General features: G+C 53.1%; 7 protein-coding genes and 1 long non-coding RNA gene across 9 annotated transcripts in view; 5 read left to right on the top strand and 3 right to left on the bottom strand.

The window, feature by feature from the left end:
- Positions 1 to 10,171, top strand: part of LOC102573429 (zinc finger protein 135) — a 12,891-nt gene extending 2,720 nt beyond the window's left edge. Inside the window, exons 4-5 of the mRNA XM_059725456.1 lie at positions 763 to 939; positions 7,485 to 10,171. Coding sequence (XP_059581439.1) covers positions 763 to 939; positions 7,485 to 9,304 — 1,997 coding nt within the window. The 3' untranslated portion in view covers positions 9,305 to 10,171. The remainder of the gene's footprint in view (positions 1 to 762; positions 940 to 7,484) is intronic.
- A 24,864-nt stretch (positions 10,172 to 35,035) lies between these two features.
- LOC109285021 (zinc finger protein 585A) lies at positions 35,036 to 48,012 on the bottom strand. Its single transcript, XM_059725328.1, has 7 exons — positions 47,770 to 48,012; positions 45,411 to 46,346; positions 43,349 to 43,430; positions 42,722 to 42,894; positions 42,003 to 42,129; positions 41,281 to 41,400; positions 35,036 to 38,563 (listed from the first exon to the last, which is right to left on the bottom strand). Exons 2-7 carry the CDS (start codon positions 46,080 to 46,082, stop codon positions 35,907 to 35,909), a joined length of 3,831 nt encoding a protein of 1,276 aa, XP_059581311.1. The 5' UTR covers positions 46,083 to 46,346; positions 47,770 to 48,012; the 3' UTR covers positions 35,036 to 35,906.
- A 3,077-nt stretch (positions 48,013 to 51,089) lies between these two features.
- LOC109284970 (zinc finger protein 500-like) lies at positions 51,090 to 68,271 on the top strand. The gene is made up of 8 exons (XM_059725535.1): positions 51,090 to 51,306; positions 56,447 to 57,045; positions 58,062 to 58,151; positions 58,529 to 60,530; positions 60,939 to 61,678; positions 66,274 to 66,900; positions 66,999 to 67,209; positions 68,184 to 68,271. Exons 6-8 carry the CDS (start codon positions 66,418 to 66,420, stop codon positions 68,195 to 68,197), a joined length of 708 nt encoding a protein of 235 aa, XP_059581518.1. The 5' UTR covers positions 51,090 to 51,306; positions 56,447 to 57,045; positions 58,062 to 58,151; positions 58,529 to 60,530; positions 60,939 to 61,678; positions 66,274 to 66,417; the 3' UTR covers positions 68,198 to 68,271.
- A 1,594-nt stretch (positions 68,272 to 69,865) lies between these two features.
- On the top strand, positions 69,866 to 71,900 carry LOC132249877 (E3 ubiquitin-protein ligase TRIM52-like). Its single transcript, XM_059725537.1, has 2 exons — positions 69,866 to 70,276; positions 70,975 to 71,900. Exons 1-2 carry the CDS (start codon positions 69,878 to 69,880, stop codon positions 71,158 to 71,160), a joined length of 585 nt encoding a protein of 194 aa, XP_059581520.1. The 5' UTR covers positions 69,866 to 69,877; the 3' UTR covers positions 71,161 to 71,900.
- A 2,698-nt stretch (positions 71,901 to 74,598) lies between these two features.
- Positions 74,599 to 91,225, bottom strand: LOC106738692 (zinc finger protein 850). The gene is given in 8 exon segments (XM_059725326.1): positions 74,599 to 78,549; positions 78,551 to 78,968; positions 78,970 to 81,547; positions 84,326 to 84,445; positions 85,258 to 85,384; positions 86,433 to 86,602; positions 87,225 to 87,435; positions 88,827 to 91,225. Coding segments are annotated over 8 exon segments (3,900 nt in total). The 5' UTR covers positions 88,977 to 91,225; the 3' UTR covers positions 74,599 to 78,423.
- Positions 87,435 to 88,833, bottom strand: LOC132243186 (zinc finger protein 446-like). The gene has a single exon (XM_059725555.1). The coding sequence runs from the start codon at positions 87,894 to 87,896 to the stop codon at positions 87,516 to 87,518; it is 381 nt and encodes a 126-aa protein (XP_059581538.1). The 5' UTR covers positions 87,897 to 88,833; the 3' UTR covers positions 87,435 to 87,515.
- A 21,322-nt stretch (positions 91,226 to 112,547) lies between the features above and the next one.
- Positions 112,548 to 127,583, top strand: LOC132249916 (uncharacterized). Of its 2 annotated transcripts, XR_009461436.1 has the most exons (3): positions 112,548 to 112,775; positions 113,050 to 113,277; positions 116,747 to 127,583. It is a non-coding gene; the product is annotated as an uncharacterized LOC132249916 (long non-coding RNA). The 2 variants fall into 2 exon arrangements; XR_009461435.1 differs by having other exon boundaries at positions 113,050 to 127,583.
- Positions 127,584 to 130,743: 3,160 nt separating this feature from the next.
- LOC132249673 (zinc finger protein 841-like) overlaps positions 130,744 to 139,462 on the top strand; it is a 15,819-nt gene continuing 7,100 nt past the window's right edge. The window contains 7 exon segments of the mRNA XM_059725355.1: positions 130,744 to 130,826; positions 132,423 to 133,054; positions 133,153 to 133,363; positions 134,556 to 134,728; positions 135,781 to 135,907; positions 136,512 to 136,631; positions 139,199 to 139,462. The exon segment at positions 139,199 to 139,462 is cut by the window's right edge and continues 7,100 nt beyond it. Coding sequence (XP_059581338.1) covers positions 132,509 to 133,054; positions 133,153 to 133,363; positions 134,556 to 134,728; positions 135,781 to 135,907; positions 136,512 to 136,631; positions 139,199 to 139,462 — 1,441 coding nt within the window. The 5' untranslated portion in view covers positions 130,744 to 130,826; positions 132,423 to 132,508.

The raw sequence follows: 139,462 nt of genomic DNA, 5'->3' as shown, positions 1-139,462 counted from the left end.
TTCTCACTCCCTGCACCGCTGCTCTCAGAAAGATACTTTAGGTGACTGGCTCTTGCCGTGCTGCCATGGTCACAACCAGTGATGTAATTGCTGTTCTAACGATCAGTGTTGTAATACTATCAGTCAATAAGAGGCTGGTGCAGGCGATGTGGAAATGAGAGTCCCCAGTGGCCTGTGGCTGGGCCAGGTGCAGTCCACCCAGGCCTCCGTCCTGCTGCAGCTCCCCGGGACAGGGGAGACCTGGGATCTGACAGCACGTGGAGGGTCCCCAGGCGGGTGCCCCAGACCAGGCCCTTCCCCAGGTGAGGTGAGGAGCGGTGGGTCTCCCCTTTCCAGTGGCAGGAGGCCCCGTCCCCCAGTGCAGAAATCTCTCTGCCAGAACAGTTTGATGGGTCCGTGCTCCAGCAGGTCGGCGGCTCTTGTTCTCCCGGTGCACCTGGGAGCATTTCACATGTCCTGGTGTAGACCGACCCTGCGTTTCCCCCCCTCCACCCAAACGTGTGGACATGACCCAACACCAGCATCCCTCCAGGTCCCTTCTCAGGGACCGATGTCATGGTGCAGTGATCACCACTGGCGCTGGGACAGTTCTAGGGGATCGTCTAGCATTGCCCCCCTGGCAAGAGGAGTCTCCCTTCCCCCCACTCTTCCGCACACTGCAGCCTCCAGGTCCCTTCATCCCAGGCCAGTCCAGGAGATGAGCAGGGCTTTCCCCCTGCCACCACCCCAGGGCTCACCTGTGCACTCTCTTCCCACCTGCAGGCGCTGGGACCCTGAGCAGAGCAGATCAGCCGCCTCCCGAGGAAGGGCCTGTAAAGCTGAAGCTGCAGAGACTCTGGGTCCCTAGGGAGACGGGAACAGAGCTGCTCCCTGACACCTGGGCCAGGCCAGCTGCAGGAGGGGCAGGGCAGGCCGGCGAAGCAGGGGCAGAGCATGGAGGTGAGGAGGGCACCGGCTGGAGGTGGGGGTGGGAGTGCAGCTGGGAGTGCAGTTTGGGGAGTGTAACAGGTATCTGCTCTTGGCCAATCTAAACGTAGCCTGCACACCTGTTCCTGGGGCAACCGCCCGCCTTCTCACATGCCATGCCTTGCTGTTAATTGGTTAATTGATGTTAATTAGCAGGAGGCTGACCTTTTACTGCCCCAATGCCAGGGGGCTCTATCTGCGGCTCCGTTACCTCCCCTAGACCACAGCCCATGCCTCCCTAATGGAATTGATGTTGTTGGTCTTGGTCTTGTTATAATCAGACCCCTCTCTGGGCCCTGCGTGGCCCTGGTCTCACCCTGCACCCTCTCTGGCACTCGTCAGTGCTGCCCCCTCCCTCGGGCTCTTCACTGCCCCCTTCTTTCTGGGGCTTCTACGTGACAGCGCTGCCCCCTCTCCGGGGCTTCTCACCATGCTGCCCCTCTCTGGGGCTGCTCACATCTGCACTGGGGCTTCTCATCAACGTCCCCTTTCTGGGACTTCTCAATTGTCCCCGCTTCAAGGGCTGGGGTCAGTGCACCCTGATTGCTGTGCCCTTGCTGGCGCTGGGGTCCCCATGCTGCTGTGGGTCCCCTGTGAGGTCTTCTCCAACCCCTAGTACCCTCACCCAAACCACCGGTCAGAAACAGCAAACAGAACACAAGCCCCTGGGCTATAACTTAAACACAAGCCGCCTGGCTATAATAACATTCAAGTCTACCGGGGAATGTGCCATCCCTCAGCAGTGTCAAATGCTGCTCCTGCAGTCAGGTTTCCCCTTTCTTCCCTGAGAGAGCTCCTTCACCGCTGGCAGGGAACTGCCCACCTGGCCTCAGCCCCTGGGCTTTATATGGGAGCCAGGCCCTGCCCCTTCTGGTCAGCTGACCACCTCTGCTTGCCCTGGCAACCAGCAGCTGTGCTCATTGCTCCCTGCTAGGACTCTTCCCCTAGCAGTTTTCTCCCTTCTTAGGAAAAGGGCACTTAAGTGGTCTGTGACAGGGAGCAGTGACTAGATGAGTGAGCAGGAGTGCTGGCACGGGAAGGCCTGGTCAGAGTCCAGCCAGCCAGCACCAGGGAGCCTGGGGCAGCGGTCTCTACAGCTGAGCCCCGCAAGGCCTCTCCCGCTTGCCGAGGACTGGGGAGCACAGAGGGTCTCTGAAGCCAATGCCAGCAGGGTCCCCCCAGCCCATCAGTTTGGCAGGAGTGAGCAGCACACCTGGCTCCTGATTATCTGTGTTAGTGTGAGGGGAGGCAGAAGCCAGGATGGATTTGCAGCTTACAGATTAACTGAATCAGAGGCACAGCACAGGTTTTTTCGATTCCACACTCATTTGATAAGTTTGAATTGAAGGATGTGCACAGACCAGACTATTAAATAAAGAGAGTCTTTTGAATACCAAGTGCAGAGGGGCAGCGTGGTGGGACGGGGGACAGTGCTGGGAGAGGGGATGTAAGTAAAGACCCCCGCACGCAAAGGGGTCACAGCAGCTAATTCAGTTAATTGGAGAAGACTCCACAGTCCCTGTGTAGACCGTGTGTAACACAACCCAGCCTGCAGATGATTTCTGGTTGCACAACTCCATGTTCAGGTTTGTGCTGAAGTGTTTGGTCTAAGGACAGCTGCTCCGAGGTCAGCACTGGGAAGTACAGGGAGGTGAAAGTGTCCTGCCACAAGCCTCTCTCTCTTCCTGGACCAGATGCCACTGGGCAGTGGCAGGGATTGTGGGGTACAAGCAGGGGTAGGGAGGCTATGGGTTGGGAGCAATTTTTTCTTTTATGAGAGAATTTGCAATTTTTAAACAGAGAAAACCAGGATCCCTGCATATCATGAGTCAGCTGAGTAGTGTACCCCTGGTTGTCCTGGCTAAGCGTGCAAAGGGCTGTAGTGCAGAGTGAGTGCAGACAGGGCCGTGGGGGCTGGGAGCAGCGGGGGCAGGAGACTCTGATGCTGTAACGCTTGTGCCTGCAGCTCCGGGAGGTGTTTGAGGACGTGGCAGTGTATTTCACACGGGAGGAGTGGGAGCTGCTGGAAGAGGAGGACAAGGGGCTTTACCAGGACCAGATGCTGAGGAACTACCAAGCCCTCCTTTCCCTGGGTAAAGCTCTGGTTCTTGCTTTGCCCTGCAGCTATGTGAGCTCTGTCTTCTCCCTGGTTTTAACAGTCTCATCCTCATGAACGTTTGGCCGGTGGCTTAAATCCCTTTGCTCCCCTCTGCTGTGTCCATGAGTAGACTTCTCCTATCTCATACCTGTATATATTCCTCCTTCATTTGATCCAGCCGCCTTCCCTGGAGTCTTCCCCCTTGATAACAGGATTTCCCTTTGCCTTCTCACCATGATTATATCATTTGCCATTCACTGTGCCTCAAAATGCATTAACAGCTGTTCCTTATGCAGTTATTCTGATTTCCTCCCTCTCTTGCCTAGTGTGTCCTGTCCAAACTCATTTCCACTCTTTTGCCTGGAATTGCACTGGTGTTTGCTTCCTATGACCATATGTCCACTACCGTGATGAAAAGGACCATCCTCTTCCCCCTGCTATGCCTTCCCTTTCATCCTAAATGTCCATCCTCCCTTGTCCTTCAAGTCCTTAGTATAATCCCTGAGTTCATAGGCTCCATTACCCAAATTTCAGTTGCTTATTCTGCATCCAGTACCAGTGGATAAACTCTCTTTAACCACTGCCCAAACAGGATATCGAGGCCCTGCCCCTGACTTGATCTGTCGCATCCAGCGAGGAAAGGTGGAGCTCTGGGTCTGTGGTGATGAGGACCGTGGGGAAATGCGGAAGTCAGAGGACGTGCTGCCAGATGAGTTGTGGCTGTCCCCTCCACCTGACTCCCCTCTCACATGCTCCATGCCCAGGGTGAAAGGAAACCTGGAAACTGCAGACCTGCCCTGTACTGCCATTTCAGGGTGCTGACCTCAAATAGCTTGTGCTGTCATGACTGCAAACGGGTGTTGTTCCACCCCCTGAAATTCAAAATGTGGAAACTGTTACCAACAGGATTGTTTTTTCCAAAGACCCCCAATGTTTGTGTAACAGGAGGGACAGCAGGGTCGCCGTTCTAGCCCTTGCCGCCTCCTCAACTGTGCCAAGCTTCGGACTTGCACCCTCCTATTCTCGCCCGCCACGACTTTGATGATATGTGTTTTTATAGGGAGGCTACCTCTCCTCCACTTGGCCACAGTTCTCCTGCTCCGGGTGTCCTGCATATCTAAGCCTTGCGGGCCTTCTCTGTACGCCACCCTTCTCACTAGGGCCTTCTCCGTACTGCTGCCCTTCTCACTGGGGCTCTCCGCACCCTCACTGGGGCCTCTCTGCAATGCTGCCCCTCTCACTGGGGCTCCCCACACCCACACTGGGGCCTCTCTGTAATGCTGCCCCTCTCACTGGGGCTCTCCACGCCCACACTGGGGCTCTTCCCTCTGCAAGGTTGCCCTCTCACTGGGCTCTTCCCTCTGCAAGGTTGCCCTCTCACCGGGCTCTGCTCTGGAGCTGGGGTCTTTACCCCCGAATTCCGTGCCCTCACTGGGGCTGGGGTCCTCACTCTACCGTGAGTCCCTTATGAGGCCTCCTCCACCCCCTTATAGCCTCACCCAAACCACTGTTGTTAAACAACAAGATGATACAGAAACTCGAGCCTCCTGGCTACAACTTAAACATAAGCCACCTGGCTGTAACGACTTTGCTCAGACATCTTGGAACTGCTCCCCTTTACTCTGCAAGCAGTACCTGCAGGCAGGCTTCTCCTCGTATCATTGCTCCAGGAGCTTCTCTTTCTCTGGCTGCTGGCAGGGAGCTCCTTCTGCCTTGGATGCCGGTAGGGAACTGCCTCTGACCTCAGCTCCCCCCTCATAAGAGCCAGGCCTTGCCCCTTATAACCAGCTGACCGCTGACAGGTGTGTCGTTTGCTGCCTCCCGTTGCCCTGGCAACCAGCACCTGAGGAGTCTTCCAGGCTCTCTCAGTAGCAGGCACCTTAGTGTCCTGCTACAGTTTGACATGGCCTATTGCTGATTTAATATCCAGTAAACTGTAATAGTAATTATTGCAAGTTTCATCCCTGTAATACGACCTGACAAGTGGCTCCATTAGGCATTACAGCAGCGAGCTTTGGTGGTGCCGGCCTTGCGTCCTTCGCTGGGTGTGGGTGATGTTTCTTTCTGGTTTTCCTGCTGTTCAAGTACAAATTGCACGACCACTCCCGAACTCCCCAGAGTAAAAGCATGCACACAACACCCTCTTACTTTGTTTGTCCACTGCTTCAATAACTTTCTCATCCAAAATTGCCTAATCCCCAAGTTCCTTACCAGCCAAACAGTTTTTCACCAGCGATAATTATGGATAAGTCTTTTAATCTCTTCCAGTACTCAAATGATGGTATTCTTTAATATTTAAGATGGCTTTCTGGATCAGACAAACATCCCATGATCAGGTTTTTTGGGGACCAGACATGTTCTCGGTAGTTCTGCCCCTTCTACATAATGGGCAACGATTTCCTTGTTGGTTCAAAAGAATTGCTTGGTGTCACTAGAGCACTCCCAGTGCCTCTGTGCCCTGCAAGATGCTGGAAAAATGCTAAGGGTCAAAAGGAAATGAATAAAAGGATGAGAAAACAAAGACACGTTCAATCCGCCCTTCTCGATCTTTGGCGTGACTGATATTTTTGAGGCCCAGGAGGCCATGCTCCAGGGATGTACCATTTTCTGTAGCCACTTTGCAGATATTCCAGAACCCATCCAGAACTTGTGCTTACATTTCATGTCTAGCATGGTTAACACCACAGCCACATACAGCAATAACGGTACACAAACACAGCCGTGCAAGCAAGACAATGACTATGCAGAACACAGTGAAGCTTGAATCTTCTTTGTACCAAGGGAACTTCTTGATGACTCACTGCTGGTCCACAACCTGGAAAACACAAAGACAAAAAAGGGAATGGCTTAACCCCCTTTAAGTAAGTTCATCTCATGGGATCCCTTCTGACACTGTGGCTGGCTTGGCCGTAGCCCTGGCCCTCCTGCAGCTCCTTCACAGATTCCCCTCTCTGCAGCTTCAGAGGCTGTTTTTTTAGCAGTCTTTTCTACTTCAAGTGACAGCTGCTGCAAGGTGTACCCTGCCACACACTTTCCCTCCTTGGCTTTCACCAGGGGTTTTCTGTTGGGGTAGGCTCCCCCTATCCTTTTCAGAGGAAAAAGTAGCCCACAAGGCAGTGGGAGCCAAGGTTTTGAGGCGCTCTGCACTCGCCTTTCTCAGGAGTGGCAACGTGGTGTTGCGTAGAGACTGCCCTGCCACAAGTAGCTCCACCGCACTAACCAGTCCCAGGAGGATGTAATGTTTAGGTCTTACCCAGATCTAATTTTTAGGCTCTCCTGCCCTGGTTATCTTCACCCATCATGGGCACACTCTCTCACTTCTGGGTTTTTTGTGCCCCAGCCATTCTTGTTGGACAAGAGAGAGGCTGGGGCTGTCCCTGGTGTCTCCTTGATCAGTTGACCTGGAGCACTGGACGTGTGTAATCCTGGTCTCAGGCTGCATGAAGTGGGTGGGTGGGATTCAGAAGATTTCATGTTGTGGGGGGAAGTGAACCCCACACTGTTTGCACCAGAATCTCCCCTGTGCCATTTCCTCTCTGGGGCCCCGAGTATCACGAAGCCTGAGGCTCAGCCCAGAGTCCGTGTGCAGGTTCGTGCCAAGGCCTTTGTCCCAGTGCAGCTGTCTGTGATGTGGAGGCTGCCTGGGATTCATTAGCAGAGGAAAGCTCCATGGGCTCATTCCCTGCACCAGACATTGCCCCAGAAACAGGTAGGAAGCAGATCACTGCTCTCAATCCTCCACTCCCAGAGAATTTCTTGGAGGGATAATGCATGAAACGTGATGGCTTTTGCTGCCAAGCAGTGTAAGGCAGTGCTCACCACACACTCCTGACTGGTGACAAGTCCATGCACCCTGAGGCTGTTCACCCTTGTACCCAAATGCTGCTTTCGAAACTGCCAGAGATCAAGGGCAAGCATTGCAGATGGGTCACACCAAAGCACTTTGGCTTGTGGAGTGGGTCAGCCCAGACAGGTGGAGGGTTCAGCACCATCTCCCCCTGGACCCACCAGTGCTGTGGGATACAGCAGCCCTTTGAGAGCCTCATTTTTCCTTTTATCAGATCCCTCTGGTCTCATCCTCATCCTCCTAAAATGTGAACCTATTCGGGTACCGCCCAAATGCACACGTCCCGCATGTTTTTTGGATCAGGGCCTGAGGTGATGGGGCTGAGATCTGGGCCAGAACCCTTGAGAGTCTGCCTCCTAACTCCACCGAGTAGGGAAGATGAGACTGGCACAGGGACCTGGCACTGCCTCACCCCCAGCACTTGGGCCTGTGGTCGAAAGACCTAGTTTTCTTGAGGAAACACAAGTGCCAAGTCCTGTCGTGCTCTGAGGCCCATCCCAGCAGAAGGAATAGCAGTGCTTGCCCCTTGGCAGCAGGGCAGGGACTAATCTGGTGTTTCTTCCTCCCATGCAGGACATGACTGGTTGCTGAGCAGAACTGAGGAGCAGGCTCCTGAGGAAGGGCCTGGAAAGCTGAAGCCACCATGGGCTTCCCCGGGGAGTATGGTTGAGGTGGATTCCCTGAGCTCAGAGACTGACCAGTGGCACAAGGGTCAGGGGATTCCCCCAAAGCCAGAGAATGTAGCAGTGAATGTGGTCCCATCTCTAGTTGGGCACTGGAGTGAAGAAGGGAAAGAAGCCAGAAAAAGGCCAAGGTGCAGGGATGAATATGTCATGCTGAGACACCTGAAGAGGCAGAAAGCAAAGATGCACTGGAGAGAGACACTGCATGCAAACCAAGGCAGTGTGGGGGGCCTCAGAGGGAAGCAGGAGCTCACTACCAAGCCCAGGGGGAGAGCCCACTCCTGCCCTCAGTGCAGGAAAAGTTTTAGCTGTCCCTCACGCCTGGCTCAGCACAAGATAAGGCACAATGGGGAGAAGCCCTATGTACGCGCCACGTGTGGGAAGAGGTTCACCTGCCTCTCGACCCTGGCTGCTCACCACCAGGTCCATTCTGGACAGCTCCCCCACCGCTTCACCAGAAGGGGGAAAAGCATTGTGCTGCACAAAACCCAGGATGTGCACAGGAAGAAGAATCAGTACTGCTGTGTCACATGTGGTAAGACCTTCACCCATTTCTTCTCCCTGGTTCAGCACCGTCAGATGTACTTGGGGAGGAAGACACACCGCTTCACTGAGTGCAGGAAGAACTTCATCAGCTGGCAAGGCCTGTCCCAGCACCGGTGTGTGTGGAGGAGGCAGCAGCCACACTGCTGCACAAAGTGTGGGAAGAGCTTCAGGCAGCCCTCCAGCCTGGCCAGGCACAGGTGCATGCACACACGGGAGAAGCCTCATCATTGCTCTGTGTGTGGGAAGAGCTTCATCTTCTCTTCCAAGCTGGCCCAACACCAGATTATCCACACAGGAGAGAAGCCACATCAGTGCTCTGCATGTGGAAAAAGCTTCACCCACTCTTCCACTCTGGCCCGGCACCAGCGCATCCACACAGGGGAGAAGCCATATCAGTGCTCTGAGTGTGTGAAGAGCTTCACTTATTCCTCCCAACTGGCCAAGCACAAGCGCATTCACACAGGGGAGAAGCCAGATCAGTGCTCTGAGTGTGGGAAGAGGTTCAGTTCTTCCTTCCACCTGGTCTGGCACCAGCGCGTCCACACAGGTGAGAAGCCATATCAGTGCTCTGAGTGTGGGAAGAGCTTCATCCAATCCTCCCACCTGGCTGAGCACAGGTGCATCCACACAGGGGAGAAGCCATATCAGTGCTCTGAGTGTGGGAAGAGCTTCAGGTATTCCTCCAAACTGGCCAAACACCAGCGCATCCATACAGGGGAGAAGCCAGATCAGTGCTCTGAGTGTGGGAAGAGCTTCATTTATTCCTCCCAACTGGCCCAGCACAAGCGCATTCACACAGGGGAGAAGCCACATCAGTGCTCTGAGTGTGGGAAGAGCTTCAGTTATTCCTCCAACCTGGTACGGCACCAGCGCGTCCACACAGGGGAGAAGCCATATCTATGCTCTGTGTGTGGGAAGAGTTTCAGTTGTTCCTCCTCCCTGAACAAGCATAAGCACATCCACACAGGAAAGCCATATCATTGCTCTGAGTGTGGGAAGACCTTCAGTTCTTCCTCCCACCTGGTCCGGCACCAGCACGTCCACACAGGGGAGAAGCCATATCAGTGCTCTGCATGTGGGAAGAGCTTCACCCAATCCTCCCACCTAGCCGAACACCAGCATCTCCACACAGGGGAGAAGCCATATCAATACTCTTCCCCCTGACTGTGGGAAGAGTTTCAGCATCGCCTTCAACGCGGCCCGGCACCGGCTCATGCACAAAGGGGAGAAGCCGCATCATTGCTCTTGGTGTAGGAAGAGGTTCTTCTACTCCTGCAGCCTGTGCTGAACACCAGTGCATCTACACAGGGGAGAAGCTACATCAGTGCTCTGAGTATTGGAGTAACTTCACCCATCTCAGCACCCACCAGTGGTGCATTCAAACCAGCTCCCTCATGCTGGTGGCCTGCAGAAAGAGTTCCCCCAGGCTTTGCCCCTTGTAGGAAACTGTTGGTGTCCAGAGCCCAGACGCTGGCCCCCAACATATGGTTGGGGGCGGGGGCTAAGAGGAAACACCTCAGGCAGAGGTCAGCCCCAATGTGGGGGGAGGAGACGAGGAGGAGATGATCTTTGCATCAGCCTTGGAGCCTGTGCATTCCCCATCATTCTCTAACTATTCCCAGGGGAAGTGCCTTCATGCTAGGGTGCCTTCTCCCAGATGGCTCACTTCAGATGACACCTGGTGACTTACATTGCCTGCCTCCCAGCTTTCTCCTTCCTCCTGGTCCAGGGGTTCTGGTAGATGAGCCCCTGAGTTGCAGGGAGGAGTGCATTTATGGCTGGGGAAGCATTCCCTACAATCGTCCCTAACCTCGCCTTTCCTCACCTCCCCATCACCCCTCTTCGAGACCTCCCCATGCCCAGTGGGGTCTGCAACGAGCTGCCACCTCCGGAGTCTTTTTGGCCTGTTTTGCTCTTCAGCCTCTGTAGAAGTGTGCACCACGGGGTGCGTGCTGCTCCCCTGACCTCTTCTCCTTTGTTGTATTCTCTGTCATGCATTCCCCGCTACTAAAACCCCAGAATTGGGCATGGCACCTCTGTGGTTGATCTCTGCCCTCTCCCAAGCTGTGCAATGGGAACAGACCAGGGCCCACAACGCTTTCCAGGGCAGATCTCTCTGTGCTTTCCAGCTCCTTCCCTTTCTGAATGATTCACCACAATGCAGAGGTTGTTGCTAACCCTTGGGAGCAGGAGGTGGTCTGATCTACCCACCCTGCTGCTGCCTGACTGGCTGCTCCCACCCACTTCTGCCCTCTTCCCACAGCAGGATCCAGAGCTGGGTGAGCCAGCACCACAGTGTGAGCAACCCTGGGCGAGCGACTGGCAACTGGCTCAACAGGTGCCCCAGCCAGCCCCGTCTGCCCTGTTCCTGCCCTTGCCCACCACAGCTACCCATCTGCCCCATGGAGGTGACTGGGGGAATGGGGGGCAGTCTCTGCATGGTGTCAGCTCCAGGGGGGTGTCTCCCCACTTGGGAGAGCAGGATCTCCACACTGCTGACAGCAACCCTGCCATCATCCCCCAACATGCGGTGCTGGAGCAGGTATCAGGGTCAGGACGGGTGGTGTGTGCTGGGCCTGGGGTGGGGCATTGGGCACAGGCTGTCCAGCCAACCATGGGGGAATCTGGCTGAGTTTGTCCCCTCTTGGGGTTGGCGGGTTGCAGCACCCAGCCCCTGCAGATTCAGGGGCAGGGCTGGAGGTGGGGGCATTACTGCCCATGCCTTGCAGGGCGGGGGGCACCAGATGGGGCAGGGGGGAGATGCACATTGACCTGTTGCAAATGCTGGTGTCTGTCCCATGTGGGATCTGTGTTCAGTTGGGCAGGTGTGAAGGGAGGCAGGGTAGGCAGAGGTGATACCTCATTGCCCAGCAGGGGGCATCAGAATGGGGGAGGCATAACTCCACCTGGGGTATGTATGAGGCACACCTAAAGGTGGGACTCGGGTGTCCACACTTCCGTGGGGCAGGTGTGATAGGGGCTGTAATGAGGCAGTGGATGCTATACCGCCATTGTGCATCAGGGGGTGCTGTGGGGGTGCCTGTGCTCATGTGGGGCAGGTGTGGGGTGATCTATCATGGAGAAGCAGGGTGTGTGAACCCCCATTTTTTCTTCTCTCCTATTTGCACTCCCCACCCCTGAGCCCAAAAAAGCCCAAGCCCAACTGGTGACCCCACTCCCTGCAGCCCCGGGGGATCTCCAGGGGAGCTCGGCTCCATCCCAGGGATTCCTCCTCAGCACCAGGATGGATCTGACCCCCTGGTCAGACCAGTACAGACTGGGGAGCTTTGCCTGCCTGTATAGTGTGATCCCGGCCTCTGCCTGGGATCCCTGGGGTGTGGATTACCAACCTGTCGCAGCAGCAGGAGGATGAGCACCGTGGCCCGGCTGCTTTTCCTGGGGCAGGACCAGGTGCGATGTCTGTTGCTGTGTTAGGCTTGTGGCAGTTTGGCTAAGAAGTGCGATGGTGGGTTTGTCTGGGCTGGTTTGGACAGGGCTGATGCTAACTCAGGCGGCGGCTGGACTGGAGGTGAGCTCTGCAGGCCCCCTCAGCCCCTCTCTTCTAGCATTTCCATGATGAGAACATCCCCTAGAGCCGTGGATCCCAACCTTTTAGACTGGACTGGCAAACGCGGACCAAAAGCAGAACCTTTCATAGATGTAATTGCATAGACATTAGGGCTGGAAGGGACCTTGTAAGACCATTCCCTTCTTCATCAGCCCTCACATTTTCCATTGCTCTCTTCACGGTGGCTGGCCATGGAGCTGGTGCTCTCATTGAGCTCTCCACAATCACTCCCAGGTCTCTTTCCTGTGTGGTAACAGCTCACGTGGAGCCCATCGTGGAGTCAGTCCCATTTATACAATTCTCATTATAAAGTGTTCCTGGCCCATTCCACTCACATCATGAGCCCGCGGTCAATAGAGTAGGGAAACTGAGTCGTGGGGAACCAGTGCAAAGCCCCACACTTGGGAGGGAATAATTGCACTCACCAATCCAGCCTGAGGAACGTATAGCTGGGTTGTACCCTGCAGTGATGATGTGGTTGGAGCCAGGGACCATGAGCTGGATCCGAGCCAGCCGTGTGCTTTGGTGGTAAAAGAAATCAGCATCCTCCTGAGCAGCATGAGCAGGAGCGCCCCTTGCAAACCAAAGGCAGGGATTCTCCAGCACTGGGGAGACCTGCCCTGGAGTCCTGGCTCCGGTTCGGGACCCCGCACTTCTAGAAGGAGGTGGACAGGTTGGAAAGAGGCCAGCAAAGAGGGACCCAAAGAATGAGGGGCCTGGGAGGCAGGGATGGGGGGGACAGGCTGGAAGAGCTCAGTTGCTTGAGTCTGGAGAAGAGAAGACTGAGTGGGATTTGACCCCAGTCTTGGGACAACACCAGAGAAGATGGAGATGTGCATTTCTCCATGGCTGTCAGGGACAGGAATAGGAGCAGTGGTTTGCAGCTGCAGCAGGGGAAACTGAGGCTGGAAAGGAGGAGGAATGGGCTGCTAGTGCCCCCACTGCAGGGGAAGACTGGCCCTCCACCCCCTCTCTGCCCCTGCTCACCACCTGCAGCAGTCCAGGAAGGGTGTGCGCACATGCCCACCCCATGATACAGGACAGTGTGCAGACACACCTCCATGCAGGAGGGCATGCACACACGCATGCACACCCCATCCAGTATGGTGGACAGGCGCACACCCAAAACCTCCCCCACAAGTTGCCCCTGGGTGGTCGCAACTGGACTACCAGGCCGAGGGAGGGGAAGGTGAGCTGGGGGGGGAGGCAGGGGTTGGGTGCCAGGTCACCACTTCTGCCTGCTCCTGCTACACCTGTGCAAGCCCCACCGGGCCTGCACAGCTGCCTGCTGCTGGGGAAACAGAGGCTGGAGAGGAGGAGTTGGGCTGTGTGCTCATGTGGAGGGGTGTGCTCTGCACGTGCAAGGGACAATGGGGTTTGGGCCTTATTCATAGATTCATAGATGTTAGGGTTGGAAGGGACCTCAATAGATCATCGAGTCCGACCCTCTGCATAAGCAGGAAAGAGTGCTGGGTCTAGATGACCCCAGCTAGATACTCATCTAACCTCCTCTTGAAGACCCCCAGGGTAGGGGAGAGCACCACCTCCCTTGGGAGCCCGTTCCAGACCTTGGCCACTCAAACTGTGAAGAAGTTTTTCCTAATGTCCAGTCTAAATCTGCTCTCTGCTAGCTTGTGGCCATTATTTCTTGTAACCCCCGGGGGCGCCTTGGTGAATAAATACTCAGCAATTCCCTTCTGTGCCCCCGTGATGAACTTATAGGCAGCCACAAGGTCACATCTCAACCTTCTCTTGCGGAGGCTGAAAAGGTCCAGGTTCTCTAGTCTTTCCTCATAGGGCTTGGCCTGCAAGCCCTTAACCAAACAAGTGGCCCTTCTCTGGACCCTCTCCAGGTTATCCGCATCCTTCTTGAAGTGTGGTGCCTGGAATTGCACACAGTACTCCAACTGCAATCTGACCAGCGCCTGATAGAGGGGAAGCATCACCTCCTTGGACCTATTCGTCATGCATCTGCTGATAAAGTGCCATTGACTTTTCTGATGGCTTCGTCACACTGCCGGCTCATGTTCATCTTGGAGTCCACTAGGACTTCAAGATCCCTTTCCACTTCTGTGCCACCCAGCAGGTCATTCCCTAGGCTGTAGGTGTGCTGGACATTTTTCCTTCCTAGGTGCAGCACTTTGCATTTCTCCTTGTTGAACTGCATTCTGTTGTTTTCTGCCCACTTGTCCAACCTGTCCAGGTCTGCTTGCAGCTGTTCCCTGCTCTCCGGCGTGTCCACATCTCCCCATAGCTTTGTGTCATCTGCAAACTTGGACAGAGTACATTTGACTCCCTCGTCCAAGTCGCTGATAAAGACATTAAAGAGTATCGGTCCAAGGACCGAGCCCTGCGGGACCCCACTGCCCACACCCTTCCAGGTTGAGACCGACCCATCCACCACGACTCTTTGGGTGCGACCCTCTAGGCAATTCGCCACCCACCGGACTGTGTAGTCATCCACATCACAGCCTCTTAACTTGTTCACCAGTATGGGGTGGGATACCGTATCGAAGGCCTTCCTGAAGTCTAAGTATACGACATCCACCCCTCCTCCTGTGTCCAGGCGTTTCGTAACCTGGTCTTAAAAAGAGACTAGATTGGTCAGGCATGATCTGCCTGCCACAAACCTGTGCTGGTTTCCCCTCAGCATAATTTGCCCTGCCGGGCTCTCACAAATGTGAGCCTTGATAATTTTTTCAAAGACTTTACCAAGGATGGAGGTGAGACTGACTGGCCTATAGTTGCCCGGGTCCTCCTTCCTCCCCTTCTTGAAAATGGGGACCATGTTAGCCCTTTTCCAGTCCTCTGGGACTTGGCCCATGCACCACGAGTGTTCGAATATTCCCGCCAGTGGCTCTGCAATGATGTCGGCCAGTGCCTTCAGCACCCTCGGATGGAGCTCATCCGGGCCTGCCGACAGGCATCCATTTCTTCCAAGTGACTCTGCACCATCTCAGGATTTACGCATGGCAGTCTGGTGCCTTGCTGCTGCCTGTCTACAACCCCAGTGAGAGACTTGTCGTGCCCCTCACTTAGGAACACTGAGGCAAAGAACTCATTGAGGAGTTCAGCCTTGTCCCCCCTGTCTGCCTTGGAGAGAGAAGGTGTGTGCTCTGGGTGTGAAAGGCTAGGGGAGTCTGGGCCTGGGGAAGAGTAGGCGTGTGATCTGTGTGTGCAAGGAGTAGGGTAGTCCAGGCCTGGGGAAGCAAAGGTGTGTGCTCTGTGTATGCAAGGGTTGAGGGAGTCCGGGTCTCGGGGGGAGAAGGTGTGTGCTCTGTGTGTGCAAGATGCAGGGTAGTTCAGGGCTTGGGGAGAGAAGGTGTGTGCTCTTTGTGTGCATGGTACAGGGGAGTGTGGTCCTGAGGAAGAGAAGGTGTGTGCTTTGTGTGTGCAAGGGTTGAGGGAGTCCGGGTCTGGGGGAGAGAAGGTGTGTGCTCTGTGTGTGCAAGATGCAGGGTAGTTCAGGGCTTGGGGAGACAAGGTGTGTGCTCTGTGTGTGCATGGTACTGGGGAGTGTGGGCCTGGGGGAGAGAAGGTGTGTGCTTTGTGTGTGCAAGGGGTGGGGAAGTGTGGGCCTGGGGGAGAGAAGGTGTGTGCTGTGTGTGTGCAAGGGGCAGGGGAGTCTGGACCTGGGGGAGAGAAGGTGTGCTTTGGGCCCTGGCGCTGCTGCCTGGTGCCACGGTCCCCCCGACACATGGGTGCTGCCCAGACACGGCGCCTGTCCACAACCCAGGACGTGGCTCTGGTCCAGGCTACATCCAAGGCCATATGGAAACAGGAGCGGCTCCTGGGACTGGATCTGTGGGGCAGGAGTGGGGGCCATGTACTGGCCTGCAGAGCTGGACCCCCTTGTTTGCACTTGCTAGGGCTCTGAGCTCCCTGCTGTCCCCACCCCATGCTCCACCTGCGTGAGGGAGGTCTCAAGCATTGCCCGTGTGTGGGGGAAAGCACGAGTGTGATTTGGGTGGGAGCAGACATGGGGAAGCAGGCCTCTGCTCCCTGTGCATGCTGCTTTGCTGTGGCTGAGGCCGGGTGCCTGGGGACCATCCTTTCTATGCTAGAGGGAACTGAGGCTCAGGCAGGGCTGTCCCGGAACTGGCTCTGAGGCATTTTAGCTTCCCCGTCCTCCCCCCGTGGTTTCAAGTCACCACTGCAAAAATACTGCACAGCTTCTGGTTGAGTTTTACCAAGCCAGGCAACCAAACACCTCCCATCCTGGGAAAAGAAAAGAAAAGAAAAGAAAAGAAAAGAAAAGAAAAGAAAAACTCTTGGCTGCCAGGGATCAACTGAGCAACTGCTCACCTGAAGGATCTCTGCCAGGAAGGATCTGGAGGGACACTCTGCATTTCAGTATGGATCCAGGAAGAGGCAATTGCCATTTACACCAGCCTAACGTATCTGCAAAGGACAAACCAGAGTACGGCGCAGGTTCATCCTAGAAAACTGATCCACTTTTTATCTGCAGACTCAGAGTCTTTACCTGCACCTGTCAGCCTGGCACATGAAGGGCACACATCCTCGTAGCCTACCCCCGGGCTCCCAGTACACTATTGCGGGTCTCCTCCACTCCATCTGCCTTGGCACATTTATTCTGGTGGGAACCTGACAGACTTCAGTGCCCAAAAGGAGGCGGGAGGAGAACAAAACACTGGGTTTAGAGAAATCCACTTTTGGAAGAGAAAGGCAGGGGCTTTTGGACATCCACAGAAAGGGGCTGCGGAAAAAGGAGGTGCTGTCCTGCAAACAACTCAGGAACTACGAGCCATCAGGTGAACAGTGAATAAGTACACGGTGAATTACAGGCGTCGTTCCCCAGATGCACATCCAGGAAGGCAGGCAGGGATCTGCTCTCCAGCCCAGCCCAGGGGAGCTTCAGATGTCTGGAGCAGGGGATGCAGCAACCCTTCAGTGCAGCTGGGTTTTATGGTGTGATCGTGTCGTGGCTGTAAAGTCCAGGCAGGCAGGGCTATGAGAAGGGACCTTAGCACCTGAACCCCCCAGTGTCTTACCTTCATGTGGCTGTTGATGGGCTGGAGGAGCGCCCCGAGCACAGGACGCCCTGTCTCCATCACAGCCTCCGTCTCCCAGCTCCGTCACACCAGGGGATGCAGGAACTGGTGCAATCTCACGTCCAAGCTTTAGGAAAGCTGATCTCAATGCACTCAGGCGATTAGTCAAAGAAGCACTGCAGAGTAGGAGTTTTGAAGGGATGGGAGCCCAAGAAGGGTGGCTGTGCCTAAAGGAAACGATCCTTTGGGCACAAAGCAAGACGATCCCCGAGCGAGGCAAAAAAGGGAAAGGGGCCAGGAGGCTTCCATCGCTGACCAGAGAAATCCAGGGCAGCCTAAGGGCCAAAAGGGGAGCACATAAAAAGTGGAAACAAGGTGAGATCACTAAAGATGAATATACCTCCTCTGCTCGTGCTTGTAGGGAGGCAGTTAGGCGGGCCAAAGCTACCATGGAGCTGAGGATGGCAACCCAAGTAAAAGACAAGAAGAAATTGTTTTTTAGATATATAGGGAGTAAAAGGAAGGCCCAGGGAGGAATAGGAACCCTGCTAAATGGGCAGAAACAATTGGTGACAGATAGGGGGGACAAGGCTGAACTCCTCAATGAGTTCTTTGCCTCAGTGTTCCGAAGCGAGGGGCACGACAAGTCTCTCACTGGGGTTGTAGAGAGGCAGCAGCAAGGCACCAGACTTCCATACGTAGATCCTGAGGAGGTGCAGAGTCACTTGAAAGAACTGGATGCCTTTAAGTCGGCAGGCCCAGATGGGCTCCATCCGAGGGTGCTGAAGGCACTGGCCGACATCATTGCAGAGCCACTGGCGGGAATATTCGAACACTCGTGGCGCACGGGCCAAGTCCCAGAGGACTGGAAAAGGGCCAATGTGGTCCCCATTTTCAAGAATGGGAGGAAAGAGGACCCGGGCAACTATAGGCAAGTCAGTCTCACCTCCATCCTTGGCAAAGTCTTTGAAAAAATTATCAAGGCTCACATTTGTGAGAGCCCGGCAGGGCAAATTATGCTGAGGGGAAACCAGCACGGGTTCGTGGCAGGCAGATAGTGCCTGACCAATCTAGTCTCTTTCTATGACCAGGTTACGAAACACCTGGACACAGGAGGAGGGGTGGATGTCGTATACTTAAACGTCAGGAAGGCCTTCGTTACGGTATCCCACCCCATATTGGTGAACAAGCTAACACGCTGTGATGTGGATGACTACACAGTCCGGTGGGTGGCGAATTGGCTAGAGGGTCACACCCAAAGAGTCGTGGTGGATAGGTCGGTCTCAACCTGGAAGGGTGTGGGCAGTGGGGTCCCGCAGGGCTCGGTCCTTGGACCGATACTCTTTAATGTCTTCATCTGTGACTTGGACGAGGGAGTCAAATGTACTCTGTCCAAGTTTGCAGACGACACAAAGCTATGGGGAGAAGTGGACACGCCGGAGGGCAGGGAACAGCTGCAGGTAGACCTGGACAGGTTGGACAAGTGGGCAGAAAACAACAGAATGCAGTTCAACAAGGAGAAATGCAAAGCGGTGTACCTAGGGAGAAAAAATGTCCAGCACACCTAAAGCCTAGGGAATGACCTGCTGGGTGGCACAGAGGTGGAAAGGGATCTTGGAGTCCAAGTGGACTCCAAGATGAACATGAGCCGGCAGTGTGACGAAGCCATCAGAAAAGCCAATGGCACTTTATCGTGCATTAGCAGATGCATGACGAATAGATCCAAGGAGGTGATACTTCCCCTCTATCGGGCGCTGGTCAGACCGCAGTTGGAGTACTGCGTGCAATTCTGGGTGCCGGACTTCAAGAAGGATGCGGATAACCTGGAGACGGTCCAGAGAAGGGCAACTCGTATGGTCAAGGGCCTGCAGACCAAGCCCTACAAGGAGAGACTAGAGAAACTGGATGTTTTCATCCTCTGCAAGAGATGGTTGAGAGGCGACCTTGTGACTGCCTATAAGTTCATCACGGGGGCACAGAAGGGAATTGGTGAGTATTTATTCACCAAGGCGCCCCCGGGGGTTACAAGAAATAAGGGCCACAAGCTAACAGAGAGCAGATTTAGATTGGACATTAGGAAGAACTTCTTCACAGTTCGAGTGGCCAAGGTCTGGAACGGGCTCCCAAGGGAGGTGGTGCTCTCCCCTACCCTGGGGGTCTTCAAGAGGAGGTTAGATGAGTATCTAGCTGGGGTCATCTAGACCCAGCACTCTTTCCTGCCTATGCAGGGGGTCTTACTCGATGATCTATTGAGGTCCCTTCCGACCCTAACATCTATGAATCTATGAATCTATAAGCCCAAGAAGAGTCGCCCACAGCTCCCACCTCTCACAAAAATCTCAGTGGCTCTAAAACAATAAAATAAAGTACAAATAAGAAGGCACGCTACAGGCATCCAAGACAGGAAGTGCGCTGCTTGTCTCTGCATGCGCCTGTGCCAAAGAAAACTCATCTCAGTGTTACTAGTAAGTCCTGCTCCTACAAGCATCTCCCAAGAAACCCCCCAAAATGCCCTGAGATTTAAAACCCAGCTACTCCTACGCCTGCCCTCCCAACAAAATCCAGCGTGGGGCAGAACGGATCGTGCCCACGATTTCATAGATTTCATAGACATTAGGGCTGGAAGGGACCTCAGAAGATCATCTAGTCCAGCCCCCTGCCCAAAGGGCAGGAAGTCAGCTGGGGTCATAGGATCCCAGCAAGATAAGCATCCAGTTTCATCTTGAAGGTGTTCTATGTAGGCGCTTGAACCACCTCCGGTGGCAGGCTGTTCCAGACCTTGGGGGCTCGGACAGTAAAGAAATTCTTCCTTATGTCCAGCCTGAAACGATCTTGTCATAGTTTGTGACCATTCGACCTCGTCATTCATTGGGGCACTCTGGTGAACAAACGTTCCCCCAGATACTGGTGGTCACCCCTGATAAACTTGTAGGTGGCCCCCAGATCACCCCTGAGCCTGTGCTTTTTCAGGCTAAAGAGCCCCAGGGCTCTCAGCCTGTCATCGTAGGGTCTGCTTCCTGACCTCTGATCATGCGCGTGGCTCTTCTCTGGACTCTGTCAAGCTTCTCCACATCCTTTTTGAATTGTGGAGCCCGAAACTGGACGCAGTACTCCAGCTGCGGCCTCACTAAGGCCGAGTACAAGGGGAGAATGACGTCCCGGGATTTGCTTGAGAAGCATCTATGGATGCAAGCCAGCGTTTTGGTCGCTTTACTAGCCGCCGCATCGCATTGCAGGCTCATGTTCATCTTGTGGTCAATGATGACCCCCAAGTCTCTTTCTTCCATAGTGCTAGCCAACATAGCACTGCCGAGCCTATAAGGATGCTGCGGGTTTTTCCTCCCAAGGTGGAGGACCTCGCATTTATCGGCGTTGAACACCATCAGATTCTCGTCCGCCCACTTGCTGAGCCTGTCCAGGTCATCCTGGATCATCTGCCTGTCTTCTGGTGTGGATGCTTTGCCCCAAAGTTTGGTGTCATCTGCGAACTTGGGCAGTCCGCTTCTGACTCCAGTGTCCACATCATTAATGAAGATGTTGAATAGTATGGGTCCAAGGACAGAGCCCTGGGGGACCCCACTGGTCACAGGACACCACGATGAGTGACTTCCATCAATTATTACCCTCTGGGTCCGACCCCGGAGCCAATTTTCCAGCCAGTGGATCGTGGAGGACCCAAGGCGACAATTGGCCAGCTTCTGCAAGAGATGATCATGGGACACCAGATCGAAAACTTTTTTGAAGTCAAGATATATGACATCAATCTCATCTCCCTTTTCCAGGTGATAGGTCACCTGGTCGTAGAAGGAAATGAGATTGGTCAAGCAAGACCTACTCGCAACAAACCCGTGCTGGCTATCCCTTAAGATGTTGGGTCCGCCAGTCCATTAAGGGTGGTCTCCTTAATAAACTTTTCTAAGATCTTCCCCGGGATAGAAGTCAGGCTGATGGGCCTATAGTTAGCCGGATCCACTTTCCTCCCTTTCTTGAAGATAGGCACCACATTGGCCTTCTTCCAGTCTTCTGGCACGACAACAGAGCACCAAGAGTTTTCAAAGATCCGTGCTAGAGGCTGGGCTATGATGCTCGCCAGCTCCTTGAGTACCCTGGGGTGAAGATTGTCAGGGCCAGCTGACTTGAAGGTATCCAGCTTCTCAAGATGTTCCTTCATGAAGTCAGCATTAATGGAGGGCAGGGGATCACCCTCACCTGGACTTCCCGGCCCTGTAGCGGGCATGGGCATCCCATGGGGCTGATGAAAGACCGACGCAAAGTACCTATTTAATAGGTTGGCTTTTCCCTGGGCGTCAGTTGTCAGTTGCCCTATCTGGTTCAGCAGGGGTCCAGTGTTGCCCCTGCTTTTCCTCCAGCTCCCCACATATCTGAAAAAGGACTTTTTATTGTCCTTGATGCTCAAAGCTAGCTGGAGTTCAGTTGCAGCCTTGGCTTTCCTGGTCAGCTCCCTACAGGACGGGACCAGTGCAGAATAATCCTCCTTGGAGGTGACTCCCATCCTCCATCCTTTGTAGGCCTTTCTTTTTAGCCTCAGGAGGTCTGCTAGGTCCCTGGAGAGCCAGGGGGGCTGCTGTGCCCTCTTGCTGCCTTTCCTCCGAGATGGAATAGACTTAGTTTGTGCATTGAGGATCGCTCCCTTGAGGAGCAACCACTCTTCTTGAACTCCCCTCTCCCTGTGGTCACAGTCCCTTAGGGCCTCACTGACAAGCCTCCTGAGCTTGTCAAAGTCGGCTTTCCTCAAGTCAAGGACTTGCTTGTTGCTGACTGACTTGCCAGCTTTTCGGCAGATGGTGAAGGTGATCAGCTCGTGGTCGCTGTCACCCAGCTTCCCATCGATCACTAGGTTGCTGACTAGGTCATCCCCAGTAGCCAGTACCAGGTCGAGCAGCGCTTTGCCTCTCGTTGGCCCATAGACTTCTTGAGTCAGGTAGAGGTCATCCACGCACGAGAGGAAGCTCTGCGACCACTCAGATTTTGCTGAGCGATCCTCCTACGAGATGTCTGGGTAATTGAAGTCACCCATGACAACCGTGGTCCTGGAGCAAGCTGCCTCAGCCAGTTTCTGGGCAAACTCCTGGTCAAGCTCAGGACTTTGGGTGGGAGGTCTGTAATAGACTCCCACCATTGTGTCCCCTGTGCCGTGTTCCCCACGGATTTTAACCCAGAGGGTCTCCAGCCGTCCACCCTGGTCGCCAATATCGGCTTGCAGGGACGCGTAGCTTTCCTTAACATAGAGAGCTACACCCCCGCCCCTTTTCTCTACACGATCCCTCCTGTACAGGGTATAGCCATCTATCCCCGTGGTCCAGTCATGGGTGGAGTCCCACCAGGTCTCCTTTATCCCTATGACATCATAATTGTTTGCTCTGAGCAGGAGGATGAGCTCCTCCTGCTTATTCCCCAGGCTCCTAGCATTAGTGTACAGGCAGTCAAGTGCCCCCTGGGGGGCTCCTTCCTTGCCCACAGATTTTACCAGGGGTGGGGCCGGGGTGGGCTCCCTTGAGTGCCGTGATCCGCTGGCTTTGCAAGGATTGCTCAGCTGGCCAGCAGTGGCGGTAGTCCCCCCTGTCCCCCAACGGGCTTAGTTTAAAGCCCGGTGGAGCAGGTCAGCCAGTCTGTCTGAGAAGAGCCTCCTCCCTAGGGGAGAGAGGTGGAGACCATCTCTTCCCAGCAGCTCGCTGCCTCTCTCGCCAAAGAGCGGGCTGTGGTCATGAAAGCCAAAGCCTTCCTAACGACACCAGCGCTGCAGTCTTTGGTTGACCACATAGATCCTCCTGTCCCTTCTCAGCCCATAGCTTGAGACTGGGAGGATCGATGAGAACACCACCTGTGCCCCCAGACCCTTAAGCCCCGCTCCCAAATCCCTGTAGCGCCTCATGACCTGGCTGGGAGTGCTCCGAGCCGTGTCCTTGGTGCCCACATGAATAAGGAGCATGGGATAGTGGTCTGTGGGTTTGAGGAGCTTGGGGATCCTCTCCGTAATGTCCTAGATGCGGGCCCCTGGGAAGCAGCAGACTTGCCAGGCTAAGGGGTCGGGGTGGCAGATTGGCCCCTCCGTCCCCCTCAGGAGGGAGTCTCCCACAACAAACACCTTACATTTTGTCTTGGGGAGAGCAGGGCTGGAGCTGCAGTTAGGCCCATGTTGCCTGTGGGGCCCGTCAACTCAGCAGGCTCTGCTGGGGCAGCAAGAGGTGCGTACCTGTTTCTCAGTTCTGGTGGGGCAGGGGCCTTGGTGTGGCGGGCCTTAGGGCCCTTGACCACCTTGGTCCATGCCCCTGGCTGGACACAGCAGGAGGTCCCAGAGTCCTCCTTTGGCGTGGAGGGAGACTGTAATCTACCCTCTGCCTCCCGGAGGAGAAGGGCCTGGCAGTAGAAGTCTATCTCCTGCTCGCAGTCCCTGATGGCACACAGTCTCTGGACTGTGGCCTGGAGCTCCTCCAGCTGGCGCGCCAGAGACCCCAAAATGGAGCAGACCCCGCAAGGGGAGGTCACCATGCTCCCAGGCCCCAGAGCCTGAAAAAGGGACAGGCAGCCCCCGCAGCCGAGAGCCAGGGGCTTCGTCTGGGTGGAGCCTGGAACCAGGGGCTCTGTCTGGGTGGCCGACTCTGAGGTGCCGGGGGGGGGGGGGGCTGTGGAGCCCTAGGGGACCCTCGGGGTGCGGCGCGTGCCCGTCTGTGTCATGCCTCTGGTAGGCTGGCTACGGCTGGGACTGTCTACCCTGGGGGGTGCTCAGGCAGGGTCCGGCGCCCTCCCGCAAGAACTCCGCGCTAACTCACACGCCGGCAGAGAAGCGCGCCTGTTTGCGCAGCTCCGGTCGCTTGGCTCCCTGGGGGGCTGGGCAAAGTAGGGGCCTGGGCAGGGCTTGACCCGGCCCGGCTCCACTCAGCCGCCGCCTCCCAGACACACACTAAGGGGTTAGCCCCCTCTCTGCACGGGCCCCACTTACCCCGGCTGTGCTGGGGGTCGTCAGGGGGCTCCGCAGCTGCTGGAGTGTTTCTGGGGGGCTTTGGGGGATCGGGGGCGCAGCGAGCTATCGCCCGCGCGTCTCCCGCCGCTTCCGAGCCTAACAATTTCAATTGACACCAACACAGTGAAACAGGAGGCAGAAAGAAAAGCAAAGCCCTGAATGCACCAGACCAGAGAGAGAAGCTGAGCACATCTCGGTGGGATGCCACAACCCGAGGGCTGCAGCAGGACCAGAGCTGCTGCCCGCACAGACCCTGGCCGAGCCCCAGGGATGCAAAGGACAGCGGGGACCTGCCTGGTGCAGGCACCGTGACTCCAACACGGCTGCCTGCCCCACACCCACCTCATCCTGCCCGGTATGGCCCGGCCTAGAGGCACCTGGATGGGAATCGGGCGAGACGTGGGCAGAGGGGGAGAGATGTAGATCTAGATCTCGGTACCTTGTATACAGAGGCACCTCTGTCTACTCCAATATAACAACACCGTGTCTGTGCCTGTCTTTCCCCATGTCCTGGAGCTGCAGGGCAGGGGGCAGAAGGGCATTTGCAGCAGTCCAGAGCCGGGGGTTGCAGTCGGAGGTGGGGGGAAGTTTGCAACCCTCCCCCCCAACTGCTGCCATGGGAGAGCATGGCCCAGGGGCTGCAAAGCCTGCACCCACTCACAAAGCTGCCCCGGGCACTCAAGGGAGGGGCGTTTGCAGCCGGCCGGGCCCGGGCACTCTGTAGGGTGGGGTTGCAGTCCTGCTCCCCCCGTCTGTCCCGTGTGCTTCTCGCCGGCCCCGGGCTGGGTCCAGGCTCCCCCCACTCTCCTGCCTGTGGGCTGTGGGACTCAGAGCATGAGGCAGGGCCGGGGCTGGGGCTGGAGCTAAAACCAGGGCCAGGGCCGGGGCAGGGCAGAAGGCGGCAGAAGCAAGGCAGGAGCCCAGCCACAGCTGCCCCAGGCGGTCGGGCGGTGGGGGTGCTGACCAGGAGGCAGTGACCACCCACAGACCTTGCCAGCAATGTTGGCAGTGTCTTTTTGTAGGCGGTACACCGCCACGCTCAGGGGGTGCATGAGCACCTGCGTGCACCCCGAACACTTCACCCCTGTGGTCAGTAGAGTCACACAAGTAACAACAGTCACAAACTGATAGACAGCAGATTTCAGCTGGGTATCAGGAAAAATTCCTTCAGCCTAAGGGTGGCCAAATTTGGCCTGGGCTCCCAAGGGAGGTGGTGCTCTCTCCCACCTCGGGGGTCTTTAAGACAAGGCTGGATAGGCACCTGGCCGGGGGCATCTGGCCCAGCGCTCTTTGCTACCCAGGCGGGGGCTCGAACTCGATGATCTGCTGAGCTCCCTTCCACCCAAGCGTCTGTGAATCTGTGAATTAGTGCTTAAAGTGTACCATTTTATCAGCCTTTAGACCTAGGAGACTTCACATTTTCTCATGACAGCACACTCTACCAATGTCCAAGGTGTTTAGCACATGTGCACTGCTTTATAGTTATTTTTTTTAAATGTTTGAGATGAACTGATCTCCCCAAGCTCACAAAATGACTTTTTATTCTTCTACTTCACCCCCCTTTTCCAAACAAGGCCATGAAGCCTGTATAAAAAATGTATCCTGTGTTTCACTCGAACCATTAAAAACAGGACTGGAAGAGATGCTGGGGCCGTCTAGTCACCCCCTGCTCAAGGCAGGATCACCCCCTACAAACCTTTCCAGCCAAGCATCGACTCTGCTCTTACATATTGGCAAGCATGGAGAAAAAAAATTAACTTTCATATAGTGTGAAAGGTCTAATATCAAACCTAAATCCCCTGCTGCAATTCTTGAATGATCCTGTGTCTGTTTCTGTGACTGAAGAAAACAGGACACGCCTCCATCCTCTCCATGGCCACCTCTCAGGGATTTGAAGACACTGAGCTCTCAAGGACTATATAACACAGTCGTTCAAACAAGATACATCCATCTTCCAGTCCATTCATCTAAAATGAAAGATACCGCTGTTATTGTTGAGGAACCTGGCAGGAAAGGTAAAATCAGGACGGTAGAGAAGGAACATTCCCTCAAGGCGCAGTAAGCACATGATATCCATAAAAGAGCCTCATTAGTCTCCGCTCTGGTGAAAGGGCTGTTTGACCTATCACCAAGGAGGAGTACTCCTCCTCGTCCCGGGAGTGTAGGAGGGCTATTAGGAAGGCCAAGGCAGAGATGGAGCTCAGACTAGAGTTCAGGATTAAGGACAACAAAAAGTCCTTTTTCAAGTACATTGGGAGCAAGAAGAGGGCACCAGGCAATGTAGGGCCCCTGCAAGACACAAACAGTAATCTTGTGGCCACACCAGACATGAAAGATGATATTTTTAACAGTTTCTTTGCCTCTGTTTTCCTGAACAGGGACCGGGACACCCCACCTACCAGAGGTAGGGACAATCTTGGGGATAGCTCTTTCAAGCCTTCTGTCAGTGCAGATGTAGTTAGGGATCTTCTGGAAGGGCTAGACATTTTTAAATCTGCAGGTCCAGATGCCCTCCACCCAAGGGTGTTGAGGGAGCTGCCAGGGGTCATCGCAGAGCCCTTGGCATGGCTGTATGAGCATTCGTGGTCATCTGGCCAATTGCTGGGGGATTGGAAACTGGCTAATGTGGTTCCTATTTTTGAAAAGGGGAGTAAGGAGGACCCATGTAATTTTAGGCCTGTAAGCCTCACCTCGGTACTCGGGAAGCTCTTGGAGAGGATCATCAGGGAGCACATCTGTGGGGGGCCTGCAGGGGAGATCATGCTCAGGGGCAATCACCATGGCTTCACCAAAGGCAGGTCCTGCCAGACCATACCTCCTCTGCTCGCGGTTGTAGGGAGGCAGTTAGATGGGCCAAAGCTACCATGGAGCAGAGGATGGCATCCCAAGTAAAGGACAACAAGAAATTCTTCTTTAAATATATAGGGAGTAAAAGGAAGGCCCAGGGAGGAATAGGACCCCTACTAAATGGGCAGAAGCAATTGGTGGCGGACAGGGGGGACAAGGCTGAACTCCTCAATGAGTTCTTTGCCGCAGTGTTCCCAAGCGAGGGGCACGACAAGTCTCTCACTGGGGTTGTAGAGAGGCAGCAGCAGGCACCAGACTACCATGCGTAGACCCTGAGATGGTGCAGAGTCACTTGGAAGAATTGGATGCCTTTAACTCAGAAGGCCCGGATGAGCTCCATCCGTGGGTGCTGAAGGTACTGGCTGACATCATTGCAGACCACTGGCGGGAATATTTGAACACTCGTGGCGCACGGGCCAGGTCCCGGAGGACTGGAAAAGGACCAATGTGATCCCCATTTTCAAGAAGGGGAGGAAGGAGGACCCGGGCAACTATAGGCCAGTCAGTCTCACCTCCATCCTTGGTAAAGTCTTTGAAAAAATTATCAAGGCTCACATTTGTGAGAGCCCGGCAGGACAAATTATGCTGAGGGGAAACCAGCACGGGTTCGTAGCAGGTAGATCATGCCTCACCAATCTAGTCTCTTTTTATGACCAGGTTACAAAACGCCTGGACACAGGAGGAGGGGTTGATGTCATATACTTAGACTTCAGGAAGGCCTTCAATATGGTATCCCACACCACGCTGGTTAACAAGTGAAGAGGCTGTGACTTAGATGACTACAGAATCCGTTGGGTGGAGAATTGGTTAGAGGGTCGCACCCAGAGAGTCGTAGTGGATGGGTCGGTATCGACCTGGAAGGGTGTGGGCAGTGGGGTCCCGCAGGGCTCGGTCCTTGGACCGATACTCTTCAGTGTCTTCATCAGCGACTTGGATGAAGGAGTGAAGTGTACTCTGTCCAAGTTTGCAGATGACACAAAACTGTGCTGAGAAGTGGCCACGCCGGAGGGCAGGGAACAACTACAAGCAGACCTGGACAGGTTGGACAAGTGGGCAGAAAACAACAGAATGCAGTTCAACAAGGAGAAATGCAAAGTGCTGCACCTAGGGAGGAAAGGGATCTTGGAGTCCTAATGGACTCCAAGTTGAACATGAGTTGGCAGTGTGACGAAGCCATCAGAAAAGCTAATGACACTTTATCATGTATCAGCAGATGCATGACAAATAGATCCAAGGAGGTGATACTTCCCCTGTATCGGGCGCTCATCAGACCTTAGTTGGAATACTCCATGCAATTCTGGGCACTGCACTTCAAGAGGGATGTGGATAACCTGGATAGGGTCCAGAGAAGGGCCACTCATATGGTTAAGGGCCTGCAGACCAAGCCCTACGAGGAGAGACTAGAAAACCTGGACCTCTTCAGCCTCCGCAAGAGAAGGTTGAGAGGTGACCATGTGGCTGCCTATAAGTTCATCACGGGGGTGCAGAAGGGAATTGGTGAGCTTTTATTCAGCAAGGGGCCCCCGGGGGTTACAAACACATGCACATGCACGCGCACGCACACATGCACACATGCACACAGACATGCACGCACATGCATGCACATGCACGCATGCACATACACATGCAAGCACACATGTCCATGCACAAATACATGTACACAGATGCGCACAGGCACATGAACACCAAGTATACACAAACACATGTTCACTCATTTGCATGCATGCAGACATGTACACGCATGCACACAGACACATCCACGCAAACGTATGCAGACACATGAATGTACAGACACATGCAAGCACACACTCTCTCATGCATGCAGACTTGTGCATGCATGCACAAACACTTGCACGGACACATAGACACATGCAAGCACACACTTGTGCATGTGCATACAAACACATGCGTGCACACACCTGGGTCGTTGTCCGGAGCGGGTGGCCCCCAGAATCCCGCCAAGCCCTGGGGCAGCCTGGGCTGCACAGCTGTGGGAGGGGTTGGAGCCCCCGGGGGTCACGGGAAGAGCCCAACAGGTCGCAGGAGTCGTGGGCGGGGCAGAGGCAGAGGCACGTGTGGGCGGGGCAGCCAGGTCGGACCGTTCCAGGAGGTTCCTGGCCGAGATGCAGGACCCCCACTTAACCCAGGAGGTGCACAGTCCCACCAGAGGAAATGCCCTGTTGGACCTGGCCCTGGCCACAGGCGATGATCTGGTAAGGGGGCTCCAGGTCCTTGACCATCTGGGTGATAGCGATCATCACTTGCTGGAATTCATCATCCAGTGCAGGGTGACAAGGGCCTGAAGCAAGGCAGTAGCCCTAGACTTCAAGAGGGCCAACTTCAATGAGTTGAGGAGACTGGTGGGAGAAGCACTGGGGTCCTCGAGGGCAGGGGAACTCAGTGCCCAAGATGAGTGGTTGTTCCTTAAGGAGATGATACTCAGGGCCCAAGGGGTGATGATCCCAACAAAAAGCAAGCAGGGTAAGAGTGCCCAAAAGCAGGGCCAGGGGCTCACCAAGGACATCTGGGAGTCCCTGGTTGCCAAAAAGGCAGCGTACACCCGGTGGAAGGAGAGGGCAATCTCCAAAGAGGAGCATACCTCCACTGCTTGGGCTTGTAGGGGGGCTGTTAGGAAAGCTAAGGCAGACATAAAGCTAGGACTAGCATCCAAGATCAAAGATAATAAAAAGTCCTTTTTCAAATATATAGGGAAGATGAAGAAGGCACTGGGAAACGTGGGGCCCCTGCAAGATATGCTGGGTAATCTGGTGGTTGCACCAAAGGAGAAGGCAGATCTCTTTAACAAATTCTTCACCTCCGTTTTCTTGTGCAGGGACCGGGACTCCCCCACCGTGATTCAAGATGGACTCGAGGGGAACGCCTCAAGTCCTAAGGTTGAGGAGGACCGGGTTAGAGTGCTTCTGGAGAAACTGGACCTTTTCAGCCTCCGCAAGAGAAGGTTGAGAGGCGACCTTGTGGCTGCCTTTAAGTTCATCACGGGGGCACAGAAGGGAATTGGTGAGTATTTATTCACCAAGGCGCCCCCGGGTGTCACAAGAAACAATGACCACAAGCTAGCAGAGAGCAGATTTAGACTGGACATTAGGAAGAACTTCTTCACAGTTCGAGTGGCCAAGGTCTGGAACGGGCTCCCAAGGGAGGTGGTGCTCTCCCCTACCCTGGGGGTCTTCAAGAGGAGGTTAGATGAGTATCTAGCTGGGGTCATCTAGACCCATCACTCTTTCCTGCTTATGCAGGGGGTCGGACTCGATGATCTATTGAGGTCCCTTCTGACCCTAACATCTATGAATCTATGAATCTATGGAGGGGCTGGGCATGTTCAAATCAGCAGGTCCAGATGCTTTCCACCCCAGGGTGTTGAGGGAGCTAGCAGGGGTTATTGCAGGACCCTTGGCATGGCTTTACAAGCGCTCGTGGTGCTCGGGCCAGTGCCAGATGATTGGAAGATAGCCAATGTGATCCCCATCTTTAAGAAAGGGAGGAGGGAGGACCCAGGCAACTATAGGCCCGTCAGTCTTACCTCAATCCTGGGGAAACTCTTTGAGAAGATCATCAAGGAGCACATGTGTGATGGGCCGGCATCGGGGATGATGCTTAAGGGCAACCAGCACGGTTTCATTAGGGGCAGGTCATGTCAGACCACCCTGATTGCCTTTTATGATCAGGTCACTAAAGCACTGGATGCAGGTGTCGCCGTGGATGTAGTCTTTCTGGACTTCAGCAAGGCCTTTGACACTGTCTCCCACCCCATCCTCATTAAAAAAACTAAGCGACTGTGGCATTGATGCCTACAGTCAGATGGATTGCAAATTGGCTGAAGGGTCATACTCAGAGGGTGGTGGTGGACGGGTCCTATTCGACCTGGGGGGAAGTGACCTAGGGAGTCCCCCAGGACCCGGTCCCTGGGCCCGCGCTGTTCAATTTCTTTGTCAACGATTTGGACGAGGGGGTGAAAAGCAACCTGTTTAAATTTGCTGATGATACCAAAATTTGGGGTGAGGTGGGCACACTAGTAGGGAGGGAAAGACTGCAGCAAGACCTGAATAGGTTGCAGGGGTGGGCTAACAAAAACAGGATGCGTTACAATACTGACAAGTCCAGGGCACTGCACTTGGGCAGTAGTAACCAGCAGCACACTGATAAGATGGGAAACTCCCTTCTTGAGATCATGGAGGCAGAAAGGGATCTTGGAGTCATCATTGACTCCAAGATGAACATGGGCCAACAATGTGAGGTCACGGTTGGCAGGGCTAACCGGACCGTATCGTGGCATCCACAGGTGCATCTGAAGTAGGACCAAGGAGACGATCCTCCCCCTCTAAGCGACACTGGTCAGGACACAGCTGGAGTACTGTGTCCAGTTCTGGGGACCACACTTCCAGAGGGATGTGGACAACATTGAGAGGGTCCAGAGGAGGGCCACCCGAATGACCCGGGGACAGCAGGGCAGGCCCTACAGTGAGAGGTTACGGGACCTGAACCTGTTCAGCCTTCACAAGAGAAGGCTGAGTGGGGATCTGGTGACCATCTATAAACTCACTAGGGGGGACCAGAAGGGTTTGGGGGAGACCTTGTTTCCCCTAGCACCCCCCGGGATAACAAGGAATAACGGCCACAAGTTGTTGGAGAGTAGGTTTAGATTAGACATCCATAAGAACTACTTCACGGTCAGGGCGGCTAGGATCTGGAACCAACTTCCAAGGGAAGTGGTGCTGGCTCCTACCCTGGGGGTCTTTAAGAAGCGGCTCGATGCCTACCTGGCTGGGGTCACTTGAGCCCAGTTTTCCTCCTCCCCAGGCAGACGGTTGGACTTGAAGATCTACAAGGTCCCTTCTGACCCAACTTCTCTGATTCTCTGATTCTCTGATGTGGTGTGTGTGCACACACACAAGCACCCCTTTCTGCACAGGGTGTCTGTGTGTTTATATACCCAGCCCCCTGCATGGGCGTGTGTGTGCGTGTGCACGCTGACCTGCATCATAGGGTGGGCGTGTGTGCACACCCTTCCTGGACTGCTGGAGGTGGTGACCAGGGGTGGAGAGGGGGTGCAGCGCAAGTCTTGCCCTGTAATGGGGGCATGCTTTCTGCCTGGCATCTCCTGAGTTCATTGAGCCCCCCCTGCAGCTCCAGCAGGGCACTGCCAGCCCATTCCTCCTCCTCTCCAGCCTCAGTTTCCCCTGCTGCAGATGAAGACCACTGCTCCTAGTCCTGTTCCTGACACCCATGGAGAAATGCACATCTCCATCTTCTCTGGTGTTGCCGAAGACTGGGGTCAAAACCCACTCTGTCTTCTCTTCTCCAGACACAATCACCTGAGGTCTTCCAGCCTCTCCCCACCACCCCTGCCTCCCAGGCCCCTCAGCCTTTGGGTCCCTCTTTGCTGGCCTCTTTCCAACCTCTCCACCTCCTTCTGGAAGTGCGGGGTCCCAAACCGGACCCAGGACTCCAGGGGAGGTCTCCCCAGTGCTGGAGGATCCCTGCCTTTGGTTTGCAAGGGACGCTCCTGCTCATGCCGCTCAGGAGGATGCTGATTTCTTTTACCACCAAAGCACACAGCTGGCTCGGATCCAGCTCCTGGCTCCCCCCAGGTCATCTCTGCAGGACTACAACTCAGCTATATGTTCCTCAGGCTGGATTGGTGAGTGTAATTATTCCCTCCCAAGTGCAGGTCTTTGCACTGGTTCCCCACGACTCAGTTTCCCTACTGTATTGGCAATGGGGTCAGGATCTGAGTGGAATGGGCCAGGAACACATTTGAATGAGAATTGTATAAATAGGATTGACACCACAACGGGCTCCAAGTGAGCTGTTATCACACAGGAAAGAGACCCGGGAGTGATTGCAGAAAGTTCAATAAGAGCACCAGCTCCATGGCCAGCCACCATGAAGAAAGCAATGGAAAATGTGAGGGCTGATGAGGAAGGGAATGCCCTTACAAGGTCCCTTTCAGACCTAATGTCTATGCACTTACATCTATGAAAGGTTCTGCTTTTGGTTCACGGTTTGCCAATCCACAGTCTAAAAAGGTTGGGATCCACGGCTCTAGGGGACGTTCTTATCATGGAAATGCTAGAAGAGAGGGGCTGAGGGGGCCTGCAGAGGTCACCTCCAGTCCAGCCATCGACTGAGTCAGAATCAGCCCTGTCCAAACCAGCACAGACAAACCCATCATCGCACTTCTTAGCCAAACTGCCACAAGCCTGACACAGCAGCAGACATCGCACCTGGTCCTCCCCAGGAAAAGCAGCGGGGCCACGGTGCTCATCCTCCTGCTGCTGCGACAGGTTAGTAATCCACACCTGAGGGATCCCAGGCAGAGACCGGGATCACACTATAAAGGCAGGCAAAGTGCCCCAGTCTGTAATGGTCTGACCAGCGGGGCATATCCATCGTGGGGCTGAGGAGGAATCCCTTGGATGGAGCCGAGCTCCCCTGGAGATCCCCTGGGGCTGCAGGGACTGGGGTCACCAGTTGGGCTTGGGCTTTTTTGGGCTCAGGGGTGGGGAGTGCAAGTAGAAGGAGAGAGAGGAAGAGGTGGGGGTCCACTCATCCATCACGCATGACAGACCACACCACACCTGCCCCAGGTGAGCACAGGCACCCCCACAGCACCCCCTAGTGCACAATGGCAATATAGCATCCTCTGTCCCATTACAGCTGCTATCACACCTGCCCCAGGTAAGTGCAGACCCGTCAGGCCATCTGGTAGTTGTGCCTCATACATAACCAGGTGGAGTTTGATAAATTTCATAGATTTCATAGACATTAGGGCTGGAAGGGACCTCAGAAGATCATCTAGTCCAGCCCCCTGCCCAAAGGGCAGGAAGTCAGCTGGGGTCATAGGATCCCAGCAAGATAAGCATCCAGTTTCATCTTGAAGGTGTTCAATGTAGGCGCTTGAACCACCTCCGGTGGCAGGCTATTCCAGACCTTGGGGGCTCGGACAGGAAAGAAATTCTTCCTTAAGTCCAGCCTAAAACAATCTTGTAGTAGTTTGTGACCATTCGACCTTGTCATCCCTTGGGGCGCTCTGGTGAACAAACGTTCCCCCAGATACTGGTGGTCACCCCTGATAAACTTGTAGGTGGCCATCAGATCACCCCTGAGCCTGTGCTTTTCCAGGCTAAAGAGCCCCAGGGCTCTCAGCCTGTCGTCATAGGGTCTGCTTCCCTGCCCTCTGATCATGTGCGTGGCTCTTCTCTGGACTCTGTCAAGCTTCTCCACATCCTTTTTGAATTGTGGAGCCCAAAACTGGACGCAGTACTCCAGCTGCAGCCTCACCAAGGCCAAGCACAAGGGGAGAATGACGTCTCGGGATTTGCTTGAGAAGCATCTATGGATGCAAGCCAGTGTTTTGCATCCATAGATGCATCGCACTGCAGGCTCATGTTCATCTTGTGGTCAAAGATGACCCCCAAGTCTCTTTCTTCCATAGTGCTAGCCAGCGTAGCACTGCCGAGCCTATAATGATGCTGCGGGTTTTTCTTCCCAAGGTGGAGAACCTTGCATTTATCAGCATTGAACACCATCAGATTGTCATCCGCCCACTTGCTGTGCCTGTCCAGGTCAGCCTGGATCACCCGCCTGTCTTCTGTGCCCCCCACCAATGATGATGCCCCTTGCAGGGCAATGAGGTATCACCCCTACCTACCCTAGCACCCTTCACACTTGTCCCAGGTGAACACAGATCCCACGTGGGACACACAACAGCATCTGCCTCAGGTCACTGCAGACCCCTCACCCCATCTGGTGCCCCCCATCCTGCAGGCCATGGGCTGAAATGCCCCCACCTCCAGCCCTCCCCCTGACTCTGCAGGGGCTGCTGCTGCAACTCGCCAAGCCCAAGAGGGGACAAACTCAGCCTGATTCCCCCATGGTTGGCTGGACAGCCTGTGCCCAATGCCACACCCCAGGCCCAGCACACACCACCTGTCCTGACCCTAATACCTGCCCCAGCACTGCATGTTGCAGGGATGCTGGCAGGGGTGCTGGAAGCGGTGTGGAGAACCCGCTCTCCCAAGGAGGGAGACACCCCCCTGGAGCTGGCACCATGCACAGACTGCCCTGCACTCCCCCAGTCACCTCCATGGTGCAGATGGGTGGCTGTGGTGGGTGAGGGCAGGAACAGGGGAGACAGGGCTGGCTTGGGGCACCTGATGAGTCTGTGGCCAGTCGCTTGGCCGGGGTTGCTCACCATGTGGTTCTGGCTCACCCAGCTCTGGGTCCTGCTGTGGGAAGAGGGCAGAAGTGGGTGGAAGCAGCTAGTCAGGCAGCAGCAGGGTGGGTAGATCAGACCACCTCCTGCTTCCAAGGCTTAGCAACAACCTCTGGATTGTGGTGAATTATTTGAAAAGAGAAGGGGCTGGAAGGCACAGAGATATCTGCCCTGGAAAGGGTTGTGGTCCCTGGCCTGTTCACATTGCACAGCTCATGAGAAGGCAGAAATCAGCCACAGAGGTGCCATGTCCAATTCTGGGGTTTTAGTAGCAGGGAATGCATGAGAGAAAATACAATGAAGGGGAGGAGGGCAGGGGAATAGCACACATCCTGTGCTGCACAGTTCTGCAGAGGCTGAAAAGCAAGACAGGCCAAAGAGGATCTGGAGGTGCAGAAGCAGCTCCTTGTAGACCCCACTGGGCATGGAAGGTCTGGAAGAGGGGTGATGGGGAGGTGAGGAAAGGCGAGGTCAGGGACGATTCTAGGTAATGCTTCCCCAGCCATAAATGCACTCCTCCCTGCAACTCAGGGGCTCATCTACCAGATCCCCGGGCCCAGGAGGAAGGAGAAACCTGAGAGGCAGCCACGGAAAGTCCACAGGTGTCATCTCACGTCAGCCGTCTCGGAGAAGGCACCCTAGCATGAAGGCACTTCTTCCCCTGGGAGTACTTTTAGAGAATGATGGGGATCCAAGAATGAAGCAAAGATCATCCCCTCCTTGTCTCTTCCCCCCACATCGGGGCTGACCTCAGCCTGAAGTGTTTCCTCTTATTCCCTGCCAGCCCACAACCATCCACTGGGGGCCAGTGTCTGGGATCTGGACTTCCACTGACTCTACAAGGGACAAAGCTTGGGGGAACTCTTTCTGCAGGTCACCAGGATGAGGGTGCTTTTGTGAATGCACCACTGGTGGATGCTGAGCAGGCAGACATCTCCCAGGGCTTCCTGCACGGCTGGCAGAATTAGAGATGCTTCTGGGTGTGGATGTGCTGATTCCAGGGTGGGTGGGAGAGATGGGTGAAGCTTTTCCAATACTCAGAGCACCGATGTAGCTTCTTCCCTGTGTAGATGCACTGGTTTTCAGCACAGGCTGCAGGAGTAGGTGAAGCTTTGCCTACACTAAGAGCAATGATGTGGCTTCTCCCCTTTGTGCATGCGCTGAAGCTGGGCCAGGGTGTAGGAATGACTGAAGCTCTTCCAAAACTCAGAGCACTCATATGGCTTCTCCCCTGTGTGGACCTGCTCATGCTGGGCCAGTTGGGAGGACTGGGTGAAGCTCTTCCCACACAGAGAGCAGTGATATGGCTTCTCCCTGGTGTGGATGTGCTGGTGCTGGGCCAGGTGGGAGGGGTAGGTGAAGCTCTTCCCACACTCAGAGCACTGATATGGCTTCTCTCCTGTGTGAATGAGCTTGTGCTTGGCCAGGGATGAGGAATAACTGAAGCTCTTCCCACACTCAAAGCAGGGATATGGCTTCTCCCCTGTGTGGACGCGCTGGTGCTGGGCCAGGCCGGAGGAGCGAGTGAAGCTCTTCCCACACTCAGAACACTGATGTGGCTTTTCTCCTGTGTGAATGCGATGGTGGCAGGCCAAGGAGAAGGAAAAACTGAAGCTCTTCCCACACTCAAAACACTGATATGGCTTCTCCCCTGTGTGGACGCACTGGTGCCGGGCCAGCTCAGACGAATACCTGTAGCTCTTCCCACACTCGGAGCACTGATATGGTTTCTCCCCTGTGTGGACGCGCCGGTGCCGGGCCAGCTCGGAAGAATAACTGTAGTTCTTCCCACACTGAGAGCACCGATATGGCTTTTCCCCTGTGTGGACGCGCTGGTGCCGGGCCAGCTCGGAGGAATAACTGTAGTTCTTCCCACACTCAGAGCACTGATATGGCTTCTCCCCTGTGTGGACGCGCTGGTGCCGTACTAGTTCGGAGGAATAACTGAAGCTCTCCCCACAATCAGAGCACTGATATGGCTTCTCTCCTGTGTGGACACGCTGGTGCCGGGCCAGGTTGGAGGAATAAATGAAGCTCTCCCCACACTCAGAGCACTGAAATGGCTTCTCCCCTGTGTGGACAACCTGGTGCCGGGCCAGGTTGGAGGAATAACTGAAGCTCTTCCCACACTCAGAGCACTGATATGGCTTCTCCCCTGTGTGGATGTGCTGGTGCTGGGTCAGCTTGGAGGAACAACTATAGCTCTTCCCACACTCAGAGCGTTGATATGTTTTGTCTCCCGTATGAATGAGCTTGTGATTGGCCAGGATGGAGGAATAATTGAAGCTCTTCCCACACACAGAGCAATGATATGGCTTCTCCCGTGTGTGGATGCGCTGATGCCGGGCCAGCTCAGAGGAATAACTGTAGCTATTCCCACACTCAGAGCACTGATGTAGCTTCTCCCCTGTGTGGACACGCTGGTGCCGGGCCAGGTTGGAGGAATAACTGAAGCTCTTCCCACACTCAGAGCATTGATATGGCTCCTCCCTTGTGTGGATGTGCCGGTGCTGGGCCAGGCCAGAGGAGCAAGTGAAGCTCTTTCCACATTCAGAGCACTGATATGGCTTCTCCCCTGTGTGGACACGCAGGTGCTGGGCCAGTTTGGAGGAATAACTAAAGCTCTTCCCACACTCAGAGCACTGATATGGTTTCTCCCCTGTGTGGATGCGCTGGTGCTGGGCCAAGTGGGAGGATTGGGTGAAGCTCTTCCCACACTCAGAGCACTGATATGGCTTCTCCCCTGTGTGGATGCGCTGGTGCTGGGCCAGGGTGGAGGAGCGGGTGAAGTTCTTCCCACACGTAGAGCACTGATGTCGCTTCTCCCCTGTGTGGGTAACCTGGTGTTGGGCCAGCTTGGAAGAGGAGATGAAGCTCTTCCCACACACAGAGCAAGGATGACGCTCCTCCCGTGTGTGCATGCACCTGTGCCTGGCCAGGCTGGAGGGCTGCCTGAAGCTCTTCCCACACTTTCTGCAGCAGTGTGGCTGCTGCCTCCTCCACACACACCGGTGCTGGGACAGGCCTTGCCAGCTGATGAAGTTCTTCCTGCACTTATTGCAGCGGTGTGTCTTCCTCCCCAAGTGCATCTGACGGTGCTGAACCAGGGAGAAGAAATGGATGAAGGTCTTACCACATGTGACACAGCAGTACTGACGCTTCTTCCTGTGCACATCCTGGGTTTTGAGCAGCACAAACCTCTTCCTCCTTTTGGTGAGGCAGTGGGGAAGCTGTCCAGAATGGATCTGGTGGTGAGCAGCCAGGGTCGAGAGGCAGGTGAAGCTCTTCCCACACGTGGCACGTACATGGGGCTTCTCCCCAGCATGCCTTATCTGGTGCAGAGTCAGAAGTGAGGGTCTGCTAAAACTTTTCCTGCACTGAGGGCAGGGGTGGCCTCTCCCCATGGGATTGGTAGTGAGCTCCTGCTTCCCTCTGAGGCCCCCCACACTGTCTTCGTTTGCATGCAGTGTCTCTCTCCAGTGCGCCTTTGCTTTTTGCCTCTTCAGGTGTCTCAGCATGACATATTCATCCCTGGACCTTGGCCTTTTTCTGGCTTCTTTCCCTTCTTTACTCCAATGCCCAAAGAGCGATGGGAACGTGTGCACTGCTACATTCTCCTGCTTTGGGGGCATCCCGTGACCCTTGTGCCATTGGTCTGTTGCTGGGCTCAGGGAATCCACCTCACCCATACTCCCCAGGGAAGCCCACGGTGGCTCCAGCTTTCCAGGCCCTTCCTTAGGAGCCTGCTCCTCAGTTCTGCTCAGCAACCAGGCATGTCCTGCATGGAAGGAAGAAACACCAGATTAGTTCCTGCCCTGCTGCCAAAGGACAAGCACTGCTATTCCTTCTGCTGGGATGGGACTCGGAGCAGGACAGGACTTGGCACTTGAGTTTCCTCAAGAAAACTAGGTCTTCCAGCCAAAGTCCCTGTGCCAGTCTCACCTTCCCTATTTGGTGGAGTTAGGAGTCAGACTCTCAAGATTTCTGGCCCAGCTTTCAGGCCCATCACCTCAGGCCCTGCTCCAACAAACACGTGGGGCATATGCGTTTGGACAGTACCCAAAAAGGTTCATATTTTAACAGGCTGAGCGTGAGACCAAGAGGATCTGCTAAAAGGAAAAATGAGGCTCTCAAAGGGCTGCTGTATCCCACAGCACTGGTGGGTCCAGGAGGAGATTCTGCTGAGCCCTCCACCTGACTAGGCTGACATGATCCACATGCCCCAGTGCTTTGGTGAGACCCATCTTTCCCTTGGTCTCTGGCAGTCCTGAAAGCAGCATCTGGGTACAAGGGTGAACAGCCTCGGGGTGCATTTCTGGGGCTTGTGACCAGTCAGGAGTGTGTGATGAGCACTGCCTTACACTGCTTGGTAGCAAAACCCATCATGCTTCATGCATTATCCCTCCAAGAAATGTTCTGGGAGTGGAGGATTGAGAGCAGTGATCTGCTACCTACATGTTTCTGGGGCAATGTCTGGTGCAGGGAATGAGCCCATGGAGCTTTCCTCTGCTAATGAATCCCAGGCAGCCTCCACATCACAGACAGCTGCACTGGGACAAAGGCCTTGGCACGAACCCGCACACAGACTCTGGGCTGAGCCTCAGGCTTCGTGACACTCGGGGCCCCAGAGAGGAAACATCACAAGGGGAGAATGTACTGCAAGCAGTGGGGGGTTCACTTCCCCACACAACATGAAATCTTCTGAATCCCATCCATTTCACCGACCCACTTCATGCAGCCTGAGCCCAGGGTTACGCACGTCTGCAGCTCCAGGTCAACTGGACCAGGAGACACCAGGGACAGCCCCAGCCTCTATCTTGTCCAACAAGAATGGCTGGGGTGAAAAACCCAGAAGTCAGAGACTGCCCATGATGAGTGAAGATAACCAGGGCAGGAGAGCCTAAAAATTAGATCTGGGTAAGGCCCGAAATCTATACCTTCCTGGGACTGGTTAGTGCAGTGGATGTGCCTGTGCCAGGGCAGTCTCTACAAAACGCCATGTTGCCACCCATGAGAAAGGCGAGTGCAGAGCACCTGAAAACCTTGGCTCCCACTGCCTTGTGGACTACTTTTTCCTCAGAAAAGGATAGGGGGAGCCTACCCCAACAGAAAACCCCTGGTGAAAGCCAAGGAGGGAAAGTGTGTGGCAGGATACACCTTGCAGCAGCTGTCACTTGAAGCAGAAAAGATTGCTAAAAAAACAGCCTCTCAAGCTGCAAAGAGGGGAATCTGTGAAGGAGCTCCAGCAGGACCAGGGCCAGGGCCAAGCCAGCCACAGTATCAGGAGTGATCCCATGACATGAACTAACTTAAAGGGTGTTAAGCCCTTCCCTTTTTTGTCTTTGGGATTTCCAGGATGTGTACCAGCAGTGAGTCATGAAGAAGTTCACTTTGGTACAAAGAAGATTCGAGCTTCACTGTGTTCTGCATAGTCATTGTTTTGCTTGTGCGGCTGTGTTTGTGTACCAGTATTGCTGTAAGTGGCTCTGGTGTTAACTATGCTACACAAGGAAATGTAAGCACAAGTTCTGGATGGGTTCTGGAATATCTGCAAAGTGGCTACAGAAAAAGGTACATCCTTGGACTATGGCCTCCTGGGCCTCAAACATATCAGTCACGCTAAAAATCAAGAAGGGTGGATTGAATGTATCTTTGTATTCTCAACCTTTTATTCATTTCCTTTTGACCCTTAGGATCTCTCCAGCATCTTGTAGGGCAGAGGGGCGCTGGTAGTGCTCCAGTGACACCAAGCAATCCTTTTGAACCAACAAGGAAAGCTTTGCCCATTATACAGAAGGGGCAGAACTACCGAGAACATGTCTGGTCCCCAAAAACCCTGATCATGGGATATTTGTGTGATCCAGAAAGCCATCTTAAATATTAAAGAATACCATCATTTGAGTACTGGAAGAGATTAAAAGACTTAGCCATAATTATTGCTGGATAAAAACTGTTCAGCAGGTAAGGAACTTGGGGATTAGGCAATTTGGCATGAGAAAGTTATTGAAGCAGTGAACAAACAAAGGAAGAGGGTGTTGTGTGCATGCTCTTACTCTGGGGAGGTTGGGGGCGGTCGTGCAATTTCTACTTGAACAGCAGGAAAGCCAGAAAAAAACATCTCCCACACCCAGTGGAGGACACGAGGCCAGCACCACCAAATGTGGCTGCTGTAGTGTCTAAAAGCCACGTCTCAGGTTGTATTGCAGGGAGGAACTTGTAATAATTACTATTAAAGTTTACTGGATATTAAATCAGCGAGGGGCCATATCCAACACTGGGGGTCTTTGGCAAAAACAACCTGTTGCTAACAGTTTCCAGTTTGAATTTCAGGGGGTGGAACAACACCTGTCTGCACATGTGACAGCACAAGCTATTTGAGGTCAGCACCCTGAAATGGCAGCACAGGGCAGGTCTGCAGTTTCCAGGCTCCCTTTAACCCTGGGCATGGATCATTTGTGAGAGGGGAGTCAGGTGGAGGGGACAGCCACAACTCACCTGGCAGCAGATCCTCTGACTTCCGCATTTCCCCACGGTCCTCATCATCATGGACCCAGAGCTCCACCTGTCCTCGCTGGATGTGGCAGATCAAGTCAGGGGCAGGGCCTTGATATCCTGCTTGGGCAGTGGTTAAATAGAGTTTATCCACTGGTACTGAATGCAGAATAAGCAACTGAAATTTGGGGAATGAAGCCAATGAACTCAGAGATTATACTAAGGACTTGAAGGACAAGGTAAAATGGACATTTAGGCTGAAAGGGAAGGCATAGCAGGGAGAAGAGGATGGTCCTTTTCATCCAGGTAGTGAACGTATGGTCATAGGAAAACAAACACCAGTGCAATTCCAGGCAAATGAGTGGAAATGAGTTTGGACAGGACACACTAGGCAAGCGACGAAGGAAATCAGTATAACTGCCCAAGGAATGGCTTAGTGCATTTTTAGACACAATGAATGGCAAATGATATGATCATGGTGAGAAGGCAAAGGGAAATCATGTTATCGGGGGAAGACTCCAGGGAAGGTGGCTGGATCAAATGAAGGAGGAATATATACAAGTATGAGATAGGAGAGGTCTGATCATGGACAGAGCAGAGGGGAGCAAAGGGATTAAAGCCACCGGCCAAATGTTCATGAGGATGACACTGTTAAAACCAGGAAGAAGACAACACTATTTCAGAGCTCACATGGCTCCAGGGCAAGGCAAGAACCAGAGCTTTACCCAGGGAAAGGAGGGCTTGGTGGTTCCTCAGCATCTGGTCCCGGTAAAGCCCCTTGTCTTCCTCTTCCAGCAGCTCCCACTCCTCCCTTGTGAAATACACTGCCACATCCTCAAACGCCTCCCGGAGCTGCAGGCACAAGCGTTACAGCATCAGTGTCTCCTGCTCCACTTCCCCCACGGCCTCCCACTCCTCCCGTGTGAAATACACTGCCACATCCTCAAACACCTCCCAGAGCTGCAGGCACAAGCGTTACAGCATCAGTGTCTCCTGCCCCACTTCCCCCACGGCCCTGTCTGCACTCACTTTGTACTACAGTGCTTTGCAGCTCAGCCATGACAGGCAGGGGAACAATTCCCCACCAGTCACCTGACACGTGATGTGGATGCAGCTCTGGACATAGGAGCTCATGTGCCAGCCTTAGCCCAGCTCAACATGCTCCATTTCCTCCGCCCTTGGAGGCAGCCCAGGCAGCACATTTAGAGGCAGGGAGCCCAGTTCCAGAGACTCTAGCCAGGCCTTCCCATGCCAGCACCCCTGGCTCTCTGCACCCCGGAGCGCGCGTCTGCTAATGCAGCTTGGGGTTTTGCAACTCCATCACCAGAGGCTTCTCGCTCTTCAAGTCTCTCTGCTCCCCAAACTCTTGACAGCACCCCTGGCTCCTCCTGGGCTCTGCCCCAGCTGCACTCCCACCCCCACCCCCAACAGGTGCCCTGCTCACCTCCATGCTCTCCTCCTGCTCCGCCGGCCTGCCCTGCCCCTCTTGCAGCTGGCCCGGCCCAGGCATCAGGGAGCTGCTCCGTCCCCGTCTCCCTGGGGAGGGTCTCTGTGGCTCCAGGTTCACAGGCCCTTCCTCGGGAGGCTGCTGATCCGCTCTGCTCAGGGTCCTGGCACCTGCGGGTGGGAAGAGAGTGCACAGGTGAGCCCTGGGGTGGGGGCAGGGGAAAGTCCTGTTCTTCTCCTGGACTGGTCTGGGGTGAAGGGAGCTGGAGGCTGCAGTGTGTGGAAGAGCCGGGAGAAGGGAGACTCATTGTTCCACTGGCAAGAGGCTGGAGACGATCCACTAGAAGTGCCCCAGCGCCGGTGGCAATCACGGCACTGTGACATTGCTCCCTGGGAAAGGATCTGGAGGGATGCTGGTGCTGGATCACATCCACATGTTGGGGTGGGAAATGCAGGGTCAGTCTACTCCAGGATGCGTGAAATGCTCCCAGGAGCACAGGGAGAGCAAGAGCCTCTGACCTGCTGGAGCACGGACCCATCAAACTGTTCTGGCAGAGAGATTTCTGCACTGGGGGATGGGGCCTCCTCTCACACGTAAGGGGACACCCACCACTCCTCACCTCACCTGGGGAAGGGCCTGGTCCGAGGCACCCGCCTGGGGACCCTCCAAGTGCTGACAGCTCCCAGGTCTCCCCTGTCCCGGGGATCTGCAACAGGACGGAGGCCTGGGTGAACTGCACCTGGCCAAGCCAGAGGCCACTAGGGACTCATTTCCGGATCACCTGCACCAGCCTTTTACAGACTGATATTTTTACTACACTGATCGTTAGAACAGTAATTAGATCACTGGTTGTGACCATGGCAGCACGGCAAGAGCCAGTCACTTAAAGCATGTGTCTGAGAGGAGCGGTGCAGGCAGTGAGAAAGATCCTGGGCCTCAGACCACCCACAGGGACCAGAGCCCTGTCCCACCCCAGCCACACAGGTAAAAACCTTGCAGCAGCCCTGTCCCGGGAAGGGGCAGGCATTGGAGCCACTCACCCCAACCGCAGGACAGCCACTCAGGCTCCTAACTGCACGCCAGGACTTCATGGATTCATAGATTCATAGATGTTAGGGTCAGAAGGGACCTCAATAGATCATCGAGTCCGACCCCATGCATAGGCAGGAAAGAGTGCTGGGTCTAGATGACCCCAGCCAGATTCCCATCTAACCTCCTCTTGAAGACCCCCAGGGTAGGGGAGAGCACCACCTCCCTTGGGAGCCCGTTCCAGACCTTGGCCACTCGAACTGTGAAGAAGTTCTTCCTAATGTCTAATCTAAATCTGCTCTCTGCTAGCTTGTGGCCATTATTTCTTGTAACCCCCGGGGGTGCCTTAGTGAATAAATACTCACCAATTCCGTTCTGCGCCCCCATGATGAACCTATAGGCAGCCACATGGTCGCCTCTCAACCTTTTCTTGTGGAGGCTGAATAGGTCCAGGTTCTCTAGTCTCTCCTCGTAGGGCTCGGTCTGCAGGCCCTTAACCATACGAGTGGCCCTTCTCTGGACCTTCTCCAGGTTATCCGCATCCCTCTTGAAGTGTGGCGCCCAGAATTGCACGCAGTACTCCAACTGCGGTCTGACCAGTGCCCGATAGAGAGGAAGTATCACCTCCTTGGACCTATTCGTCATGCATCTGCTGATGCACGATAAAGTGCCATTGGCTTTTCTGATGGCTTTGTCACACTGCCGGCTCATGTTCATCTTGGAGTCCACTAGGACTCCAAGATCCCTTTCCACTTCCCTGCCACCCAGCAGGTCATTCCCTAGGCTGTAGGTGTGCTGGACATTTTTCCTCCCTAGGTGCAGCACTTTGCATTTCTCCTTGTTGAACTGCATCCTGTTGTTTTCTGCCCACTTGTCCAACCTGTCCAGGTCTGCTTGCAGCTGTTCCCTGCCCTCTGGCGTGTCCACTTCTCCCCACAGCTTTGTGTCATCTGCAAACTTGGACAGAGTACATTTGACTCCCTTGTCCAAGTCGCTGATGAAGACATTAAAGAGTATCGGTCCAAGGACCGAGCCCTGCAGGACCCCACTGCCCACACCCTTCCAGGTCGATACTGACCCATCCACCACGACTCTATGGGTGCGACCCTCTAGCCAATTCACCACCCACCGGATTGTGTAGTCATCCAAGTCACAGCCTCTTAACTTGTTCACCAGTATGGGGTGGGATACCGTAACAAAGACCTTCCTGAAGTCTAAGTATACGACATCCACCCCTCCTCCTGTATCCAAGTGTTTTGTAACCTGGTTATAAAAACAGACTAGATTGGTCAGGCACAATCTGCCTGCCATGAACCTGTGCTGGTTTCCCCTCAGCATAATTTGTCCTGCCGGGCTCTCGCAAATATGAGAGCCTGGCATCTTCATCCAGCACCTCACCTGCCCCTGGCTCCTTGGACTCATTCAAGAGCCACCAGCTACTGCCCGCTCTGCTCCGCTCGCTGTCCCCCCATGCAGCACTTGTTTGGAGCCTGCGACCCCACTCTCACCCCTGATTTCTATTTAGTTGTCCCCCAAACTCAACTGACCTAAACCCAGCACACAACACTAATAATGGCAGGGGGTGTGGGGAGGTAACTGCTACTCTTTGGGTGTTGAGCCCATGTTAAGTTTGTACATCAAAAAGGCTGGTAAGGACCTGGCTCTGGGTTGGGCGGGGGCTCCTCTTTGGTGACATGAGGCAGCTCGTCCTTGGGCCCCGGCGTTTCCCTCTCTCCTGCCTCCTCCAGAGGCCTGTCCTCACCACGGGCCTTTGGCTGCTGCACCTGGGAATCACCAGGCTCCGGCAGGGCTCCCGGGGGCTGCATCTGGTCTGAGGACCCCTCCTCAACCTCCACACGCACGGTGACCTGGGGACGAGATACACGTGTGACTGGGGAGCCGGGATCTGGTGGGGAACATCCCCCGACACGTGGAGATGCAGATGGCACCAAACAAATGCTCTCATGTGGAGCTTCTTGTCCTCTGCCTGCCCCAGCTGAAACCTGTCAGGCAGGGCCACGGCCTGGGCGCAGGTCTCCACGCGACACCCGCACACCCAGCTCCGCATCTCCGGGGGCAGGATGGCCAGGAACTGCTCCAGCACCACCAGCTCCAGCATCTGCTCCTTGCTGCGGCACTGGGGCTCCAGCCAGCGCCGGCACAGCTCCCGCAGGCGGCTGCAAATCTTCCCTGGGCCCTCAGCTTCCCGGTAACGCAGGCCATGCAAGAGCTGGCACCAGGGCTCTGGGGTGGGTAGCTCATCCCGTGGTGCCAGCTGTGGGGTTGCGGAGGGCAGCTCGGCCTCGCAAGGGGGCTGCATGGCCTGCATCGCGTCCTGCCCCCACAGCTCTTGGTGCTGGACTGGCTCCAGTCTGGACAACACGAGGGACTTCTGCACCCTCAGCCCCTGCCTGCACACCTCCTGGGTCCTGCTCCTCCAGCTCCCGCCGGGAAGGGAAGGCCCACGGCTGCTACGGGCTCCAGTGCAGCAACCACATCTCCCCAGGAGGGATCTCACCGGCCTGGAGCCTGGGCTCTCACTCTCTGTACACTCGTGCACAGCGAGTCAGCAGTGTCTGGTCTCCAGGGGCACCTGTGGGAAAGGAGACAGTGGAAATCTGACCATGGATCAGAGACCTGGGACCATAATCCTGCCCCAGACAGAGGTCTGCCCAGCCCTGATGCTCTGAACTGTAAGGGTTATAATATTCAGAATTTGGAGAGCACCAGATTTGCATTTGAATAAAGGCATTTTTCTGCGTCTCAGAAGAGCTGCTGACCACAAGGTGGAACGATGTATTAAAAATAACCTTGCAAATGTTTAGGCAAGCAGTTTTCTAAAAAGGTCCTAGTGTTGTAAAGTACAGAGCCCGTTGCGTAAGAAGAACAAGATGCAGCCCACCAGCTATTGTCAGGAGATAAATTAGAAGCAAAACCTTGGAGAGGCTGCTAAAGTCAGCAAGAAACCAGGAACAATCAGCAAGTGACTGAGAAAAGCTGAACGCATGGCTTTACACTTGGGCTCTTAGCAGAGAGGCATGTAAATGAATAACGTGCATAGGCAATGCCATGGTAATGAGGGCAGAGCTTGTGATGGGAGGAGAAATGGGTGGAACAATGGGGGGAGGGGCGAAGGGGGGTGGATTTTAATGTGCGTGAACCAAGCTGTAGAAATGTCGAAAGAAGTGTTGTTCAGTGCAGGGCCCCGGTTTGTTGGTTGTTTGGGAGCTCGGAAGCTGTCTCCAGGCTGAATAAAACTGTTGTGCGCGCTGTGTGCTGGTGCTTGCTCCCTGCTTGCTCTGGCTAAGGAGTAACCGGATCCATGGGCAATTGGATCATCGTCTCCCTAGCTGGACGCCGCATGGAGTCACTCAGAGCAGTGTCGGAGCCGTCCTTCCTGCCCCTCCGGCCCCAGCGCAGGATGCGGGCACCGGGCCGGCTGGAGAAATGGGGCAGCCGCAGCTCTCCACCCTTCCCAGCCCGTCGGCTGCTCCCTCCTGCCCCCACCCTGCAGTTAGGGTCAGCCCCGCTCCCTGTTTGGGTGGGACAGCGCCCAAATAGGAACCACAAATCCCGGTCCTGGGCTGCATGACCCGGGCCAGCATTTGTCCCAAATTCACAGTGTCTAGAGGGACGGGAACCCGTGCTTTCCCTTTGCAGGCAGGCAGGTTCAGGTGTGCAAGGGGTTGGTAGGAGCGGGACGCAGGGGCACCAGGGCACTCGCACGCCCGGACACAAGCACTCGTCCGTGAAGCGGGAAAGGCTGAGGAGCAACCCCCTGCAGGGTCGTGTATGCGGGGGGCGGAAGAGGTGTTGGGGATGAAGGGGGGTGGATGGAGGACCCAAAGGGACGGGAGGAGTGGGGCGGGGGGAGCAGGGGCGAGGGAGCGCCGGGCAGGTGCTGCAGGGCGGGGGGGACATGTGCCAGCCCAGATCCCGGTGGGAGCAGGGGTCCGCACACGCGTGCGGGGTGGCCCACCCCCCCAGCCCTGTGGGGCCTCGCTCCCCCCCATTACCTCTCAGCGCTCCCCCGGCGGGCCGGGCGCAGCGGGACCCCGCACCAGGGCTCGCCGGGGCAGGAGAAGAGGCGGGGCAGGACAAACACGTCTCCCCGCCGCATCACGTCCTGCTCCTGCCCCGCCCCCTGCCGTGACATGCACGGCACAGGACAGGACGAGCTGAGCTGGAACAGCCCGGCGCCGGGGCACTGCGGGGGAAGCCTGCAGCGTGAGGGGGGCTTTGCCACCTGCCCACAGCGAACTCCGCTTCCCGGGGTCGACGGGGGGTGTTCCTGGCCCTTCCCAGCCTGCTTTGCAAGCCCTGCGCGGCGCGATTGGAGGAGGCAGCAGCCCCGGTAGAGAGCAGCTTCAGCGCCGCACCCCACGCGCTGTCAGGGCGCGGGGCGCAGACACGTGACAGCCCGGTGTGGACGCGGCCACAGCCCGGACCGAGAACACGTGCGGGCTGCAAACGGCTCCCAGCCCCCCCCCCCCCCTCCCCGCGGAGCCCATCGCCGGCTGACCGCTCCTGGAGGGATGGGGGAGCCCCGCGCCCACACCAAGCCCCTTGCAGGGCCCACGGCACATAGGAACAGCTCCTCTTGCCTGGGGGCGCTGCCCAGGAGCCCTGGGTGACCTGCCTGCTCCTCAGCGCCTCTGGGTCCAAGCCCTGTGCTCCCCTGAGACGGCACACATTCATCACTGTGGTGGGGACAAAAAAACCCCACGCAATTAGTTAACACCAGAAGAGGAGTCCAGCTTTCCCTGCACATGGTGGGGCAGGTAATGTGCACCAGAGCAAAGCAAGCCCACCTGGGATGGGGTGGGAGGGCCGGAGTCAGAGCCCAACAAACCTTCTAACCGTGCCCCTGGAGGGGTAACACGGGAGTGAGAGTGCCGGCTGCCAGGCCCTGGCCCTGGCCCTGGCCCTGGCCCTGGCCCTGGCCCTGGGAGAGCGGCCATCCTGCCAAGTTGTTCTAGCAAACTCAGGCGTCCCCAATCAACACTGTCCAAGGGGTCACCGGGAAGATTCCTTGGTCAGGATCTGGTACTCGCTCACACTGGGAGTCCGGGGTCCAGGCTTGGTACAGCGATGGTCCTTCTGTTACGTCCTTCTAATTGGTCACTTGACATGCGTGTTCCTTTATGCCTTATTTTATGCTAATCTGTTGGCTTTAGAGCCTCTCACAATCTTGCCCTATAGCTGTTATGCTATGGGATCAAAAGGTGTTAGAAATTATCATGTAAGGTTACTGCCCAAACTCAGGTTCACCCAATAAGCAAATTACACCACATTACTTTGAGGTTTGAAATGAGCATTACTCTGTCCTTAGTTTCTTATTCTTGGATTCCTTGGACTGTGCTAATTATATTAGGTGGTCAGACTTGTTAGATCAGCTAATCTTGTAGCTGTGCTTATTTTCGGGGATCACTGGTCCCATGATCATTGCAAACAGTTAGATTCCACACTTTGGTTACATTGTGACAGGCAAATTCCACTTGCGGGTTGCAAAGTTGCAAGCTTTACATTAGCTAATCTTAACTGCTGAGACTATTGCCTGAATGTCTCCAAGAGCATATCTTTATTGCTCATGATAGTAACCCCTCTGGTTCTGGCTACCACAATCACCCCTACCCCCACATACAGGGCTGTGTTTTGTGCCCCTCCAACCTTTACCTGAGGGGAAGGGCAACAGCCAGCTTCCCCACCCGCCACCCCCGGGCTCTGAGATAGTTTTCCCTTGGGCCCTAGGGGACTTTTGGAAAATCATCCATGTGCCCAGATGCCTTGAATCTTCCAGGCTGGAAAGGAACCCATCATCTGTAGCCATGGCTAGGGATGAGGGTTTGGTGGATTTGTTTGTCCTGTCACCACTGGGGCAGACCCCAGAGGCCAGGGTGGAGGTGGGAGTGAGGGGGAAAAGCCTCCTGCCCCTCGGGCACCAGAGACCTGCCCTCAGAGTCCACTACAGCCCCCTCCCAGCCACAGCCCTCTGCCCCTCTGGGAGGGGGCTATAAAGGGCCCAGTTTTCTCCCCTCAGGGTGTATCTACGTACAGTGTTTACTGCAGAGCTGCTGACTACTTCTGCAGGAAACGTCTTTGCATCTACATATGTGCCCCTATTAGGGCACACAAAATGAATCAACTCTCGAGCAAGCAAGTGCCAGTCTGCTCCAGAGTTTTTTCATGTGTAACAACACACTGCTGCAGCCAGCTGCCAGCTAGCCTGTGCCCCAGCCACCCCTCTGCAATGCACTGCAACCCCGTCAGAGCAGCTGGATGTGCTGTGCACGTAGAAAGTCCAGAGCAATATTCCTCGGAGTTGTTGCTCCAGGGCTCACGTTCAAATGGCATGCCCAGGAGCAAAAGACTCTGGAGCTATGTGACGGCCAGAACCAAAGGGGTCAATAAGCAAATTATAGCAGCTAATATCTGCTTCTTGGAGACATCTGACAGCAGTCTGACAGTTGACAGTTGATATTAGCTAAGGCAAAGCTTGTAAGATTGTAACCCGCAAATTATATCTCGTCTGTCCCAAGTATAACCGCAATGTTAAAATTAACTGTCTGTACGGATCATAAGACTAACTAGGCCCCAAGAAGCAGAACTAGAAAACAGAACTGCAAACTTTAGCTGACCTAACGGTTCTTGCTTAAAGGTCAGTCGAAATAAAAAATAAGAAAAGTGATGGCGGCGGGGTGGGGATAGGGTGGGGAGGGGGGAAGGTGGTGTCCCGGGGCGCTGGGGTGTGCCCGGACCCGGGGCAGTGGTGGGGGGTGCTTGGTCCTGCCCCCCGTCCTGCAGTTGCTGCCACCTGCCCTGTCGGCGCTGCGGGCGCTCCTCGGTGCGAGAGCGGAGCCAGACACCTGCAGCAGCGGGGACGGCAGGGCGGGGCCGTCACTGCCCACGGCCCGGCTCTGCCCACCCCCTCCGCCCCCCATTGCTGCTGCCCTGCACCCGCCCGGCCTCCGGGGTCAGGACAGCCCAGGAGGACCCGCGGGAGATGGAAGGGGAGGAGGAAACCCTTGGGCAAGAAGAAACACCATGTTCTTCACACTCCAAACAGATCAAGAGATCCACGAGGACCCAGAGGAGGAGGCGACGAGTGCACGTCATAGGCGACTCCATCCTGAGAGGTACGGAAGGACCCATCTGTCACCAGGACCCCTTGGCACGAGAGGTATGCGGCCTCCCTGGAGCAAAGATTTGGGATGTGACGGAGGTAATCCAGGCCAGGATCAAGCCCACCGATTACTACCCCATGGTCCTAGTCCATGTGGGTACTAATGATGCGGCCAGGAGAACCCCCGATCACCTGATGGCGGACTACTGTGCTCTGGGTGGCGTGCTGAAGGAGTTCGGTGCACAGGTGGTTTTCTCTTCCATCCTACCAGTGACCGGATGAGGAAGACGGCAGGAGAACTGCATCAGAGAGACCAACTGGCAGCTTCGGCAGTGGTGTCTCGAGGCAGGCTTCGGCATCCTAGACAATGACCCGCACGTCACGACGAGGGACATGCTCAGCTGGGATGGGCTTCACCTGTCCCCCAAAGGTAAGCGTGTGTTTTCTACTAGGTTGGCGGATCTCCTCTGGCAGGCTTTAAACTAGGCTCGTCGGGGGGAGGGGAGTACGAGGGCAGGGGAAGCTGTGGACCACCAAACCATGTGGCACCCACAAGGACAGCCCAGCCTGAAGAAGGAGAACATTGGGAACCTGAAAGCCATGGGGAGGCCAGCACTACAGAACAGGTAAAAAACAAGAGGGTAAGAAACAATGGGCCCCTTGGGACTCAGAGCGGGGGGGCAGCAAGCGCACCAGTCGCAGGGCTCAAGTGCCTATATACTAATGCTAGGAGCATGGGGAACAAGCAGGATGAACTAGCGCTCCTGCTTGCACTAAACACCTATGACTTAGTGGGGCTAACAGAGACCTGGTGGGATTCATCCCATGACTGGGCGGTACATATTGAGGGCTATAGATTGTATAGAAAGGACAGGTTGGGGAAGAAAGCGGAGGGGGGAGGGGGGTTGCACTTTATGTCAGTGAGCAATGTACATCAACCCTCATCAAGACAGAAACCGAGGTTGAGGAAGTAGAAGGATTGTGGGTTAGGCTACATGGGGGGCAAGGAGAAAGGGATTTGGTGGTAGGGGTCTGCTACAGACCCCCACACCAAGGGGAAGAAATAGATGCGGGGCTCCTGAGGCAACTCTCGGAGACCATAAAAGCTAAAGAGGCGGTAGTCATGGGGGACCTAAACTACCCGGACATCTGCTGGGAGACGCAGACAGCAAGGTCCCATCGCTCACGCAGGTTTCTAACCTGTGTACAGGACCTCCACCTGACACAGGAGGTGCATGGTTCCACTAGGGGGAATGCCATACTGGGTCTGGTATTGGCAACGAGAGATGACATGATAGGGGACCTCCAGATCGGTAGCCATTTGGGAGACAGTGATCACCTAATAATAGAATTCAACATAAGACGTCGAGTGGGTAAGGTAACTAGTAGGGTGAAAGTGCTAGACTTTAGGAAAGCTGATCTCAATGAACTCAGGCGATTAGTCAAGGAAGCACTGCAGAGTAGGAGTTTTGAAGGGATGGGAGCCCAAGAAGGGTGGCTGTGCCTAAAGGAAACGATCCTTCGGGCACAAAGCAAGACGATCTCTGAGCGAGGCAAAAGAGGGAAAGGGGCCAGGAGGCTTCCATGGATGACCAGAGAAATCCAGGGCAGCCTAAGGGCCAAAAGGGGAGCACATAAAAAGTGGAAAAAGGGTGAGATCACTAAAGATGAATATACCTCCTCTGCTCATGCTTGTACGGAGGCAGTTAGGTGGGCCAAAGTTACCATGGAGCTGAGGATGGCATCCCAAGTAAAAGACAACAAGAAATTGTTTTTTAGCTATATTGGGAGTAAAAGGAAGTCCCAGGGAGGAATAGGACCGCTGCTAAATGGGCAGAAACAATTGGTGACAGATAGGGGGGACAAGGCTGAACTCCTCAATGAGTTCTTTGCCTCAGTGTTCCTAAGTGAGGGGCACGACAAGTCTCTCACTGGGGTTGTAGAGAGGCAGCAGCAAGGCGCCAGACTTCCATACGTAGATCCTGAGGAGGTGCACAGTCACTTGAAAGAACTGGATGCCTTTAAGTCGGCAGGCCCAGATGGGCTCCATCCGAGGGTGCTGAAGGCACTGGCCGACATCATTGCAGAGCCACTGGCGGGAATATTCGAACACTCATGGTGCACGGGCCAAGTCCCGGAAGACTGGAAAAGGGCTAACGTGGTCCCCATTTTCAAAAAGGGGAGGAAGGAGGACCCGGGCAACTATAGGCCGGTCAGTCTCACCTCCATCCTTGGTAAAGTCTTCGAAAAAATTATCAAGGTTCACATTTGTGAGAGCCCGGCAGGGCAAATTATGCTGAGGGGAAACCAGCATGGGTTTGTGGTGGGCAGATCGTGCCTGACCAACCTAGTCTCTTTCTATGACCAGGTTACAAAATGCCTGGACACAGGAGGAGGGGTGGATGTTGTATACTTAGACTTCAGGAAGGCCTTCGATACAGTATCCCACCCCATACTGGTGAACAAGTTAAGAGGCTGTGATGTGGATGACTGCACAGTCCAGTGGGTGGCGAATTGGCTAGAGGGTCGCACCCAAAGAGTCGTGGTGGATGGGTCGGTCTCGACCTGGAAGGGTGAGGGCAGTGGGGTCCCGCAGGGCTCGGTCCTTGGACCGATGCTCTTTAATGTCTTCATCAGCGACTTGGACGAGGGAGTCAAATGTACTCTGTCCAAGTCTGCAGATGACACAAAGCTATGGGGAGAAGTGGACACGCCGGAGGGCAGGGAACAGCTGCAGGCAGACCTGGATAGGTTGCACAAGTGGGCAGAAAACAACAGGATGCAGTTCAACAAGGAGAAATGCAAAGTGCTGCACCTAGGGAGGAAAAATGTCCAGCACACCTACAGCCTAGGGAATGACCTGCTGGGTGGCACAGAGGTGGAAAGGGATCTTGGAGTCCTAGTGGACTCCAAGATGAACATGAGCCGGCAGTGTGACGAAGCCATCAGAAAAGCCAATGGCACTTTATCGTGCATCAGCAGATGCATGACGAATAGGTCCAGGGAGGTGATACTTCCCCTCTATAGGCCGTTGGTCAGACCGCAGTTGGAGTACTGCGTGCAATTCTGGGCGCCACACTTCAAGAAGGATGCGGATAACCTGGAGAGTGTCCAGAGAAGGGCAACTCTTATGGTCAAGGGCCTGCAGACCAAGCCCTACGAGGAGAGACTAGAGAAACTGGACCTTTTCAGCCTCCGCAAGAGAAGGTTGAGAGGCGACCTTGTGGCTGCCTATAAGTTCATCACGGGGGCACAGAAGGGAATTGGTGAGAAACAATGGCCACAAGCTAGCAGAGAGCAGATTTAGACTGGACATTAGGAAGAACTTCTTCACAGTTCGAGTGGCCAAGGTCTGGAACAGGCTCCCAAGGGAGGTGGTGCTCTCCCCTACCCTGGGGGTCTTCAAGAGGAGGTTAGATGAGTATCTAGCTGGGGTCATCTAGACCCAGCACTCTTTCCTGCTTATGCAGGGGGTCGGACTCGATGATCTATTGAGGTCCCTTCCGACCCTAACATTTATGAATCTATGAATCTATGAAATGGAGGTGGATCCTGTGGCTGCCCTGGAGCCTGGGGTGTCTTTTGGCACAGGGGGGGCTGGATTGGCTCTGCATGGGGGGGGAAGGGCAGAGGGGTTCCCAAAGGCTCTGTGGGGGCCAGGGGTGGGGGGCGGGGAAGGGGGAGGTTGCCTTTCTCTGCTTTGGACGAGAGCCTGGGGTTTTCCCAAGGAGAGAATTTGTCTGAAAAAGCAGAAAACGGAAAGCACCTGCTGCTCCACAGCCCCTCCTTCCAGCCCTGCCAGTGCTCCCCACTCCTGACCCACAGGCCCCGCCCCCCAGCCCTGCTGATGCCCCTCACTCCTGACCCACAGCCCCTGCCCCCATGCCCCAGCCCTGCTGGTGTGCATTTGTTCTACTTACACAATGCTCCGTGTTACAGCAAGACCCCCAACAACCCTCCCCCCAGGTACCTGTCCCCCCACCCCCTCCATCCAGGGGCCCCTGGGTGACGGAGCAGATCTGTGTGGAGAATCCCGACCCAGGCCAGGCACCCCTAGAGCTCCCCTTGGAGAACCCCCCGAGCCCAAGGGACCCCCACAATGCCCCCCCCATGCACAAGCCCCACCCCGAGGTTCAACAAGGACAAATGCCAAGTCCTGTACTGAGGACGGGACAGTCCCATGCACCAGGACAAGCTGGGGGTGATGGGCTGGGCAGCAACTCTGTAGAAAAGGACCTGGGGAGACAGGACAAGGAGATAGCTGGGAGCCAGCAGGGAGGGTGCCCTTGTTGCCAAGAAGGTGAACGGCATCTTGCTTCTTTTTCTCACGTAGATCGAGGCAATGACCCTTCCCCTCTCTTCAGCACTGGGAAGGTCACAACTGGAGTCCTGTGTCCAATTGTGGGCCCCCCACTACAGACAGGATGTGGTCACATTGGAGAAAGTCCAGCGGGAGGCAAGGAAAAGGTTTGCGGGGCTGGCACACAGGATGAATGAGTACAGGCTGAGGGAACTGGGCTGATTTAGCCTGGAGAAGACAAGATGGAGGGGGATTGAATAGCAGCCTTCACTTCCCTGCAGGAGGGTTCAAAAGAAGATGGAGCTGGACTGGTCTCAGTAGTGGCAGATGACAGAAGGAGCAATGGGCTCCAGTTTCAGAAAAGGAAGTTGTGGTTGGGTATTAGGAAACACTTTCTCACAAGGACAGTGTTGAAGCACTGGAACAGGCTCCCCAGAGCGGTGCTGGAGTCTCCATCTTGGAGGTGTTTAAGACCTGGGTAGACAAAGCCTTGGCTGGGATGATGTAGTTGGGGCTGGTCCTGCTCCGAGCAGCAGGTTGGATGAGATGTGACCTCCTGAGCTCCCTCCAACCCTCATGTTCTGGGCTCTGCACATGCATAGACTCGTAGGTGTCCAAGATGCACACTCAGTGTCCAGGCCATGCCCCCTGGCTCTGTTGGGGCTGTTCATGGAGAAGCAAATGTCTGCTCAGCATCCAGTCTCCGTACACCCCCCATCCCCCACTCACCCCAGCCAGCGCTCCCCGCCAGCTCCACGTCCCAGTAGCTGTGCTGGCCTCTCCCTGCCCATCCCCAGTGCCAGCCCAGAGCCGCACCGAGCAGGGTACTAGCAGAGGCAGGGCCCATGGAGGCTCATGCCTCTCCAAGACTGGGCACACTGGGGTCTGTGGTGGGGTGGGGTGCCAAAAGCATAGGGAGGTAAACCCGAGTCCCCCTCCCCACCTCCCAGCCCAGCAGGACACTCTCCCAACTTGTGTAGTTATGGGGGGGGGGGGGGGCGGGTTGGACCCATGTGTCCTTGTAACACTGCTCGTGCAGGAAGAAGTTGAGAGGATGCATGGTGGGGGCACCCACCCAGAGACAGCTGCACTGGGGTCCTGTTACACCCGGCCCTGGTGCCCACCCCAGAAGCTGCAGGGTCTCAGTCCCTGGCTATACCTGGCCCTGACAGCCCACCCCAAAGCTAGTCACACCACGCACTGGCTTCTCTCTTGCATATGTACCTGTGCTGCCTTAATGGTGACCAGCTGTCTCCTTTCTTCTCTACAGCACTTGACACAGGCTCAATAGTTGAGGTTGGTGCTGGGGAGGTCCAAGATGGTCCCTTCATGACTGGTTGCTGAGAAAGGAACTGGAGAAGTAGCTGAAACCTTGGAGGTGCTGGAAGCTGCAGGAGACTGAGGGGACATTCATGCAGACATGGACCCCCTCAACACCCCCCAGACAGCACATGGGGCGAGACCCACCCCAGGCAGAAAGGGAGCACTGGGGTTGTGTACAGCAGGGGCCTGAGCTGCAACTAGCTCTGGGGTGGGCACAGGGGGCTGGGTATAACTGGGCTTCCCAATGCAGCTGGCGCTGGGATGGTGCTGGGCTGGGCATAATGGGATCTCCCCCTTGAGCCAAGGGCTCCAGCTCCCCCTGCTCCAACCCACCAGTCCCTGTTCCTGTTCCTGTCCCTGAGCTGGGCGAGTACCCAGGGGTCTGGGCTGTCAGCTCCCCCCTTCCCCATTGCTTACAGGAACTGGAAGAAGTCACCAGGATGTGGATCTTCTGTACAGCTGTCCCATGTGTTCCTGATGTGTTGGACAGCCCCAGTGTCACCAGTATCCCCAGCACCAGGAGAGAAGCAGGTGTCACAGCAACCAGTGAGTGCAGCACAAGCCGCTCCCTTCCCCGTCTCACACACCTGGGTTCCTCATCCCAAATCCCAGAGCCAGGGGCACGTCCGGCCCAACCCCTGCCTGAGGCAGCAGGATCAGCCCCGTGCAGCCCAGACACCCCCAGGCTTCAGGCCCTTCCTACAACTGCCAGCACCCCCAGGCCTTGCTCGCCCCTGCCCGCCCCCCCCCCCCCCACTGCTCTGGGGACAGCAGGAGGGCCACGGGTGCCAAAATGTTTTGGGCCTGCGACACAGGACTGGTGAGGTGTGGCCAAGGGACCTGGTCTGGTTCAGTCTGCAGAAGAGAAGATGGAGGGGGAATGAATAACAGGCTTCACCTACCTCCAGGCTGGCTCCAAAGATGAAGGAGCTGGACTGTTCTCAGTGGGGCAGGTGACAGGACAAGGGGCAATTGGAAGGGTCTGGGGGTGAGAGCAGGGGGGTGATGACAACATGTCCCTGGTGCCCCCCGCAGAGCCGGCTGCATCTCAAGCCTGTTAGCCTGAGCCCAGCACCACCCCAGAGCTGGCTGCAGCCCAGTGCTGGGTGAGGGGCCCCTCTATGCTCTACATGAGATGGAGGAAGAGATGAAAAGGGAATGCAGCGGGGTGGGCAGGAGGGGTGGGCAGGAGGGGTAGAAGCCAGGACCCCTGGGCTCTGCCTGCTCTGGGGTATGGTTGCAGCATCCCTGATCTCCCTTGCACAGGCAGGAGGGACCTAGGCAGCACAGGATGGAGCTGCCTAGGCAGCACGAGGCCATAGAGATGATTCTGTGGGGCCCCCAGCACCCGAAGGACACCAACTCCCCTGGGCAGCCGGGGGCACTAGGGAAGAAGTGGGGTGCGGGTCTGGTGGCTCGGATGCCTCGGTTCTCTCTTGGCTCAGGGTGGGGAGGGGGGAGGGCAAGAGGGTAAGAGCAGGCAGGGGCTGGGAGCCCAGATGTCTGGGTTTCTCTGGCCAGGTGTGCGTGGGCATCAGGCATCCTGCGTCTTTGCCCCACAGAGGGAACAGCCGACCCTGAGAATGGGGCTCCTGACACTTCATCGCAGGAGGGATGCAGGTCATGGGTCAAACAACATCCAAAGAAAACTGGTAGGGCTCTGCTTGGTGTCCCCCCCACCTTTGATGCTCCATGGGTCGGGGGGGTTTAAAGCCCCCCCAGAGGCACTGGGTGCTGCTGCAGGCCTTGCTGGGGCTGGGGACAGGGCTGGGCCAGTGATGCTGGGACCAGCCCTGCAGGGTCCTGGCAAGAGGGTCTTACCTGCTGCTCAGGCTCAGCGCATTTTGGGCAGGCATGTTGGCTACAAATGTCCAACTTGAGATCCTTAAAATTCTGGTTTATTAGGTGGATTGAAACACTGTAATGAAGTCAAATCATAAACCTTGGGGCTGGTCCCCCCCCCCCCCCACACACACACATGCACATACATAGTAGCGAGCTACAAGAGTCGGGTATACCTATCCCACAGGTGCTGGAGTCTGCCCTGATGGCCAGTCAAGGCTTCTTTCAGTGTGGTGTTATGCTCCAGAAGGGGGTCGCCGGCTTGTCCTTCTGGCTGGACAGGTCGGGTGCTGGTCAAGTTGGAGATCAAGAAGGCGCCCCTGAAGGTCACTTTTCACTGCTTTTTATCTGTCCTTGGCAGACTTTGGTGACTCCCCAGTTTTCAGGTTTTCCCAATCCAGGGGTCTTTGACCCTCGTGGGACTTCCCCCTCGGTGGCTACTGGATCCCCAGGGGTCGTCCGCATGTACGTGCAGGTTTGGGAGTCCGTTGATGACTTTTGATTAATTTACTGCTGTCATGAATAGGGCTCTGGGAGCAGTCGATCTGGAGATATTCAGCCCCAAAAGGTGATCCCTGGAGGTAATTAAGCCAGACCGGGGCGTCTAGCCCTTGAACAGGGAGGTTGAGAGAACTCCCGGTTGCTACATTGTCTCCTATTGATTCTTTCTGTTGGCTGATCTGCGGTTTGCATAGGTGTTAATTGACCCTTGTTACTGAAGCCTGCTACTGTGTTACACATTCAAACACTGACTCGCTCGCTCTTTCAGGGCCCGCCTGATACAAGGTAGCAGCAGTTTGAGTCCTGCCCTTGTTAACATTGTTACAGTGTATAACTTACTTCTGCAACTACACACATTTAGTTAAAAGGTGAAGCATATAAAATATAAGCTGCAAGAGTAATGCCACGGCACACAAATAGATAAAAATACCAAAATACAAGGGGAGATACAAAATAGACATGTGCAAACTTTAAAACACAATTCCTCATCTTATAGTGAAAGAAAGAGGAAGGAAGAAAAGGTAGAAGAAGAGAAACATATCTAAAGAGGGGAGAGCAAATGCAGGCAAGAGGAAAAGGGGGCTTTCTGCTACAGGCAGGCATTTGCCCCTCGCTCAGCCTGGCCCGGTCTGGGGGGTTCCCTGCTTGTGCAGCAGGGGCATGTCCTGGGCCTGGTTCTCTGCAGCGTCTCCAGCCCTGACCCCTCGGCAGCAAAAGGACATGGCGGTCATGGCCCCCCTGCTGTCTCCGGAGCAGGGGCAGGGGGGAGACCTGAGGGTGACACAGTGGCGTACCACGGGTCCTTGGTGCCAAGGGGGCCAACGCCCGCACTTGCAACTCCAGCCCCCTCCCCCCCCCCCCGGGCAATCCAAACACAGAGCGGGGCCCAAGGCAAATCAGCCTGTGCGGGGCCCACCCCCCACCCCAGGACACTTCCATGGGGGAATTACCACTGCGGCACACCAGCCCGGATTGCTGGCCGGAACGGCTGAAGAACAGCACAACCCGCCAGGCAGTCGGAACGTGGCAGGCGCCCCAACCTCTCTGGCCTGCGTCCCCCACTCACTACCCCTCTGGGGTGACAGCAACTGTAGAAAGGGTCTGGAGGGTGGGGGTGAATGAGGCCCTTCAGGTGGGAGTTGGGGTGCACGTGCCCCTGGGGTCCCTTATAGCCCCCGGCTGTGGGATTTGGGCAAGGGAACCTGGGTGGCAGGGAGTTGCTTCTGCTGCACTCGCTGCCTCTTCTGATACCTGCTTCTCCTCCCAGTCTGGTTTGCACGGGAGACGCTGGGGATGCTGGTCACACTGGTACTGTACCATGGCATGAATGGGAACCAGTGTGACCCAAACACCATGCAGTGGACTCTCAGGGCAGGGAAACTGGGAGCCCGGACACCTGGGTTGACTGTAGTGACCCCATTACACCCAGCCCCAGCACCACCCCAGAGCCAGCTGCAGCTCAGCCCAGGACCCCAACTGCTCTGCATGTCATCTTCTGTCAAGGGCGAGATTGGCAGCTGATCTCCTGTGACATGGCAAGGCAGGTATCCTGGAGAGAACCAGCACTGAGATGCAGCTGGCTCTGGGGTGGGCATCCAGCACCACAGACCATCTTGTTTCTCCCTGCAGGAGCAGCTGAAGGCTCACCATGGCACGTGGGCCAACTCGACTGTGAACGCTGAGCCTGGGTGAGTGTTGTGCTGGGGCTGGGAGGGGGACCTGGGTCTGGCCCCATTTGCTCTTGACTTCAGAATGAACCGTGCTGCCCCCACTGCAGAGCCTGGTGCCCCAGGTCTGATCTGGTCTAGTTTAGTCTGGTCTGGTCTGGTCTGGCGGGAGCCATAAGCCCCCCATGCGCCCCGCTGCTGCCCTGCTCTCTGCCCCCCTGGGCTCTAAGTGTGACTCTGGGTGAGCACCCTGAGGACAGGGCCAGGGACATGGGTGTACCTGCTGCTACACAGCGATGTCTAGGAGCGCCAGCTGGGACAAGCAGGCCAGTGGGGGGACTGGCTGGGGGGCAGGCTGGTCTGTGTCCCCCAGACACCTGGGTTTTGTGTACGTGTCCTGGGAGTTTCCAGCCATCTCCTCACATCTAGGCAATGCACCTGTATGGAAGAGGACGGGAGACGCAGCTGGAGCAGCAGCAGTGTCCCCAGAGCCTGCCCTCGCACGTGCACCCCAGGCAGCCGGACGGCAGCAGGTCTGCTCTGCTCCAGAGCCTGATATGTTCCCTTTCTATGAAGGACTGGAGCATGGTAGGGAATTAACTCAGTCCTGGATTTTAAAGCTGATTTTGGCATGACAAAGCCATCACACATGTGTTTCTATAAGCACTAAGGAGGTGGGGATTTGGCTCAGGTGGTGCTGATCCTACAGAGTCTGAGAACCGTTGCAGCAGCAGGACGTTGGCAGTCTCAGCCTCATTTTCCTGGGGCAGGTGCAACATCTGGTGCCGTGTCGTGCTGCTCGGAGGCCAGACACGGGGTTTGTCTGGGCTGGTCTGGATGGGCTGATCCTGCCCCAGGCATGGGTCAGACTGGGTGTGACCCCTGGGGTTCTGTGCAGCCCCCAGCTCTGCAGTGTCTCTGGACGCTGCATGCCCTGTCCCCATCTCACTCCAGCCTGGGGACTGTTCGTTCTCCTCCTCCCAGTTTCCTTTTTAAACCAGTCTTTGTGAGCCCGAGTGGGCTCTTCTGGCCCTTCTCGAGGGCTCACCCACCCTCGCCACGGTGCTGACACCTCTGCGGAGGCCAAACTGAGCAGGCCAAAACCAGTGCCACTTCCCGGGACTCAAAACAATGGAGAAAACCTTGGTGCCACGACTTCCGACTGCAAGGTGTGTGCTTTCTAGCAATGTTAGTGGGTGTTCTTATGGTTTGTAGCAAAAATGTGACTGATGTTTTCTTTCTGTGTAAGGAAAGCATATCCCTGTGTGTTTCTAACACTGCATTTATGTCCCATTTTTAACACCTGTAGCAAAACTGTAGCACTGTGTTATTACCGGATCAGGAATGGTTGGCGCTGGGGGGCCACACTGAAGTGTGGTGGTGCCAGGAAGGAGCCATCGCTGCATCAGACCCCGAATGCAGCTGGGGAGGGGGAAAGGTGCACTCAGCTCCTCGTTACTGTTCCAATTAAAATTCAACCCCCACATGAAGGGGGCTGTGTGTTTCACTGCAGGGCAGGGGCAAGCCCGGCCTGGCGGGGGAGGCTGGGACCGTGGGAGCAGCACCACTCCCCCCCCCGGCCAAATTCCTGTTCTCCCTCCGAGCCTCGCCCGGGAGGGTGTTGGGGAGCCAGCGAGTCCTGCAGAGGGGCCGGGGCTTCGTCCCCCCTTGTGCCCCCTGTGGAAGAAATCAAACTTCGTGTTGTGGTTGTATCAGAATTGGCAGAGCCATCTAGGTTTATTTAAAGCTATACAAATGATCACAAGGAGAACTCTCAAAGAAACTCTGACTTCTACAAGTTTACAAGCGTATTTATACTTTAGACAGAGAGAAAAGATGCAGGGTTCAGGCAAAGCAACCTTGAGAGAAACAGAAAGATGTTGATCATTTCTTTATCACACGTAAGCAGTTTACTTATTCAGGAAAGAAAACACTATGTTTTGGGGACAGTTACCAGCTCCTAGTCCAAAGAAGAGGAGGAGATTAAAATCTGCACACAAAGCTTAATATAGCAAGACAAAACAAGGCATGAAGGTTTTTTCTTATCTTAGAACATTGTGAAACACATAGCATCAGCATCAGCATCTTTTTCTCTCTCTTTGTCTCTCCTCTTAGTCAAGTAAGAGGTCTGGTTAAACTTACTTCCACACCTCCCATCACAAGCTCTGCCCTCATTACCATGGCATTGCCTATGCATGTCATTCATTTACATGCCTCTCTGCTAAGAGCCCAAGTGTAAAGCCATGCATTCAGCTTTTCTCAGTCACTTGCTGATTGTTACTGGTTTCTTGATGACTTTAGCAGCCTCTCAAAGGTTTTGCTTCTAATTTATCTCCTGACGATAGCTGGTGGGCTGCATCTTGTTCTTCTTACGCAATGAGTTCTGTACTTTACAACGCTATGACCTTGTTAGAAAACTGCTTGCCTAAATGTTTGCAAGGTTATTTTTAATACATCATTCTACCTTGTGGTCAGCAGCTGTGCTGAGATGCAGAAAAAAGCCTTTATTCAACTGGAAATCCAGTGCTCTCGAAGATACAAATATTGCAACCCTAGCAGTTGGGAGAATCAGGGCTGGGCAGACCTCAGGCTGGGGCAGGGTTATGGTCCCGGGTGTCATAGATTCATAGATTCATAGATGCTAGGGTCGGAAGGGACCTCAATAGATCATCAAGTCCGACCCCCTGCATAAGCAGGAAAGAGTGCTGGGTCTAGATGACCCCAGCTAGATACTCGTCTATCCTCCTCTTGAAGACCCCCAGGGTAGGGGAGAGCACCACCTCCCTTGGGAGCCCGTTCCAGACCTTGGCCACTCGAACTGTGAAGAATTTCTTCCTAATGTCCAATCTGAATCTGTTCTCTGCTAGCTTGTGGCCATTGTTTCTTGTAACCCCCAGGGGCGCCTTGGTGAATAAATCCTCACCAATTCCCTTCTGTGCCCCCGTGATGAACTTAAAGGCAGCCACAAGGTCGCCTCTCAACCTTCTCTTGCGGAGGCTGAAAAGGTCCAGTTTCTCTAGTCTCTCCTCGTAGGGCTTGGTCTGCAGGCCCTTGACCATACAAGTTGCCCTTCTCTGGACCCTCTCCAGGTTATCCGCATCCTTCTTGAAGTGTGGCGCCCAGAATTGCACGCAGTACTCCAACTGCGGTCTGACCAACGGCCTATAGAGGGGAAGTATCACCTCCCTGGACCTATTCGTCATGCATCTGCTGATGCACGATAAAGTGCCATTGGCTTTTCTGATGGCTTCGTCACACTGCCAGCTCATGTTCATTTTGGAGTCCACTAGGACTCCAAGATCCCTTTCCACCTCTGTGCCACCCAGCAGGTCATTCCCTAGGCTGTAGGTGTGCTGGATATTTTTCCTCCCTAGGTGCAGCACTTTGCATTTCTCCTTGTTGAACTGCATCCTGTTGTTTTCTGCCCACTTGTCCAACCTATCCAGGTCTGCCTGCAGCTGTTCCCTGCCCTCCGGCGTGTCCACATCTCTCCATAGCTTTGTGTCATCCGCAAACTTGGACAGAGTACATTTGACTCCCTCGTCCAAGTCGCTGATGAAGACATTAAAGAGTATTGGTCCAAGGACTGAGCCCTGCGGGACCCCACTGCCCACACCCTTCCAGGTTGAGACCAACCCATCTACCACGACTCTTTGGGTGCGACCCTCTAGCCAATTTGCCACCCACCGGACCGTGCAGTCATCCACATCACAGCCTCTTAACTTGTTCACCAGTATGGGGTGGGATACCGTATCGAAGGCCTTCCTGAAGTCTAAGTATACGACATCCACCCCTCCTCCTGTGTCCAGGCGTTTCGTAACCTGGTCATAGAAAGAGACTAGGTTGGTCAGGCACGATCTGCCTGCCACAAACCCATGCTGGTTTCCCCTCAGCATAATTTGCCCTGCCGGGCTCTCACAAATGTGAACCTTGATAATTTTTTCAAAGACATTACCAAGGATGGAGGTGAGACTGACTGGCCTATAGTTGCCCGGGTCCTCCTTCCTCCCCTTTTTGAAAGTGGGGACCATGTTAGCCCTTTTCCAGTCTTCTGGGATTTGGCCCATGTGCCACGAGCATTCGAATATTCCCGCCAGTGGCTCAGCAATGACGTCGGCCAGTGCCTTCAGCACCCTCGGATGGAGCCCATCCGGGCCTGCCGACTTAAAGGCACCCAGTTCTTCCAAGTGACTCTGCACCACCACAGGATCTACATATGGAAGTCTGGCGCCTTGCTGCTGCCTCTCTACAACCCCAGTGAGAGACTTGTTGTGTCCCTCGCTTAGGAACACTGAGGCAAAGAACTCGTTGAGGAGTTCAGCCTTGTCCCCCCTGTCTGTCACCAATTGTTTCTGCCCATTTAGCAGCGGTCCTATTCCTCCCTGGGCCTTCCTTTTACTCCCAATATAGCTAAAAAACAATTTCTTGTTGTCTTTTACTTGGGTTGCCATCCTCAGCTCCATGGTAGCCTTGGCCCGCCTAACTGCCTCCCTACAAGCACGAGCAGAGGAGGTATATTCATCTTTAGTGATCTCACCCTGTTTCCACTTTTTATGTGCTCCCCTTTTGGCCCTTAGGCTGCCCTGGATTTCTCTGGTCAGCCATGGAAGCCTCCTGGCCCCTTTCCCTCTTTTGCCTCGCTCGGGGATCGTCATGCTTTGTGCCCGAAGGATCGTTTCCTTTAGGCACAGCCACCCTTCTTGGGCTCCCATCCCTTCAAAACTCCTACTCTGCAGTGCTTCCTTGACTAATCGCCTGAGTGCATTGAGATCAGCTTTCCTAAAGTCTAGCACTTTTACCCTACTAGTTACCTTACCCACTCGCCGTCTTATGTTGAATTCTATTATAAGGTGATCACTGTCTCCCAGATAGCTACCGATCTGGAGGTCCCCTATCATGTCATCTCCCGTTGCCAATACCAGATCCAGTATGGCATTCCCCCTAGTGGGACCATGCACCTCCTGTGTCAGGTGGAGGTCCTATACACAGGTTAGAAACCTGCGTGAGCGATGGGACCTTGCTGTCTGCGTCTCCCAGCAGATGTCCGGGTAGTTTAGGTCCCCCATGACTACCGCCTCTTTAGCGTTTATGGCCTCCGAGAGTTGCCTCAGGAGCCCCGCATCTATTTCTTCCCCTTGGTGTGGGGGTCTGTAGCAGACCCCTACCACCAAATCCCTTTCTCCTTGCCCCCCATGTAGCCTAACCCACAATCCTTCTACTTCCTCAACCTCGGTTTCTGTTTTGATGAGGGTTGATGTATATTGCTCACTGACATAAAGTGCAACCCCCCCCCCCCTTTCTTCCCCGACCTGTCCTTTCTATACAATCTATAGCCCTCAATATGTACCGCCCAGTCATGGGATGAATCCCACCAGGTCTCTGTTAGCCCCACTAAGTCATAGGTGTTTAGTGCAAGCAGGAGCGCTAGTTCATCCTGCTTGTTCCCCATGCTCCTAGCATTAGTATATAGGCACTTGAGCCCTGCGACTGGTGCCTTTGCTGCCCCCCCCCCGCCCCCCGCTCCCAGTCCCATGGGGCCCATTGTTTCTTACCTTCTTGTTTCTTACCTGTTCTGTAGTGCTGGCCTCCCCATGGCTTTCAGGTTCCCAATGTTCTCCTTCTTCAGGCTGGGCTGTCCTTGTGGGTGCCACATGGTTTGGTGGTCCACAGCTTCCCCTGCCCTTGTACTCCCCTCCCCCTGACGAGCCTAGTTTAACCTAGTGTCAAATCCATGGTCAGATTTCCTCTGTCTTCTTTCCCACAGGTGCCCCTGGACACCGGACAGTGCCGACAGGCGCCGTGCATGAGTGTACAGAGAGCGAGAGCCCAGGCCCCCGGCCACTGAGATCCCTGCTGGGGAGACGTGGCTGCTGCGCTGGAGCCCGTGGCAGCCGTGGGCCTCCCCTTCATGGCTGAGCTGGAGAAGCAGGACACAGGAGGTGTGCAGGAGGGGCTGAGGGTGCAGAAGTCCCTCGTGTCGTCCAAACCGGAGCTATTCCAGCACCAAGAGCTCTGGGGGCAGGACACGATGCAGGACATTCAGCCCCCTTGCGAGGCCCAGCTGCCCTCCATGACCCCACAGCTGGCACCGCGAGATGAGCTCCCCAGCCCAGAGCCCTGGCGCCAGCTCTTCCGTGGCCTGCGCTACCGGGAAGCCGAGGGCCCAGGGAAGATTTGCAGCCGCCTGCGGGACCTGTGCCGGCGCTGGCTGGAGCCCCAGTGCCGCAGCAAGGAGCAGATGCTGGAGCTGGTGGTGCTGGAGCAGTTCCTAGCCATCCTGCCCCCAGAGATGCAGAGCTGGGTTTGCAGGTGCCGCGTGGAGACCTGCGCCCAGGCCGTGGCCCTGGCCGAGGGGTTTCAGCTAGGGCAGGCGGAGGACGAGAAGATCCAGGTGAGAGCGTTTGTTTGGTGCCATCTGCACCTCCACGTGTCGGGGGATGTTCCCCCCCAGATCCCGGCTCCCCAGTCACACGTGTATCTCATCCCCAGGTCACCGTGCGTGTGAAGGTCGAGGAGGTTTCCTCAGACAAGATGCAGCCCCCACGGGCCCTCTCAGAGCCTGGTGATTCCCGGGTGCAGAAGCCAAAGGCCCGTGGTGAGGACAGGCCTCTGGAGGAGGCAGGAGAGCGGGAAACCTCAGGGCCCGAGGTCAAGCTGTCTCATGTCCCCAAAGAGGAGCCCCCGCCCAACCCGGAGCCAGGTCCTTACCAGCCTTTTTGATGTACAAACTTAACATGGGCTCAACACCCAAAGAGTAGCAGTTACCTCCCCACACCCCCCGCCATTATTAGTGTTGGTGACGGGGTTTAGGTCAGTTGAGTTTGGGGGACAACTAAGTAGAAAACAGGTCTGGGATTGGGGTCACAGGCTCCAAACAAGTGCTGCAGTGGGGAGCTCATCATTCATTCCTGTCTGTGGCAGGGGGTCAGTCTAGATGCTTTGTTCAGGTCCCTCCTGACCCGAGCTACTCTGAGACTATGAAACTTCATGGCTGGGCAGCCGCGCAGAGATCGGTGCCTGTGCTCAGAGGGGCTGAGCGGCCAGGAGTCGCTGCACGGGGAAGGGGGAGAGGGGGGTTGCCCTGGCCAGGCTGCCCACAGGGCACTGAAGCCCCATCCCAGGGCAGGGGATGCCACTAGCCTCCCCTCCTCTCCCCTCAGCCTGTGCTGGGGATGGACACCCTCCACCACCGCCTGCATGAAACGGAGCCACCGCACTCCATCCTGGTCAGGACGGGGACAGCTGGGGCCCTCTGGCAGGGCTGGTGGGGGTAGGGGGCCATAGGTTGGGAGTGAGGGGCATCGGGGATGGGGGACTGTGGGTTGGGAGTGCAGGGGGCACTGGCAGTGCCAGGGGTCTGCAGGTCACGAGTGAGGGGCACCATCATGGCCCGGGGGTCAGGGTACGGCGGTTCGGTGAGTGAGGAGCACCGGCAGGGCAGGGTGAGTGGGTTGGGAGTGAAGGGCAGCAGCAAGCGTGGCGGGGCTGTGGCTTGGCAGTGGGGGGAAGCAGAATGGGTAGAGACAGGGCCACACTTCGGGGCTGGCCATGTAAACACTCCTTTGAAATCCATCCTTCATGATGGGCGATTAGCTAGTATTCAAGAATATTTTAATAATAGATAATATTCATATAATGTATTTACCTTTCATTTTCTCACACCATCTTTTCTAGGCAATGAACTATGATCTCACTATTGAACTGATAAAAAAGCACCTTTGATCTTGCGCCTTGAGTTGACCACATTTACCACTGAACTCACCATCTTGAATGTAGGAAAGGGATGGGCTGCGAACCTTACAGCCAGAAGAAATAAAGCAGAGAAGTTTAATCAAGAATTCACTCTTATCAATCCAAGGCCTATTACTCACTGTGTACTTGTTGGCAGGTGAACTGCTCAGCTGTCCCTTTGCCCAGAAACAGAAATGGGGCAGATGAGACAACTTTATTGTGAGTTTTGAGTGCCTCCATGAACATGGAACAAGCTTCTTTGCATCTACCCTGTGGTTAGGGCATGAACAGGGGCAGTTTCCATGCCATGCCAGGTACCATGGTGGAGGAACTGACCCCAAGTTCACAATCAAGCTTTCCTTACAGTAACGGGACCTCAAACCCTTCTTTCCTTCTCTGGGCACCTGCTGCTCCAAGTGCGTGGCAGGTTTGAGATCCCTGATCTTGGTGTGTGACCCACTGGCTGGCTTGTCCAGCTGCAGGAAGCTGCTCTCTGTCTAGCTCAGGGGTCAGCAATGTTTTTGGGCAGAGTGCTAGAACATCCACAAACTCTACCTGTAAGATGTTGGTGGGCCAGGGGCAGATGGCAGGGGAGCCATGATGGGCCCAATCCTTCTTGTGGCAGTGCCAAACCAGCCCTTTCGCTGCTGTCTGCCCTGAGGCACACATGCCAAGCACAATGCCTTTACGTGTCACACTCTGGAACCTGTGCTAGGATTGCTAACCCCTCATCCAGCTTGTAGGCACTATCAGATAGCCCCACTTCCACAGAGCTGGGGTGCCCCTGGGGTGATAACAAATGCCTTCAGGTCCTAGGCATCACAGCTGGCAGAGGTCCCATAAGGTGAGGACAGCTATGCAGGGGTTGACGAGGGAGAAATGAAGGGAACAGCCCTGTGACAGGCTGGTTTCTGCCCCACTGGCCTGAGGTCTGGGCTCACTTCCCTGGTCTGGGTGCTGGAGCCAGCTCTCTGTAATGCCTGGGAAGGCTGATGGACCCCGTTAGTGTCAGGATGGCTCTAAGGGACTGTGTGGTATCTCCGTAGCTCCCTGTGCCACAGGCCTGATGAGAACCTGTGATCATCTTCTGCCCTTGTGAGTCCTAAGCATAGTCTCCAAACCTGTGCCATCTCTGGGCAGAATGGCGCGCAGCTGGCCTGGCACAGGTGGGACTTAAGGGGTGGGAATTAGAGCAACAACTGGGAAATTCATGTTTGGAGTCACTGGTTGCAGGATGGGAAATTAAAATAAATTGAAATTTTAAAAATCCTGCATTATGTTGAAGGCACTGCACAGCGCACTGATGGAGTGTACTGTTTCCTGCGTGTTTGTGAGTCAGGGGTGGTTTCTCATCTCTGCCCCCCTGCCTGTGAACAACCTGTCTCCCCTCCCTTTCTCCTCCCTGCCTCTATTGTTCCTTGCCCTCATCCCTCCTTTCTCTCCACTCAGGTTCCTTCTTCCTTTTGCTGTCCCTTTGCCCCCATGGCCCCTCCTCTCTGTTCTTAGAAGTGCGCTTAGAGGAAATCACCTTCTGTGCTCAGGTAGGCACCACCCAGGACAAGCCCAGCCTGCACAGAGCACAAAGAACAATCAGCAGAAGACGGGGCCGTGCAGCCTCAGACCCTCCAGGACAGGACATGGCTGAAGAGGCCACCTGCTCCATCTGCCTGGACCTCCTGAAGGAGCCGGTGACCATAGACTGTGGACACAACTTCTGCCAAGTCTGCATCACCCGATACTGCGAGGACCATGTCGATGACTCAGATGAGCCTGTCCCCTGTCCCAGCTGCAGAGCAGAGTTTCAGAGAGGGAGCTTCCCGCTCAACACTCAGCTCAAAAACCTGGTGCAGAAGATTAAAGAGCAGAGTGTGAAACCAGGAAAGGAGCAGATGGAGAATCAGTGTGTGGAGCACGAGGAGAAACTCAAGCTCTTCTGTGAGGAGGATGGAAATGCCATCTGTCTGATCTGCAGGGAGTCCCTGGCTCACCACAGTCACACAGTGCTCCCCATCCAGGAGGCTGCCAACAATTACCAGGTAGGTGACACCAATGACCTAGGAGAGCCCATTGCACAGACACACACTTACCTGGCAGGAGACATCCCATGATTGGTTTCAGCCCAGGTGGTTGTTCTTATCAGGCAAAGGCAATCCCCTTCTCTTCGGCTGTGAATGACTTAGTGTAGTTGAGTTGAAGGTCTATCACTTGCACTGCAGGCAAGCTGACCTCTGAGAGAGTCTGCAAATGCCTCCCAATGCAAAGATTGGCTCATTGGTCGCACCCAGAGAGGGGTGGTGGACAGATCAGTTTTATCATGGAGGGATATGGGCAGTGGAGTTCCCCAGGGCTCGGTCCTCGGGCCTGTGTTATTCAACATATTTATCAGTGACTTGGAGTGGGCGTGGAAAGCACACTGTCCAACTTCACTGATGACACAAAGATGTGGGGTGAGGTGGGCACATTGGAAAGGAGAGGAGGGACAGAACCCAACTAGATCTAGACAGGTTACAGAGGTGGGTGGATGAGAATAGGATGGAGTTCAACGCAGACAAGTGCAAGGTGCTGCATCTAGGCAGAAGGAACCAGCAACACACCGGTAGGCTGGGGAACACCTTTCACAACAACACAGTGGCTGAAAGGGATCTTGGAGTCATTGTTGACTCCAAGACAAACATGAGCCACCAATTCAAGGAAGCGGTCAGGAAGGCTAACACACCTTGTCATGCATCCACAGATACATCACAAGCAGGGCCAAGGAGGTGATCCTCGCCATCTATGTGACACTGGTCAGGCCGCAGTTGGAGTACTGTGTCCAGTTCTGGGCTCCGCAACTCAGGAGGGATGTGGCCAGCATCGAGAGGGTCCAGAGGAGGGCCACTCGCATGACCAGGGGGCAGCGGGGCAGGCCCTCCAAGGATAGACTAAAGGGCCTGAATCTATTCAGCCTCCACAAGAGAAGACTGAAAGGGGACCTGGTGGCCATCTATAAACTCACCAGGGGGGACCAGCGGAAAATAGCTGATGCTCTGTTCCCTCAAGCACCACCCAGGATAGCAAGGAATAACTGCCACAAATTGATCAAGAGCAGGTTCAGCTTGGATATCAGGAGGTATTTCTTTATGGTTAGGGCTGCCAGACTCTGGAATGGGCTCCCAAGGGAGGTGGGGCTCTCCCCTACCTTGCGGGTCTTCAAGAGGAGGTTGGACAGATATCTGGCTGGGGTATTATGATCCCAGCACTCGTTCCTGCCCAGGGCAGGGGGTCAGACTTGATGATCTGTTCAGGTCCCTTCTGACCTGAAACTATAAGATCTTCAACAGAAAACTTAAGTTGATGAGGAATAGCTCTTGGGCTTCCCTTTAGCTTGCTGCTTTGGCCTTTTGGAAAAATGAAATTAGTGGGCACCTGAACTCCAAGGCCTCTGGGCTTGTGGCTTGCACATAGGATGCTTGCCATGGATTTGGCATTATCTGAAGCCCCAACCTGAAGTGTCTGCAAGGGAGAGTACTTGCTGGTGGTAGCACCACATGGCCATGAATGATTGAGCTCTGCTTAGTTGATAGGATTGAGAAATGATTTGGCCAAAGAGATAACATTTAAAAAAAGAAATACATTTTGTTTAGTGCAAAGTGTGGAGAAATAACCCAGCCCCCAGCCCCCCCCCCCCCCAAGTAAATCCCCCAGTAAAGCGGGGGAGAGGCACCTTCTGGTCACTGAATCATGCTTTGGGCCTCCAGAATTCCCTGGACATGGATGTGAGTAACTTACCTGAAATCTAGCGAGGAACTTAGATTGAGGTGTTCTAGTCGCATATCAAAAGGCTAACCAGCCTATATTGATTTGCTCAAAATGGGTTTCTTTCTGTATGCTGCTGTGTGCATCCCTTTCTCACCCTATCCCTCTTTAATAAATAAATCGACCTGTTTTAGCATGCCCCACTGTGTGTGCTTAAGAGAGAAGGGATACCCCTGCTAGCTCACTTTGCTAGGCTTGCTAAGGTGGACTTGACTTTTCTACTTTCCATCTGTATGAAAGAAGCACCCCCAAATCCCACGGTGGGTTAAGCAGACCCAAGAACTTTAGGGTCTGTGTACCCCAGGTGGCACAGAGACTTAACAAAGATCCGAGTCCAGGTGGAGACAGCAGTTATGCATGATCTACCTGCCACGAACCCATGCTGGTTTCCCCTCAGCATAAATTTGTCCTGCTGGGCTCTCGCAAATGTGAGCCTTGATGATTTTTTCAAAGACTTTGCCTAGGATGGAGGTGACACTGACTGGCCTATAGTTGCACCGGTCCTCCTTCCTCCCCTTCTTGAAAATGGGGACCACATTGGCCCTTTTCAGGTCCTCCGGGACCTGGCCCATGCACCACAAGCGTTCATATATTCCCGCCAGTGGCTGTGCAATGACATCGGCCAGGGCCTTCAGCACCCTCGGATGGAGCTCATCCGGGCCTGACGACTTAAAGGCATCCAGTTCCTCCAAGTGACTCTGCACCATCTCAGGGTCTACGCATGGCAGTGTGGCACTTTGCTGCTGCCTCTCTACAACCCCAGTGAGAGACTTGTCGTGCCCCTCGCTTCGGAACACTGAGGCAAAGAACTCATTGAGGAGTTCAGCCTTGTCCCCCCTGTCTGTCACCAATTACTTCTGCCCATTTAGCAGGGGTCCTATTCCTCCCTGGGCCTTCCTTTTGCTCCCTATATATCTAAAAAACAATTTTTTGTTATCCTTTACTTGGGATGCCATCCTCAGCTCCATGGTAGCTTTGTCTCATCTAACTGCCTCCCTACAAGTGAGAACAGAGGAGGTATACTCCTCTTTGCTGATCTCTCCCCGTTTCCACTTTTTATGTGCTCCCCTTTTAGTCCACAGGCTGCCCTGGATTTCTCTGGTCAGCCAAGGAAGCCTCCTGGCCCCTTTCCCTCTCTTTCCTCGCATCGGGATCATCTCCCTCTGTGCCCGAAGGATCATTACCTTAAGGCACAGCCACGCTTCTTGGGCTCCCATCTCTTCAAAACTCCTACTCTGCAGTGCGTCCTTGACTAATCGCCTGAGTTCATTGAAATCAGCTTTCCTAAGGTCTAGCACTTTCACCCTACTAGTTACCTTACCCACTCGCCGTCTTATGGTGAATTCTATTATTTGGTTATCACTGTCCCCCAGGTGACCACCGATCTGTAGGTCCCCTACCATGTCATCCCCTGTTGCCAATACCAGGTCCAGTAAGGCATTCCCCCTAGTGGGACCGTGTACCTCCTGCGTCAGGTGGAGGTCCTGTATGTAGGATAGGACCCTGCGTGAACGGTGGGACTTTGCTGTCTGTGTGTCCCAGCAGATGTCCGGGTAGTTTAGGTCCCCCATGACTACCGCCTCCCTAGCTTTTATGGTCTCCGAGACCTGCCTCAGGAGCCCTGAATCTAGTTCTTCCTCTTGGTGTGGGGGTCTGTAGCAGACCCCTACCACCAAATCCCTTTCTCCTTGCCCCCAATGTAACATAACCCACAATCCTTCTACTTTCTCCTCCTTCGATTCGGTCTTGATGAGGGTCGATGTATATTGCTCCTTGACGTAGAGTACAACCCCTCCCCCTTTCTTCCCCACCCTGTCCTTTCTGTACAGCCTATAAACCTCAATATGTACCGCCTAGTCGTGGGACGAATCCCACCAGGTTTCTGTTAGCCCTAGTAAGTCATAGGTGTTTTCTGCAAGCAGGAGCGCTAGTTCATCCTGCTTGTTCCCCATGCTCCTAGCATTAGTATATAGGCACTTGAGCCCTGTGACTGGTGCCTTTTCTGCCCCCCAGCTCTGATTCCCAAAGGGCCCCTTATTGCTTACCTGTGGTGTACTGCTGGCCACCCAATGGCTTGCAGGTTCCCGATGTTCTCCTTCTTCAGGGTGGTCTGTCCCTGTGGGTGCCACATGGTTGGGTGATCTACAGCTTCCCCCACCCTCATCTTCCCCTCCCCCCGATGAGCATAGTTTAAAGCCCACCGGAGGAGGTCCGCCAACCTAGAAGTGAACACACGCTTACCTTTGGGGAAAGGTAGCCTCAGTACCAGCAGGTTGCCCCGCTCCCCCCTGCACAGTCCCATCACTCCTGGAGGGTACGGCAGACAGGAAAGCATTGGACATGTCTCTGGGTGGCTCTCTCTCTCTCTACAGGGGTACACAGTGCTTGACTAATATTCTAGCACCCGCTATGTGGGGATTCCGGATGAGCCCCCAAAATGTAACCTGGGCGGTACTCCAAGAGGTACCCCCTCTCTGATTGAAGGGATCAAAGCAGGTGCACTAGCACTGTGGGAGGTGTAGGGACTCTCCTCCCACTATAGAGCAGAGCCAGACCACAAACGGGGACTTACCATATACCTTTTAATGAGAGAACAATACTGGGAACATAAGCACTATAAACCCAGGGGTCTAGGGGGCACTACAACACGCCAAGGGGCAGGATTCAACAAAGGTTAGGCACTTACAATCATTGACATTTACAATCATCGACATATTCATCCAGTTGACAAAAGACAGGGTTAAAAAATTAAAACACAAACAGCAGAACAAACCATACTGGTTGGTGTAATATAAAAGGAACAAAATACAAAATGTCAAATAAGAAGGAGTATAGGGCCTAGGTACCTGGAGGGGAAGAAGGGAAGAAAACACAATGACCCCTTTCCACTGCTGGGGCAGTATTAAAATTGTAATGACACAAAACAAAACGCTGCACCTTTCTTCAGATACCTGCACAGCATGTTCCAACAGTAGGGATCCTTGCTGATGTACGAAGGACAGAGCTGTGACTCGGTGTAAGTGTGGTGTGGGATGCATTGTGCAGGCAAGAGGAAAAGTTCAGAGAGATTTCATAGACATTTTCATAGATTTCATACACATTAGGGCTGGAAGGGGCCTCGTAAGATCTTCGAGTCCAGCCCCCGGCCCAAAGGGCAGGAAGTCAGCTGGGGTCATACGATCCCAGCAAGATAAGCATCCAGTTTGCTCTTGAAGGTGTTCAATGAACGTGCTTGAGCCACCCCCGGTGGCAGGCTATTCCAGACCTTGGGGGTTCAGACAGGAAAGAAATTCTTCCTTATGTCCAGCCTGAAACGGTCTTGTCATAGTTTATGACTTAGTCGTCATCCCTTGGGGCGCTCTGGTGAACAAACGTTCCCCCAGATACTGGTGGTCACCCCTGATAAACGTACAGATGACCATCAGATCACCCCTGAGCCTGCGCTTTTCCAGGCTAAAGAGCCCCAGGGCTCTCAGCCTGTCATAGCAGGGTCTGCTTCCCTGCCCCCTGATCATGCGCGTGGCTCTTCTCTGGAGATGAAGGCTTCTTCTAGGGCCCTACAACTTGAGAGTGCTGGAGCTGAATGAGAAGAGTCTCATCATGTCCACCCCCGCCCCCACTTTAAAACGTGTATATAATAATGAAGAGTAAATAATATATAACTCTATTGACCATGAGGTCATGATCTGAGTGGAATGGGCCAGGAACACATTTGAATGTGAATTGTATAAATGGGACTGACACCACGACGGGCTCCACGTGAGTTGTTACCACAGAGGAAAGAAACCTGGGAGTGATTGCAGAGTGTTCAATAAGAGCACCAGCTCCATGGCCAGCCACCGTGAAGAAAGCAATGGAAAATGTGAGGGCCAATGAGGAAGGGAATGGCCGTACAAGGTCCCTTCCAGGCCTAATGTCTATGCAGTTAAATCTATGAAAGGTTCTGTTTTCTATCCACGTTTGCCAGTGCGCAGTCTAAAAAGGTTGGGAGCCACCGCTCCAGGGAACGTTCTCATCATGGAAATCCTGGAAGAGAGGGGCTGAGGGGGCCGGCAGAGGTCACCTCCAGTCCAGCCGCCGCCTGAGTCAGAATCAGCCCTGTCCAAACCAGCCCAGACAAACCCAACATCGCACTTCTTAGCCAAACTGCCACATGCCTGACACAGAGCAGACATCGCACCTGGTCCTGCGCCAGGAAAAGCAGCGGGGCCACGGTGCTCATCCTCCTGCTGCTGCGACAGGTTGGCAATCCACACCTGAGGGATCCCAGGCAGAGGCCGGGATCACACTAGAAAGGCAGGCAAAGCTCCCCAGTCTGTACTGGCCTGACCAGGGGGCCAGATCCATCTTGGTGTTGAGGAGGAATCCCTGGGATGGAGCCGAGCCCCCTGCAGATCCCCCGGGGCTGCAGGGAGTGGGGTCACCAGTTGGGCTTGGGCTTTTTGGGGCACAGGGGTGGGGAGTGCAAGTAGAAAGAGAGAGAGGAAGAGATGGGGGTCCACCCATCCCCCCACCCCATGACAGACCACCCCACACCTGCCCCAAGAGAGAACAGGCACCCCCACAGCACCCCCTGCTGCACAATGGTGGCATAGCACCGTCTGCCCCATTACAGCCCCTATCACACCTGCCCCAGGTAAGTGACAGCCACCCCAGAAGGTGTACCAAAAAAATACTCCAGGTGTTGTGCCCCCCCCAAAGATGATGCCCCCTGCACGCAATGGGGTATCACCTCTACCTACACTACCTCCCTACACACCTGTCCCAGGTGAACACAGATCCCACATGGGACAGACACCAGCATCTACGTCAGGTCCTTGCAGACCTCCCACCACATCCAGTGCCCCCCGCCCTGCAGGGCATGGACAGTAATGCCCTCACCTCCAGCCCTGCCCCTGACTCCGCAGGGGCTGCTGCTGCAGCCCACCAACCCCCAGAGGGGACAAACTCAGCCTGATTCCTCCATGCTTGGCTGGATAGCCTGTGCCCAATGCCCCACCGCAGGCCCAGCACAAGCCACCTGTCCTTACCCTAATACCTGCCACAGTACTGCATGTTGTGGGCATGCTGGCAGAGGTGCTGGCAGCAGGGTGGAGAACCTACTCTCCCAAGGGGGGAGACACCCCCCTGGATCCAGTGCCATGCACAGACTGCCCCCCCACTCCCACAGTCCCCTCCGTGGTGCAGATGGGGGGCTGTGGTGGGTGAGGGCAGGAACAGGGCAGACGGGGCTGGCTTGGGGCACCTGTGGAGCCAGTTTCCAGTCGCTCACCCAGGGATGCTCACCCTGTGGTGGTGGCTCACCCAGCTCTGGATCCTGCTGTGAGAAGAGGGCAGAAGTGGGTGGGAGCACCCAGTCAGTTAGCAGCAGGGTGGGTAGATCAGACCACCTCCTGCTCCCAAGGGTTAGCAACAACCTCTGCATTGTGGTGAATCATTTAGAAAAGGAAGGGGCTAGAAAGCAGAGAGATCTGCCCTGGAAAGGGTTGTGGGCCTGGGTCTATTCCCATTGCACACCTTGGGAGAGGGCACAGAGATCAACCATAGGGGTGGCATGTCCAGTTGTGTTGCCTTAGTAGCAGGGAATGCATGAGAGAGAACACAACAAAGGGGAGGACAGCACAGGAGCAGCACACACCCCGTGCTGCACAGTTCTGCAGAGGCTTAAAAGCAAAACAGGTCAATAAGGCTCCAGAGGTGGTAGAAGCAGCCCGTTGCAGACCCCACTGGGCATGGGCCGGTCTGGAAGAGGGGTGATGTGGTGGTGAGAAAAGGTGCGGTCAGGAAGGAGAGTAGGGAATGCTTCTCCAGACATAAATGCACTCCTCCCAGCAACTAAGGGGCTCATATACCAGAACCCCTGGACCAGGAGGAAGGAGAAAGCTGGGAGGCAGCCAAGGGAAGTCCCCAAGTGTCATATGAAGTCAGCCATCGGGGAGAGGGCACGCTAGCGTGAAGGCACTTGTTCCCCTGGGAATATTGTTAGATAATAATGGGGAATGCACAGGCGCCAAGGCTGATGCAAAGATCATCTCCTCCTCGTCTCCTCCCGCAACATTGGGGCTGACCTCTGCCTGAGGTGTTTCCTCTTAACCCCCACACACAACCATACCTTGTGGGAAAGTGTCTGGGCTCTGGACTCCCACGGTTTCCAGAAGGGGCAAAGCCTGGGGGAACTCTTTCTGCAGGCCACCAGCATGAGGGAGCTGGTTTGAATGCACCACTGGTGGGTGCTGAGATGGGTGAGATTCTCCAATACTCAGAGCACTGATGTAGCTTCTCCCCTGTGTACATGCACTGGTGTTCAGCACAGGCTGCAGGAGTAGGAGAACCTCTTCCTACACCAAGAGCAATGATGCGGCTTCTCCCCTTTGTGCATGCGCCAGTGTCAGGCCAGGTTGAAGGGGATGCTGAAATTCTTCCCACAGTCAGAGTATTGATGCGGCTTCTCCCCTGTCTGGGTGCGCTGCTGCTTGGACAACTGGGAGGAATAACTGAAGCTCTTCCCACACTCAGCACTGATATGGCTTCTCCCCTGTGTGGACGCGCTGGTGCTGGACCAGGTGGGAGGAATAACTGAAGCTCTTCCCACACTCAGAGCACTGATATGGCTTCTCCCCTGTGTGGACGCGCTGGTGCTGGGCCAGGCTGGAGGAATAACTGAAGCTTTTGCCACACTCAGAGCACTGATATGGCTTCTCCCCTGTGTGGACGCGCTGGTGCCGGACCAGGTAGGAGGAATTAATGAAGCTCTTCCCACACTCAGAGCACTGATATGGCTTCTCTCCCGTGTGGATGCGCTGGTGGCTGGCCAGGTCAGAGGAATAACTGAAGCTCTTCCCACACTCAGAGCACTGATGTGGCTTCTCCCCTCTGTGGATGCGCTGGTGCCGGACCAGGTTGGAGGAACAACTGAAGCTCTTCCCACACTCAGCACTGATATGGCTTCTCCCCTGTGTGGACGCGCTGGTGCTGGACCAGGTGGGAGGAATAACTGAAGCTCTTCCCACACACAGAGCACTGATATGGCTTCTCCCCTGTGTGGACGCGCTGGTGCTGGGCCAGGCTGGAGGAATAACTGAAGCTTTTGCCACACTCAGAGCACTGATATGGCTTCTCCCCTGTGTGGACGCGCTGGTGCCGGACCAGGTAGGAGGAATTAATGAAGCTCTTCCCACACTCAGAGCACTGATATGGCTTCTCTCCCGTGTGGATGCGCTGGTGGCTGGCCAGGTCAGAGGAATAACTGAAGCTCTTCCCACACTCAGAGCACTGATGTGGCTTCTCCCCTCTGTGGATGCGCTGGTGCCGGACCAGGTTGGAGGAACAACTGAAGCTCTTCCCACACTCAGAGCACTGATGTGGCTTCTGCCCTGTGTGGACACGCTGGTGCTGGGCCAGGTTGGACGAAGAACTGAAGCTGTTCCCACACTCAGAGCAATGATATGGCTTCTCTCCCGTGTGGATGCGCCGGTGGCTGGCCAGCGAGGACGAACAACTGAAACTCTTCCCACACTCAGAGCAATGATATGGCTTCTTTCCTGTGTGGATGTCCTTATGCTTGGACAGTGAGGACGAACAAATGAAACTCTTCCCACACTCAGAGCAATGATACGGCTTCTTTCCTGTGTGGACGTGGTGGTGCCGGACCAGGAGGGAGGAATAACTGAAACTCTTCCCACAATCAGAGCACTGATGTGGCTTCTCCCCTGTGTGGATGCGCTTGTGCTGGGCCAGGTTGGAGGAAGAACTGAAGCTCTTCCCACAGTCAGAGCACTGATATGGCTTCTCCCCCGTGTGGATGCGCTGGTGCGTGGCCAGGACGGAGGAATTACTGAAACTCTTCCCACACTCAGAGCACTGATATGGCTTCTCCCCTGTGTGGATGCGCTGGTGCTTGGCCAGGACGGAGGAATTACTGAAGCTCTTCCCACACTCAGAGCACTGATATGGCTTCTCCCCTGTGTGGATGCGCTGGTGCTTGGCCAGGACGGAGGAATAACTGAACCTCTTACCACAGTCAGAGCACTGATATGGTTTCTCCCCTGTGTGGATTTGCTGGTGCCGGGCCAGGGTGGAGGAGTGGGTGAAGCTCTCCCCACATGTAGAGCACTGATATGCCTTCTCCCCTGTGTGTATGCGCTGGTGCTTGGCCAGTTCGGAGGGATAACTGAAGCTCTTCCCACACACAGAGCACAGATAGGGCTTCTCCCCTGTGTGGATGCACTGGTGCCGGACCAGGTTGGAGGATTGGGTGAAGCTCTTCCCACACTCAGAGCACTGATGTGGCTTCTCCCCTGTGTGAATGCGCATGTGCTGGACCAGGTTGGAGGAATAAATGAAGCTCTTCCCACACTCAGAGCACTGATATGGCTTCTCCCCTGTGTGGATGTGCTGGTGCTGGGACAGGTGAGAGGAAGAACTGAAGCTCTTCCCACACTTGGAGCACTGATATGGCTTCTCCCCTGTGTGGATGCGCTGGTGCCGGGTCAGGGTGGATGAGCGGGTAAAGCTCTTCCCACATGTAGTGCACTGATGTGGCTTCTCCCCTGTGTGGATAACCTGGTGTTGGGCCAGCTTGGAAGGGGAGATGAAGCTCTTCCCACACACAGAGCAAGGATGAGGCTTCTCCTGTGTGTGCATGAACCTATGCCTGGCCAGGCTGGAGGGCTGCCTGAAGCTCTTCCCACACTTCGTGCAGCAGTGTGGCTGCTGCCTCCTCCGCACACACCAGTGGTGGGACAGACCTTGCCAGCTGATGAAGTTCTTCCTGCACTCTTTGCATTGGTGTGTCTTCCTCCCCAAGTGCATGCGCTGGTGCTGAACCAGGGAGAAGAAATGGGTGAAGGTCTTACCACATGTGACGCAGCAGTACTGACGCTTCTTCCTGTGCACATCCTGGGTTTTGAGGAGCTCCAAGCTGTGCACAAAGCTCTTCCCCCTTTTGGTGAAGCGGTGGGGGAGCTGTCCAGAATGGACCTGGTGGTGAGTAGCCAGGGTCGAGAGGCAGGTGAAGTTCTTCACACACCTGGCACGTACATGGTGCTTCTCCCCAGCGTGCCTTATCTTGTGTAGAGCCAGGCGCGAGGGGCAGCTAAAATTTTTCCTGCACTGAGGACAGGAGTGGGCTCTCCCCCTGGGCTTGGTAGTGAGCTCCTGCTTCCTTCTGAGGCCCCCCACAGTGCCTTGGTTTGCATGCAGTGTCTCTCTCCAATGCACCTTTGCTTTCTGCCTCTTCTGGTGTCTCAGCATGACATATTCATCCCTGCACCTTGGCCTTTTTCTGGCTTCTTTCCCTTTTTCACTCCAATGCCCAAGTAGAGATGGGACCACATTCACTGCTACATTTTCCTGCTTTGTGGGCATCCCCTGACCCTTGTGCCACTGGTCCTTCTGTGGGCTCAGGGAATACACCTCACCCACACTCCCAAGGGAAGCCCAGCGTGGCTTCAGCTTTCCAGGCCCTTCCTCAGGATCCTGCTCCTCAGTTCTGCTCAGCAACCAGGCATGTCCTGCATGGGAGGAAGAAACACCAGATTAGTCCCTGCCCTGCTGCCAAGGAGCAAGCACTGCTATTCCTTCTGCTGGGATGGGCCTAAGAGCAGGACAGGACTTGGCACTTGTGTTTCCCCAAGAAAACTAGGTCTTTCGGCCACAGGCCCAAGTGCTGGGGGTGAGGCAGTGCCAGGTCCCTGTGCCAGTCTCATCTTCCCTACTCGGTGGAGTTAGGAGCTAGACTCTTAAGGTTTCTGGCCCAGATCTCAGCCAAATCACCTCAGGCCCTGATCCAAAAAACATGCGGGACATGTGCGTTTGGACTGTAACCGAATAGGTTCACGTTTTAGGAGGATGAGGCTGAGACCAGAGGGATCTGCTGAAAGGAAAAATAGGGCTCTCAAAGGGCTGCTGTATCCCACAGCACTGGTGGGTCCAGGGGCGGATGGTGCTGAGCCTCCACCTGACTGGGCTGACACGCTCCACAAGTCCCAGTGCTTTGGTGAGACCCATCTGCAATGCTTGCCCTTGATCTCTGGCAGTCCTGAAAGCAGCATCTGGGTACAAGGATGAACTGCCTCGGGGTGCATGTCCAGGACTTGTCACCAGTCAAGAGTGTGTGGTGAGCACTGCCTTACACTGCTTGGTAGCAAAACCCATCACGGTTCATGCATTATCCCTCCAAGAAATGTTCTGGGAGTGGAGGATTGAGAGCAGTGATCTGCTTCCTACCTGTTTCTGGGGCAATGTCTGATGCAGGGAATAAGCCCATGGAGCTTTCCTCTGCTAATGAATCCCAGGCAGCCTTCACATCACAGACAGCTGCACTGGGACAAAGGCCTTGGCACGAACCCACACACGGACTCTGGGCTGAGCCTCAGGCTTCGTGACACTCGGGGCCCCAGAGAGGAAACATCACAAGGGGAGAATCTGGTGCAAACAGTTGGGGGTTCACTTCCCCCCACAACATGAAATCTTCTGAATCCCACCCACTCCACCCACCCACTTCATGCAGCCTGAGCCCAGGGTTACACACGTCCAGTGCTCCCTGTCAACTGGATAAGGAGACACCAGGGACAACCCCAGCCTCTCTCTTGTCCAACAAGAATGGCTGGGGCACAAAAAACCCAGAAGTGAGAGACTGTGCCCATAATGGGTGAAGATAACCAGGGCAGGAGAGCCTAACAATTAGATCTGGGTAAGACCTAAACACTACACCCTCCTGGGCCTGGTTAGTGCGGTGGAGCTACTTGTGGCAGGGCAGTCTCTACGCAACACCAGGTTGCCACTCCTGAGAAAGGCGAGTGCAGAGCGCCTGAAAACCTTGGCTCCCACTGCCTTGTGGGCTACTTTTTCCTCTGAAAAGGATAGGGGGAGCCTACCCCAAAAGAAAACCCCTGGTGAAAGCCAAGGAGGGAAAGTGTGTGGCAGGGTACACCTTGCAGCAGCTGTCACTTGAAGTAGAAAAGACTGCTAAAAAAGCAGCCTCTCAAGCTGCAGAGAGCGGAACCTGTGAAGGAGCTGCAGGAGGGCCAGGGCCAGAACCAGGGCCAGGGCCAAGCCAGCCAGAGTGTCAGAAGTGATCCCATGACATAAACTAAGTTAAAGGGGGTTAAGCCATTCCCTTTTTTGTCTTTGTGTTTTCCAGGTTGTGGACCAGCAGCGAGTCATCAAGAAATTCCCTTGGTACAAAGAAGATTCGAGCTTCACTGCGTGCTGCATAGTCATTGTCTTGCTTGCGCGTCTGTGTTTGTGTACCGTTATTGCTGTAAGTGGCTGTGGTGTTAACTATGCTAGACATGAAATGTAAGCACAAGTTCTGGATGGGTTCTGGAATATCTGCAAAGTGGCTACAGAAAATGGTACATCCCTGGAGCATGGCCTCCTGGGACTCAAAAAAAATATCAGTCATGCCAAAGATTGAGAATGGTGGATTGACCGTTTGTTTGTATTCTCATCCTTTTGTTCATTTCCTTTTGACCCTTAGCATCTCTCCAGCATCTTGCAGGGCAGAGGGGCACTGGGAGTGCTCCTGTGGCACCAAGCAATCCTTTTGAAACAACAAGGAAAGCGTTGCCCATTATATAGAAGGGGCACGATTCCCAGGAACATGTCTGGTCCCCAAAAACCCTGATCATGGGATTTTTGTCTGATCCAGAAAGCCATCTTAAATTTTAAAGAATGCCATCATTTGCATACTGGAAGAGATTAAAAGACTTAGCCATAATTATCGCTGGATAAAAACTGTTCGGCTGTTAAGGAACTTGGGGATTAGGCAATTTGGGATGAGAAAGTTATTGACACAGCGGACAAACAAAGGAAGAGGGTGTTGTGCGCATGCTCTTACTCTGGGGAGTTTGGGGGTGGTCGTGCAATTTGTACTTGAACAGCAGGAAAACCAGAAACAAACATCTCCCACTGACAGCGAAGGACACAAGGCTGGCATCACCAAAGGTCGCTGCTATAATGCCTAATGGAGCCACTTGTCAGGTCGTATTACAGGGATGAAACTTGCAATAATTACTATTAAGGTTTACTTGATATTAAACCGCCAAGGGGCCATGTCAAACACTGGGGGCCTCTGACAAAAACAATCCTGTTGGTAACAGTTTCCACAGTTTGACTTTCAGGGGGTGGAACAACACCTGTCTGCACACATGACAGCACAAGCTATTTGAGGTCAGTACCCTGAAATGGCAGCACAGGGCAGGTCTGCAGTTTCCAGGCTCCCTTTCACCCTGGGCGTGGAGCATTTGTGAGAGGGGAGTTGGGTGGAGGGGACAGCCACAACTCACCTGGCAGCACGTCCTCTGACTTCCACATTTCCCCACGGTTCTCATCACCACGGACCCAGAGCTCCACCTGTCCTCGCTGGATGCGGCAGATCAAGTCAGGGGCAGGGCCTCGATATCCTGCTTGGGCAGCGGTTAGAGAGAGTTTATCCACTGGTACTGGATGCAGAATAAGCCACTGAAATTTGGGGAATGGAGCCAATGAACTCAGGGATTATACTAAGGACTTGGAGGACAAGTGAGGATGGACATTTAGGCTGAAAGGGAAGGCATAGCAGGGGGAAAAGGATGGTCCTTTTCATCCAGGTAGTGGACATATGGTCATAGGAAGCAAACACCAGTGCAATTCCAGGCAAATGAGTGGAAATGAGTTTGGACAGGACACACTTGGCAAGCGAGGAAGGAAATCAGAATAACTGCACAAGGAATGGCTTAGTGCATTTTTAGACACAATGAATGGCAAATGATATGATCATGGTGAGAAGGCAAAGGGAAATCATGTTATCAAGGGGGAAGACTCCAGGGAAGGCAGCTGGATCAAACGAAGGAGGAATATATACAAGTATGAGATAGGAGAAGTCTACTCATGGACAGATCAGAGGGGAGCAAAGGGATTTAAGCCACCGGCCAAACGTTCATGAGGATGAGACTGTTGGAAGCAGAGAAAAGACAACATCAACAGTTCGGGTTCGAGGACCGAGCCCTGGGGGATCCCACTACCCACATCCCTCCAGTTCAAAAAAGACCCATCCACCACCACTCTCTGTGTGTGGTCCTCCAGGCAACTAGTGACCCATCTGACTGTGTAGGCATGAATGCCACAGTCACCTAATTTCTTAATGAGAATGGGGTGAGAGACTGTTAAAACCAGGGAGAAGACAACACTGCTTCAGAGCTCACATGGCTCCAGGGCAAAACAAGAGCCAGAGCTTTACCCAGGGAAACGAGGGCTTGGTGGTTCCTCAGCATCTGGTCCCGGTAAAGCCCCTTGTCTTCCTCTTCCAGCAGCTCCCACTCCTCCTGTGTGAAATACACTGCCACGTCCTCAAACACCTCCCGGAGCTGCAGGCACAAGCGTTACAGCATCAGTGTCTCCTGCCCCACTGCCCCCAGCCCCCACGGCCCTGTCTGCACTCACTCTGCACTACAGCCCTTTGCACGCTTAGCCAGGACAGACAGGGGCACGCTACTCAGCTGACACATGATATGCAGAGGTTCTGCTTTTCTCAGTTTCAAAATTGCACATTCGCTCATAAAAGATAAAATCGCTCCCAACCCATAGCCTCCCTACCCCTGCTTGTGCCCCACAATCCCTCCTACCGCCCTGTGGCATCTAGTCCAGGAAGAGAGAAAGGCTTGTGACACAACACTTTCACCTCCCTGGACTTCCCAGTGCTGACCTCAGAGCAGCTGTCCTTAGATCAAACACTTCAGCACAAACCTGAACATGGAGTTGTGCAACCACAAATCATCTGCAGGCTGGGCTGTGTTACGCACGGTCCACACAGGGACTGTGCAGTCTTCTCCGATTAACCGGATTAGCTGCTGTGTCCCCTTTGTGTCAGGGGGTGTTTACTTACATCTCCTCTCCCAGCACTGTCCCCCGTCCCACCACGCTGCCCCTCTGCACTTGGTATTCAAAAGACTCTCTCTATTTAATAGTCTGGTCTGTGCACACCCTTCAATGAAACTTATCAAACAAGTGTGGAATCGAAAAAACCTGTGCTGCGCCTCTGATTCAGTTAATCTGTAAACTGCAAATCCATCCTGGCTTCTGCCTCCCCTCACACTAACACAGATAATCAGCAACCAGGTGTGCTGTCCACTCCTGCCAAACTGATAGGGTGGGGGGACCCTGCTGGCATCGGCTGCAGAGACCCTCTGTGCTCCCCAGTCCTAGCCAGGTGGGAGAGGACTTGCTGGGCTCAGGTGTAGAGACCACTGCCCTGGGCTCCCTGGTGCTGCCTGGCTGGACTCTGACCAGGCCTTCCCGTGCCAGCACCCCTGCTCACTCTTCTGGTCTCTGCTCCCCAAACTCTTGACAGCACCCCTGGCTCCTCCTGGGCTCTGCCCCAGCTGCACTTCCACCCCCACCTGGTGCCCTGCTCACCTCCATGCTCTCCTTCTGCCTCGCCGGCCCCTGCCCCTCCTGCAACTGGCCCAGCCCAGGTGCCAGGGAGTCACTTTGTCCCCGTCTCCCTCGGGAGGGTCTCTGCAGCTCCAGCTTTACAGGCCCTTTCTTGGGAGGCTGCTGATCCGCTCTGCTCAGGGTCCCAGCACCTGCGGGTGGAAGAGAGTACACAGGTGAGCCCTGGGGTGGTGACAGGGAAAAGCCCTGCTCATCTCCTGGACTGGCCTGGGATGAAGGGAGGTGGAGGCAATTAGATCACTGGTTGTGAGCATAGCAGCACGGCAAGAGCCAGTCACTTAAAGCATCTTTTTTAGAGCAGCGGTGCAGGCAGTGAGAAAGATCCTGGACCTCAGACCTCCCACAGGGGCCAGAGCCCTGTCCCACCCCAGTCACACAGGTACAAACCTTGTGGCCCTGTCCCGGGCAGGGGTGGGCTTTGGAGCCGCTCACCCCAACTGCAGGACAGCCACTCAGGCTCCTAACTGCATGCCAGGACTTCATCCCGCACCTCCCCTGCCCCTGGCTCCTTGGACTCATTCAAGAACCACCGGCTACTGCCTGCTCCTCTCCGCTCGCTCTCCCCTCATGCAGCACTTGTTTGGAGACTGCGACCCCACTCCCACCCTGTTTTCTACTTAGCTGTCCGCCAATCTCAACTGACCTAAACTCCGTCGCCAACACTAATAATGGCAGGGGGTGTGGGGAGGTAACTGCTACTCTTTGGGTGTCGAGCCCATGTTAAGCTTGTACATCAAAAAGGCTGGTAAGGACCTGGGTCCGGGTTGGGCGGGGGCTCCTCTTTGGTGACATGAAGCAGCTCATCCTCAGGCCCTGGGGTTTCCTGATCTCCTGCCTTCTCCAGAGGCCTGTCCTTATGATGAGCCTTCAGCTGCTGCACCTGGGAATCAGCAAACTCCGGCAGGGCCCCCGGGGGCTGCATCTGGTCAGAGGACCCCTCCTCGAGCTTCACACGCACGGTGACCTGGGGACGAGATACGTGTGTCACTGGGGAGCTGGGATCTGTGGGGAAACATCCCCCGACACATGGAGGTGCAGATGGCATCAAACAAAGGCTCTCTCCTGGAGCTTCTCATCCTCTGCCTGCCCCAGCTGAAACCCCTCGGCCAGGGCCACGGCCTGGGTGCAGGTCTCCACGCGGCACCCGCACACCCAGCTCCGCATCTCCGGGGGCAGGATGGCCAGGAACTGCTCCAGCACCACCAGCTCCAGCATCTGCTCCTTGCTGCGGCACTGGGGCTCCAGCCAGCGCCGGCACAGCTCCCGCAGGCGGCTGCAAATCTTCCCTGGGCCCTCGGCTTCCCGGTAGCGCAGGCCATGGAAGAGCTGGTGCCAGGGCTTTGGGGTGGGGAGCTCATCCCGCGGTGCCAGTTGTGGGGTCGCGGAGGGCAGCTGGGCCTCGCAAGGGGGCTGCATGGCCTGCATGGTGTCCTGCCCCCACAGCTCTCGGTGCTGGACCGGCTCCGGTCTGGACGACACAAGGGACTTCTGCACCCTCAGCCCCTCCTGCCTGCAGAATGATGCATTAAAAATAGCCTTGCAAATGCTTAGGCAAGCAGTTTTCTAACAAGGTCGCAGTGTTGTAAAATACAGAGGCCGTTGCATAAGAAGAACAGGATGCAGCGCACCAGCTATTGTCAGGAGATAAATTAGAAGGAAAACCTTGGAGAGGCTGCTAACGTCAGCAAGAAACCAGGAAGAATCAGCAAGTGCCTGAGAAAAGCCGAGTTCCTGGCCTTACGCATGCGCTCTTAGCAGAGAGGCATGTAAATGAATGACACGCATAGGCAATCCCATGGTAATGACGGCAGAGCTTGTGATGGGAGGAGAAATGGGTGGAACAATGTGGGGAGGGGAGAAGGGAGAGCGGGGGGTGGATTGGGAGTGGGGGACACCGGCACGGCTGGGGGTAGGGGCAGCGAGTCAGGAGTGGGGGGCACCAGCAAGGCTGGGGGGCAGGGGTGGCAGGTCGGGATTGGGGGGCACCAGCAGGGCTGGGGGGCAGGGGCGGCAGGTCGGGATTGGGGGGCACCAGCAGGGCTGGGGGGTAGGAGCGGCGGGTCGGGAGTGGGGGGAGGGTGGCGGGTCACCTGGGATCTCTGAGGGAGGGGCTGGGGGTGAGACCTGGGGGCTCGGATGCCCAAGTCCTCGGGGGCTGGGGGGTGAAAATGGTGCGTGGATGCTTCTGGGTCTGGAGTCTAGGGTAGGAATCAATCAGTTTTTAGACCCAAAAAAGCTCGCTTAAAAGCATTTTTCCAACTCCTTGAGTTGGGCTAATAAGATACTGGATTTACCCAAAGAAGTGTGTGGGCAGGCGGGGGCGTAAAGATCGGTGGTGTAAAGTCATCTACATACCCACGTGACCGAGCCTCCATCCGCTTCGTACTGTTCCCTTTCCCGTTTTTCGCCTTTTGCTTCTTTTCCCTTTTCTCTTTTCTCCTTCCCTTTTTCTCTCCCACGTCTTTTCTTTCTCCTCCCCCGCTGTATGTGGGCGTCTTCCCCCATGAAGGACAAACAACACACACACACACACACACACACACACTTGTCACATAACACAGCAATGGCCTCGCTGCCCCCCAGGGTGACACGACTGCACGTGCACACTGCCAGGCTCACACGCGCGGGGATGCGTGGCACTGGCGCTGCGGGAGACCGGACAAGATCTCACGGCCACACACGTGCTGTCCCATCGGTGTCAGCGGCGGTTTGGCTGAAAGCCGGGTGCTGTCGGCGGGAAGCTGGGCGCCTGGATGCCATTGGCCGTCCCGCTGTGTGTGCCTGCCCCCCGGGAAATGGCAGGACGCGATTGGCTGCTGCCTTCACGAGGAACGTGGTCACTGGCACTGCGGTCCCATGTGTAGGTCCAGGTCTGGAGAGACGAGTGTGGGGGTGGCGGGGGCAGCCCGGGGGCTGTCTATCTGTGGTTACCATTCACTGTTAGCTCTTTATAACTGTACCACCTGTTTGTCACATTAACCTTTCTGTTAACAGTTTTATGCTGAGCTATCAGTAAATTTGCCTTTACTTCACTCCCGACTCGCCTCCTCGATCCCGAGCCCAGCAGCCCAACGGCTGATATAGTCACGGGACCTCGCCGGCCTGTGCCAGGGGATGCAGGGGAGATGTCTCCCACGCCAGCTAGACGCGGCTGTGCCCGGGCAGCGAACGTATGGCAGGACGGCCGCTCTCCCAGGCCAGGGCCTGACAGCCTGCATGCTCACTCCCGCATTATGTTACCCCTCCGTGGACACGGTTAGGAGGGGTGTTGGGCTCTGACTCAGGGCCTCCCGTCCCATCCCGGGTGGGGTTGTAAGGAGTGACCTAGAAGCCTCTACTCAAAGAGGAAGCAGAAGAGAATGCTATGTGAAAAATGCCCATCTGTGATGATAAGGAGGAGACAGTCCTAGATAAAGGGGGCTTGAAAACAAAAGCAGAAGCAGAGTACTGGGTTAAAGGGCTCATTAAAATACTAAAAATCACACCCCTAGGTGGGGAAGAAGTATGCTAATGAAACACACGTAGGTAAATGAGATACATGGCTAAAACACAGGTATAGAGACATGCTCAGTAAAGAACTTCTTGCGTCACTCACTTATAACCAATCAGCAAACAAGCACGCTTGTGAAAACTTGAAAACTCCTGTATAAAAGATGCTGAGAACTACTAGTGGGGGGTGCTTGTGACGTGAATTATTCCAAATTATTCCACCTTTTATTGCTAGCAATAAACCTTCTTTGTACTTTCACCCTTGGTAGCTTTATTGGCCTTTGCATACCGGGCATGAACCCAGACTTGAGCTGGGGCACAACAGGGTTGCTCTGCTCCAGTGCACTTAACCTGGCCCCACACGTGTTGGAAAGCTGGCCCCCTCCACCGGTGTGGACTAATTGCCTGGGGGTTTTCATTTTTTGTCCCCATCAGAGTGATGCATGTGCGCGGTCTCAGGGCAGCACAGGGCTTGGCCCCAGAGGCGCTGAGGAGCAGGCAGGTCAGCCCCGGCTCCTGGGCAGCGCCCGCAGGCAAGAGGAGCCTGTTCCTATGTGCCGTGGGCCCTGCAAGGGGCTTGGTGTGGGCGGGGGCTCCTCCCTCCCTCCCGGAGCGGTCAGCCGGCGATGGGCTCCGCGGGGGGGGCTGGGAGCCGTTTGCAGCCCGCACGTGTGCTCGGTCCGGGCCGTGGCCGCGTCCACACCGGGCTGTCACGTGTGTCTGCGCCCCGCGCCCCGACAGCGCGGGTGGGGGGGAGGGGGGGTGCTGCGCTGGGCTGGGCAGGGGGGGCAAAGCCGTCCGCAGGTCTCATTTACATGCGATTTGCATATGCAGATAAGGCCGGGGCTGAAGTTCGCCTCTAGGGGTGGGCGGGGTCCAACAGGCTGCTACCTCCTCCAATCGCGGCGAGCAGGGCTCGCAAAGCAGGCCGGGAAGGGCCAGGAACCTGTCTAGAGGGGTTCGCCGTCCCCCCTGGCCCAGCTCTGCCCGGACAGACCCCCCCCCCACCCCGGGGCAGAGCCGGGAGGTGGGGGGGAACTGAGAGTGAAGGAAAGAGGGAGATGGGGGCGGGGCGGGAGGATCCGCCCAGGCCGAGCCCGGCGCTGCAGGCAGGGCCAGCGCACACCTTCCCGACTGTCCCCACCCCCGCAAGCCTGGGTGCGGATCCGTGGTGCGGGGCGGGGGGGGCATTGCCGTGAGGGTCGCAAGGGGCCCTGGGGACGGCAGCACCCCCACCCCCTCTGTGCAGAGATCTGAGCTGGCACCTGCCCCCCACCCCCGGACCTGCCCGTGTCTCCATCCCCCCCTTCCCTCACCCTGGGGGGCTCCAGCCCCCAAATACCTCTTCTGCTTCTCTTCCTCCACACGTCTCTGCGGGGAGCTGCTCTCCAGCCTTTCCCGCTGTAGTCACGACCCGGTGCTTGTGTGCAGGCGTGCGAGTGCCCTGGTGCCCCTGCGTCCCGCTCCCACCAGCCCCTTGCACACCTGAACCTGCCCGCCTGCGCAGGGAAAGTACGGGTTCCCGTCCCTCTAGACGCTGTGAATTTGGGACAAACGCTGTCCCGGGTCATGCCGCCCAGGACCAGGATTTGCGGTTCCTAATTGGGCGCTGTCCCATCCAATCAGGGAGCAGGAGTGACCCTAACTGCAGGGCGGGGACAGGAGGGAGCAGTCAATGGGCTGGGGAAGGGTGGAGCTGCGGCTGTCCCATTTCTCCCCCCGTAGACAAGGGCGAAGGGAGTAGGGCATGGCAAGGCGTTCGGTAGCAGGAATTATTCCGGCCGGCCGGGGTAGGGTAAGGGTAGGGAAAGAAAAGAAGGGAGAGAGAGGAGGGAAAGAAAAGGCGTCGGGAAGTAGGGAAAGGAAATGCGTCGGGAATCAGGGAATAGGGAAAGGTGAAAACGGAAAGCAGGGGAAAACAGTAATATTGAAACAAAAGTGAATTGTGTACGCTATAAATAACGAGGTGTGGAAAATGTGTTAAAGGCAAATAAAAAGAAGGAAAATACGAGACCACAGGGAAAGATTGTGTAAAATATGAGAATGTATTATAAATGTTGAAAGTGTCCCAAGAATCTGCATGAGAAATGAGCAAAATGTATTGTCTCGGATTGAATTGATGATTATTTATAAAGAGGATCTGGTGATCCAATTGGGAAGAAATTGTGCTGGAGAAAGAAAATGGGAAGTTCCCATGATTGTGTCATGTATTATTGATTCACTTATGATATTGTTTATTGTGAGATATTGACAAAAGGAGGCGGTGTGGAGAGAGAAATATCTATTTTATATTTCCTTAATTAAAAAAAAAAAAAAATTCTCCAGCCCTCCCCCTGCGCTGGGCCGGAGGGGCGGGAAGGATGGCTCCGACACTGCTCCGAGTGGGGTGGTGGGTGTTAGACCCCGACTCCATGGATCTGGTTACTCCTTAGCCAGAGCAAGCAGGGAGCAAACGCCAGCACACAGCGCTCACAACAGCCTTATTCAGCCTGGAGCCAGCTTCCGAGCTCCCAAACAACCAACAAACCGGGGCCCTGCACTGAACAATACTTCTTTCCACATTTCTACAGCTTGGTTCACGCACATTAAAAATCACTCCCCCTTCGCCCCTCCCCCCATTGTTCCACCCATTTCTCCTCCCACCACAAGCTCTGCCCTTATTACCATGGCATTGCCTATGCACGTTATTCTGATAAAAGGAAAAATGAGGCTCTCAAAGGGCTGCTGTATCCCACAGCACTGGTGGGTTCATGGGGGGATGGTGCTGAGCCCTCCACCTGACTGGGCTGACGCGCTCCACATGCCCCAGTGCTTTGGTGAGACCCATCTGCAATGCTTGCCCTTGATCTCTGGCAGTCCTGAAAGCAGCATCTGGTACAAGGATGAACTGCATCGGGGTGCATTTCTAGGGCTTCTCACCAGTCAGGAGTGTCTGGTGAGCACTGCCTTACACTGCCTGGTAACAAAAGCCATCATGTTTCATGCATTATCCCTCCAAGAAATGTTCTGGGAGTGGAGGATTGAGAGCAGTGATCTGCTACCTACCTGTTTTAGGGGCAATGTCTGGTGCAGGGAATGAGCCCATGGAGCTTTCCTCTTCTAATGAATCCCAGGCAGCCTCCACATCACAGACAGCTGCACTGGGACAAAGGCCTTGGCACGAACCCGCACACGGACTCTGGGCTGAGCCTCAGGCTTCGTGACACTCGGGGCCCCAGAGAGGAAACATCACAAGGGGAGAATCTGGTGCAAGCAGTGGGGGATTCACTTCCCCCCACAACATGAAATCTTCTGAATCCAACCCACTTCTCTGATCCACTTCATGCAGCCTGAGCCCAGGGTTACACACATCCAGTGCTCCCGGTCAACTGGACAAGGAGACACCAGGGACAGCCCCAGCCTCTCTCTTGTCCAACAAGAATGGCTGGGGCACAAAAAACCCAGAAGTGAGAGACTGTGCCCATGAGGGGTGAAGATAACCAGGGCAGGAGAGCCTAAAAATTAGATCTGGGTAAGACCTAAACACTACACCCTCCTGCGCCTGGTTAGTGCTGTGGAGCTTCTTGTGGCAGGGCAGTCTCTATGCAACACCACTTTGCCACTCCTGAGAAAGGCGAGTGCAGAGCACCTGAAAACCTTGCCTCCCACTGCCTTGTGGGCTACTTTTTCCTCTGAAAAGGATAGGGGGAGCCTACCCCAAAAGAAAACCCCTGGTGAAAGCCAAGGAGGGAAAGTGTGTGGCAGGGTACACCTTGCAGCAGCTGTCACTTGAAGTAGAAAAGATTGCTAAAAAAACAGCCTCTCAAGCTGCAAAGAGGGGAATCTGTGAAGGAGCTGCAGGAGGGCCAGGGCCAGGGCCAAGCCAGCCACAGTGTCAGAAGTGAACCCATGACATGAACTAACTTAAAGGGGGTTAAGCCATTCCCTTTTTTGTCTTTGTGTTTTCCAGGATGGGGACCAGCAGTGAGTCATCAAGAAGTTCCCTTGGTACAAAGAAGATTCAAGCTTCACTGCGTTCTGCATGCAGGCTGTCAGGCCCTGGCCTGGGAGAGCAGCCGTCCTGCCATACGTTCACTGCCCGGGCACAGCTGCGTCTAGCTGCATGCTCACTCCCGTGTTACCCCTCCATGGACACGGTTAGGAGGGGTGTTGGGCTCTGACTCAGGCCCTCCCGTCCCATCCCAGGTGAGGTTGCTCTGCTCCAATGTACATTACCTGGCCCCCTGCATGGTGGAAAGCTGAACCCCTTCCACCGGTGTAGACTAATTGCTTGGGGATTTTTGGGTTTTTGTCCCCACCACAGTGATGAATGTGCGCGGTCTCAGGGCAGCACAGGGCTTGGACCCAGAGGCGGCTGAGGAGCAGGCAGGTCACCCCAGGCTCCTGTGCAGCGTCCCCCAGGCAAGAGGAGCCTGTTCCTATGTGCCGTGGGCCCTGCAAGGGGCTTGGTGTGGGCGGGGGGCTCCTCCCTCCCTCCTTCCCTCCCGGAGCGGTCAGCCGGTGATGGGCTTCGCGGGGGGATGGGGCTGGGAGCCCTTTGCTGCCCGCACGTGTTCTCGGTCCAGGCTCTGCCTGCGTCCACACCGGGTTCATAGATTCATAGATGTTAGGGTCGGAAGGGACCTCAATAGATCATCGAGTCCGACCCCATGCATAGGCAGGAAAGAGTGCTGGGTCTAGATGACCCCAGCTAGATACTCATCTAACCTCCTCTTGAAGACCCCCAGGGTAGGGGAGAGCACCACCTCCCTTGGAAGCCGGTTCCAGACCTTGGCCACTCGAACTGTGAAGAAGTTCTTCCTAATGTCCAGTCTAAATCTGCTCTCTGCTAGCTTGTGGCCATTATTTCTTGTAACCCCCGGGGGCGCCTTGGTGAATAAATACTCACCAATTCCCTTCTGTGCCCACATGATGAACTTATAGGCAGCCACAAGGTCGCCTCTCAACCTTCTCTTGCGGAGGCTGAAAAGGTCCAGTTTCTCTAGTCTCTCCTCATAGGGCTTGGTCTGCAGGCCCATAACCATACAAGTGGCCCTTCTCTGGACCCTCTCCAGGTTATCCTCATCCTTCTTGAAGTGCGGCGCCCAGAATTGCACGCAGTACTCCAACTGCGGTCTGATCAGAGCCCGATAGATTCGAAGTATCACCTCCTTGGACCTATTCGTCATGCATCTGCTGATGCACGATAAAGTGCCATTGGCTTTTTTGATGGCTTCGTCACACTGCCGGCTCATGTTCATCTTGGAGTCCACTAGGACTCCAAGATCCCTTTCCACCTCTGTGCCACCCAGAAGGTCATTCCCTAGGCTGTAGGTGTGCTGGACATTTTTCCTCCCTAGGTGCAGCACTTTGCATTTCTCCTTGTTGAACTGCATCCTGTTGTTTTCTGTCCACTTGTCCAACCTGTCCAGATCTGCTTGCAGCTGTTCCCTACCCTCCTGCATGTCCACATCTCCCAATAGCTTTGTGTCATCTGCAAACTTGGACAGACTACATTTCACTCCCTCGTCCAAGTCACTGATGAAGACATTAAAGAGTATTGGTCCAAGGACCGAGCCCTGCGGGACCCCACTGCCCACACCCTTCCAGGTCGAAACCGACCCATCCACCACGACTCTTTGGGTGCGACCCTCTAGCCAATTCGCCACCCACCGGACTGTGTAGTCATCCAAGTCACAGCCTCTTGACTTATTCACCAGTATGGGGTGGGATACCGTATCAAAGGCCTTCCTGAAGTCCAAGTATACGACATCCATCCCTCCTCCTGTGTCCAGGCATTTCGTAACCTGGTCATAAAAAGAGACTAGATTGGTGAGGCATGATCTGCCTGCCACAAACCCGTGCTGGTTTTCCCTCAGCATAATCTGTCCTGCTGGGCTCTCACAAATATGAGTCTTGATAATTTTTTCAAAGACTTTACCAAGGATGGAGGTGAGACTGACTGGCCTATAGTTGCCCGGGTCCTCCTTCCTCCCCTTCTTGAAAATGGGGACCATGTTGGCCCTTTTCCAGTCCTCCGGTACTTGGCCCGTGTGCCATGAGCTTTCAAATATTCCCGCCAGTGGCTCTGCAATGATGTCGGCCAGTGCCTTCAGCACTGTCCTCTGTGTTGTCATGTGTGTCTGCGCCCCAACAGCACGGGGGGAGGTGGGGAGCTGGGCTGGGCAAGGCGGGGGGTAACGCCATCCGCAGGTCTCATTTACATGCGATTTGTATATGCAGATAAGGGCGGGGCTGAAGTTCGCCTCTAGGGGCGGGCGGGGTCCAAGAGGCTGCTGCCTCCTCCAATCGCTGCGAGCAGGGCTTGCAAAGCAGGCCGGGAAGGGCCAAGAACCTGTCCAAAGTGGTACGCTGTCCACCCCCCCCCCCCCCCCCGCATTACCTAATCTAGTTGCTTTTAATATATCATTGAGCCTTGTGACTAGTGGCTTTTGCTGAGACACAGGAAAAAGCCTTTATTCATCTGCATACCGAGCACCCCCAGATTCCATATCGTTACCCCAACATTGAAAATCCACATCGTTACCCCAACGCTCCCTCACAGAATTAGTATAGGCAGCAAAAGAGAAACCCAGCCGATTCTGCAGAGGTCATCACTCCCCCCGCACACTACACCTCTTGGGCATGGCAAGGTGGATGGTGCTTTTGTGTTACCTGGACAGAGGACGGACCTTTTTGCCCATCATTGGCAATGGGTGAGAGAGCACTTAAGCTACTTACTTTCTAGCCTGAGACCAAGCCAGGAACTGGGATATACCACAGGGATATTCTCTTTTTTTATTGTCATGAATATGCAGCTGAACATTAATTGGATGCTTGGTGTTACGGTAGCACTACTAGTGACTTCACATTTTATAAAAGTTTGGATAAGTGTCAAGGGCTAGGACCTTTTAACTTGTTGTGGAAACTAGGTATGCTGTTTGCACAGGAAGGCCCTGGGCTTTTTTAGGATTTTATCATTTTACTTTGTATTTCTAATCTTTGCACAAATTCTGGGAATTAATAAAACCACATTACATGACTATTTCTACTATCCAAACTAAAATACGTTAATTTGAACACAAACAAAACAAATACAAGGGGAGGGGGACAGGAAGCAAAGATGACGACAATACAAGTATCTATTCAGTAGCCTTCTTGATGTTTGGCACAGCTGATCCCTGCGAGGTCATGGAGGTGATGCTCTGCTTGATGTATCATTTTTGTAGCCACTCTTGCCTCACCGCTTTTGGTTAGTTTGCTTATTATACACTGTGGCTGGCTTTGCTTGGCTTGTAGCCAGGTTGGCATTCATTAACAATTTCCCCTCCTTGCACCTTGCAGAAGCTACTTTGACAGCAGTGATCTTCTCTTAAAGTGGCAGGCGTTTTATGCCACACATCTCTTTTCCTTGGTTTATACCAAGGGTTTTCCTGCTGGAGTATGCTCCCCTAGCTTTTGTTAATTCACAAGGAGGTGGGAGCGAGGGTTTTAAGGCGCTCTGTATTTGCCTTTGCCTATTCCCCAGGGTGGTTATTATGCAGCATTTTGCAGACCTTACCTTGCTTCAGGTAGCTCTACTACACTAACCGTGCTTAGAAGGGTGGCGGTTGCAGGTTATACTCAGGATTAAACTTTTTACTCTCCTGCTTTGGTCTTTTTTTTACTTCTTATGGGCACAGTCTCTGACTTCTGGGCTTTTTTTTGGCCCCCCCTCAGGTCAGTTGAGATTGCATGCTCTCAGCTCCGGCAGCTCTAACAGCAATTTTTCTGCTGGTTCCCCTTTTCAGGACTGTTAGATTACTTGGTTTTTTAAGGTCCTGCAGACTCTTTATTAGATCTTTATTTTTTCTTTTTCTAACAACTTCCTAGAATCCTAACACTTTTTCCTAGGTTTTACTTAACTTTTAGTTTTTCTTTCTTAACAGATTTTAATTATATCCTTTCTGGGGTACAAGCTTCACAATCTGTTCTCATTTGTGACCCCTTTCTTGCCTTGCTGTCTGCAAACTAATCTATCTTCCCCCCCCCCCCCCCTCTTTTACAGCTCTACAGCCCAGCAAGCTTCACTTTAGGACTAAGAAAGTTTCCCTGGAAGACTGTGGGTGACAAATTACACACTACATACAATCCCTTCAAGAAAACTCTTTCCACCTTAAAAAAAGAAACTTTTAAACTATGCCTCTGCAGAGAAAAACAAAACAAAACAAAATAAAAGATGCCTCTGATAAGATTACTTTTCTTTCTCTGCTTACAGTAACTTAGGAAATTCTGGGCACTGATTTTTCTTTACACAGCTATACCGTGACGTTTGTTAAAACAAGCTGTTACACTGCTGTAACAATCTCTACCTCTTCTAGGCTGTTCACTGTTCCTGGATGTATTGCGCAGGTTTGTTATTACCCTGAAATAGAATAGTTTTTTGAAAGCATACTGTTAGGTTTACAATAATTTGGATTATTAAGAAGTATTAGCTTTACAGCTGAATATAAGACATGACCTGTGGCCTAGCAATGCAGCTGACCACAAGGCAGAATGATAGCTAGGCCTTTGCTTGTGTTAAGTAATCATTTTAACTGCACCAACCATTTTCTGAGTTAAAAAGTGAATCTGTGTCTGTGTGCTAAAAAAAATCAGCTACAGCAAGAAGTAAGATAAGACAGAAAAACCATTGTTTTGAGCTTACTGGTTGCATCCTTGAGAAGTATCTTCTACTGTGTAAGGTTTTGCTAACATATTATAATGTTACTGTTACTTAACTTTTAGCTTTAAAAAGTGCTAGTTCAGCTTAATAGAAATATGCTGTTACAAAGATTTGTAGAGCACCGCCCCAAGTATTGCTTTTTGTTAACCATATAGTCTTGCTCTGTTGTAAGAAGTATAAAAGATCGCCTCACCCTTGAGGGGGGGTCCATTTTGCCTTTTGCTGGCTTTATGGTCTTTGCTCGAGCAAATAAACAGCTGTCTTTCTTTACCCGCGTTGTCTGTCAATCAAATTACAGCTAAACAACGGACCTTAGGGAGGTTTCTCCCACCACAATTTGGTGACCCAGATGGGACTCGTCTAGCTTGACGCCTTTGGAGACCTCCATCCCCCGACACCCCAGCGCGCACCAGGTGAGTTCACCTATTGGGTTAGTCTCAGGAGGTGGACGGTCCCCTCAGGACCAATAAGGCGGGATCCTCAAGTTGGGTAAAGGAATGGTACCGGCGAGTACCTCAGGTCAGGTATGTTTTTGGTTTCTATCTGGTTTCTGGTTTTCTGGTTTTACCTCTAGAGGTCTTTGGAAGCAGTCTTTGAGGGTATCTGTCTGCTGATTTAAACGCTGATAGAGCCAGCAGCCTAGCCAAAAAGCAAAAGACACAGATATAAGGTAGAAATGCTGTTATAACGGCCAATGACTAGGGTCTCGGACTCAAGACACCCCTCCTCACTGAGAAAGCCAGTGGGGTCCGAGAACACCGGTTGTTGTACGTGAACGAAACAGCTTCTAGGCAGGTAGAACTTAGGGAAATAAGACTGCTTGTGCTTGGATATAATCATGGGTTCCGGTTTAGAGGAAGTTATTCCTGATTCACCCCTTGATTTTATGATTAAAAATTGGAAACATTTGGAGGGACGGGCGGAACTGTCCAAGTCTCATATGGCAGAACTCTGTTTAACTAATTGGACGTCTTTTACGTCCCAGTTAGATTTGGAAAGACAATGGCCAGAAAATGGATCATTTGACTTAAATCGCCTGGCTGCCTTACGAAAGATCTTGGAGGACCTCCGCCCTGGCCAAATTAGTTATTGGTATTTATGGGACAACATTGCTAGCAAGCAATTAAAACCTTTAGCTTCCCAGACCCCTGCACTTTTTTCCAAATCTGTTAGCTCCCCTTCTATATCCAAAACCTGCTGCACCACCGTCATATTCAAAAGATGATTACAAACCCATTCCTAGGCCCCCTAACCTACCATTGATACCACCCCAAATGTTTGAACCCCAAAACATTGCCCCTGGGCTGGCCAAGGGACTGGGAAGTCTTCGGGAGGCATCACCTTGATTGTCTCTCTCGGAATCCCCGAGTCCCGAATCTGGAGAGGGATCCAGAGATCCCTCTCCAGATTCCAGTTCCACTCTGATTTCAAATCGCACTCATCAAAAATTGTCTAAGCCTGCACTTCAGTTACCTCTAAGAGAATACCCTGTGCCTGGTGAGGGTGGAGAAGTTATCAGTCACTGGACACACGCTCCGTTCTCCACCACAGACCTCTTAAACTGGCAAGAAAACACCCCCAGGCTCAGAGATGATCCTGAAGTAGTTCTAAAACGCTTCAAAACCATTTTCATAACTCATAACCCCTCCTGGTCAGATGTCATGCAGCTTCTCAAAAGCCTCTTAACTACGGACGAGAAGACTCAAGTACTACACCATGCTGACCAATTTCTAGCTGATCAGCCCCATGAAAACCACCCCATGCCTAATGGCGTGCCCAGGCAAAATTCGAATTGGAATTACAATCAGGAAAGGGGGCAAAATTCAATACAAATGCTGAAAGACAGCATTTTAGAAGGATTAAAAAAAGCAGGAGATAAAACTACAAACTGGTCCAAAGTGACAGCTACTGTTCAGGGTCCCGAAGAACACCCTTCAGACTATTTTGAAAAACTCTGTAAAGCTATACGTCAGTATGGAAACATGGACCCCGAGACACCTGCCACTTTGCCTGTGTTAAAACTTGTGTTCATAAGTCAGGCTAGTGAAGATATTAAAAAAGCTTCAACATAACACTGAGGGTGTTGAGGGCAAATCCATGGCAGAAATCTTAGCCATTGCTACTAAAACTTTTAATGGAAGGAAAGAAAAAAAAAAAAGAAAAAAAAAAACAAAAGGAAAATCAGTCCAACATTCGCATGTTGGCAACAGTAATACAGCCCACAAATCCGTATAGAACCAATCTGCCCCGTGGCCCGAGGCCCTTTGTGCCTAGGCCACCGGGCTGTACCTACCAACCGTATGGGCCCAACGTATGTCATTACTATAAACAGGAAGGACACTGGAAAAGAGAGTGCAAGTTAAAACCAAAAAGATCCCCAAGTGATAACCCTGAAAATCAAAAATTCAAGAACCCTCAGTTCACTACTGTTACCCCAGATCTTGCTCAAAACCAATGTGACGACTGACGTGATGAGGGAGATTCTACATGCCGCTTTCTGCAACTATCCTCTGTCCAAACTAAAGAAGTACCCTAAACTACAGTGCTCAAGATCCCCTAATACCCTTAAAGATAGGAGAACACGTCTACGAGTGCCTGCTAGACACAGGGGCAACTTTTTCCAGTATTTCCAAAGGACAACTTTCACCAAGTGAAAAACAAGTCACTGTTATGGGAATTGAGGGAAAACCCTTCCGTTGCTCATTTTCACAACCCACGAATATAAAAATTGGCCCCCTCTCAGCAGAACACTCTTTTCTTCTAACAACTGGCCCTGTTAACCTTCTTGGATGGGATCTTCTTTGCAAACTACAAGCCACCATACAGTGCTCACCTAACTAAATTATTCTAACGTTTCCGTCCTCCCTGGTCCCAATGATAGCCACAGTGCTTGCAGTTACAGAAGACTCGAGCTTGCAGTCTCTTTCCCTTGTTCTAAAAGAAAGGGTACCCCCAGAGCTTTGGGGCCTCACCTCCAGCTCGGTGGGACTCCTAAAATCTGCAGATCCTGTCAAAATTCTAATTCGTACAAATCTTGAGCCGCCTAAAGTACCCCAGTATCCTTTGAAAGCAGAAGCTATTAAGGGACTCAAGCCTTTAATTAAAGATTTTTCTAAACAAGGAATTTTAATTCCCTGTCAGTCCCCCTGTAACACACCTATACTTCCAGTAAAGAAACCCAAGCCTGGTCCAGACGGGAAACCTATGTATCGTCTGGTTCAAAATCTCAGACAAATTAATAAGTATGTCATTCCTCGACACCCGGTCATTCCTAACCCCAATACTATTTTAACTGCAATACCGCCTAACACTGCTTTTTATACCATAATAGACCTCTGTTCTGCTTTCTTCAGCATCCCCATCCACCCTGAATCCCAATATCTTTTTGCCTTCACCTGGGGTTCTTCTCAACTGACCTGGACAAGGTTACCCCAAGGATATGTAGAATCTCCCAGCATTTTTTCTCAAATTCTTCACAAAGATTTGCAAGATGTTACTTTTCCTAACTCCTCATCCCTCCTAATATACGTGGATGATTTACTCTTATGCTCTGCCTCATCAGAAGCATATATTCAAAACACCATCATTTTACTCACTGCACTAGCCGCCAAAGGCCACAAGGTGTCACCAAGTAAGCTTCAGTTTTATAAATCCACTGTTAAATACTTGGGCCACATTTTGGAGCCTGGCCAAAGACGCCTGAGTGATGACAGAATCCAAGCTATCCTAAATATTCCCAAGCCTATAACAAAGTGCCAAGTTCGGGGTCTGCTGGGAATGCTGGGGTTCTGTTGCTCCTGGATTCCAGCCTTCGGGGAGTTAACCAAACCACTTGTACAGCTTCCTACAAAAGAGGCAGAAAAGCCAGTCTTTTGGGATCATAAAGCTGCCTGTAGTTTCAATAATATAAAATCTGTTTTAACTTCTGCCCCTGCCCTAGGGCTACCAGATTATCAAAAACCTTTCACGCTCTTTGTCCCTGAGCAACTAGGAGTAGCCTCTGGGGTACTTACTCAACCCTTAGGCAACACCCAACGCCCGGTAGCTTACTTCTGTACACAATTAGATCCAGTGGCAAAGGGGGGAGTAGGCTGCCTTCGCGCAGTGGCAGCAGCTACAACCATAGTCGAGAAAGCCCAGGAATTAGTCCTCGGATATCCCCTTATCCTAAAGGCTCCACATACAGTAGCACTCCTCCTCCAAAAAAAAAAATACTCAACATTTTTTTCATCAGAGAATAAACAAATATGAAACCACACTTTTAATAGCTACAAACCTGGTCATAGAAAGATGCAATACCCTGAATCCGGCTACTCTATTACCTCTACCCAGCGACGGGGAACCAGACTCTCACGACTGCCTTCAAGTTGCAGCATTTTCAGACAAACCCAGGGTAGATCTTAGTAACTTACCCTTAAACAACCCTAACTTGATTTTTTTTGTAGATGGCTCTTCAAAATCAGTAAATGGAGTTAGAAAAACGGGTTATACAGTAGTAACTCCATTTGAAGTACTTGAAGCTAAACCACTGCCTGGGCAGTTGAGCTCGCAGGTGGCTGAACTTACTGCCCTTACATGAACTTGTCAATTAGCATCGGGCCACTCTGTAAATATTTGAACTGATTCTAAGTATGCCTTTGGAATCTGTCATGCCACTGGACAATTGTGGAAACAGAGAGGATTTATAACAGCTTCTGGAACTAAAATATCAAATGCTAAACAAGTCAATGATCTCCTACAAGCTATAATGTTGTCAAAAGCCATAGCTGTAATGCATTGCCCAGCCCATACCAAAAAAGGAGATCAAGTCTCAAAAGGCAATGCCCTGGCCAATGCTGCAACTCAAACAGCAGCCTTACAACCACTATCCGTCCTAGCCTTCCAAGCTCAAATTCCCCAGTCAAAGGCATATTTGGGAATATTGCTAGAGCCAAAAATATACGAGTCTGCACCACCTTTAAAACAACAGAGATGGAAAGCGGCAGGAGCCACCTATAAAAAAGATGGAATATGGCAATTGCCAGATGAAAGGATAGTGTTACTGAAAGCAGCTCTTAGATCCTATCTGCAACAACTCCATCAAAGTGAGCATTTAAGTTGTGAAAAACGTGCCACTATCACTAACAGGCTGTTCTATGCACCCGGAGTCTACCAGGAAGCAAAAAGGCTTTTAAAACACTGCAATATATGCAAAAAGTTTAATATCAAAGAAGAAAAATCAGGACCCCCTGGGGCCTGCCCCTGGGCTTATACTCCCTTTAAAAAACTACAAATAGATTTTGCTGATATGCCTAAAGACAATGGGTACAAAAATCTCCTAATAATTGTTAACCAACTCACGGGGTGGGTAGAAGCTTTCCCCACCAGAAGAGCTACAGCACAACAAGTAGTAAAAATACTCCTTAATAAAATTATACCCAGGTTTGGTCCTCCACGTATCATTAAAAGTGATCAAGGATCGCATTTTACTGCTAACATAAACAAAACACTGACCAGCTGCCTAGGAATAGAATGGAAATTCCATACCCCTTGACACCCAGAAAGCTCAGGACAAGTAGAGAGAATGAATCAAACCCTAAAACAAAAAATTGGAAAGCTATGTACTGAAAGCGGGTTAAAATGAACTAAGATTCTCCCACTGGCCCTTATGTCCATCAGAACTACCCCCAGAAAAAAACTAAAGCTCAGCCCTTACGAGCTCCTGTTTGGACACCCTGTTCCCCAACATTTCCCCTTACTACCAGCTCACACTTCTCTTTTAGGCAATGAAGGACTCACCTCTTATATTTTATCTCTACAGTCTCAGTTAAAATCTCTCCATAGGTATGATGCTGCTTTAAGCTAACCCCTCCCTGCCGATGTCCCAGCACATCGCATCCAGCCTGAAAACTGGGTGTATGTAAAAACTTGAAAACGGTCTCCCCTTAAACCTAAGTGGCAAGGACCGTATCAAGTCCTCCTCACCTCCCACACCGCCGTAAAAGTAGCAAAAAAGGACAACTGGATTCATTATACTCGTACAAAGAAGACAAAAGTTTCACCAGAGCTCAGGATCGGCTCCATCGCGAGCTTCCCTAACCTATAAAAGGGGAAGCCAGAAAAAGACAACTGCGGACTTCGTGGGAGCACCACACGCCCACCTGACCGCGACAAGGGTGAGCCAGAAGCAGACAAAAAAATAAAAACAAACACCTCCTGGACCTGCAGCCCGTTAGATAATATAAAACTCAAACTAACCAAGGTCCACTAATGAACTGTCACCCTTTTGGGGTCCTGCCCAGCCCAGAAAACACCAAACTCCAAGTACTGCATCCTCTAGACACTTTTAGATCAACTGAAACCGAGCACTTTGAGACTGTAACATGTCCCAGAAGATCAGTTATTAGAGCTGCAGGGTTGTGCATACTGTTTGTGCTGATTTTGGTTATAATATGGTTTTTATAACTATATTATTTCTAATCTTTCTCTTTGCTGGAGAAATAAGTCTCTCACGGGTCGGCTATAGCTGCCAGTTGCTGCAGATGTGCTAATCCTGGTGCCCGAGGTTTTCCTGTCTAGATAAGCGATTCAATTGAACTCTCTGATATAGACGGGAAGGTTAACATTGCCCATTGGTATCCTCCCTCACATTGCTGTAGTTCAGCAGAAGTTCGGGTATTTACTTATAAAACAGAATATTGTGTAAAGCCTAGCCACCCAGTTTTCAGACAATTTGCAGAGTCTCCTCAGGCTAAGACTACTCTTAAACTTAATGTTGCCCACATCTCTAATAATAATATGTACCTCCAATACGTTGAGAGAGCCGCTAAAGCAGAAAACCAAAGTGATTGTTGGGTGTGCAGTCATTTTCCTCTCCACACTCAAGAAGGCATTCCTATAACTCCCATCCCCTTGGGCCCCATCAAGTCACTTTTAAACCCCTCTAATAACCAAGCTTGGGACCAAAGTCAGCAGGAGTTCCTTTTAGTAAAGCCTGTTGTTGGAGATTGGTGTTTCTATGTAAACTGCTCAGTATCAAACTGCATTAATTTAGGCACAAGCATATGTCACCACTATTTTACTAGTTCTGGTGGAGGAGACTGGCATAATAATAACACAGCAACTCCTACCTATTGCAGCTCTTACAATGATTTCTACAGCAACAAAAATTTAACCAAGGGCACTAATCCTATCTACACCCCCATCTCCTCTTTAAATAATACCTTGTGATATTGTTTATACACTGATACCTCCCGGAAACAATGCTTCTTCAATGGAACTACAAATCCTTCCTTTAAATCAAAGGGTAAACGCGGGGTGCTAGGATTAGGAAACGGGGGCCGAATACCTCCTAAGTATTCAAACCTCGCTGCTTTAAAAGGACAATACTGGGTCTGTGGCTCCCACGCCTACCATAAAATCCCTGCCAAAGGAAAAGGTATCTGCTATCCGGCAATGCTAAAACCCTCTACGTCCTTCGCCACGCACCTTCCACGGGGCAGGTGGCGAAACAAGAGGGATTTGCAAAAAAGCTGTGATATAATAGATAAATATAAAAAAAATTCCGCTTACCAAAGAAGTGTTAGTCGGGTGTTCTTTAGCAGGTATACTCCCAGGAATAGGCACTGCTTATCTTAGAAGATTTACACTATGCCTACAAGCTATGATAAAAATCATGGCTCATGAATTCAGTGAAGGTCACAAGAAACTCTCAAAGGCCGTTGCTGCCTTGGCTGACACCCAAGAAGAACTCCAGCAAATGATAATTCAAAACCGCATAGCCCTTGATTTTCTCCTCGCTGCTCAAGGGGGAGCTTGCGCAGTTATCGGACCAGAATGTTGCGTTTGGGTTAACAGTTCTTTTACAATAATACAAACCCACCTCAATGATGCAGCTGTCCATATCCAAAAAAGCCGAAGATATAGCAAAAATCCCCAAAGATACATCTCTTAGTTGGCTCACAAAATGGTTGCCTTCCCTTACAGGATGGCTTAGACCTTTTGTATTAAGCTTAACTGAAATTGTTATAACTATAATCTGCCTGTTGTGCTGTTTTCAGTGTCTATGCTCTCTAGAACAACAGTTTATGCAAAGGCAAGTAAAAATGTATGGCCAGTTTATACAAATATCCAGCATCAATCATCAAAACCTAACCCCACAAAAAGTTAAATACCTAAAAGTGTGTTCCAAAATTTCCTCTGAAAGCATACTGTTAGGTTTACAATAATTTGGATTATTAAGAAGTATTAGCTTTACAGCTGAATACAAGGCATGACCTGTGGCCTAGCAATGCAGCTGACCACAAGGCAGAATGATAGCTAGGCCTTTGCTTGTGTTAAGTAATCATTTTAACTGCACGAAGCATTTTCTGAGTTAAAAAGTGAATCTGTGTCTGTGTGCTAAAAAAAATCAGCTACAGCAAGAAGTAAGATAAGACAGAAAAACCATTGTTTTGAGCTTACTGGTTGCGTCCTTGAAAAGTATCTTCTATTGTGTAAGGTTTTGCTAACATATTATAATGTTACTGTTACTTAACTTTTAGCTTTTAAAAGTGCTAGTTCAGCTTAATAGAAATATGCTGTTACAAAGATTTGTAGAGCACCGCCCCAAGTATTGCTTTTTGTTAACCATATAGTCTTGCTTTGTTGTAAGAAGTATAAAAGATCGCCTCACTCTTGGGGGGGGGGGGGGGTCCATTTTGCCTTTTGCTGGCTTTATGGTCTTTGCTCGAGCAAATAAACAGCTGTCTTTCTTTACCCGCGTTGTCTGTCAATCAAATTACAGCTAAACAATGAACCTTAGGGAGGTTTCTCCCACCACATGGAGAAGCAGGGGGGAGAACTGAGTTTCTTCCTTTTTTCTGATCACAAATCCTCTGCCACTGCCTGAACAGATGTCTAGTAACAGTCCTTGTCTCTTTCTGTGCTACTTTTGCCTCCATGTTCTGATACACACAGGATCCCAGAATGCCTGTCTCACATTTCTCTAATTGTTTTGTTCTCTCTGAAACTATACTGCCTGTATACCACTTTGTCTTGCTGTCACTTGTCCTGGTAACTTACACTTTACAAACACCACAGCAAACACACACCGGCTTTTGTCCTTTTCTGCACAAAAACCTGTGATAATTTTCCCAGGGAGTTAAAGGACCCTGTTCATTTACACAGCCTTTCTAGCAGAGAGATGACTTCCTTTGTTTTCTAGCTTCCTATTGTAACCGCAACAGGAGGTTTTTACTTCATTCCAAGTGGACGACAGCATATACTCATGTCCGCTACCCTGCCTGACCTGCACTGTGACGGTGAGAAGCCCCCACAGGCACTAAGGGTACTGGAGGCAGCCCCGGGCACGCCTGGGGTGAGTAAACAGACACCCTGTGCCCCGGTAGATTTACTTCCAGGATTACAGATAGAAATCCTTCTTGGTCCACCCCATGTCATAATTCTGTGTCCCCGGAGGACTGTCGTGGACATCTTTGACCAGAGACTTGCCCGGCCCAAAAGGCGGTTTGACCATGCCTGGCTGCTGTCTGACAGTCCCCCAGCAACTGTGCTAAGTATAATGGCTCAAATAAGGAACTGGTTTTTGGGCTGGGATTAGAGATGGAAGTCCTTGTTGGGCCACCCCACTCTATGACTCTGTGGCACTGGATGATTCTCCCAGGCATCCCCAAGCAGAGTATTGTCTAACCCAAAGCATGGTTTGGCTCTGCCGCGCTGTCAACTCAGAGCACACACCCGCCACCCTGGGTCCCAGCGACTGTACTAAGGACAATGGCTTGAATAGGGATCTCTTTTTGGGCTGGGGTTAGAAATGGGAATCCTTCTTGGTCACCTGACACCTTGCCTCTGTGGCACTGAGGGACTCCCCCGGACATCTCTGACCAGAGTCTTGCCCGGCCCAGTGCACGGTTTCTTCCTGCCATGCTGCTAACTGCAGCTCCCATATCCATTAACATAATAAAAAGCTTAGTCTGGCTGTCTGGATGCCTCTCTGAATGTCTGTCTGTATTGCTTCTAGCCAGCTGCGCGTGCACCCCTGAGAGGGTGGGCAGCAATTGGCTGGGTGGCACGTTCTGCATGGGCCCAAGTTTGCACTGCTGACGGTGAATTTTGGCAGTGGGAAACGTACCCCAGCCATCTGAGCAGCTGCTCTGCCCCCCATCTTCCTGCCTAAGGGCCAATGGGGTATCACAGTGGCCCCCCCATCCTGGATGCCCCCAGACAACCGGCAGGGATGGGGAGATGGGGGCAGGGATGGAGAGAAAGGAAGGGAGGCAGGCAGATGCAGGCCAGGCAGACCCGAAGCAGCTGTGGGGGGAAGGAGGGGAGCGGGGTCGGACCTGAAGTGGCGGGGAGGGGGTGGGAGTGGGACCAGACTTGTTGTGGGAGAAAACCCCCTGGAGTTTGTTGTCTAGCCGCATAGGAACCAGGCAACATGTGTAAAGGCTTTTACTGCAGTTTATTTGTTTGAGCAAATGACCATAAGCCAGCAAAGAGGCAAAATGCCCCCCCCCCCCCCCAAGGGTGGGGCATTCTTTTATACTTTTTATAACAAGGCAAGACTACAGGGTTAACAAAAAAGCAGTACTTGGGGAGGTGCTTCACAAATCTTCATAACAGCCTATTTCTGTTAAGATGAACTAGCACTTTTTAAAAGCTCAAGTTAAGTAACAGTAACATGTTATCTTCTACAGTCCAATCTGTATTTCTGTTTTGAGTTTTGCTATCTTCCCTCCTTTTGGGCCCCTTTATCTTATCTCGTTTTTTGCTGTAGCTGGTTCGCAGCACACAGACTTACACAGATTCACTTGCTGCCTTTCTCTCAGAAAATGGTTAACACAGTTAAAATGGTTACTTAGCATAAGCAAATGGCTGGCTTAGCTATTATTCTGCCTTGTGGTCAGCAGCATTGCTAGGCCACAGGTCATGCCTTGTATTCAGATGCAAATCTAATACTTCTCAATAATCTAAATTATTGTTAACCTAACAGTATGCTATCAAAAAACTATTTTATTTCAGGGTAATAACAAACTTGCCCATCACAGTCTGAAGTGGTAGGAGGGAGGAGGGGAGTGGGGTCAGACCCAAAGTGGTGAGTGGGGATGGGGGTGGCTTGGGGTCAGACTTGAAGCAGTGGGAGGGAGGTGCGGGTAGAGTGGGATGGGGGGAGGAAGGGGCGGGGTCAGTTGCGGAGCTCCGTACCCATGCCCTTCCCTCCACCCCCCATCATTCTTGACGGGCAATTTGTTAGTACTAAATATATTGGCTTGAATAAGGAACTGGGTTTTGGCCTGAGATTATCATTGCAAATCCTTTTTGGGCCACCCCACACCATGCCTCTGTGGCAGTGTGGGACTCTTCTGGACACCCTTGACCATTGCTTTGTCTGGTTCAAAGAATGCTTTGGCCATGCCAGTGTTGTGGGAGAAAACTCCCTGGAGGCCGTTGTCTAGCCACATAGGAACCAGGCAACACGGGTAAAGGGTTAACTGCAGTTTATTTGCTCGAGAAAAGACCATATGCCAACAAAGAGGCAAAATGGCCTCAACTTAAGGGTGGGGCTGTCTTTTATGCCTTTTCTAACAAAGAAAACTACAAGGTCATTAAATATACAATACTTATGGTGATCATCTCCTTATATGGTGCATTACAAATTTCCATAGTAACACTACATTAATCTGTTATAGCTAGTACTTTTCTAGAAGCAAAAGTTACGTGTTATCTTACACATTCCAATCTGTTTTCCTGTCCTTGGCTGTACCATCTTCCCTCCTACTCGGCCCCCCTTATCTTATCTCGCTCCATGCTGTAACTGGTCCTCAGTGACAGATTTACGTTCATTGTCTTTTCTCTCAGAAAATGGCTAACACAGTTAAAATGGTTACTTAACATAAGCAAATGGCTGGCTTAGCTATCATTTTGCCTTGTGGTCAGCAGCATTGCTAGGCCACAGGTCATGCCTTGTATTCAGCTGCAAATCTAATACTTCTCAATAATCTAAATTATTGTTAACCTAACAGTATGCTATCAAAAAACTATTTTATTTCAGGGTAATAACAAACTTGCCCATCACAGTCCCCACTTTATTCCAAACTTTCAGAGGAAGTTTTGGAACACACTTTTAGGTATTCAAGCTCTAGTGGAATTAGGTCTTGATGATTGTTGCTGGATATTTGTACAAACTGACCATACATTTTTACTTGCCTTTGCATAAACTGTTGCCCCAAAGAACACAAACACTGAAAACAACATAACAGGCAGACTAAGAGATGTATCTTTGGGGATTTTAGCTACATCTTCGGCGTTTTGGATATGGACAGCTGCATCATTGAGGTGGATTTGAACTATGGTAAAGAGATGTTAACCCATACACAACATTCTGGTCTGATAACTGCCCAAGCCCCTCCCTGGGCAGCGAGGAGGAAATTAAGGGCTATGCGATTTTGAATTTCCATTTGTCAGAGTTCTTCTTGGGTGTTAGCTAAAGCTGTGACAGCTTTTGAAATCTTTTTGTGGCCTTCACTGTATTCGTGAGCCATGATTTCTATTATGGCTTGGAGGCGTAATACATACCTTCCAAGACACACAGTGCCTATTCCTGGGAGCATACCTGTAAAGGAACACTCAGGTAATACTCCCTTGGTAAGTTGAGCTGTTTGATTTACTCTATCATGGCTTTCTTGCAAATCCCTCTTGTTTCACCACCTGCCCCACGGAAGGTACGTGGCGAAGGATGTAGAGGGTTTTATCAGTGTCGGATAGCAGATACCTTTTCCTTTGGTGGGGATTTTATGGTAGGTGTAAGAGCCACAGACCTAATATTGTCCCTCTAAAGCGGTGAGACCTGAATACTTGGGAGGTATACAGCCACCATTTCCTAATCTTAGCACTCCTCGTTCACCTTTTGATTTAAAGGAAGGATTTGCAGTTCCATTGAAAAAGCACTGTCCCTGGGAGGTATCATGGTACGAACAATACCACAGGGTGTTCTTTACATTGGGGACAGGTTTGCATTCAGGATTAATGCCATTGGTTAAGTTTTCCTTGCTGTAAAAATGATTGTAAGAGCTGCAAAAATTAGGAGTTTGTGTATGATTATTACGCCAATCTCCTCCAGTAGAATCAGTATAATAATGAGGACATGTGCTAGTACCTAAGTTTAGACAGGAACTTCTTGAACAGTTTACGTAGAAGCACCAATCTCCAACTACTGGCACAACTAAGTAGTACTCTCGTTTATTCTGTTCCCAAGTTTTGTTAGGGAGATTGGGGTTACTAGATGGATTCAGGAGTGATTCTACTGTTCCCAAGAGGGTAGGAATCATAGGGATCCCTCCTTGAGCATGGAGAGGGAGATGGCTACATGCCCAGCAGTTACTGTGGTTTTCTGCTTTAGCAGCTTGTGTAATATACTGGAGGTAAATGTTGTTATTAGACTGGAGATAAAGGTTGTTACTGGATCTAGGTGGGCTAAGACTAGTAGGTGAGGCTGGCTGAGTTTTTTAAGAAATTGAAGGTGAACTTTGGTTTTGAAAATATAGACCCTCTTTGCAAAGCGTTGGTAAATTGGGTGTTCAGGTTTTACACAATACTCTACTCCAGAGCCATCCGCTACAACCTCCGGTACTCAGCAGCACTGTGAAGGGGGGTACCAGTGAGCTATGTTAACAAGTACTGTGGAGCTCGCCCAGCTCTTTTTTGAGTTCTGGCATTTACAGCAACTGGTGTTAGAACTCACGCCTTTGAGAAAGAGAAAAATTTAAGAATATTATGATTATAAAATTCATATTATAGTAAAAACGATTACAAATAATATAAGCAAGCCTATAGCTCTGGTAATTACTCTGTGGAAGCAAAGGATAGCTGAGGCCTCAGGGGGGAGAGAGAGATTCTTTAGATAAAAGGAAGACAACTGGTAAAGCTGTCTTGAAGGACAGAAAACAGATAGCCCTGAGGCGGGAAAAGCTAGTCAGGAAACCCTTTGTCTTGAATCCATAAAAGGTTAATTGCCCTTGCTGTAAGACAGAGAGCCAGGGGGGAATCTTCTCTTTAACCGTTTCTCTCCGATAGCTATCAAAATAAAGTTTCTACCTGACCTGATTCCAGATTCTACAGCATGTTTTTTTCCACAACAGCCTTTTTTAGGACAGGTAAGAGTTTTGAAATGTTTGGTTTTGAAGGTGTCTAAAGGCCACTGCACTTAAAACTTGGCTTTTTTTTCTTTTGGGTTTGGCAGTATCCCAAAAGGGTGACAGTTCACCGGCAAACCTTGGTCAGTTTGAGTTTTATGCTTGAAAGTGGACTACTAGTCCATGAACCATTTGATGTTTTGTCTGCTTCTGGTCTACCCTTGTCGTGGTCAGGTAGACAAGTGGTGCTCCTGTGAAGTCCACAGTCATCTTCTTCTGGCTTCCCCTTTTCCAGGTCAGGGAAGCTTGCGTTGAAGCCGATCCTGAGCTCTGGTGAAACTTCTGTCTTCTTTGTACGAGTATAATGAATCCAGTTGTCTTTTTTCTGCTACCTTTACGGTAGTGTGGGAAGTGAGGAGGACTTGATAAGGTCCTTGCCACCTCGGTTCAAGAGGAGACTGTTTCCAAGTTTTTACGTACACCCAGTCTCCAGGCTGGACGCGATGTGCTGGAACATTGTCAGGTAAGGGTTGATTTAAAGCAGCATACCTATGGAGAGATTTTAACTGAGACTGTAGAGATAAAATATAAGAGGTGAGTTTTTCATCACCTAAAAGGGAGGAGGTGTGAGCCAGTAATAAGGGGGAATGTTGGGGAACAGGGTGTCCAAACAATAGCTTGTAAGGGCTGAGCTTTAGTTTTCCCCTGGGGGTGGTTCTGATGGACATAAGAGATAGTGGGAGAGCCTTAGTCCATTTTAACCTGCTCTCAGCACATAGCTTTCCAATTTTTTGTTTCGGGGTCTGATTTATTCTCTCCTGAGTATTTAACAGTGGATTTATAGAACTGAAGCTTGCTTGGTGCCACCTTGTGGCTAGTGCAGTGAGTAAGATGATGGTGTCCTGGGTATATGCTTCTGATGAGGTAGAGCATAAGAGCAAATCATCCACGTATATTAGGAGGGATGAGGAGTTAGGAAAAGTAACATCTTGCAAATCTTTGTGAAGAATTTGAGAAAAAATGCTGGGAGATTCTACATATCCTTGGGGTAACCTTGTCCAGGTCAGTTGAGAAGAACCCCAGATGAAGGCAAAAAGATATTGGGATTCAGGGTGGATGGGGATGCTGAAGAAAGCTGAACAGAGGTCTACTACTGTATAAACAGCAGTGTCATGGGGTATTGCAGTTAAAATAGTATTGGGGTTAGGAATGACTGGGTGTTGAGGAATGACATACTTATTAATTTGTCTGAGGTCTTGAACAAAATGATAGACGGGCTTTCCGTCTGGACCAGGCTTGGGTTTCTTTACTGGAAGTATGGGCGTGTTACAGGGGGACTGGCAGGGAATCAAAATTCCTTGTTTAGAAAAATCTTCAATTAAAGGCTTGAGTCCCTCAATAGCTTTTGCTTTTAAAGGGTATTGGGGTACTTTAGGTGACTCGAGATTGGTGCGAATTAGAATTTTGACAGGATCTGCAGATTTTAGGAGTCCAACCGAGCTGGAGGTGAGGCCCCAAAGTTCTAGGGGTACCTTTTCTTTTAGGACAGATGGGAGAGATTTTAAACTTGGGTCCTGGATGGGTACAAGGACTGCAGCCAATGTAGGGATTTGAGAGGACGGGAATGTTAAGATAATTCCATTGGGTGGACACTGTATGGTGGCACATAGTTTGCAGAGAAGGTTTCTTCCTAGAAGGTTGACAGGACTGTTGGCTAAGAGGAAAGAGTGTTCTGCTGAAAGAGGACCAATCTTGATATTAACGGCTTGAGAAAAGGGACAACGGAACGGTCTGCCCTTGATACTTATAACTGTGACTTGTTTTCCAAATACAAGTTTTAACACAGGCAAAGTGGCAGGTGTCTCAGGGTCCATGTTTCCATACTGGCGTATAGCTTTACAGAGTCTTTCAAAGTAGTCTGAAGGGTGTTCTTCTGGACTCTGAATAGTAGATGTCACTTTAGAGCAGTTTGCAGTTTTATCTCCTGCCTTTTTTAGTCCTTCTAAGATACTTTCCTTTAGCATTCATATTGAGTTTTGCCCCCTTTCCTGGTTGTAATTCTAATCTGGATCTTGCCTAGATATGCCATTAGGCATGGGGTGGTTTTGATGCCGCTGATTGGCTAGAAATTGGTCAGCATGGTGTAGTACTTGGGTCTTCTCGTCTGAGGTTAAAAGGCTTTTGAGAAGCTGCATGACATCTGACCAGGAGGGGTTATGAGTCATGAAAATGGTTTTGAAGCACCTTAGAACTACTTCGGGATCATCTCTGGGCCTGGGGGTGTTTTCTTGCCAGTTTAAAAGGTTGGTGGTGGAGAACGGAGTATGTGTCCAGTGACTGATAACATCTCCACCCGCGCCAGGCACAGGGTATTCTCTTAGGGGAGTCATAAAGCTAGGGGCAGGTATTCGTTGTTGGGTACGATTAGCTATGGGAGTCGGATCAGTGTTCGGGGAGGTTGAGTCTGGAAAGGGATGCCTTGATCCATCTACAGGCTCAGAACTTGGGCGGTCACCAGGAGGCAGTCGGGGTGATGCCTCCCCACGATTTCCTGTGTCCCCTGCCAGCATGGGAATGAACGGATCAGGTGGGATAGGGGGTCTGGACATGGGTCTATAATCATCTTCTGAATATAAAGTTGGTGCAGAGGGCTTTGGACATTGAAGGGGAGCTAACAAATTCGGGGAAGGTACAGGGGTCGGGGTGGCTAAAGGCTTTGATTGCTTACTAGCAACATTGTCCCATAAATACCAATAATTCATTTGGCCGGGGCAGAGGTCCTCCAAGATCTTTTGTAAGGCAGTCAGGCAATTTAGGTCAAATGATCCATTTTCTGGCCATTGTCTTCCCAAATCTAACTGAGACGTATAAGACGTCCAATTAATTAAACAGAGTTCTGCCATATGAGACTTGGACAGTTCTGCCCGTCCCTCCAAATGGTTCCAATTCTTGATCATAATCAGGGGTGAATCGGGAATAGCTTTTACTTTCTCTAGGTCGGAACCCATGATTATATCTAAGTACTGTCACAACCCAAAGCTGTGATTTTTTGTTTGTGTGCGCTTCGGCATCGCTAAATTATTTTTCCCGCTAAATTGCAGCTTCTTTGCACAGTAGAGTTTTCTGCTGCAGAAGAGAACTCTGGTGCAATGGAGTATTTCCTGCCAATTTGAAGCTTTCTTTGCATGGTGCACTTCTTTTTGCATTTAGGAAGTGCACGGTGCAAGGAGTTCCCACCATTTGTATGAGAATTTGTGCCACATTATTGGCCAGTTCTAATACATGCACACATGGCGGCTAGTGATTGGCTTGCTAGCCGTATAAAGAGCTTGGGTGGTTTCCGCCCAAGTTGGAGGAATTAGAGAACTCACCAGGAGGAGGAGACTTCGCGCTGTGTGAAGATCTCTAAGCGCTGCAGATCCTTACGGACCCAATGCATTTCTTAAAAGGCAACAGAGGTCTAAACAGCCTCTGGCCTCTCCCTGTCGCCGAGCGCAATCCTAGACATGTCCCTTTCCTTTATACTAAACCAAACCGGACCCACGGAGCCTTAACAATTCCGTGGGAGCAACCGAACTTGTCGTAATCCTCAGACAGGGATTTAAGCGGAGCTGTGCCTGGAAAGCTGTCCAGCCTACACCACTACCATTTTTGGTGTAAGTAAACAATCTTTTAATCAACCACTACGCGTCTGTGATCAATTCTAGTTCGCCCCCGGTCTTCTCCAACCCCATGTGCCCGGGCTGCTGGCCACAGCCTGCGTGCGCAAAGACGGGCCCCGGCTCGCCCCCGGTTGGCCCGCACAAGTACCAGCAGTTTTATTCCCTAATTTTTACCTGCCTAGAAGCTGTTTCATCCACATACAACAACCGGTGTTCTCGGACCCCACTGGCTTCCTCCATGAGGAGGGGCGTCTTGAGTCCGAGACCCTAGTCATTGGCCATTATAACAGCATTTCTACCTTATATCCATGTCTTTTGCCTTTCGACCAGGCTGCCGCTCTAACAGCTTTTAAAGTGGCAGACGGATAACCCTTGGACTGCTCTCAAAGTCCTCTAGAGGAATAAAGATGGGACTCGAACCCACAACCAAACGGGAACAAGACCAGAGTCCTCTAAAGGACTAACCAGAAACCAAAACCCTGGAACAACCAGTGTAGCAGAAAGCCCCCTTTTTCCTCTTACCTGCATTTGCCTCTCCCCTCTTTGGATATGTTTCTCTTTTTCTACCTATTCTTCCTTCCTCTCTCTTTCACTTTAAGATAAGGAATTGTGTTTTAAAATTTGTATGTGTGCATTTTGTATCTCCCCTTGTATTTCGGTATTTTTATCTATTTGTGTGCCATGGCATTTGTAGCTTATATTTTATACTCCTCACCTTTCAACTGAATGTATTTCGTTTCATAAGTAAGTCATACATTGTAATAACGTTAACAAGGGCAGGAATCAAGCTGCCCTTCCCTGTATCAGGCTGGCCCCTGAAAGAGCGAGTGAATCAGTGATTGAATGTGTAACACAGTAGCAGCAGGCAGCAATTAACACCTGGGAAGTTGCAGACCAGCCAACGGAAGAACTCAATAGAAAACAATGTAACAACTGGGAAATCTCTAAACATCACTGATTAAGGGCTAGAAGCCCTGGCCTGAGTTAATCAACACCAGGGACCAACTTTTGGGCTGAGTATCTCCAGATCAACTGCTCCCAGAGCCCTATTCAAAATTCATCAACAGACTCCCAAATCTGCACGTACATGCGGATGACCCCTGGGGCTGAAAGATGCCATCCAGTAGCCACTGGGTGGGGGGGGGTGGGAATTCCCACGAGGGTCAATGACCCCTGGATTGGGCAAACCTGAAATCTGGGGAGTCACCAAAGTCTGCCATGGACAGATAAAAGGCTATGAAAAGTGACCCTCAGTGGCTCCCTCTTGATCTCCAACTTGACCAGACCTGTCCATCTAGAAGGACCAGCCGGCGACCCCCTTCTGGAAGATAACACCACACTGAGAGAAGCCTCAACGACAGACTCCAGCACTTGTAGGATAGGTATACCTGACTCTGTAGCCTGCTACTGTGTGCGTGTGCATGTGTATGTGGGGGGGGGGGGGACCAGACCCAAGGTTTATGATTACAGTGTTTCAATCCGCCTAATAAACTAGAATTTTAAGGACCCCAAGTTGGACATTTGTAGCCAACATTACTTGGTGGAGAATGCAGGCATTATTCTAGGATTATTAGCGGATTGGTAATTGGGGAGACTGTGTCTTCAGATAGAACCCACGTTCACGGAGGTGGGTGGGCAATAGTCACCCAAGGGGGTGGGCAGACTCAAGGAGGGTCTGGATTTAGTTGTCATCCAAGGGGGTGAGCATATCTCAAAGAAGGGATTTGGTTCTAGAACTGCAGGGGCAGGGACAGAGTCAGTTGGGAGTGCAAGGGCTCAAGGAAACTGAGAGGCTTGAGGCATGTTGAGGAAAATGTCTTTGTTTAGGAAAAAAGCCCCTAAGGTTGGAGCAGGAGGCCAAGAAGATAAGTGGGTACGGAGGGAGGAAATTTCCCCTCTCCATAGGGGGATTCTGAAGGGTGAAGCCAGTCCATGGAGGGAGGATGTGTGCACCCCAGGCTTTTCCATAAGGGACACTGAATCCCAATTTGAAAGATTTTGCCTTTGTGAAAAACCCTCAATTCAAAGGCAACACAGTGCCTGGGTCTGGCTACTGTGGCATGCTGTAAAAACAGCAGTTGAGGAAAAAGCTCAGCGAGCCTCTGAAATTGAGGAAAAGGAGGAGCTAACCCAAATTCTAAAAGATAGATGTGTCCAGTTGGAAACCAGTAATCAGACTCTAAAGGGGTTGTCTTGGAACTTGGAAAATGAAAAGGAGCAATTGAGAAAAATAAATCAAGACAATGCCCAAAAATTGGAATTATTGGACCAATAAAGGCTAGCCGAGAAGCCTTGCAAAAATTGGTAAAAACAATGGCTAAAGACCAAGCCAAGAAGGGAGCCAAGGTCAACCATGGCCCCTGTCTAAATACCATTAACCGTTTAAAAAAGGAACTCCAGGAGCGCAGCCTGCAAGTAGCAGCTGTCATCCGGGGAGACCAAGCCAGGGATCCAGACATCCCCTTCAATCCAGGAGAGATTTGGGGTGGGGAGATGTGGGGAGATCCGGAGGATGCAGGGGAGCCCTCTCCTGAAGACCCTAAGTCAAATCAGGAGAGGACCCTGGTGCCTGAGGTGAGCACAATCACGTGGACCTCAGTCAATTGGGATGCTCAGGGAAAACCCACAGAAACCACACAGGTAACGGTCCCCCTCAGTGGAGCTGATCTACCAGTCCTGGGTAGGACCCTGGGATCTGCTAACATTAGGAATTTGGGACAGTGGTTGCAGAAATCCCTGAATGTAGTGGAGTGTGAAACCCTGAGTGTCCAGGAATGGCACCGCCTACTAAGGGCTTGCGCCACCCCAGAGATTCAGGCAGCAATGGATCAGGAGGACAGCTTTGGGGGAGACAATATTCTCTGGAGCATAGTGGGTTTGGGGATCAGTTTGGGAAGAAAGACATTTAAGGGACAGTTCGGGGCTAGCCACCACCTGGGGAACCTGTTAGGGACTGTGTGATTCAGTGTGTTATGTTGGGATTGCTGTCAGGGACAGTTCTGCCCCTAGACAAGGAGAACAAACGGACATCGGACATAAGAAGTATAGATTACCCTCCTGGGTTTTGGAAGGAAGTACAGGAAGGCATGCATCAGCCCATAACTGGACTGATGGGACCGCTCCGAGAGACTGGGAGATATGTGCTGGGAGAAGTCCTAGCCCGGGCTCAGGATGCAGAGAGGTTAATTGGACATCAAGGGGGGGCGATTGCAGACACCCAGTTCAAAGGAAAGCTTAATGACATACCAAATTATGTGGTTATCTATTCTAATGAAAGTGCCTACCCCAAAACTGATAGAGGGGCTGGGGGTCCAAATTATCGCCCCAGCCCACACTGGGTTAACCCCAGGGTATCAAAGGAAAGAGAGGGGGAAAACAGGATTCGGTCAGCAGTGTGGAAGTTTTTTATGCAGCATGGGGAACCGAGAGGGAATTGGCATGGAAAGCCTCTAGCCGAGCTGCTTATCAGAATGGCAGAGCTGACCTGGGAGGGAGCAGCACCTCCCCTTTCTGACAGGGTAGCTGCCTCAGCCCCAGTCTCCGAAGAACAGTGACAGAGCCCCCGTAATGGGACCCCTGAGCAAAGCCCTAGCTCATGGGAGAAATTGGGGACCCTCGATTGGGATCCAGGAGGGAGACCCCAAATACCCATTACGGTGGGAACTCAAGGGCACACCAGTGCGCTCCTGGACACCAGAGCTGCGCTAAATGTATTTGGGAGGAAATGGGACCTGAAGCAATTTGAGACTGATCAAATTGCACTCCGATCCTTTACAGGACAGGAGTCCACCGGGGTGGTGTGCACAGGGGTGACCACCTGCATCCGATTCCCAGAGGAGTCCCAAGAAATCAGTATAGATGGAGTTCAACAAGAGGGCTCCACTGAACAGTTGATTCTGGGAGCCCCCTTGTTCAACCGGGAAGGCTGGATCCTGGATCTAGCCAATGGGATTGTATGGCAAGCACAGACAGCTGACCCCTGGGAACCTCGTGAGACAAATCCATATTGGAGTTGGGAATGGTGTAAGGGGCTTGGAGCCATTGACTTTGACTCGGGGGATGAGTGGGCGCAGCAGTTCCCTAACGTATGGGCTAGGAGTAAAAGTGACTGTGGTTGGATCAACACCTGCATTAAGATCTTAGGGGATCCAGTGCCTCCTCAAAAACAGTATAGCTTCCCCAAGCAAGCCATACAGTTAATTATCACAGACCTACTGCAGCAGGGAGTGCTGACTGAAACCAATTCAGAATGTAATTCCCTCATATGGCCCGTCCTAAGGGCGGACTGGGTATCATGGAGGCTAACTGTTGACTACCGAGCCATTAACAATGGGACTCGCCCCATGGCTCCTATAGTGGCTAACATGCCTGCCATGCTTAGCAGGGTACAAGAGAGTCCCCAATGGTTTTCTGTAATAGATCTAGCTAATTGCTTCTTTGCAATCCCTCTGCACCCCGAGTCATGGAACCAATTTGCTTTTACCTTTAAAGGGAAACAGTACACCTTTACCCGGGTCCCACAGCAGGTTCACAATGCCCCAGCTATAGCCCACCACCATGTCGTATCCATGCTCCAGAGTTTAGCTGGACCCGATCAGGAAAGGGTGGTTTCTTATGTAGATGACATACTGGGATGGGGAGATCAGGAGCGGGAGGTGAAGGGATGCACGGGGAGTGCTGGCTTTGATCCAGAACACTGGGTTCAGGGGCAGCAGACCAAAGGCTCAGTTAGTCATGCAAGAAGTAACCTACTTGGGTGTAAGACTGGGGTGGAAGGGAAAAAGATCGATTCCCAGAAGGTCACTGCCCTACTGAACATGCCGGTTCCCAAGGATACTCACTCCCCGCGGGTGCTGCTTGGAAGTTTTAACTTCCTCGGCTCCCACATATACCAATTTGCAGAGATCACATGGTCCCTGTGGAGGCTGCTAAAGAAAAAGGTGCAGTGGGAGTGGGGAGACAGTGGGCAAAAGGTTTGTTGTTCACTTAAGGAGGCGTTAATCGCGGCTCCTGCTCTGGCATACCCTAACTCATTGAAGCCTTTCTGTATTAAGTTGGCAACCAATGAAATAGCTCTATCAGCCGTGTAACTGCGGGGTCCTGCAGGAGGGCCGTGATCTCCTTACAGCCCCCTCACCGTGCCCAGTCGGCCCAAGGGCACCCTCAAATTCTCACCCGCCACGTCTTTGATGACTAGATAAGGTAGGGAGGCTGCCTTACGACTCCCTGGGCACGGTTGGCTGGGACCTCTGTCCCCATGTGTTCCCGGACCCCGCCTGGGGGTCTCGCAGTATGATGGGTGCTCCCCAGGCACCCTAGCCTTATGGGCTACGCATGGCTCCTACCAACCCCTAATACCACACCCCAAGCCTTGTTGATGTCCTAGACGTTGGTATGTCTCTCTATATATATTTTGCCCATCTCTCGGGCCTCCTCCACGTACTGCCCTCCCTTGGGCTCTCTGAGCCCACTCGGGGTCTCCCTATAATGTTGCCCCCTGTCTGGGGCCTTTACAATAGTGCCCCCTCCTGGGGCTTTTCCTACAATGCTGCCCAAACTCAGGCTTCTAAAATACAGCCCCCCATCTGGGGCTCTCTGCGCCCACTCTGGGGACTTCTCGGTGACGCCCCCTGACTCTCAGGCCCACCGTGCTGCTGCCCCCTTTCTCCCAGGGCTCGCTGTGCCACTACACCCTCTCGCCAGGGCAACTGCAGCACTCTACCCTGCTCCGGGGTTTATCGCAGCACTCGCCCTTCTTCAGAGGCTCACTGTGCCCGCACTGGGATTCCTAATAATATCGCCCCCTCTCTAGGGCTTGCTGTGCCCCTACAGGCTTCCTCATAACACTGCCCCCTCTCTGGGGCTTGTCGTGCCCGTGCTGGGGCTTCTCAAAGCTGCCCCTCTCTGGCGCTGGGGTCCATGTACCCCGCAAGTTGCGCCTTCACTGGCACCGGGGTTCCCATATAACTGGGATTCCCCCCGAGAATATTGCACCCTCACTGGCGCTAGGACCCCACCCATCTGGGGTCCCTATGAGGTCTCTTCCAACCCCTATAGCCTCACCCAAACCACCAGTACAATATCAAAGCAGAACATGAACTCGAGCCTCCTGGCTATAACTCAAACATAAGGCACTAGGCCATAACAACATAAGCCTTCTGGCTGCAATTCAACCCCATTGCGCCCTCCTCTAGAGCTCTCGCAGGCTATACTTGCGATCCAGGTTCTCCCTATATCCTGGCTGACGGAGCTCCTGCCTCTCCGTCTGCTAGCAGGCAACCGCCAGCCTGGCCTCAGCACTGGGCTTTATGAGGGCCAGGCCCTGCCCTCTTCTGGCCAGCTGACTCAGATTAGTTGCCCCGGCAACCCGCAGCTGTGGTTGTGTTCTGCCAGGGCTCTCTCTCCCTGGCAGTTTCTACTCCCTAGGAGCAGGCACTGAGGTGCCCTGCGACAAGCCGTACTGCTAAAAAAAAAATTCAGACAGTAAACTAGTACCCATATCTTACGAATCCCGCATATTGACAGGTCCAGAGATTAATTTTAACCAGCGTGAACGAGAGTGCCTGGCTGCAGTATGGGCTGTTCACAAATGTGAAGGACTCACAGAGATGGCCCCAGTAATCATCCAGACACATCACTCACCCTTAAAGTACATTTTATCAGGAAACCTGACAGGGTCTAAAGTGTCCAACACCTGGATCACCCAGTGGGCATTGTTCCTGACTGGACGGGGAGTTGGACATGAAACCCAGTCTAAGGTGGATATGCTCCCCTATGCCTTTTTAGTAGAAGGCACTACTCACCGGTGTCCTGGTACAGAGCCTTGCCAAGGGAACAGGGGGGTCACTGAGGCTCCAGAGCTGGAAGAAAACCCAGCAGTGGAGGATCAGCCTACCCTTGTGTGGTTTACAGATGAGAGCTCTAGCTTTGAAAATGGAAAGCGGTTTACTGGATATGGAGAGGTGAATTTAAATAATGATCAGATCAGGGGTCCTTTGCCAGCGGGGTACTCAGCTCAAGCTGCTGAAGTACCAGCCCCGAGGGAACTCCATGAACAGCATAACCCATCTGAAGGGAAATTGTGGATCTACACTGACTCTGACTTCTGTGCTAGGGCCCTGCTATATTGGACATATAATTGGAGCAAAGCTAATTGGCATGCTGCTGATGGCAACGAAATTGCACAAAAGGGTGATTGGCAGGCAATTTGGGGATGAATTCAAAGGCATCCATCCTCACTACACATTCGACATGTTAAAGGTCATCTAAAGGCTGATACTTTAGAAGCCAAAATGAACCAATTAGCAGATGCTACAGCAAAGAGAAGAGCACCGGGAGACATTGCCGTGGTGCAAACCCGGTCCTCAAGCCACCAAAATTGGAAGATTCAGGAGGAGTATGCTGTTCATCAGGAAACTGGAGAAGTTAGATGGGTACCACCTCCAGAGTATAGAGAGGAAATCATAACTGCTTGTCACAGCTTCAGGCACGAGGCATCTGGAGCCACAACAGCTAGGGTGCAGGAAATTGCTTACTGGCCAGGGACGTCCAAAGATGTGAAGGTGTGGGTGCAGAAGTGCTTGCGCTGTGCAGGGGAGGGAGCAAAACTAAAAGACCCTGGACTCCTCTTCCATCAAAAGTTAGTGGGTCCATGGCAAAGGATCCAAATGGATTACATGGACAAGCTCTCCTGCACAGCATGAGGAAACCAGTATTTGCTAATGGTTATAGATTCCTTCAGTGGGTGGGTGGAGGCATTTTCTATGCGCACCCACACTGCTGAAGCCACAGCAAAGAAACTCTGGACAGATGTAATATGCCGGTTTGGAGCTCCTAAAATCATAGACTCAGACCGAGGTCCCCATGTCACTGGGGCTGTTGTTAAACAACTGCTGCAAGCCTTAGGCATCAGGCAGCAGTGGCACATTCCCCACCACCCCCAGGCATCTGGGCAGGTAGAGCGAATGAATAGGACAATTAAGGAGTCGTTACGGAAGGTGGTAAATCAAACAGGTACAGACTGGGATCTTAAGCTTCCTTTGATCTTAGCTGCTCTCTGGAGCAGGAACCACTTGGGAACCAGCCTCCAGCCCTAAGAGATCCTATTTGACAAGTGGATGGCTCTAATACCCGCTGGGCTTACCCCATACCCAGACAACCTGGACAATCGACAGCCCACAGAAATTATTGAATGGGTAAAAGAGCTCCCATATTGTTTGAGGCATCAGGAGTTGCAAATGAATGAAGCTATTCAGCAAGCTCGGCTGCGGATGGACAGGCAGCTCCAACAGCTTCCCAGGCTTTGGGAAATTGGACAGTCAGTCATGTACCTTAGACTCACCCCAAAGGCATATGTCCTGGAGTCCAAAAGGATTGGACCCTTCACTATTATCAATCAGTTAAGCCCAACCGTGGTCTAAATTGATAAAGGGGAATCAGGAAAATGGGTACATGTGTCCCAACAAAAACTGCTTAAGGGGGCGGAATAGATCTAACCCTGAATCTAGCCTTGTTAACAGGATTCCTGGTGTCATGAGGAGAGTATCCCAGTGACCTTGCTTGGAGAAAAGAAAAAGAAAAAACAAACAAACAAACAAAGAAGTGAGCCACCAACCACTTGACCCTCGAAGAACAGAGTAACCAATCTTTTAACCCTGCAGGCCACCCTTCATGGCTAGCAGGAAGGAACGGCTCTGAGCCGTTGGAAAATACATATCAGACGGGCTGATCAGTGCCCACCTTGATGTTGAGGCAGGAAAAGGCCAAAAAAATCCTCAATTTAGGATGGCCACCTTCCTGTAGGTAACTGCTCCACTTTTTCAGTATGAAAGAAAAGCACCCAAAGAATGGAAAATGCTGTGTGCACTGCCACTGCACATGTCAGCATTGCACTTTGTAATTATGAATAATCAGCCACTGCAAGGAGTTTTCCTTGGCAGGTTTGTGTGTGTTTGTTTTCTTTTGCAGAAACCACAGTATAGTCAAAGGTGACCGACAAACCATGAGGCCTCACTACCGTCAGCAGCGTCTTCCTCATCACAGCCATGGCAAAAATTATCTTGTCTGTTTGTGGTGTCTTGTTATAGGTTTTGTGTTTGTTTGTTTGGTTTGTTTTAAGTTGTCACAGTTTAAATACATATGATATCATAAAGATATAATAAGGGTAATTGGTAATACCCCCTCTAAAAATTGAACCTGTCTGTGGATCTCAGACCAGAACACTTCTGTCTGGTTGGACTGGAAAGTTGTTCTGATATTTGAAACAAGAGCAGCAATTCTCAAAAGGTTTTATATTCCACTTGGTTAGCAAAAGGATGTTTATTAAGGGTCATGTGTACTTTGTTTTTTTGGGTTTGGTTTTGTTTTGTTTTGTCTCTGTACTTCTCTTAAGGATTTAAATGCTACTTAGAATATCAGTATACCAAGATGTGTGTAAAAAAAACCAACAAAAACAAAACAAAAACTGCATTCAAAGTCATATTTTAATAAGCAAAGAGACAACTATACCATTGTAACAGTTCAAATCAACCTTGTTATGTTATTTTCTCTCTCCACCCCCCAAGGCTTTTCTCTTTCAATATCTTTTAACTGCCTAAGTTTTGTTTTAACTTCAAACCAGCTGATGATACACCTCCTGTCTACAGAGCTGAACAATGGCATTCAAACAGTATAGTGACATCACCCTTGTGTAAGGCCGATGTCAAGGGGGGGGGGAATAATATAGCAGAAAGCCCCCTTTTCCTCTTGCCTGCATTTGCTCTCCCCTCTTTGGATATGTTTCTCTTTTTCTACCTTTTCTTCCTTCCTCTCTCTTTCACTTTAAGATAAGGAATTGTGTTTTAAAATTTGTATGTGTGCATTTTGTATCTCCCCTTGTATTTTGGTATTTTTATCTATTTGTGTGCGATGGCATTACTTCTGTAGCTTATATTTTATACTCCTCACCTTTCAACTGAATGTATTTAGTATCATAAGTAAGTTATACATTGTAACAATGTTAACAAAGGCAGGAATCAAACTGCCCTTTCCTGTATCAGAATGGCCCCTGAAAGAGCGAGTGAATCAGTGATTGAATGTGTAACTCTGTAGCAGCAGGCAGCAATTAGCACCTGGGAAGCTGAAGACCAGCCAACAGAAGAACTCAATAGAAAACAATATAACAACCGGGAAATAGCTAAACGTCACTGATCAAGGGCTAGAAGCCCTGGCCTGAGTTAATCAACCCAGGGACCAACTTTAGGGCTGAGTATCTCCAGATCAACCGCTCCCAGAGCCCTATTCAAAATTCATCAACGGACTCCCAAACCTGCACGTACATGCGGATGACCCCTGGGGTTGACAGATGCCGTCCAGTAGCCACCGAGGAGGGGAAGTCCCACGAGGGTCAATGACCCCTGGATTGGGCAAACCTGAAATCTGGGGAGTCACCAAAGTCTGCCAAGGACAGATAAAAAGCAGTGAAAAGTGACCGTCAGTGGAGCCCTCTTGATCTCCAACTTGACCAGACCTGCCCAGCCAGAAGGACCAGCTGGCAACCCCCTTCTGGAAGATAACACCATGCTGAAAGAAGCCTCAACAACAGACTCCAGTGCTCATAGGATAGGTATACCTGACTCTGTAGCCTGCTACTGTGTGTGGGGGGGGGGACCAGCCCCAAGGTTTATGATTACAATGTTTCAATACGCCTAATACACTAGAATTTTAAGGATCCCAAGTTGGACATTTGTAGCCAACACCAGGAACCAGGAATTAAACCAAAAACATACAGACCTGAGGTACCTGAAGTACCATTCCTTTACCCAATTTAAGGATCCCGCCTTATTGGTCCTGAGGGGACCGTCCACCTCCCGAGACTGACCCAAATAGGTGAACTCACCTGGTGCACGCTGGGGTGTCAGGGGGTGGAGGTCTCCAAAGGCTCCAAGCTAGACAGGTCTCATCAGGGGTGCCAAATTGTCGTGGGAGAAAACTTCCTGGAGTACGTTGTCTAGCCGCATAGGAACCAGGCAACATGGTAAAGGGTTAACTGCAGTTTATTTGCTCAAGCAAAGACCATAAGCCAGCAAAGAGGCAAAATTGTCCCAATTTAAGGGTGGGGCTGTCTTCTATGCCTTTTCTAACAAAGAAAACTACAAGGTCATTAAATATGCAATACTTATGGTGATCATCTCCTTGTATGGTGCATTACAAATTTCCATAGTAACACTACATTAATCTGTTATAGCTAGTACTTCTCTAGAAGCAAAAGTTATGTGTTATCTTACACATTCCAATCTGTTTTCCTGTCCTCGGCCGTACCATCTTCCCTCCTACTCGGCCCCCCCTTATCTTATCTCGCTCCATGCTGTAACTGGTCCTCAGTGACAGATTTATGTTCATTGTCTTTTCTCTCAGAAAATGGTTGACACAGTTAAAATGGTTACTTAACATAAGCAAATGGCTGGTTTGGCTATCATTTTGCCTTGTGGTCAGCAGCATTGCTAGGCCACAGGTCATGCCTTGTATTCAGCTGCAAATCTAATACTTCTCAATAATCTAAATGATTGTTAACCTAACAGCATGCTATCAAAAAAACTATTTTATTTCAGGGTAATAACAAACTTGCCCATCACACCAGGCACCAATTTACTTACCATCTGCATGCACTATTTAGATTGCTACCAATAAGGAGCTGCCCTTCTGCTAGGTTTATGGGGCAAAACCCTCATGGAATCATCCCAGAACATGTCCCCACCACCTAGGAGCCTCCTGAAGAAATCTGGGGAAGTCCCAGCTCAATGCAATGCTCGCTTTTTGAGTGTAAGCCTGCCAGCTGACACCCAACCTTTAACACCTTTACATTGCTGTTCCACCAGGCACTGGATGGCAGGACAAATAACTGTATACAAATATAGGGCACCAGTGACAAACTTTTGCTTCGATGCATGGTATTTAGCTTGTGTCAGAGCAGACTCGATTAATCAAGTTTGCTGCCAGTCTGCTGAAGTGTGCTAATTAACACACTCCAGCAGCCTCTGCATCATGTGTATTCACTGTGCCCATGTTTCAAAATGGCAGCAGCAGCACCTTAACTAAAGATCTTTGAACCAGCTTTTGTTAAAACACCCCCACTGCCATTTTGAATTGCAGGATGCTGAATACATGTGACACTGCGGGCACTCTAGTTAGACCCTTCTCCCCACCTCAGAGCATGTGCACAGAGGCCCTGAGAGATTTTTCAACAGCATTTCAAATTTACGTGCGACCGCCACCCAGAAACTTGGTCAAATAACTTAAAGCTGGATGTAGTAAGTTAAAGAAACCTGCTCACTCACCAGCAAATGTTAAATTCAAACAAGTTTATTACAAGGGAAAAGGAGAACAGTGGTACTCCCTAAGCAAAATCTTTAACTGTAGCTCAAAATGGATCACAGTCACAGTCCGAGGCAAACCAACCTGGGGAGCTCCCTCCTAGCCCAGTCACCCACAGCTGCCATCCGGGGATTCGACCACTCATGGTCCAAAAGAAATTCCTTATTTGAGCCAGTATACTTTGTGCAGTGGGCATGGCATGAAGAAACCATGTGCTGGGCCGGACAAGACTCTGGTCAGGGATGTCCAGGGGAGTCTCCCAGTGCCACAGAGTCATGGTGCGGGGTGGCCAAGAAGGATTTCCATTTCTAATCCCAGCCCACAGCAAATTCCCTATTCAAGCCATTGTCCTTAGTACAGTCACTGGGGGTGGGGGGCTGTGCTCTGAGTTGACAGTGCGGCAGAGCCAAACCACGCTTTGAGCTGGGCAATACTCTGGTCAGAGATGCCTGGGAGAATTGCCCAGTGCTGCAGAGTAATGGCATAGGGTGGCCCAACAAGGACTTCCATCTCTAATCCCAGCCCAGAAACCAGTTCTTCATTCAAGCCATTACATTTAGCACAGTTGCTGGGGGGGCTGTCAGACAGCAGCTGGGCATGGTCGAACCGCCTTTTGGGCTGGGCAAGTCTCTGGTCAAAGATGCCCATGAGAGTCCTCCAGGGGCACAGAGGTATGCCACGGGGTGGCCCAAGAAGGATTTCTGGGTATAATCCCAGCCCATAATCCCGTTCTTTATTTGGGTCCATGCATTTAGCACAGTGTCTGGGGGGTGCTGTCTGTTGGCAGCCTGGCATGTCCAAACCACAGCTTGGGCCAGGCAAGTCTCTGGTTACGGATGTCCAGGACAGTCCCCCGGTCGTGCAGAGATATTGCGATGGCGGCCCAAGCAGAATTTCTAGCCATAATCCCAGCCCGAAAGTCAGTTCCTTATTCAAGCCATTATACTTAGTAGAGTGGGCATGGGGGCTGTTAGCTGGCAGCCTGGCACGGCCAGACCGCGCTTGGGGCCGGGCGGGACTGTGGTCAGGGTTCTTTGGGACAGTCCCCCAGTGGCATTGCCATGAGATTTGGGGTGGCCCGCATCCTAATCTGACCTTCGTTTAGGGCTCTGTACTTGATGTGAAATATCATTTTACATATTAATTAGTACAGATGCTAGCTAATGAAATGCTGTCTCTTTGGGATGTGTAATTCATTAATAACACGTTGTTATTGGGTTTTCTTTTAATTAGCTTTGCAAAAGGAACCGGGAATAAAGACCTGGGACTAAGGACCCAATTGCAGCCTCATGGGGGCTGCTCAATTTTTTTGGCCGAGAAACGTCCAGGCGCCCCTGCCCTGGTCCCCGGCCCAGCCCTGCTCGCTTCTTTGTCCGCTCGGGCGGGCTCCCTCCGAGGTGCCCGAGCCCCCCCACAGCCCGGGGCGGCCCTGGCCGGGACGAGCGGCTGCGGCGGACGCGGACCTGGGACCTCCCGCCCCGTCCCGTCCCGTCCCGTCCCAGCCGTCTCCTTCCTGCGGGCACGGCCCGTCCTGCTGCCCGGGGTGAGGAGGCGGTCTGTCCGGGCAGAGCCGGGCAGGGGCAGCGGGGGGACGGGACGGGATGGAGCGGCCCCACGGCCCGGCGCTGCGCTGGGGTCTGTCCCGAAGCAGCCCGGCCCGGCCCTGCTCCGCGCTCGTCCCGGGCAGGCCCCGGCGGGGCGGGGCGGGGCGGGGGGGAGGGAGGGCGCAGGAGCAGAACGGGCTGCTGCGGGGAGGCGGGTTCGTCCCGCCCCGCCCCGCCCCTCCTCCTGCCCGACGAGCCCGGGTGCGGGATCCAACTGCGCCTGCCCGGCCCGCGGGGGCAGCGCGGAGGGGTAAGCGGGTGCGGGGGTTGCGGACCCCGCAGGGCTGGGGGCAGTTGGAGGTGCGGGCCCCTGCTCTGGGGACACGGGTGCGGGCAGCGCCGTCCCCCCTCCGCCCGCCCGCTGCCCTGGCCATGGCCCGGCTCTGCCCGGACAGACCCCCCTCCCTGCCCCGCCCCGGGGCAGACCCGGGTGCTGGGGGGAACTGAGGGTGAAGGTAAGAGGGAGATGGGGGCGGCAGGGTGGGGCGGGAGGAGACTGGCGGGGCGCGGGGCAACGCGAGGCGGGAGGAGGGACACGCCGGGCCGAGAGGAGCCGCCCAGGCCGAGCCCGGCGCTGCAGGCAGAGCCCGCGCACACCTTCCGGGAGGGGGAAGGCAGGACTGTTCCCCCCTCCCCGCCGCAAGCCTGGCTGTGGATCCGTGCTGTGGGGCATTGCTGTGCGGGTCGCAAGGGGCCCTGGGGACGGCAGCACCCCCCACCCCCACTGTGCACAGATCTGGGCTGGCACATGTCCCCCCCAGGACCTGCCCCTGTCTCCATCCCCCCCTTCCCTCACCCTGGGGGGCTCCAGCCCCCAAATATCTCTTCTGTTTCTCCTCCTCCACGCGTCCCTGCAGGGACCTGCCCTCCAGCCTTTCCCGCTGTATTCACGACCCGGTGCTTGTGTGCGGGCATGCGAGTGCCCTGGTGCCCCTGCGACCCGCTCCCACCAGCCCCTTGCACACCTGAACCTGCCCGCCTGAGCAGGGAAAGCACGGGTTCCCGTCCCTCTAGACGCTGTGAATTTGGGACAAACGCTGTCCTTGGTCATGCAGCCCAGGACCACAATTTGCGGTTCCTATTTGGGCGCTGTCCCACCCAATCAGGGAGCGGGGGTGACCCTAACTGCAGGGCGGGGACAGGAGGGAACAGCCGATGGGCTGGGAAAGGGGGGAGAGCTGCGGCTGCCCCATTTCTCCAGCCGGCCCGGTGCCCGCATCCTGCGCTGGGGCCGGAGGGGCAGGAAGGACGGCTCCGACACTGCTCCGAGTGACTCCATGCGGCGCCCAACTAGGGAGGCGATGATCCAGTTGCCCATGGATCCGGTTACTCCTTAGCCAGAGCAAGCAGGGAGCAAACGCCAGCACACAGCGCGCACAACAGCCTTATTCAGTCTGGAGACAGCTTCCGACGAGGTCCCAAAAAACCAGCAAATCGGGGCCCTGCACTGAACAATACTTCTTTCCACATTTCTACAGCTTGGTTCACGCTCATTAAAATTCACTCCCCCTTCGCCCCTCCCCCCATTGTTCCACCCATTTCTCCTCCCAGCACAAGCTCTGCCCTCATTACCATGGCATTGCCTATGCACGTTATTCATTTACATGCCTCTCTGCTAAGAGCGCATGCGTAAGGCAAGGAGCTCGGCTTTTCTCAGTCACTTGCTGATTGTTCCAGGTTTCTTGCTGACTTTAGCAGCCTCTTCAAGGTTTTGCTTCTAATTTATCTCCTGACAATAGCTGGTGGGCTGCATCTTGTTCTTCTTATGCAACCGGCTCTGTACTTTACAACACTGCGACCTTGTTAGAAAACTGCTTGCCTAAGTGTTTGCAAGGCTATTTTTAATGCATCATTCTACCTTGTGGTCAGCAGCTCTACTGAGACGCAGAAAAAAGCCTTTATTCAGCTGCAAATCTGGTGCTCTCCAAAATCTGAATATTGTAACCCTTACAGTTGGGAGCATCAGGGCTGGGCAGACCTTGGTCTGGGGCAGGATTACAGTCCCGGGTCTCGGATCCATGGTCAGATTTCCACTGTCTACTTTTCCACAGGTGTTCCTGGAGACCGGACGCTGCTGACAGGTGCCGTGCACAAGTGTACAGAGAGCGAGAGCCCAGGCCCCCGACCGGTGAGATCCATGCTGGGGAGACGTGGCTGCTGCGCTGGAGCCCGTGGCAGCCATGGGCCTCCCCTTCCCGGCGGGAGCTGGAGGACCAGGACCCAGGAGGCGTGCAGGCAGGAGGGTCTGAGGCTGCAGAAATACCTCGTGTCGTCCAGACTGGAACCAGTCCAGCACCAAGAGCTCTGGGGGCAGGACACGATGCAGGCCATGCAGCCCCCTTGCGAGGCTGAGCTGCCCTCCGCGACCCCACAGCTGGCACTGCGGGATGATCTCCCCACCCCAGAGCCCTGGCGCCAGCTCTTCCGTGGCCTGCGCTACCGGGAAGCCGAGGGCCCAGGGAAGATTTGCAGCCGCCTGCGGGAGCTGTGCCGGCGCTGGCTGGAGCCCCAGTGCCGCAGCAAGAAGCAGATGCTGGAGCTGGTGGTGCTGGAGCAGTTCCTGGCCATCCTGCCCCCAGAGATGCGGAGCTGGGTGTGCAGGTGCCACGTGGAGACGTGTGCCCAGGCCGTGGCCCTGGCCGAGGGGTTTCAGCTGGGGCAGGCGGAGGACGAGAAGCTCCAGGTGAGAGCGTTTGTTTGGTGCCATCTGCACCTCCATGTGTCGGGGGATGTTCCCCCCCAGATCCCGGCTCCCCAATGACACATGTATCTCGTCCCCAGGTCACCGTGCGTGTGAAGGTCGAGGAGGGGTCCTCTGACCAGATGCAGCCCCCGGGGGTCCTGCCGGAGTTTGCTGATTCCCAGGTGCAGCAGCTGAAGGCTCATCATAAGGACAGGCCTCTGGAGGAGGCAGGAGATCAGGAAACCCCAGGGCCTGAGGTCGAGCTGCCTCATCTCCCCAAAGAGGAGCCCCCGTCCAACCCGGAGCCAGGTCCTTACCAGCCTTTTTGATGTACAAGCTTAACATTGGCTCGACACCCAAAGAGTAGCAGTTACCTCCCCACACCCCCCGCCATTATTAGTGTTGGCGACGGGGTTTAGGTCAGTTGAGTTTGGGGGACAACTAAGTAGAAAACAGCGCTGGGAGTGGGGTCGCAGGCTCCAAACAAGCGCTGCACGGGGGGACAGCGAGCGGAGCGGAGCGGGCAGTAGCCGGTGGCTCTTGAACGAGTCCAAGGAGCCAGGGGCAGGTGAGGTGTGGGATGAAGTCCTGGTGTGCAGTTAGGAGCCTGAGTAGCTGTCCTGCGGTTGTGGTGAGTGGCTTCAATGCCTGCTTCTGCCCAGGACTGGGCCGCAAGGTTTGTACCTGTGTGGCTGGGGTGGGACAGGGCTCTGGTCCCTGTGGGTGGTCCGAGGCCCAGGATCTTTCTCACTCCCTGCACCTCTGGTCTCAGAAAGATGCTTTAGGTGACTGGCTCTTGCCGTGCTGCCGTGGTCACAATCAGTGATGTAATTGCTGTTCTAACGATCAGTCTTGTAAACATATCAGTCTGTAAAAGGCTGGTGCAGGTGATGCGGAAATGAGTCCCCAGTGGCCTCTGGCTGGGCCAGGTGCAGTCCACCCAGGCCTCCGTCCTGCTGCAGATCCCCGGGACAGGGGAGACCTGGGAGCTGTCAGCACGCGGAGGGTCCCGAGGCGGGTGCCCCAGACCAGGCCCTTCCCCAAGTGAGGTGAGGAGCGGTGGGTCTCCCGTTTCCAGTGGCAGGAGGTCCTGTCCCCCAGTGCAGAAATCTCTCTGCCAGAACAGTTTGATGAGTCCGTGCTCGAGCAGGTCGGCGGCTCTTGTTCTCCTGGTGCTCCTGGGAGCATTTCACATGTCCTGGAGTAGACAGACCCTGCATTTCCCACCCTCCACCCAAACATGTGGACCTGACCCAACACCAGCATCCCTCCAGATCCCTTCTCAGGGAGCGATGTCACAGTGCCGTAATCGCCACCGGCGCTGAGGCAGTTCTAGGGGCTCATCTCCAGCCTCTTGCCAGTGGAACAATGAGTCTCCCGTCTCCCCTCTCCACACACTGCAGCCTCCAGCTCCCTTTATCCCAGGCCAGTCCAGGAGACGAGCAAGGCTTTTCCCTGTCACCACCCCAGGGCTCACCTGTGCACTCTCTTCCACCCGCAGGTGCCGGGACCCTGAGCAGAGTGGATCAGCAGCCTCCCAAGGAAGGGCCTGTAAAGCTGGAGCTGCAGAGACCCTCCCCAGGGAGACGGGGACAGAGCGGCTCCCTGACGCCTGGGCCGGGCCAGCTGCAGGAGGGGCAGGGCAGGCTGGCGAAGCAGGGGGAGAGCATGGAGGTGAGCAGGGCACCAGCTGGGGGTGGGAGTGCAGCTGGGGCAGAGCCCAGGAGGAGCCAGGGGTGCTGTCAAGAGTTTGGGGAGCAGAGACCAGAAGAGTGAGCAGGGGTGCTGGCATGGGAAGGCCTGGTCAGAGTCCAGCCAGCCAGCACCAGGGAGCCCGGGGCAGTGGTCTCTACAGCTGAGCCCCACAAGGCCTCTCCCGCCTGCCTAGGACTGGGGAGCACAGAGGGTCTCTGCAGTCGATGCCAGCAGGGTCCCCCCAGCCCATCAGTTTGGCAGGAGTGAGCATCACACCTGGCTCCTGATTATCTGTTTTAGTGTGAGGGGAGGCAGAAGCCAGGATGGATTTGCAGTTTACAGATTAACTGAATCAGAGGCGCAGCACAGGTTTTTCCGATTCCACACTCATTTGATAAGTTTGCATTGAAGAGTGTGCACAGACCAGACAATTAAATAGAGAGAGTCTTTTGAATACCAAGTGCAGAGGGGCAGCATGGTGGGACGGGGGACAGTGCTGGGAGAGGAGATGTAAGTCTAGACCCCCCCACACAAAGGGGACACAGCAGCTAATCTGGTTAATCGGAGATTACTGCACAGTCCCTGTGTGGACCGTGCGTAACACAACCCAGCCTGCATTTGATTTGTGGTTGCACAACTCCATGTTCAGGTTTGTGCTGAAGTGTTTGGTCTAAGGACAGCTGCTCTGAGGTCAGCACTGGGAAGTCCAGGGAGGTGAAAGTGTCCTGCCACAAGCCTTTCTCTCTTCCTGGACCAGCTGCCATGGGGCAGTAGGAGGGATTGTGGGGCACAAGCAGGGGTAGGGAGGCTATGGGTTGGGAGCAATTTTTTTTCTTTTATGAGGCGATTTGCAATTTTTAAACAGAGAAAACCAGGATCCCTGCATATCACGTGTCAGCTGATTAGAGTACCCCTGCCTGTCCTGGGTAAGCGTGCAAAGGGCTGTAGTGCAGAGTGAGTGCAGACAGGGCAGTGGGGGCTGGGGGCAGCGGGGGCAGGAGACTCTGATGCTGTAACGTTTGTGCCGGCAGCTCCGGGAGGTGTTTGAGGATGTGGCATTGTATTTCACACGGGAGGAGTGGGAGCTGCTGGAAGAGGAAGACAAGGGGCTTTACCAGGACCAGATGCTGAGGAACCACCAAGCCCTCATTTCCCTGGGTAAAGCTCTGGTTCTTGCCTTGTCCTGGAGCCATGTGAGCTCTGCAGTGGTGTTGTCTTCTCTCTGCTTTTAACAGTCTCATCCTCATGAACGTTTGGCTGGTGGCTTAAATCCCTTTGCTCCCCTCTGCTCTGTCCATGAGTAGACTTCTCCTATCTCATACCTGCATATATTCCTCCTTCATTTGATCCAGCTGCATTCCCTGGAGTCTTCCCCCTTGATAACATGATTTCCCTTTGCCTTCTCACCATTATCATATCATTTGCAATTCATTGTGCCTCAAAATGCATTAACAGCTGTTGCTTGTGCAGTTATTCTGATTTCCTCCCTCTCTTGCCTAGTGTGTCCTGTCCAAACTCATTTCCACTCATTTGCCTGGAATTGCACTGGTGTTTGCTTCCTATGGCCATATGTCCACTACATGGATGGAAAGGACCATCCTCTTCCCCCGCTATGCCTTTCCTTTTAGCCTAAATGTCCATCCTCCCTTTTCCTTCAAGTCCTTAGTATAATCCTTGCGTTCATTGGCTCCATTCATCAAATTTCAGTTGCTTATTCTGTACCCAGTACCAATGGATAAACTCTCTTTAACCACTGCCCAAGCAGGATATCGAGGCCCTGCCCCTGACTTGATCTGCCGCATCCAGCGAGGACAGGTGGAGCTCTGGGTCCGTGATGATGAGGACCGTGGGGAAATGCGGAAGTCAGAGGACGTGCTGCCAGGTGAGTTGTGGCTGTCCCCTCCACCCGACTACCCTCTCACAAACGCTCCATGCCCAGGGTGAAAGGGAGCCTGGAAACTGCAGAGCTGCCCTGTGCTGCCATTTCAGGGTGCTGACCTCAAATAGCTTGTGCTGTCGTGTGTGCAGACAGGTGTTGTTCCACCCCCTGAAAGTGAAACCTTGGAAACTGTTACCAACAGGATTGTCTTTGTCAAAGGCCCCCAGTGTTTGACATGGCCCCTTGCTGCTATAATATCAAGTAAACCTTAATAGTAATTGTAGCAAGTTTCATCCATGTAATACGACCTGACGAGTGGCTCCATTAGGCATTACAGCAGCGATCTTTCATGGTGCTGGCTTTGCGTCCTTCACTGGATGTGGGAGATGTTTCTTTCTGGTTTTCCTGTTGTTCAAGTTGAAATTGCACGATCGCCCCCCAACTCCCCATAGTAAAAGCATGCACACAACACCCTCTTCCTTTGTTTGTCCGCTGTGTCAATAACTTTCTCATCCCAAATTGCCTAATCCCCAAGTTCCTTGTTGTTTCAAATAGTTTACTTGGTGCCACGGGAGCACTCCCAGCGCCCCTCTGCCCTGCAAGATGCTGGAGAGATGCTAAGGGTCAAAAGGATATGAACAAAAGGATGAGAATGCAAACAAATGGTCAATCCGCTCTTCTCAATCTTTGGCATGACTGATATGTTTGAGGCCCAGGAGGCCATGCTCCAGGGATATACCATTTTCTGTAGCCACTTTGCAAATATTCCAGAACTCATCCAGAACTTGTGCTTACATTTCATGTCTAGCATAGTTAACACCACAGCCACTTACAGCAATAACGGTACACAAACACAGCCGCGCAAGCAAGACAATGACTATGCAGAACACAGTGAAGCTCGAATCTTCTTTGTACCAAGGGATCTTCTTGATGACTCACTGCTGGTCCACATCCTGGAAAACACAAAGACAAAAAGGGGAATGGCTTAACCCCCTTTAAGTTAGTTCATGTCATGGGATCCCTTCTGACACTGTGGCTGGCTTGGCCCTGGCCCTGGCCCTCCTGCAGCTCCTTCACAGATTCCCCTCTCTGCAGCTTCAGAGGCTGTTTTTTTAGCAATCTTTTCTACTTCAAGTGACAGCTGCTGCAAGGTGTACCCTGCCACACACTTTCCCTCCTTGGCTTTCACCAGGGGTTTCCTGTTGGGGCAGGCTCCCCCTATCCTTTTCCCAGCCAAGAGTAACCCACAAGGCAGTGAGAGCCAAGGTTTTCAGGCACTCTGCACTCGCCTTTCTCAGGGGTGGGAACGTCACATTTCGTAGAGACTGCCCTGCCACGAGTAGCTCCACCACACTAACCAGTCCCAGGAGGGTGTAGTGTTCAGGTCTTACCCAGGACTAATTGTTAGGCTCTTCTGCCCTGGTTATCTTCACCCCTCATGGGCACAGTCTCTCACTTCTGGGTTTTTTGTGCCCCAGCCATTCTTGTTGGACAAGAGAGAGGCTGGGGTTGTCCCTGGTGTCTCCTTGTCCAGGTGACTGGGAGCACTGGATGTGTGTAACCCTGGGCTCAGGCTGCATGAAGTGGGTGGGTGGAGTGGGTGGGAATCAGAAGATTTCATGTTGTGGGGGGAAGTGAACCCCCCACTGTTTGCACCAGAATCTCCCCTGTGCCATTTCCTCTCTGGGACCCCGAGTGTCACAAAGCCTGAGGCTCAGCCCAGAGTCTGTATGCAGGTTCATGCCAAGGCCTTTGTCCCAGTGCAGCTTCCTGTGCTGTGGAGGCTGCCTGGGATTCATTAGCAGAGGAAAGCTCCATGGGCTCATTCCCTGCACCAGACATGGCCCCAGAAACAGGGAGGAGGCAGATCACTGCTCTCAATCCTCCACTCCCAGAACATTTCTTGGAGGGATAATGCATGAAACATGATGGCTTTTGCTACCGAGCAGTGTAAGGCAGTGTTCAACACACACTCCAGACTGGTGACAAGTCCTGGACATGCACCCCAAGGCTGTTCAGCCTTGTACCAGATGCTGCTTTCAGGACTGCCAGAGATCAAGGGCAAGCATTGCAGATGGGTCTCACCAAAGCACTGGGGCATGTGGAGCATGTCAGCCCAGTCAGGTGGAGGCTCAGCATCATCCGCCCCTGGACCCACCAGTGCTGTGGGATACAGCAGCCCTTTGAGAGCCTCATTTTTCCGTTTAGAAGATCCCTCTGGTCTCATCCTCATCCTCTTAAAATGTGAACCTATTCAGGTACAATCCAAACACACATGTTGCACGTGTTTGTTGGAGCAGGGCCTGAGGTGATGGGGCTGAGATCTGGGCCAGAACCCTTGAGAGTCTGCCTCCTAACTCCACTGGGTAGGGAAGATGAGACTGGCACAAGGACCTGGCACTGCCTCACCCGCAGCATTTGGGCCTGTGGCCGAAAGACCTAGTTTTCTTGGGGAAACACAAGTGCCAAGTCCTGTCCTGCTCTGAGGCCCATCCCAGCAGAAGGAATAGCAGTGCTTGCCCCTTGGCAGCAGGGCAGGGACTAATCTGGTGTTTCTTCCTCCCATGCAGGACATGCCTGGTTGCTGAGCAGAACCAAGGAGCAGGGTCCTGAGGAAGGGCCTGGAAAGCTGAAGCCACCATGGGCTTCCCTGGGGAGTGTGGGTGAGGTGGATTCCCTGAGCCCAGAAAAGAACCAGTTGCTCAAGGGTCAGGGGATGCCCCCAAAGCTGGAGAATGTAGCAGTGAATGTGGTCCCATCTGTAGTTGGACATTTGAGTGAACAAGGGAAAGAAGCCAGAAAAAGCCCAAGGTGCAGGGATGAATATGTCATGC

The sequence above is a fragment of the Alligator mississippiensis genome, chromosome 1 (genome assembly GCF_030867095.1).
Source record: "Alligator mississippiensis isolate rAllMis1 chromosome 1, rAllMis1, whole genome shotgun sequence".
Classification (NCBI taxonomy): domain Eukaryota; kingdom Metazoa; phylum Chordata; order Crocodylia; family Alligatoridae; genus Alligator; species Alligator mississippiensis.
This window is presented reverse-complemented; position numbering and strand designations above follow the sequence as displayed.

What these genes read in the sequence shown, in the direction of transcription:
- LOC109285021 (XM_059725328.1), bottom strand. Translation starts at nt 46,082, where the DNA reads ATGCAGGCCATGCAGCCCCCTTGCGAGGCCGAGCTGCCCTCCGCAACC. An exon ending in CGGACCAGGCCCTTCCCCAG is followed by an intron (nt 42,895 to 43,348) that starts GTGAGGTGAGGA and finishes TCCCACCCGCAG; the next exon opens with GTGCCAGGACCCTGAGCAGA. An exon ending in GTCAGAGGATCTGCTGCCAG is followed by an intron (nt 38,564 to 41,280) that starts GTGAGTTGTGGC and finishes CCTTCCATGCAG; the next exon opens with GACATGCCTGGTTGCTGAGC.
- LOC109284970 (XM_059725535.1), top strand. Translation starts at nt 66,418, where the DNA reads ATGGCTGAGCTGGAGAAGCAGGACACAGGAGGTGTGCAGGAGGGGCTG. An exon ending in CGGAGGACGAGAAGATCCAG is followed by an intron (nt 66,901 to 66,998) that starts GTGAGAGCGTTT and finishes TCTCATCCCCAG; the next exon opens with GTCACCGTGCGTGTGAAGGT.
- LOC132249877 (XM_059725537.1), top strand. Translation starts at nt 69,878, where the DNA reads ATGGCTGAAGAGGCCACCTGCTCCATCTGCCTGGACCTCCTGAAGGAG. An exon ending in AGGCTGCCAACAATTACCAG is followed by an intron (nt 70,277 to 70,974) that starts GTAGGTGACACC and finishes ATGCATCCACAG; the next exon opens with ATACATCACAAGCAGGGCCA.
- LOC132243186 (XM_059725555.1), bottom strand. Translation starts at nt 87,896, where the DNA reads ATGCAGGCCATGCAGCCCCCTTGCGAGGCCCAGCTGCCCTCCGCGACC.